Below are 109327 nucleotides of genomic sequence, written 5' to 3'. Positions count from 1 at the left end.
TCTGTCTCGATACAAACGTACCGCACCACGGCTATTGCCCCGTGCTAATCCATACATCAAATGGGCATCTGCCAACTCCGCATTTGTAAACATTGCACTGACTGCAAAACCACGTTCGTGATGAACACTAACCTGTTGATGCTACGTACTGATGTGCTTGATGCTAATACTGTAGAGCAATGAGTCGCATGTCAACACAAGCACCGAAGTCAACATTACCTCCCTTCAATTGGGCCAACTGGCGGTGAATCGGGGAAGTACAGTACATACTGACGAAACTAAAATGAGCTCTAACATGGAAATCAAGCGTTTCTGGACACATGTCCACATAACATCTTCTCTTTATTTGTGTGTGAGGAATGTTTCCTGAAAGTTTGGCCGTACCTTTTTGTAACACCCTGTATACAAATAACAGCACGTCAGAAATGGGCCCCAGCTGTCTGTCGTCTGGTAAAAAGTGCAAATATTCTCAGCGAAAGCAGATAGCAATGAGCATTATGCGTGGCCTCCATTTCCAGAAAATGATCTTAATTTTATCCTTTATTGCTCATTGCATTTGTTTGGGGCGGAAGTCCCATGATATCCTTTCAAGTTCGTTGATCCATTCACTGAGTTTTTTTTTTTCATTACAGAGGGTAGCTGACCCTCTGACAGAACACGCTGAGCTGCCGTGCTGGCGTCGTTGTGCTGTTGGAAATCTATGCACGTGCGCAAAGTTGCACACAAAAGAGGAATCGTGTGGACGCACCTTAATCTTTTCTTCACGTTCTTGCAGTAGCATTCATCTACATCTACATCCATACTCTGCAAACTGCCGTGAGCTACATGACAGACGGTAGGTCACATTGTACCATTTATTAGCGTTTCTTCCTGTTCCTCTAACCTATGGAGTGCGGGAAGAATGATTGTTTGAATGCCTCTGTGCATACAGTAATTATTCTAATTTATCCTCACGACCCCTATGTGAGCGATATGTAGTGGGTTGTAGTATGTCTCGAGAGAAACCATTTAAAGCTGGTTCTTGAAACTTTGTTAATAGACTTTGTCGGGGTAGTTTATGTCTGTCTTGAAGAGCCTGCCAGTTCTGTTCCTTCAATATTTGTGACACTCTTCCATGGATTAAACAAGCCTGTGACCATTTGTGCTGCCCTTCTCTACATATGTTGAATATGCCCTGTTAGTCCTATTTGTTAGGGTTCCCACACACTGGAACAATATTCTAGGATTGGTGGCATGAGTGATTTGGAAGCAATCTGTTTTGTAGACTGATTGCACTTTCCCAGTATTATATCAATATACCGTTTGCATGAGTGTGTATGTTTGTGTTTGTCGTCTAATTTAGACAAAGCCTTACTGGCCGAAAGCTATAATGTGACAGTCTTTTTTTTGCGCCTATCTGCGACTCGGCATCTCTCCTATATGGTGAGTAGCAACTTTCCTTTTCAGCATATTGTTACATTCCATCCTGGGTTATCCATTGTTTGATTTTACTGTTAATTTTGTCTGCAAGGTCATTAATGAACATAGTGAACAGCAAAGGTCCCATCGCAGTTCCGTGGGCATATCCGAAGTTACTTCTACTTCTGACAATGATTCTCCATCCAAAATAACCTGGTGTGTCCTCCCTACTAAAAAGTCTTCAATCCAATCATAGATTTCTCTTCATACCCCATTTGGTCGTACTTTTGACAATGAGTATACGTGTGATACTGAGTCAAAGGCCTTTCGCAAATCAAGAAACACTGCATCCACCTGGTTGCCTTGATCCAAAGCTTTCAGTATGTCATGTGTGAAAAGTACGAGTTTGATGTCACATGAGCGATGTTTTTGAAGTCCATGCTGGTCGACACTGAGGGAGTAGGTCATTCTGTTCAAGATATCTCATTATGTTACAGCTCAGGATATGTTCCAAGATTCAACAACAAATTGATGTCAAGGATATTGAACAGTAGTTTTGTGGATCACTTCTACTACCCTTCTTGGAGCCAGGTGTGACCTGTGCGTTTTTCCAAGAACAGGGCACAGTTTGTTGTTCAAGGGATCTACAATATATTATAGTCAAAGGAGACGCTAACTCAGCTGCAAGTTCAGTATAGAATCTGACAAGGATTCCGTTGGGCCTGGAGCTTTGTTCAGTTTTAACGATTCCACCTGTTTCTCAACACCACTGACACGGATACTTATTTCGTTCATCTTTTCAGTGGTATGAGGATGAACTGGAGAATTCTCCTGGGTTTTCCTTTGTAAAGGAACATTTGAAAACGGAGTTAAGTGTTTCAGCTTTTGCTTTGCTACACTCAATAGCCATACATAAAGGGTTAAAGCAGATCTCTAGATTCTTCACTTATTACTGGTTTTTAAAACTTTTTCGTGGGATAATTGACACTACTTAGGTTATTCAGCAGAAGCTGTGGTGCTCTTCCTTAATTCAAACAAATCTGTGACAATCTGTGTTGCCCTTCTTTGAATCTACATCTACTTCCATACTCTGCAACCCAATGCTTAGGGTAGATCGAATTGTACCAGTTATTAGGACTTTTCCTGTTCCATTCACATATTGAGCATGGGAAGAATGGTTGTTTGAATCTCTTTGTGCATGCAGTGCTTATTCTAATCTTATTTTCACAATCCCTATGTGAGCGATACATAGGGGGTTGTAGTATATTCCTAATGTAATCATTTAAAGCCGATTCTTGAAACTTTGTTAATAGACTATCATGGGATAGTTTACGTCTATCTTCAAGAGTCTTCCAGTTCAGTTCCTTCAGTATCTCTGTAACACTCTGTCACGGATTAAACAAACCCGAGACTATTCGTATTGCTCTTCTCTGTATATGTTCAATATCCTCTGTTAGTCATTTCTGGTACGGGTCCCAAACACTTGAGCGTTATTCTAGAACCGGATGTACGAGTGATTTGGGAGAAATCTTCTGTGTAGACTGATTACACTTCCCCAGTATTATACCAGACCGGTACGTTCAATATCCTTCGTTAGTCTATTACTAGGTGTCCTCTGTCGGTAGGCGCTACTATTCGGGCTAAAAAAAATTGAAGTCACCTCAAACTATGAATCGAAGAGAAAATGCGTCCTCATAAATCCACCAAATTGGATCTCTGTAAATACACATACCATAAACTTTATGCACTTCAGTTTGTAGCTGATGACATGTTAGGGGTCTAGTGCAGCAGGGGATACAACCCGTCGGCTTTGGACAATGACGTCACAAGTCGCCAGATAGCAGTTTACCATTTTCGCTTTTGCTGTTATGTTTCAGTTTCGTTTTTTTACTGATTGCTTAATAAAGTGGATCTGTTTATTCTATCTCGTGAGATTTTTTTTTAAAAAAGCCAAAAAACACTTATCAGCCACTGAAGGGAGCTACAACACTAAGAAGAATCGCTTCTCGATTGGCGACTTGTGACGTCAGTGTCCAAAGCCGACGGGTTGTATCCCCTGCTACACTAGTCCCCATGTTAGTAGTTACGTTCCAAATAATGCATTTGGTAATTACTTTTGGTCAATCTAGTATTTTCGTGAAGCGGTCTTCGTGTGCATTACCTGATTTTATTTTTCCCGCCAAGGCCTTGTTTTAAAGTTAAGAAAGCGCGCTTTTACAGCTGAGTGCTGACTGCTGACTGTTCACCGTAGCCAGTAGCTAGTATTAGTATGTATTGCTGTTGTTGTTCGTGCAACTTGAATCTGCGTTGATTGGAGAAAGATATTTGTTTATGTGACGTGCAAAACACTAACAGTGAAACAATGGAATTGTTAGATTATGAAAATATAAAAAAGACATGCAGGTTATGCTTGAAACCTGATGGAATTAAGTTGCCGATTTTTGGAGAAGTGGGCATGCAGCGAAATGTGGTTCACAAAATTAACATATGCTTTGCAATGGTGGTATGTATGTTTCGTCAGTTGCTACGAAATATTGTAACTGACGGATTGTTTTCTCAGTTTGTAGGTGTTAGATTTCGTTTTTGTCCTCTGTGCAAACTACATTCAACACTGTTTTATTATGTGTCCAATGTTATTTAGTGACATTGCGTCGTCTCGACCGGCACTGAGATTCATCAGTATGGGATCGGGAGTTATTCCATAGCTACAAATGCATTTTTCGTTACGACACGTACTCCACTAATAGTGAATATAGACATACATACGCCAAATTAAGAAAGCTTTACACAAAAGTTCACATTTCCGCAAAGAAAACAGCAAGTGATAATTATATTTCTCAGGCCAGTAGAAATGTAAAGCAGCATGGAAAATAAAGCAGAAACAGGATTAACTACAGAAAATGTACCTGTCCCTCTAAGAGCACATGAACTAAATAATAGTTTCATAAATTCTGGGGAATTAGCTATAACAAATGAAACAAATTTAGAGGACAATGCAGATAGACTTCCCAGTTTGTGGGAAACAGACTTGCCAGTAGACCTGCCAAAATTTGGATGGAAAACTATTTATGCTAATGATATACTGACTGTAGTCAAATCAATGAGCAACTCCAGAACTGAGGACATCTATGGTTTATGTAATTTTATCATAAAAAGATAATACCATATGCAATCCACTATCTTACCTAATTAATTGGATCTTTACAGAAGGGACATTTCCAGACTGCCTTAAACTGACAATTGGCTTGCCCATGTTCAAAAAAGGAGACAGAAATTCACCCCAAAATTACAGACCTATTGCAGTAGTACCTATATTATCCAAAATTATTGAAACACTAATGAAAGACCAGTTACATGATTTTTTTTGTCTTACAACCTCCTAAATATGGCCCAGTATGGATTCCGAAGGGGGCTATCAACAATAAAATCAGTTCAGGGAGTTGTATTATCAATATTACATGATTTTGAAAATAGGGAACACACCTATGCATTTTTAATAGATTTAACCAAGGCATTTGACACTGTCCCACACAGCATTTTAATAAAAAAACTTGAAAAATATGGAATAACTGATGTAGAACTATTATTGTTGAAAGCATATTTGACAAACAGAAAATATGGAGTCCCACATGGACTTCCCAGCTTATTACTATATAAATCTGTAATGTATGCCAATGACACAACTTTTATCACGTCACATAGTGACGCGAATGTAGTCAAACAAATGATCAACTCAGTGATGGAAAAAGCAGCTCGGTGATTCCAAGAAGATAGACTGTCATTAAATAAAATCAAAAATGAACACATCTTATTTTCCCTTAGAGATATTAACAAGGGACCAAGTGAATCAAGACATTCAGTAAAATTGTTAGGCATATATCTAGATACTAAATTATGCTGGAATACCCACCGTTTTCTTTAGACATGCAAGGCATTGGCATCATGTTATCATGTTCTGAGGCATCAAGGGATTGCCAATTTAGTATTGGAGGGCAGCATGGAGGGTAAAAATCGTAGAGTGAGACCAAGAGATGAATACACTAAGCAGTTTCAGATGGATGTAGGTTGCAGTAGGTACTGGGAGATGAAGAAGCTTGCACAGGATAGAGTAGCATGGGGAGCTGCATCAAACCAGTCTGAGGACTGAAGACCACAACAACAACAACCCACACAGAAGAGCTCTGCAGTAAGTTGGCAAGAGTTTTATATCGCCTTAGGAAATGTAAGGATTGTGTCACTAAGGAGTGCGTGCTTATGGCATACTATGCCCTTTTCCATACACATTTGCATTATGGAATACTTCTTTGGGGAAACTCTGCTGGGGCAAAAGATGTCTTCCTCTGGGAGAAGAAAACCATTAGATGTATTTTTGGTTTGAGCAAATTAAATTCTTGCAGACAGTACTTTGTTGAGCACGGAATACTTACAGTCCCCAGTCTATACATACTCAAAGCACTTATGCAAGCCAAACAGAATGCCCACATGTATGAAAGCAAGTCAGATGTGCACTCATATGAAACCAGAAACAGGAGCTTATTAGACATTCCTTGGACACATTTGAGTAAAGTTCAAAATAATTTTGTACATGAAGGCAAAACATTTTTTAACACACTTTCACATGGCACAAGGGAGCCGTATGAAAATAAATTTAAAATGGTGGTAGAGATATGGCTGAAAGAGAGTACAAGTCAATTCATATATAATAACGTACATCTAAAAACACAGATGATGTGACTTACCAAACGAAAGCGCTGGCAGGTCAATAGACACACAAACATACACGCAAAATTCTAGCTTTCGCAACCAACGGTTGCTTCATCAGGAAAGAGGAAAGGAGAGGGAAAGACGAAAGGATGTGGGTTTTAAGGGAGAGGGTAAGGAGTCATTCCAATCCCGGGAGCAGAAAGACTTACCTTAAGGGGAAAAAAGGACAGGTATACACTCGCACGCGCACACACACACACACACACACACACACACACACACACACACACACACACACACACACACACTCACACACACATCCATCCGCACATACACAGACACAAGCAGACATTTGTAAAGGCCTTTATTTTAATAAAACACTACATTTTAGAGTCACCATTGTCACCACCACTTCGTGTCCACTGCTGGACTCACTTATTCTGTCTCCAGCCACAAGTGTACATGCTGCTCTTGCATGTCTTCTAATAGCACTTTCTCTGTTTCCATTAGGTCATTGTGTGATCTTTTTGTACTTTGGGACCCATTTAAGAACTTTCTTGGTCCATCAATCATCCAGTTGCCTGGCTAAATGTTCATTGCATTTTCATTTTATTTGAGTTGTTGTCATAATTTCTTCTCCTGCTTTAGGCTGGCCTTTGACCATACCCCCCCCCCCCCCCCCCACACTTCCCCCCACCCTCCTAGTACTCTGTTTTTCAATTAGTTTTTGAATGGTTTTGACACCAAAATGTCAGCATCATAAGTCAAAACTGGTACAGTGAAACAAAATTATTGTCAGCTTTCCTTTTCAAGCACATAAGCAGCTCAGTTTTGAAAACTGTATTTATTTTCCCAACAACAGCCCAGGCCATACATTTATTTCTTTTGCTGTCAGTCCAGTAGTCTTCAGCTGCTCTAAATTTAAAAACACCAACAGAATCTGTGGTTTCAGTGGACAGTCATTACTTTATTTATGACAAATTGAGGTAACATTATTTTACATGCTGTGTTTTTGTTCTTCCATTCATAGTTGAAGCTGGAGACAAACAGCACCATGTTGTACACAAAAGGAAGCATGGGGTAACTGGGCCTTTTTTGCTGCAAAGCCAACTGTTTCTTATGTTTTATTATGATAATCTTTAAATTAATCTTTTATTATAGAATAAGACTTTTTCATCAAAATGCTCTAGTCGAAAAGCTTTAATATCAGGGAAATGAGTGTTAAAACTGAATCTGATGCAATTTTGCATGGGCCTAGTTTCCTCAAGATTTTGGAATAACTGGACCCGGCCCACCTGTCTGTGTCTCTTCAGGCACATTAAAGTTGCACAGAAAAATCACACTAAAATAGTTCCAATTATTACCAGTTCAAGGGAGTTGTAATACAGGCAAGTGTTTATAGCAGTAAATCATTGTAGGTTTGTAAATCATGGATAGTGCTTCAAATTGTGTTTCTGAGCTATCATGATCGTTTTACTTGAAGTGTGGGTGGTGTATCTATATAGATTAATAATGCTGGCATGTGTGAGTGAATACTTTTGAAAATGACATGTCTGAACCAGTTGAAAAACAGTGTGATCTTCATCCGACCTCATTCATGTGCTGACATTGCAGTCTGTGTAGGCACCTCTCTGCCAGTCCAGTTTTCCGTTACATACTTTTCTTTAGTCATGCAAGGCGTTGGCCTCATGTTATCATCAGCTGTCAGACACAGTAAGAGCAATGTTTTCTTCCTCAAAACTACCTATATCTTTTCTTTTTATGCCAACTGCTCCAACAGCTTCAGTTTTAGAAGGATCATGAGAAAATGACATTTTATCACAGTTATATACGAGGGTTGCCATTATTTATTCAGAACCGATACAAAAGAGTTAGATGTTTGCATGTGTTACTGTTCTTCAAAGTAGTCACCACCATTGTGTAGAACCCATTGCCAGCGATGTGGAAGGCATAGTATACTGTTATCAGAGCCTGTTCTGTTGATGGTGCGAATGGAGCAGTCTACTGCCTGTCGAATCTCTGGAACAGTTCTGAAGCGAATACCACGAGGTGGTTCGTTCATCTTTGGAATCAAATCAAAGTCACAAGGACTTAGTCTGGGGGGGGGGGGGGGTATGGTGGGTGGTACAGCTTTGGAATCAAATCAAAGTCACAAGGACTTAAGTCTGGGGGGGGGGGGGGTATGGTGGGTGGTACAGCACTTCCCCAGTCCCATCGACTGAACAGGGCAGCCACAGCTTGCGCTGTATGCGCCGCCCGCGCATTGTCGTGCAAAATAATTGGTTGGTTGCACAGAAAGTGTCGCCGCTTCTTTCACATAGCTGGTCGCAGGTGATGCTCCAAAAACGAACCGTAATACTGAGCATTGACGGTCTCCCGTGGAGGATCATAATGCATTAGAATAAACACCATCACAGTCGTACTCGAGAATCACCTTAACTTTAGACCGCTCCATTCGCACCATCAACAGAACAGGCTCTGCTGACGGTATACTACGCCTTCCACATTGCTTGCAACGGGTTGTACACAATGCTGGTGACTACTTTGAAGGACAGTAACAGATGCAAGCATGCAACTCTTTTGTATCGGTTGTGAATAAATAGTTGCGACTATTCAAGTTCCAAACCTCGTTGGTTTGTCCTGGCTTTTCCATACATTTAGTTCTGTCACTGTGGTAGTGAACTTCAGAAAAATCATAAGTTGACCTGATAAACAATGTTCAGTATTTTGAGATTTCTTTGTGTAGAAAGTGTACGCCTTTTTGTTAATGAGGGAGGAGAGTGGGGGAGAAAAGAAATCATGCTTGATCATTGATGTGACACTCCATAATATCCAGCACAGCTTCTGACTGCAGCCCAAATCCATAGTTGTCTAATGTTCAGATTCAAGTTGCCAGTTCTTCATCTTTTGGAGCTAGATGACTCCACTATCTTTTCATGCTATTTCCATCATGTACAATCAACATAATGTTTCACTGTGGATGGAGGGATATTGTAGAAAACTGTCACACTGTGTGTGTCTTATTTCCATCTTCCATATGATCACAAGATTTGGGACTTTTTTGGGCCTTAAGCACTGCTAGTAAATTCACTCCCTTTCTGCTGTTTCTCCTGTATGTTCACACCATGACTTAAAGTTGTGTAAATTTTATAGTGAAGAATACCTTCAATTTTTTATAGCAATAGAGCTATAAAAAATATTTTTAAAAAAGTGGGGTAATTGTACCCTTTATGGGGCTAGTGGTCCCTGAGTATATGGCCCAAATAACAACTGGGCGACCCATACTAAAACGCAAGCGAAGTCTGTCCAAACAGGTCTTGAAGTCCCAAGGGTACCAACCAACTGCTCTGTTATTCTTAGCCCACAGGTGACAGGTTACATGGAGGCACTCATGTGGTCAACACACCACTCTCCCATTCATTGTTAGTTTTCATGGCCAGAACCCATGCTAGAAGTGAAACATTAGCAGAAGAATCAGAAACGAACACTCACGTGAAATCTAGTACGGTCTAGTATAAATGTAAAAACAGCCAATAAAAAATAACACTTATTCAGTTGTTGTGGGAATCAATCAAGTGTGCCCCTTGCACCATATTGCTGTGGAGGAAGAAAGTTGAAAACTTTATGGCCTTATGTCTGACAAATACTTTTGAATGAGATTCAGTGTGTCTTACTCAGATAAACACTTAATTCAGTTCTGTCAACACTATAAGAATTAACTATCCCACCATTCCTTGAGGAAGACTCCGTGGCTAATTTGCCAACTGGGCCCAGTTATCCTGTGCTTCCTTATATGTTCCTTTACTTTCTATTGCTGATTTGTTTTCCCAGTTCCTTTAGAAATGCCGAGAGTAGTATTGGTGATATGGAATGACCTAGGCTGACTCATTCCTCAGTTTTGAGTTTATCACTATCCTGGTGAAGCCTGATTTTTATTAACGTTTTAAAAATTTTTTGTTAATACAAAACATTTGCTCACAAGATATTTGTTTGGGGAGGACATCTCAAATGGCACCCTATCCATTGCATGTGCACTGCAACAGATGATGATTCCTTTACAAGATTGAAACCAGTTTTCTGTATAGAATATTGAAGATACGTTCAACAAAGTAGATGCCCAGGAAATAAAGTGGAATTGATCTTTCTTGATAAAAGCAACGACTGAAACAATCTCAAGCATTGTGAACCTGTACTAACCTAGGAGATACCTCTGTCACTATTACTCCACATAAAACATTAATATTACTCTGGGCATTATCTTTCATATAGATCTAATCTTGCAGTCTGATGAAGCACACAGAGTAAACTTGGAATGTTGTGTTGTTCGTTTTCTGTGATGCAAAAAAAAAAAAAAAAAAAAAACAACATGATATATAGACATGAAATTAAGCCATACCCTTCCTTCCATGAGCTGCTTCCAATGTTTCTGTTTTAGTCACATATCATCCTGCTGTACTTCATCACCTTTCTATGGAAACTGTCATAGAATTCGTTATGATGATCACCCTTGTGAACATTCTCCACTGTATATAAACCGCCCATGCCATCACCCTCCCTGGTTGAGTGTGTGGCAGATTTTGGAAAAGAAAAAGAAGGCACAGGAATGCAAGATCTTTGATCGGCTATTCGTACTTCATACTCGTAAAAAAATATGAATGGCTCCACCCAGTGGACTTGGCCACAAATTTCACAGAAGGGTCATTCCATGTCAATTCAGCCAGGAAAAAAAGCATTTTCTTACCCACCATCTGAGATTTGATTAAACTTGGCTTATTTGTTCTCCCTATGGCAATCATTATGACTGGGCACATGGCTAAAATGGCTAAATTAGCATCCGGAGTAAGTTCCTCGAGTGGGTCTCCAGGAGGAACAGTTATGAGTACAAACCTGAAAGAAATCATATGGAAAGAAAAAATGATAGTGGCGATCTGGAATACATAATACAATTCAAGAAATGGATAGGATGGGAATAGAGATACTTGAAGTTCATGAGATGCGATGGCCAAGCATAGGAGATATTACCATAGATGGACATGAAGTGCTATACTTGGGAAGAGCAGACAGGAAGCATGAGCATGGAGTCTGTGTAATACTATCGCAAAACTATCAAAATGTCTCAAAACTTTCGTACCAGTCTCAGCATGCGTAATGTTATCGCAGCTGAGTGGTAGCACTAGTGATATAAATATAATACAAATGTATGCCCCCCTACAACGGACAAGGAAGATGAATCCGATGGACGAAAGGAGATTAAATAAGGGAAACCCAACGGAATATACGAAGATAAATATGGACATCAGATGGGAGGGGGGAAATGCGAAGCATTGTGAGGAAATAGAGTTTTAACAAAGTAAATATTAAATTTCGGTGTACTAACGTGGAAATACAGGAAGAGCATCAGTGGAAAACTAGTGGATGGAGCAAGAAACTTGATGGTGGAATTAGAAGACAAGAAAAATGCATGGAAAAATACAGAGAGAATTTATTTCATGGCACTAGATGTGTTTTTAAAGTCAAGTGCATATGAAAATAAGTGGTACAGATATACTAGAAGTAGACATTCAAACAGCCATCAGTCAGATGGAAGGATGGAAGATAAAGTAAAAGTGAGTTCTTAAAACTGTTGGATGACAATCGTTGTAAAATGGTTAACTCAAATTTTCAATTGAATGTGTGTATCTGGAAACATTCCATAAGAGTGGCTGAAATCAGCGCTCGTTACTCTGGGCAAAAAGCTAAAAGCAAAACAATGCAGAGATTATCATACAATAAGCTTAATGAGCCATATCTTGAAATTGTTTTTTGAGGGCGATACACAGAAGAATATATACACTAAGTATGGAACAGATAGCCCCCAGTCAGTTTTTTGTTAATGCCTTGGGTTCGAGGGAAGCCGTTTTCAGTGTACAGGTATTGTTTCAGAGATGTAGAGATGTAAATAAAATGTATTTGCTTGCCTAATAGATAACCAGAAGGCTTTTGATAGAGTTAAGATGTGGCAAATTGATGGAGATTTTGAGAAATATTGGAATGAAGGAAAGATATCTGTGAATCATCAAGAACCTGTACTGGAATCAAACAGTGGTGTTGCGTATTGATGGGGAACACACTGAAGCAGTGAAGGGGTAAAGCAGCGATGTATCTTGTCACCCATACTGTTTAATATGTACTCAAATTCATATTTAGAGAAGCCCTGTAAGAGCTAGAAGAAGGAATTTTGGTAGTTGGATTAAGATTAAACAACATTCGATATGCTGATGATACTATTGTATTTGCTGACACTATTCAAGCTTTACAATTATTAATGGATAGAATTGTAAGAGTCGGCAGTTAGTATGGGCTTGAAATAAACAACACAAAGATAAAACTCGAGGTCGTAAGTAAGGAAAATATTGCAGGAGTAAACTTAGTCATAGATCAGAGAACTATAGAAATGGTAAAACAATATATATACCTTGGAACCATAATAAATGAAAATTGGTATAACTTGCAAGAAATCGAGATTTGCATTTGGAAAGCAAGAAGTGTGTTTCAGAAAATGAGTGCTGTCTTCAAAAGCCATAACCTAACTGTAAGAACAAAAATAGAGTTTTGCACTGCTATGTATATTCTGTCTCCCATATGGGGTAGAGACATGGGCCTTAAATAAAAACATGGAGAAGAAGCTGGAGGTCTTTAAATTGTGGCTCTATAGGCAGATCCTAAGAATACCTTGGACCCAGAGAGTGGCAAACATAGAAGTTTTGAAAAGAATGAACACAACACCTAAATTAATCATGATAGTGAAATGCTGGAAGTTGCAATATCTAGGACATACCAAGCATAATACAAATAGTGAAAAATCCACTGGAATGTAACAGTATTTTGAGAAGGAAAGTAGCAACTTTCCTTCTCATAATAATATAAATATGATTTATATGAAGAAAGTACCTGTTCTCTAAAGAACAGATGGATAGAGCATCTGCCATGTAAGCAAGAGATCCCGGGTTTGAGTTCTGGTCGGGGCACACATTTTCAGCTGTCCCCATCAAGATATGTCAACAACGAACGCCTGTCGGCACCTAAGGGTTTCAATTAATTATCATTTATTCTAGAGAAGCTGCACGGTCATCAGTGATATCTGTTCTTTCAAGAACAGGTACTATCTTCATATATAGTTAAATGGCTACCCAGCCTTTGACCTTCATCTGTGTGAATGCGCACAGGTTGCCCGAACTCTTAAGGGAATCGTCACCTTAGTGGGTGTGAGTAATGAGTGGATGGGCAAAGTATCTATTCGGAACATTACGTATGTAGATTCTGGACAGTTTGGAATGTGGGTCTCATGTGTAGCGTGCAAGTGATAAGTCCCTGCAGTCGCACTATTCATCTGTGCCCTTGGTGGCTCAGATGGATAGAGCATGTGCCATGTAAGCGGGAGATTCCGGGTTTGAGTTCTGGTCGGGGCACACGTTTTCAGCTGTCCCCCATCAAGGTATGTCAACAACACCTGTTGTGACCTGAGGATTTCAATTAATTATCGTTTATAAATATGATTTGCTACAAAAAATACTTCACGGGAAAATCAACAATAAAAGAGTTCCTGGCAGAAGATGAAAATTTTGGTTTGACAATCTTAGACGCTGGTTCAGTATGTCTTCAAGAGACCTATTCCTTGTTGCTGCCAACAAGAGAAAAGTAGCCATCATGATCACCAACATCTGAACTTAATAAGCACCAAAAGGGGAGACTGACAATGAGAATCCTGCAAAATTTGGCATTTTCTCTCTCCCTTGTTCCACTTTATGACTCTTCAAAGTTTGGAAGCTCACACATTTTTGACATAGTGATATCTCAAAAACAACATTTGTTAACATTTTCAGAATAAATCACCATTTTTTAAAATTCATCATCCAAAATGTGATGTTTGCAGGGTATATAGGTGGTGGTGGTGGTGGTGGTGGTTAGTGTTTAACGTCCCGTCGACAACGAGGTCATTAGAGACGGAGCGCAAGCTCGGGTTAGGGAAGGATTGGGAAGGAAATCAGCCGTGCCCTTTCAAAGGAACCATCCCGGCATTTGCCTGAAAAGATTTAGGGAAATCACGGAAAACCTAAATCAGGATGGCCGGAGACGGGATTGAACCGTCGTCCTCCCGAATGCGAGTCCAGTGTGCTAACCACTGCGCCACCTCGCTCGGTCAGGGTATATACATCTTAGTATATGGTCTGTTGAAAATAACAACTCACACCTTTAAGTAAAACCGTCAAGACAGGAAAAAGAAGGTGTATTTCCGTTTTTATGTTTTATTTTGCAAAAAGTGTGCCTCACCATTATGTCATATATCATATGAGGCAGAAAGGGTAATATACCAAAAAAATTTGTGCAAAATAATCCTTAAAACATGAGCTATCACTTAGGAAAATAAAGTTAATGGAGTTTTTCTTCCTTCGTACTTTTTTTGCTCATGTAGTAATTTTTAATTTTTTCCATGAGAACTTAAAATAAACTACTGAAATTTCAAATATGCTGATTAATATACTTCTGAAATACCTGAAATTTGAAATCATATGTCTATGTGTGTTTAAATTAATAATTATTGTGAGCTTTTTTAAACTTGTGGTAGAACCCGTACCTTTAACAACTTTACGTACTTAAATTTCAATTTGATGAAGGGTATGTTTCTCAGGATCCTTGAAGTTTTGATTGTTTATTTTAAGTTCATGAAAATAAAAACTATTATTATGCCAAAAAATTACAGGGTCTGAATGAAAAACTCCATTAATTTTATCTTCATAAGTTATAGTGTGGGCTTTGAGGATTAATGTGGAGGGGCGGGGGAATTATGCACTATCCAGGCTTTCCTTTGTATGATATTTGTTGCACTGGTGCACTATGTTATTCGCAAAATAAAAAACAAAAATGTAAGTATATATTTTTCCTGTCTTGATAGTTTACTTAGAGGTATGAGATATTTCCTACAATCTGTATACTGTAGAATAGGTAATCTTAAAATTTTACATTGTTTGTATGATAGATAAAAGAAATGGTAATTTGTTTTCTAAATGTTAAGAAGTGTGAAGTGCCATCAAATTGATAAACACAACAAAACTTCCAAATTTTTAAATGTTGTAACATTGTAACAGAGAAAGATAAAACACTTAAATTTTGTATGGTTCTTTATCTCCACAAAGAGAACAAATAATCCAAATTTCGTTGACATGACCTATATGAGTCTTCTCTTCAAAGTGAGCCATTTGAGGGAGAAGTTACCAACCAACCTTCAGCATCCCTTTACCACTCTGCTGGCAGAGCCGGAGGTCCTCTGTCATTCTCAGGTGTCACAGGAGTCAAGGTCATCCCCTAGAGCATACTTGTCTTGTATTTTAACTGACCCTCACACAAATAGCAGCAGTAGGAGTTAGAGCATCGCACCACAGAATTGCTGCTGTTGAACTGTCAATAGTATGTGCAACATGATAACCCTCCACAAGAATGAAAATCTTCAAAAAAAGAAAAGAAAGAGAGAAAGAAAGAATGATAAGGAAAAGTCTTTGTAGCAAAGTTCTGATAGGATATGGATACAGGGTGAGCCATATTAAACTTTCCAATTTCATCAGGTCATTGCTCAAATGTGGGAAGGGGTAGAGTAATGGGTATGATGTCGTAAGGCACTCTGTAGCGTGGTTTTCAGGGCACATAATGGCTTCGTCAGGTTAACATGAATGCATTCATGATGGAAGAATTTATTCAAAGTGGCAGATCTGGTATTATAACACACTGTGTGTTTAGTATATATTTTGGTCTTGGTAATCGTGATCCCATTCCCACTGGACCAACAATTAGAAATTGTCCATCTGATTTTAGAGCAACATCATCTGCAGTGGAAAGAAAAACACCAGGCTGGATTAGGATGTCAATATCAATGAGAAATGTGGATAGAATGCGGGTTTCAATTCAACAATCACACAGTACTCTCTTTGCGAGCACAGCACGTCATTTGGATTATTTGCCAATAGTGTTGGAAAAATCCTCCATAGTGACCTTAAATTGCACACATAAAAGATGCAGGTACTACTAGAGTTACATTAAAAAGAGACTTGAAAACACAAACAGATTTGTGCTGCGACATTCTGCAGAGATTCTCTTGTACTGCTGTTTAAACAAAATTTATGATATTGGGGCTACAATGGCCCCTGAAATCTTCACAAACAAAGGGAGCAGGCAGGGAGAGGGCTGGGGGTGGGTGGCTCAAAGGAGGCAGCATTTTGCTGGCTACGAATATGGGAGGAAGAGGTGGCAAATGCACTGTTTGGGCGTGTGATGCATGGTTGTCAGAACCGGTCGGGAGTGGCACATTCTGAGGTTATGTGGGAACATGAATTGGGAGGGTTGACAGGATGTAGGGAGGGGAAGCTGTTGGGTGGAGGATGTGGGGACAGTGGGTTACTAGAGATAGAGGCCATGAGGATTACAAGAACGAATGATGTGTCTAACGTTCTGACGACTTAAAGTGTGAGTGTGAGTCTGGGTTATACTGATTTATTTCCTCAAACCACATTCCACTTCTTAACGAGATGACTTACTTGGGAGTTTGCAGCCACCCTTCTTTACTGGATAACCGGCTGCTGAAAACTCTCTTGACTTCTTCTCCATCGAATAACAATAGGTACAGGAACTTCCAAGCCTCTTCCTACTCGTGAAATAAGTAGCCATACAAACTTTACTTTTCGTCAATCAACGGTGTATTTGACTTTCAAGCACAATAAAAAATTCTCACTTTCAACAATATATGTAACTTTCAGCAAGTGTCTCGTACAGTCGAACGTTAGAAACAAATTGTTTTACATTCAAAAGAAAGTCTGCTTAGACACCATGACTTTCAGAAAAAGAGTCTGAAAATACGTCTTGCCTCTAACAAGGCTGAGTCAGGATTCTAGAAGAGTACTTTTTCAACTGTTCTTGTTTTACATAACAATAGTCAATGACACAGTAAGCACAGAGCTGCATATAGATTCCATGATTCTTCCTTACACAAACACTAACACATCTATGGATTGTCCGACAGGTACTTGTCGGTGCCATTTGACAGCCATGTCTACTTTCTTCCCGCGACTGATTTTAAACCTGCTCACACAAACATATGACACGCAGTAGATAGGATTTTACTATCCCACACTCATATCTAGAATATTGTGTGTTCGAGATGGTAGAAGGCTGATGAGTGGTTCTAGAATTTACACAGAAATTCTCGAATCACTACAGTCTGTCAAAGATAACTCTCATCTGTGTAGTTCAGAGAAGCTGGTGGCTGGTGGTGGAGGTAAGGAACCAGGTGGCCCAGGTTGTGAAGCAGCCATTGAAATTGAGCACGCTTGCTGAGCTGCATATTGTGTCACTGTCTGGTTAACTTTGTCCTTGGTAACCTGTTTGATAGTGGCCATTCATCCAGATGGTAGTCATACCTACATAAAAAATTTAGCAGTGTTTGCAGCAGACTTGGTATACGACATGGCTGCTTTCACAAGTCACCCAGACTTGGGTGGGGTCCCAGGCTGGAATAGAAAGTGCTGGGTGAGTGGATTGGGCATGTGTTGTGCCTTGATCTCCCACAGGGATATGATCCCTGTGATAAGGAATAGGGTGTGAGTGTGGCACAGGGATATGATCCCTGTGATAAGGTATAGGGCGTGAGAGTGGCATAGGGATGGAGGAGGATGTTATGTAGGTTGAGTGGGTGGCAGAACACCACTTTAGGAAGGGTGGGAAGGACCTTGGGTAGGATGTTCTTCATTTCAGGGCATGAGGACAGATAATCAAAGCCCTGATGGAGAATGTGGTTCAGTTCCAGTTAAGGGTGACATTTGATGACTAGGAAGGGGTTGGATATATGAGGATATGGCACAGAAAATCTGTTTATGGACTAGGATTGAGGGGGGGGGGGGAGGGTAGTGCCTTTCTGTGAAGGCCTTTGTGAGACCTTCATCACACTGGGCAAGGTAGTTGTCACTGCAGATACGTGGTATGTGCGTGGCAAGGTTGTATGGGAGGGATTTTTTGGTGTGGAAGAGATGGCAGCTGTCGAAATGCAAGTTAATGTATACAGAGGTGGGGATGGGGCCTTCAGGGAAGTGGAGGTCAACGTTTTGGATGGTGGCATGTTGTGTTGAGGTGGGTGGGGGAGAAGGAGTGATGTTGTGAAGGGATGAGGATAGGTGTCCTAGCTATGACTCCAGATCATGAAGATATCATCAAAGCATGTGAGCCAGACTGTGGGGTTGGGAGTTTTGGGAGGATAGGAAGGCTTCCTCTAACAGGTTGGCATATGAGGGTGCCCTGCAGGTGCTCATGGCTGTGATGTGGATTTGTTTGTATATCTTCCCTTCAAAGGAGAAGTAGTAGTGTGTCAGGATGTAGTTTCTAAGGTGTATAATGAATGCGATAATAGATTTGGAGTCTCAAGGACATTGGGAGAGATAGCACTTGCTAGCAGACCTTGGGCATGAGGGATGTTCATGTATAGGTCGATGACATCGACGGTGACAATTAGGGATCCAGGCGCTAAAGGGTTGGGGATGTTGGAAAATTGGTGAAGGAACTGGTTAGTATCTTTGATATGAGAGGCTAGGTTTTGTGGAGCTGGTTGGAGGTGTTGGTCAACAAGAGCAGAAATTCTTTCTGTGGGAGCATAATGACCAGCTCTATTAACCCACTGTTCCCACATCTCCACCCAACATTTTCCCCTCCCTCCGCCCTGTCACCTTCTGCCATTTCACGTCTCCACATCACCTTTGGCATGTGCCACTCCCCACCAGTTCCAACAACCGTGCATGATGTGCCTAGCTTGCTCACCTGCCACCCATCCCTCCCCACATCTCCAGTTTGTAAACCAGCTGCCTCAGTCCCTGCTGCTAACTACCAACCCCCCCCCCCCCCCTCCCCCACAACCCCTCTCCGTGCCTCCTGCATCTCTTTCCCTCTAACCACCCCACCCCAACCCACCCAATAAAACCCCACCCCAGACCATCTGATGAAATGCAGCACTGGTGTTGTGTATCCAGTCAGTGCTGTGTATGTGTGTGTCGTCTGTTTTTGACAAATGCATTGATGACCAAAAGCTTATATTGTGACAGTCTTTTTGTTGTGCCTATCTGTGACTCAGCGTCTCCGCTGTATGGTGAGAAGCAACCTTCCTTTTTGTAATATTTTTACGTTCCATCCTATAATGTTTGGTTACCTAAGAACCAGTGTCCCTTCTAGATGCTAGTCAGTTCTTTCCTGAAAATGGCCTAATAAGCTGAAAACTAATTCGAAGTAAACAAAAATCAGTAGAACAAAAACACTCTACTTGTTATTCAACCTTAAATACGGAATTGATTGAACAAGAAGTAATGGAAGAATCCATAAATAACTCTTCAACATATATGTTTTTTTGCATTTATTGACAAAGCATTAGAAGTGGTAATATTCTAATCATTACGAGTAGGTCTGTCCAGTATTTGCAGACTGAATGATAGTTCTCTTAAGGATGACTTATTCTAGACATTACTGTCAGCATTCTGTGTTCCTTGTTCCACTTTCTGGTGACAACTGCTTTCATTTCTTGCTAGCTGGTTTAATTTTCTCCACTACCTTCTAGCCTAGTTTCTCAGTCATGGCGCGTGGTTTCCACGCACTGTAGACTTTCTTTGATTTGCAACATGTTATTTCTGGCTTATGAAGTCTCTCTGGGGATGTTCACATTTTGTAATCAGTGTTTTGTCGTCTTTTCATTTGTGTTTCACTGCTTGGGGATAGTGCCAATAACAGCATTCTTAAGAAAAATGTTTTCAAAGTCTGTAATGGCCAAATAGTATGTGGCCTAAGGCTAATGTTTACACTATAACCACTGGAATGCTCCAGAAATGTGAACCCCATGTGATAGATGACATTTTAAGTTCTCATTACACTTAAGACAGAAAAACAAAAGTAATAGTTGCAGTTGTCGATTTATTTTACTTATTTTGCAGTCGGTGTATCTGAATATTGTTATTAATTGCACTGTAGTTCCTAACCTTATTTGCAGAAATGGGAATAATATACAGTGACACATACTTTTGGTATTCTGACCCTTGGTAGCTGCATCTTTGAAACACGTGCTGTACTCATTTTTGAGTCTGCTCAAGAAACACATCAGCTAGTATTCTTGCTGCAGGTAGTAGGCTATAACTGAATCTTGACAACAACACAGAAAAGTATGGCAACTCTGTGATCAACGAGTTACTCCCTGGATGGCATTGTATTGTCCTGCTAAATTCACTTGATTTCTCATGTAATTTTGATTGAATAATTTTTGTGACTTTCACTTGAAGCGTGACATTAACTTATAAATTTAGGGATTTGAGCACAGGAAAGTCGTTCGTGGAGGAAGTTGCATCTAATCTACAAATATGGCAATTCTTTGTTATCCCCGTAATAACGTGATCATCTGTACAAGATTATACTCAGAGCCAGACAACAAACAAAAGGAATTTTTGTAGAGGCTAACTTTGTATTTAGTTAGCCTTGACATAAGCAATATAGAGATAATATTAGTCATCCAGTGAGAATATATAGTTTTAGTGCGAACATTGTACCTACATTTCCACCTTGTGCATTCTTTTCCATAGTCTCAATTAAGCTTTGTCATTGTTACGAGATCACGGTTTTTAAAGTGAAAGCTGCTTTTGCATGCAGTTTCAGTCTCGATGAAGGCTAGGTTTTTAGCCATTCTGTTACAGAGCTACAAACAACCACATAGAAAATCAGTAAGGTAATCGTAAGGAAACTTCTCCATCAAAAGACTTCTCACTACTTCCAGTATCTCATAGCGTAAGGATGATAAACTTATGATACTGCACAATTAATAGCACCACTTTCCACTTTTGCTGACTAATTTCTGTTTTTTGTTAATACACAGTTTTATTTATGAAATGCCCAATTTCCATATTACTTGAGCATGGTACAGGATGGTAAGTAAATACAGACTGTTTTGAATCCAAAGTGAGTAATATGAAAAGGATCGTTGCTACTCTCCATTTAGTGGAGATGCTGAGACGCAAATAGGCAGAGACCGTTGAACAAAGCTTTCGGCCAAACAGGCTGTCATCAGAAGGCCTGTTTGACAGTCTCTTTGTTGTGTCTATCTGCGACTCAGCATCGCTGCTATGTGGTGACTAGCAATTATCCTTTTCATAATTTTATTTTATTAAGATATACTTCTGTCGTAAGGGTATCATGGCAAGTTGTATTTTGTTTGTATTGGTATAGTTGATATTTTAATAGCATTTTCTATTAAGTTATTGATCACAGCAGGAAACATCAGAGAGAAATTAAACATTAACAATATATTCTCTCACATTATCTAAAACAATCTGACAGTGTCTGATAGTTAGAAACCCAGTTCTGAGTTAAAGATGTCATCAAACCAGGTTTTGAAGTGCATTTTTATCTGGAAACATATTTTCTTGACTAGTGTTTGATAAGGAGCGGGAGTGATAAACATTTGACGGCATAAGATCAAAATAACAAGTGAGTAAGGGATGACTTCCCAAACAACCCTCTAGATAGTTTTGTTTTTGAAATCAGCATGTGATGCAGTTTTGTTGGTTGTTTTCCTTACACTGCTACCGGAAGTAACTCAGTTGTTGCCAACAAATACCAGCTGCGAAGGACACACCTGTGGGTAGGAATTCGAAGAGTAAAATTTCCTTTTTGTGCCACCAAATGCGAAACATTATGTTCACATTGACCTATGCTTGAGTATATGCCTTTTGTTAGTGCTCAACCATTAATTTCATCTTAAGAAGTTAAAGTAAAGGCATCATAACTAATCATCAGTAACAGTACTGTATAGGAAAGCTCGATGAGGGAACTGATGATGTTCAAGCAAAAATGTATTAATAGTTACGCCTTTGATTTTCATTGCTTTGAATTAGTGTATGTAGTACTCCTACACCCAACTTCTGAACCTTGCCAGTTGAATACAAATGTTGCATGACTGTTAAATGATCACAGTTCAGCACAGTGTCACTTATCGAGACTTCCTGAATATTGGAAAATCATTCCACCCGGAGCACTCTTCCTTCAAAGAAGAAAATCCTTTTCTGATAAGTTTAACACAAAAGCACTTGTCCCATACACAGCACAAAGGTTTTGAGATGCCTCCGCTTCCTTCACTCTTGTGTTAAACCCAAAACGAACAATATTTTGCAAATATTAGATCTTTCTCAATTTGTGACTCCTATTTTGTAATGCCTAAACAACTTTTTTAAATTTCAAATATGCAATCTCCAATACATAACTACAAGGTACTAACTACAAATAAGAAAATGACAGTTGATAAATTCACTCATAGTGCCGTGGTCACCTGGTCAGGTGACTACAGGGTTATAAACACAAAATCAAATAGGGGTAATGCAGGAGTAGGTTTAATAATGAATAGGAAAATAGGAATGCGGGTAAGCTACTACAAACAGCATAGTGAACGCATTATTGTGGCCAAGATAGATACGAAGCCCACACCTACTACAGTAGTACAAGTTTATATGCCAACTAGCTCTGCAGATGACGAAGAAATTGAAGAAATGTATGATGAAATAAAAGAAATTATTCAGATTGTGAAGGGAGACGAAAATTTAATAGTCATGGGTGACTGGAATTCGAGTGTAGGAAAAGGGAGAGAAGGAAACATAGTAGGTGAATACGGATTGGGAGACAGAAATGAAAGAGGAAGCCGCCTGGTAGAATTTTGCACAGAGCACAACATAATCATAACTAACACTTGGTTTAAGAATCATGAAAGAAGGTTGTATACATGGAAGAACCCTGGAGATACTAAAAGGTATCAGATAGATTATATAATGGTAAGACAGAGATTTAGGAACCAGGTTTTAAATTGTAAGACATTTCCAGGGGCAGATGTGGACTCTGACCACAATCTATTGGTTATGACCTGTAGATTAAAACTGAAGAAACTGCAAGAAGGTGGGAATTTAAGGAGATGGGACCTGGATAAACTAAAAGAACCAGAGGTTGTACAGAGATTCAGGGAGAGCATAAGGGAGCAATTGACAGGAATGGGGGAAATAAATACAGTAGAAGAAGAATGGGTAGCTTTGAGGGATGAAGTAGTGAAGGCAGCAGAGGACCAAGTAGGTAAAAAGACGAGGGCTAGTAGAAACCCTTGGGTAACAGAAGAAATATTGAATTTAATTGATGAAAGGAGAAAATATAAAAATGCAGTAAGTGAAACAGGCAAAAAGGAATACAAACGTCTCAAAAATGAGATCGACAGGAAGTGCAAAATGGCTAAGCAGGGATGGCTAGAGGACAAATGTAAGGATGTAGAGGCCTATCTCACTAGAGGTAAGATAGATACTGCCTACAGGAAAATTAAAGAGACCTTTGGAGATAAGAGAACGACTTGTATGAATATCAAGAGCTCAGATGGAAACCCAGTTCTAAGCAAAGAAGGGAAAGCAGAAAGGTGGAAGGAGTATATAGAGGGTCTATACAAGGGCGATGTACTTGAGGACAATATTATGGAAATGGAAGAGGATGTAGATGAAGATGAAATGGGAGATATGATACTGCGTGAAGAGTCTGACAGAGCAATGAAAGACCTGAGTCGAAACAAAGCCCCCGGAGTAGACAATATTCCATTGGAACTACTGACGGCCGTGGGAGAGCCAGTCCTGACAAAACTCTACCATCTGGTGAGCAAGATGTATGAGACAGGTGAAATACCCTCAGACTTCAAGAAGAATATAATAATTCCAATCCCAAAGAAAGCAGGTGTTGACAGATGTGAAAATTACCGAACTATCAGTTTAATAAGTCACAGCTGCAAAATACTAACACGAATTCTTTACAAACGAATGGAAAAACTAGTAGAAGCCAACCTCGGGGAAGATCAGTTTGGATTCCGTAGAAACACTGGAACACGTGAGGCAATACTGACCTTACGACTTATCTTAGAAGAAAGATTAAGGAAAGGCAAACCTACGTTTCTAGCATTTGTAGACTTAGAGAAAGCTTTTGACAATGTTGACTGGAATACTCTCTTTCAAATTCTAATGGTGGCAGGGGTAAAATACAGGGAGCGAAAGGCTATTTACAATTTGTACAGAAACCAGATGGCAGGTTATAAGAGTCGAGGGACATGAAAGGGAAGCAGTGGTTGGGAAGAGAGTAAGACAGGGTTGTAGCCTCTCCCCGATGTTGTTCAATCTATATATTGAGCAAGCAGTAAAGGAAACAAAAGAAAAATTCGGAGTAGGTATTAAAATTCATGGAGAAGAAATAAAAACTTTGAGGTTCGCCGATGACATTGTAATTCTGTCAGAGACAGCAAAGGACTTGGAAGAGCAGTTGAATGGAATGGACAGTGTCTTGAAAGGAGGATATAAGATGAACATCAACAAAAGCAAAACGAGGATAATGGAATGTAGTCGAATTAAGTCGGGTGATGCTGAGGGAATTAGATTAGGAAATGAGGCACTTAAAGTAGTAAAGGAGTTTTGCTATTTGGGGAGCAAAATAACTGATGATGGTCGAAGTAGAGAGGATATAAAATGTAGGCTGGCAATGGCAAGGAAAGCGTTTCTGAAGAAGAGAAATTTGTTAACATCCAGTATTGATTTAAGTGTCAGGAAGTCATTTCTGAAAGTATTTCTATGGAGTGTAGCCATGTATGGAAGTGAAACATGGACGATAAATAGTTTGGACAAGAAGAGAATAGAAGCTTTCGAAATGTGGTGCTACAGAAGAATGCTGAAGATTAGATGGGTAGATCACATAACTAATGAGGAAGTATTGAATAGGATTGGGGAGAAGAGAAGTTTGTGGCACAACTTGACCAGAAGAAGGGATCGGTTGGTAGGACATGTTCTGAGGCATCAAGGGATCACCAATTTAGTATTGGAGTGCAGCGTGGAGGGTAAAAATCGTAGAGGGAGACCAAGAGATGAATACACTAAGCAGATTCAGAAGGATGTAGGTTGCAGTAGGTACTGGGAGATGAAAAAGCTTGCACAGGATAGAGTAGCATGGAGAGCTGCATCAAACCAGTCTCAGGACTGAAGACCACAACAACAACAACAACAACAACAACAACAACAACAGTACACAATACGTAATTTTCTGCAATTTAAGGAGATAGCTGCTGCAACAGTCCATGCTGAGTTGGTGAAAATGTGAGGCAACAATGCACCATCATATGACATAATGGTTAGGTGGTGCAGATGCTTTGACAAATCGAAATTCCCACAAATGAAGTTGGTGACATCTCTCTGTGCAGAACCAGGAATCACAAGAGAAGTGGAGGCCCTGGTGCTCTAAGAACAGCATATCACAATTGAGGCAATAGTGGAAAATTCGAAAATCAGTTACAGATCTGTCTTCAACATCTGGAATGACGTTTTGGACATGACAAAGATCACCACCCTGTGGCTTTCATGTCGGATCATGTCCATTTTAAAAGCCCACTGAACCAAGGCAGCAGAAGAAATGTCAGGCTAATCCAGACCACTTGTTTTAAACACCAAGTGCTGGGTGAGTCAGTACAACCCCAAAACAAAGGAGCAAAGTGTGACATGAAAATATGTGGATTCACCACTGCTGAAAAAGGCAAATACCCAACCATCATTGGGCAATGTAATGCTGAAAGGTTTTTTGAACTGCCATAGTTTGGTGCTAACCACCACAGGAGCATGCTACCAAAATCTCCTGACAATTTTATGGCAGGCTGTCAAGGGAAAGCATCATGGGAAGCTGTCTGTGGGGCTATTTTTACTCCGCGACAACATCCCTGCTCAACTAAAGGACATAGACACTTGTGCTGCTTCTTTGGGCTGTCAAATTTTGCCTCACTCCCTGTATTGCCCAGCAGTGAAACCTAATGACTACTACTTCTTTCTTCATATGAAAAAAGTACTGTGTGACAGGCATTCCAGAATGACAATGAGTTGATTTTTGATGTGGAACGTTTACTGCACACACACACACACACACACACACACACACACCTTTTGAGGCAATAATTAAAAGCTTATGGATACCCTTATATTATATTGTCCACCTAATCTTCATCTTTGTTTCTTTCTGTTCTCCATAGTATTGTTTTAAAGTTTCTTCTGCATGAAGTGCAAAATCGTACCAGGCAACTACCCCTTGTATTGCTTTTACCCCAACCAGTGTTCTCCTACTATTGAATTTCAGTCCCCCATTAAATATAAATTTTTTTCTCCCTTAATGTAATAAATAATTTCCTTTATGTCATGCCTTCTATCAATCTTTTTGTCATCTGAAGAGCTAGTAGGAGTATACTGAAATGGAGTGATCACTTATGCTCAGTAGTATAAAAAGCAGGTGGCAGACATTTTTCCGTTGGCAGGATACTGGGAGAATAATGTTAGGCTACAGTCGAGACCGCATACATATCACTTGCATGTCCCATCTTAAAATACTGCACAGCTGTGTTGGCCCCATACCACATAGTACTAAGAGTAGATACTGAACGTATTAAAAGAAGGGGAGCATGAATGGTTACAGGTTTGTTTGACTCATGGGGCAGCATGATGGAAATGCTGAAAGACATGAACTGGTGGTGTTTGAATTACTGCTCATTGTCTTACTTAGACAGTTTCAAGAACAAGTATTAACTGAAGAAACTCAAAGTATATTTCAGCCTCCTTTGTATTACTGTGAAGGTGAGATTAAATGAATTACAGAGTACACAGAGGCATTTAAGCAGTCCAGCACTCCATGTGCAAATGGACTAGAAAGAAATGCTGGCAAGCACCTTCTGCTGTGCACTTTACTGTGGTTTACAGAGTATGTATGTAAATGTAGATATCCTTGTACCACTGTGGTGTGTCTTGGCTTTGTATCTATCTTGTCTACTGCAAAGCATTCACTATGCTGTTCATCCGTATTTGATTTTGTGTTGATAACTGCAGAATGTGTTCTTTCTGGGACATTGAACTGTCACTTCATCAATACTCCCCATTTCCGAGACTGTGACACACCACAGCCAGTGACTCACATTATCCTGTCATCTCTGATAGTGTGTACTGCTGTACAGATCCTGGATGTATGGCATTTTCTGATCTCTTGTAGCAACCAACAAGATGTACTGATGAGTACTTTACATTAACAGACACCTCATATGTGTACATTATAAATTGGTAATAGTATGAGGGTAATCCCAAAAGTAAGGTCTCCTATTTTTTTATAAGTACAGAACTCTGTGTGGCAGTTGGTCACACTGTTATGAAGAGTGCTTCACGTGCTGTGTGTAAACATGTGCACGCTGCGCTGAGGCGCTGTCGTGGCTTGGCAGCCATTGAGAATGGAGCTCCCGTTGGATGTTACCGCCAAGTGAGAATTGCGTGCAGGTATTCGGTTTTTGAATGCAAAGGGCACTGCACCAATTGAAATCCATCGCCAATTGACGGAAGTGTATGGTGCATCGTGCATGGATGTCAAAAATGTTCATAAGTGGTGTAGAGAGTTTGCAGCTGGTCGGACCGAAATTCATGACTAACAAAGGAGCGGGAGACCATCAGTTTCTGAGGAGACAGTGTTGAAGGTTGAGCAAAGCATGCGTGAAGATCAGCAGATGCCCTGGATGATCTCTGCACGTTGGTTCCTGAGGTTACCCGAAGCACCGCTCACAGAATTTTAACGGGAACATTGAACTACCGGAAGGTGTGCGCAAGATGGGTGCCACGCATGCAGACTGAGGACCACATGCAGCAACGAGTTGATGCTTGCTGTGCATTTCTTCACCGCCTTGCAGCCGAACAGGAAAACCTTCTGGACTCAATTTTCATGGGTGAAGAAAGCTGGGCATATCACTTTACACCTGAGACCAAGCAACAATCATGACAGTTCATAACTTTCTGAAGAGCATGGCGGCTAGCTGGTATGACATGGGCATACAAAAACTGCCACAGCATCTACCAAAAATGCATCAACAGAAATGGTGATTATGTCGAAAAATAGCTAAATGTTCAAGCTGTAAACTGATGTAAGCCATTGTAGAAATAAACAGGTCTATGTACTTATAAAAAAATAGAAGACCTTACTTTTGGGATTACCCTCATATTATTGATATTAACAGTTTTTCCTGGTATAATTAGTTTTTGAAATGTCTACATCCACTCAAATTACTAAAAACATAATGGAATGTTCGTAGAACATCCTTTCTGATATACTTGGTCAAACCACAACACAATATGGTTGTTCAACCCTGATGTAGAAATTGTGGACACACAGATTACTGTGAATGAGAAAGCTACCAGTGGTCTTCATGTGAGAAAGACGGAAGGAACAAGGTGGGTTTCACTCAATCTTCCTGTGTTCTTGCAGAAAGGGTACTTGACAGCCACTGCATGGCATTCCGTGTAAATGTAAAAATGAGAAGTCAATGTATGGAAACATGGCTGGCAGGCCAAAGCTTCGGTGCGAGACGTCCCCAATGACTGACATGCAGAAGCTTCTGTATATTACGGTGTAAAGAAGTGAGAATCACAACCCGGGGAGCAGCATCCTCTGTAGCTAACAAAAGAGCCCTGTCAAACACAGAAAGACAGTGCTGGAGGGAGAAGTAATTACACAAGTGATCTGAGGCACGGCCTGGGTTTTTCCAGCCAACTGTGCTGCACAAAAGGGAGGGCCAGACTTAAGTACAGGATCCATGACAACGGCATGCTATCACGGCACTAGTAATTGGAAAACCGTCGACCATGTTCTGGTTCTCAGTATCTAAATAAAAACAAAGCAACTCATCCTGATTGGATGCCGGATCCGGCCCAATTGGAAGGCGAGGTGAGGTGTTGGCATTGCCATGTTGTGCCGTTGGCTAATAATGGATCTGATAATGACAACAGGAGAGGAAGAGAGCCAACCATAGCAAACAATGTGCTAACTTGTCCAGTGTGGAAAACGAATGATTGAAAAGAGCGACTAATGGCTTGTGACCTGTGGTTAAATGGAACTTAGAACCATACAAGAAGACATGAAACTTGTTGAGGGCAAACACAAGTGCTAAAGCCTCCCTTTCAATATGAGAATATCACTGCTGAGAAGGAGTTAAAGTCTCAGAAGTGTAAGCAGTGGGTCGTTCAGACCTGTCCGTGTATTTGTGCCCCAACACTGCACCAAGGTAGTGCTGAGAGGCATATGTAGTTAACATGAGACGCTGACCCGGCTAAAAAGTGGCCGGACATGGGACAGATTGAAGCTTACATTTAATCGAGATGAACACTCGGTCACAAGCTGGAGACCAGAAAAAAGGCACATTTTTATGCAAAATCACATGCAGGGACTGAGCAACTGTGGATGCCTCAGGTAAAAATTTATTTTAGCACACAACTTTACCTAGAAACGCATGCAGTTCCTTAATGAAGGGTGGCTGCAGCAAAGCCACAGTTGCACCAACATGGTGACACAACGGCTTGACCCCTGTGCAAGAAACCTCGAAACCTAGGTACTCAGTTGACAGCTGAAAAAATTGAGATCTGACAAGGTGGCACTTGAGACCTGCAGACTGCGAAACAGGAAACGGCAATCTGAGATTTCTAAGGTCGCCTCCAATGGAAGAACACAAAACAATAATACCATCGAGGCAATTGATGCAGCTGGGTACAGAGGCTGTCAGCTGTTCCAAAAGAATACCTGAAATATTGTGTGTGCACTAGCAAGCATTGTTATTGGTATACTCCGAAAGCTGTATTGACAATGAGAAGGCGTCGAGTGACCTCATCCAAGAAGAGCTGGAAGTATGCTTCCGACAAATCAGTCTTGGAATAGTAGTTTATTAAACACATGCAAGTAAATAAACAGTTTGTTCGGGGAGACAGTCATTGTAGAGAGGCATTTTATGTCCATCGGTACTACTTTGTCTGCCACGTTTGAAGAGGAGTTGCGAACTGATACAATGTGATCTTTCTTTTGACACCTGTCGCAAACAGCCCAATGCTGAGGGTGTGTAGCACACTAGTGTGCATGGTGTACAAGAGCCTCTCCCATGTTGATGCCATATTCTTCGAGTTTCGAAAGGCGTTCGACTCAGTTCTGCACTGTCGCTTGCTCCAAAAAGTGCAAGCTTATGGTCTATCTTACGACATATGCAGTTTGGTAGAAAGTTCTCTAACAGACTGAGAGCAGTATGTCGTCCTGAATGGGGAGACTTCAACAGAAACAAGTGTAACATCAGGTGTGCCCCAGGGCAGTGTAATAGGTCCACTGCTTTTTACAATTTGCATAAGTGATCTGGTTGATGGTATTGATAGCAGCATTAGACTGTTTGCCGATGATGCTGTAATCTACAGGAAAGTAGTATCGCATGAAAGTTGTGAACAAATCAATGAGGATTTGCAGAAAATAAATGCGTGGTGTAATGACTGGCAGTTATCTCTCAATATTATGAAGTATAACCTACTGCGTATAACAAAGTGAAAATCCCCAGTAATGTACGAGTACAAAATAAATGCCCAGTCTTTGGAAGTGGTAACATCCATCAAGTATCAACTTGTGACTATTTGAAATGATCTCAATGGAACGATCAGATTACATAAGTAACAGGTAAGGCGAACTCTAGATTGCAGTTTATTTGTAGAATCCTGAAGTGATGCAGTCCTTCATTGAAGAAAATTGCTGACAATACATTAGTTTGTTCGGTCTTGGAGTATTGTTTGTCTCTATGGGACCCTTACCAGTTGGGTATGATTCAAGAGATTGAGAAGGTCCAAAGAAGAGTGGCATGATGTGTGACCGGCACATTTTGCCATCACGAGAGCATTACAAATCTCTTAGAAAGTTTGAAGTGCGACACACTTGCAGATAAACGACGCGCTAAATGGAAGGGGCTGCTCACTAAATTCCAAAATCCGATCTTTGCCGAGGATGTAGAGCATATATTATTACCAGCAACTTTCATATCGCACAATGATCACCATTCAAAGATAGGGAAATTAGAGCTCGTACTGAGGCATTCATACATTCTTGTTTCCCTCTCGCCTGATCTGCGAGTAGAACAGAGAGGGGGCGGGGGATATGGCTTTGGCGCGAATAGTGCTCTCCGCCACACACTGCTTGGTGGCTAGTGGAGTATATATGTAGATGTAGTGTCGGATGAAGCAGTATGGGCAAGATGGGAGGGAAGCATGTGGCTATTGTTGTAACACGGCCTGTTGCTGCCTTAGCCGTAACCAATGCTGCCCTGTGCGACGCTGAGTCAAAGGCTGTACTTCTGCAGCAGCTTCCCTGTCATCCTGAACACATGCAGTGTGCATGACAGGGTTGACTGAGCAACTTCTGATACCTGCCCCCACACAGCAATCTGAGTGCCTGCGGCCCATGACACTTCAAAGGACTCTGCTATATTGAGCACATCTGTAAGTGTCGGATTCTCACACTGAAGTGTTCTTCACAGGCTTCCGTATGCAGAGCCAGACAAATAATAACATCACACGCCATGTGATCAGCATAGGGTTTGTGATGGGTATGTGACAAATTTACAACAATTGTTCAACCCCCATAATTCTGCAGCCCAGGCTTTGTAGATTGGTTTGGGCATTTCTGATAACGGTAAAATTCTATGTGCATCGCAATGACGTGCATTCTGTCACAGTAATAAGTTGAGAATAGCTTGGACGTTTCATCAAATGATAAGCTGGTCGGTTCTTGCAAAGACATTAATTGACACCGCTACTGATAAATGTGCCTCAAAAGCCAGCAAAGAAAGAAAGCCCTACACAGGTTTGCATCGCCCATGCAAGAAGACTGGAAATGTTGGTGTAACTGTGTCTTTTAAGAGTCCCAATCTTCAGACAATTCATCATAAGCTGGAAGGGGCGATGGTTGCAATGTCAGTAGAGTAACCAGCCACAAATACACAGCTGCCACCTGATTGAGATTGGTGGTGAGATCCTGCTGTTGTTCCGTGCAAGCTTTCTGCTGGGCAGTGATACGTTGGAGTATTTCTTCTATTGAGGTGTTCGTCGGGTGTCGTAGCAGTGGCATTAACGTGCAGAGAAAACATAACCGTCACTCGTCGCCAAGTTTGCTGTAGCAGGAACGAACATGATTTATGGAACATAGTACTTTACAGAGCAACATGAAAGATACAATGAAGTACTGATTGTGTGTAACACTAAACAAATTCACTGGACAACAGTAATACAGGTTACAGAATAGGCCGAGCAGTCCTTTGCAATTGCTCAAATAACGCTGTTTCTTTGGCAGCTCAACAAAGCGCGCGAGGAGGCTGACCCAGGTGGCCTCTATAAGTGGGCCTGTGACCTGTATGGACATGTGGTCTCTGACATCACACACATCATGGGTGAAGGTTGTCAGTTCTAAATTCTGTACTGAGATCTTGATGATCAGGTTTTTGACCTTCCTTGACAGTTTAAACACTCCTTTTTTTTCCCACTCAGCCTTGTAATTACCTCTCTTGTACAATAACAGCTTTGGAATCACTGACTTTTATCCTTTCTGTGATTAACCTTAACAACAGTGAATGCTGTGACCATTTCTTCAGTCTGCAACAAATGTTGCTCCTCTTTCAGTAACCTTGCTGTTAAATTATCGATTGTCACATGAGTCCTAAGCAGTAACAAACGAATCCTATTTTGCTTGAAGTCAACCAAAAACTTTGGCAATCTTGTCTGTATCTCCCAGTGGTTAACAAGTCTGCAAGAGACTGTGCTAATGATTCGACTTTACTCATATTGATGTGCCATGGTATAACAGTGCAGGTTTTTATAATTGGAGAACTGCAGTTTCAATGTACGGTAACTTTACTTATTGCAGATCACTGTTCATTGATTATTGTAAGACAGTTTTACGTATCATTTCCTGTGGTACACGACATAACAGTTTGCATAAATAAACAAACAAACTGTGTCAGGATAACAACTTTTTATTTGTTTACTGCCAGTTTCAGTATGTGTTGCACGTTATTTTCAGGTCCAGTGCTGCAAAGTGCAGTTTGTCAGCAGTTATGTAAAACTAACAGTTTGCAGCACTGGACCTGAAGACAATCTGCAACGTAGACTGAAACCGGTAATCAGTAAAAAAAAAAAAAGCTGTAATCCAGACACTGTTTGTTTGTTTCTTGTATTAAAAGGGGTCACCTTTCCTTGGACATGCAGTCATTTGTGAAGGATAACAGTTTGCAGCTGGTCAAACTCTGTACTAGGTGAGATACAAAGCATTGCTTTTACATTAAGCTCATCCCACAAATTCTGTATAATTGTCCCTTCAGCTGGCTTACTGTACGTTCATCAACGTCCAGCAGTTTCTCAGCACGAAATATAATTTCCATTTTATATTTCTATAATTGAAAATTAGCTCCATCAAATTTGTGGTTAACTTCAGAGACGTGACTGACCCAAGGAAAATAAAATTTTATCTCAGTTAATAAACATGTTTTGCTGGGCCCTTAACCTGATGGTCAGACTGTAATTAAGTTATTACAGTTTAGGGCAAATAAGTTTTATTACTGGACTAAAGCAGAAAGCACTTTAAATACAGACTAGATTCTACAGACAATGATACCGAAACAAATTAGTATGTCAGTCGGAAGTGGCAAAGATATAATAACATCATATACATTATTGTCGACCTGCACACAGGTATCACGAGATAATCAACACAACAAGCCATACTACAGCACAGGTAGTTATTTATATGTGTAGTAGTGAAGTATACATTCTTTTCTTTTGCATTGATGCAATACACAAAAAAATGTAGTGTCAGTTGCAAGAATTTTTTGTTGCCACTGTAAGCTATTGTCATTTTATTCTCAAGAGTTTGGGTCATGAGAAGTATTGAAAACAATTTCATACTTTATTTCAACATTATTGTATATCTAACAGCTTGTGTGGTAAATGGAATACGTTCCTATTTGTGTAGTCATAAGGAACAATTTCTACCTGGCTTTTCTTGATGTAGGTGAACGTGATTGTCTGGTACATCGTTCTTAATTATTTCTTGCCCTGTAGCATGTTGTACATGTTGTACAAAGAATGAAAATGCACTTAGGCAGTGGTGAGATTAGTTGAGAAGCTAGAATTTTTCATCCTAGTACAATGCTTTATCTGTTCTCGATGTGATGTGCAATTCATTATGTACAACATTGTATTTGTGAGATGATAATCTTCCCAGAGGCTCTTGTTTCTAAAGCGTAAAACTATGTCTCACGTAATCTGATGTCCTGTCATGGTCTCTCTGAATGAGGCAGAGTGTTATGTATTCAATAGCCCATCACTATTCAGGTGGCTCTGAACACTGAAAACACTCAGCTCAACTCAGCAGTGTTATTCTCAGGTGGAAAAAGAAGCTCTTGTTATTGTCTTTGTCTTTAAAAAATTTGCATATTCTTGTATGGTGTGCAAATTTTTATTTAATTATTGACCATAAGCCCTTGCTTTCCAGGTTTAGCCCATCAGCATCCTTGCCAGACAAAGCCACTATCTTCTTCAGCGGTGGGGTCTGTTCTTGTCCTGGTACAATTATGAGATCCATTTTCATCCCATGTCACAATGTGCAAGTGCAAATGGTGTGTCCTGGTTCCCCATGGGCCCTGGTCACTCATTTGACCCGAAGGGTGTGCTTCGTTTTCTATTGGATACATAGGCGAGGCGTCTCCATCATCAGTTACTGTATTGTCTCTGTCTCTGTGTGCCGCACACTGTTTTTTCGTCATGGCCATCCCCTAAACATCCTTAGGAAAGAGTCCACATTGATTTCGCTGGTCCTTTTCTAGACACTATTGGGTTATTGGCCATTGCTGCTTTCACTCATTTTCCTTATGTTGTTCGTTATCTGTTTGCGACGGCAGACATAACTATCAAGGTCCTGTTGAAAATATTCTCCATAGTACGCTTGTCTTGTATGTTGGTTGCAGACACTGGTTAGTTGGTTACATGTTCCATAAATCATTTGAATGATTTTTTATCAAAATGATGTGGAACAAGTGAGTATACATAATATGTATACCTGATTGGTGTTAACATTATTGAACACATTATCGTTTTATTGCTACTCTTGCAACTACACTTAAAAACAAGTGTTTTTTTTATTTTTATTTATTTATTTATTTTTTATTTTACTGGCTACTAGTTAGAAATTTGTCCGTGGAATAGGGGTTGTCGAGGTGAAATGACTTTAAATTAGATTTAAAACTTGCTTCACTACCTGTCAGACATTTTATGATATTAGGCAAATAATCAAAAATTTTTATTGCTGCATATTGAACTCCTCTCTGAGCCACTGACAGCTTTAACAATGCGTAATAAAGGTGATTTTTTTCCCCTCAAGTGTTGTAAGTATGTACATCACTGTTCTTCTGAAATTGTGATGGATTATTTATTACAAATTTCATTAGTGAACATAAGTATTTTGACGGCACAATAAAAATGCCTATCTCCTTGAAGAGGTGCCCACATGACATACATGGGTGAACACTACATATTATTTTTATTGCTCACTTCTGTGCCATCAATTGTTTGAAGGCAGAACACCTTGTCTGAACGTTTAAGGTACAGATGTGCAAGTATGTTGAAGACTTTTGTAAGCCACAGATGCTGCACAACCTCTCGCTGCTGGGCGGACATTCTCCAGCGGTACCAGTTTTGTAGGCTTTCGTACCTGGCTTGCCAGTCTGGGCCGGACGCTTTGGATGGTGCCCTCACTGGGTTCCAGCCATTGTTCACAGCTGGTGCAGTCGCTGCTTCTTCATGGTTCACACCAAAGGCAGACTTGTGGGATGCCGCCAGAAGCAGTTGCACCGCTGAATGGGCCCCGGGCCCGTCTTCGGGCCTTGGGCTTGACATTTCATTCTTTGCTGGCTCTGATCACTTTCGGGGTCAGGCAGGCCTAGCAATTGGGATTTCGTCATCACCGATAGTGGGTTTGCTTCCTGTGATCAGTGCTGCACTTCGCACTGTGCTGAGCTGGCACCGCTGCCAGGAGGGATGGAAGCCAGGTCTCTGTCACAAGAGCCTCTCCTCTCCAGTCCATTGTTGTTCCTGCCTGTATTGACAGCCATCGTTGTGGACTCCAATCCCTAGATGGCTTGTGCTCCTCTCTCTGTCACTGGTCCTGTCCACTGTTCAACCCAGGGTCCACAGATGGCAAGGAAGCCCTTCTTGTGACTTTGTCTGTTGCCCCCCAATGCTCTGCGGACACCTTCGACATCTCTGCCTCACAGTATTTTGGATGGAGACACTTGGTCCTTCCACCCACAGGGAAGGAGGAGTGTAGTAACTTCTCAGTTGCTGCACCTACTGCCCACAGCGGACGTAAGTTGAACCACTGCAACAAGCTCGCTCCATGCATTTCTGAAGATGAGAAGGAATATAATTTTAAATGTTAGGAAGCTTTTTTGAAAGGCGTTTGTCTGAATTGTAGCCTTGTACAGAAGTGAAACATGGATGATACGCAGTTCAGACAAGAAAAGAATAGACACTTTTGAAATGTGGCGCTTTCAAAGAATGCTGAGGTTTGGATGGGTAAGTTGTTTAACTAATGATTAGATTCTGAACAGAACTGGGGAAAAAAGAAATATGTAGCATAACTTGACTAAACGAAGGTGTCAGTTGATAGGACACATTCTGAGACATCAAGGAATCATCAGTTTAGTATTTGAGGGAAGTGTGGAGTTAAAAAAGTGCAAAGGGAGGCTGAGAGACAAGTACAGTAAACAGGTTCAAATGGACGTCTTTTGCAGTAGTTATTCGGAAATTAAGAGGCTTGCACAGGATAGAGTAGCGTAGAGAGCTGCAGTCCACAACAGCAATAAAAATAATAATGTGCATTAATAAATATGCACTCTCTGAAACATTGGCAGTAAAACTGAAAGTTATGTCAAACAATGGGAAAAGTATTAGGAAAAGGATAGATTGTTACCCAGCATAAAGATGACTTGGTCATATGTGTGTGTGTGTGTGTGTGTGGGGGGGGGGGGGGGGGGGTTCTTTCTTTGCGAAGATGGCTTTTGCTGAAAGCTATGATGTGTAACAGTCTTTTTTTGCAACTCAATGGGTCATCTTTCCATTATGTAGCAGTCTATCCTTTTCCTGATATTGTTGAAAGTTATGTCATTATCAAATGAATCTGGCTGTAACAAACCTGAATTCTACGTGTGTACATTGTGTGTATAATCAAGATTATCAGCTTTCCTACCAGTGAGAACAACAGTTGAGAAGAACAACAGTTGAAATGTATTTTACTAGACCATGTCTCAGCAGGCACTCGTAATTGGCATGAATCCCGTTACTTTTCACTGTGCTTTCTCTTTTTTAGTATTCCACATTTAGTCATTACTGTGCTCAGGTTCTGTTAAGTCAAGTAACAAACAACAGTAGTTCACAAGGTTGGCTCTGATTAGAGAGCCCATATTGGTTTCCTTTCTTGCAGCGCTTTTCTCAGTCCTTTTGAATATATGGTGTACATTTTATTTTCAGAAAGGAAACAGTTGTCATTTGAACTGGCTACAGAAATTGGTGTAGCATCATATGCAAATTGAGGTCAGAAGTCTTACTGTTAAGAATTTTTTTCTTTTACAGGTTTATGAGACAGATCCTTTGTCCAAACTTATTTGTCACAGATGTCTATACAAGCTCGAACAAAGCTATGAATTCCGTTGTGACGTGTTCAGTGCATTTCAACAGTTGAAGAAGGCTATGAACCAGAAGAGGAGTGACCCAGTAATAGATAAATATCTGTCTATAGTTGAAGATGAAGTAATTGTAATTGGTGGGAAAGAAACATGTCATCCTGTAAGTACATATCCATAATACAAATATCTTTGTCTTATAGCCTTATCTTCCAATAGTAACTATATTTACCTGGGAGTAACCTGCTATGTCTCAGTATTGCTTATATACTTATCTTGAGAATTCATCACATAGAACTACAGGAGAGAGCTTCTTCCCCCAGTTTTAGTAGTAACAGCACTGCATGATAACCCAATACTGTGTTTGTACTGAAGCAAAATAATAATCAGGAAATTTACAGTTCTTGTACTAGAAGTATCTAAGGGCATGGTCGTGTAGGGGAGAGGATGACATAATTCTGAAAGAATTAAACTTGAGCCACAGTTCTTCTACACACTCCCGGCCAGAACTAAATGTTTCTAGTTTCTCCTTGTGCTGCTTCTTTATTTAGTTTTAGTGTTTATGTAAATTTTTCTACTTGTAGTTGCCCTGTGTACTTTGATAATCACTGCTGTTACAACTGCCTAATGATCACTGATGCCAACTTCAATGTAGGCATGTTTTGTTGTCATTGAGTCTAATGTATATCCATCATGAGTGGGCTTCCGAATTATCTGTCCTGGGTGGCTTTCAGAGAAGTCAGTCAGTATGGTACAAGCCTTACCATGCCCACCACTTACACAAATGTAATTGTTATAATTCATTGCTAGATGATTAACATGTCCTCCAATGATGACATTGTGACAGGGACATTTATACAGGGTGTTACAAAAAGGTACGGCCAAACTTTCAGGACACATTCCTCACACACAAATAAAGAAAAGATGTTATGTGGACATGCGTCCGGAAACGCTTAATTTCCATGTTAGAGCTCATTTTAGTTTCGTCAGTATGTACTGTACTTCCTCGATTCACCGCCAGTTGGCCCAATTGAAGGAAGGTAATGTTGACTTCGGTGCTTGTGTTGACATGCGACTCACTCCTCTACAGTACTAGCATCAAGCACATCAGTACGTAGCATCAACAGGTTAGTGTTCATCACGAACGTGGTTTTGCAGTCAGTGCAATGTTTACAAATGCAGAGTTGGAAGATGCCCATTTGATATATGGATTAGCACGGGGCAATAGCCGTGGCGCGGTACGTTCGTTTGTATCGAGACAGATTTCCAGAACGAAGGTGTCCCGACAGGAAAACGTTCGAAGCAATTGATCGGCGTCTTAGGGAGCATGGAACAGTCCAGCCTATGACTCGTGACTGGGGAAGACCTAGAACGACGAGGACACCTGCAATGGACGAGGCAGTTCTTCGTGCAGTTGACGATAACCCTAATGTCAGCGTCAGAGAAGTTACTGCTGTACAAGGTAACGTTGACTACGTCACTGTATGGAGAGTGCTACGGGAGAACCAGTTGTTTCTGTACCATGTACAGCGTGTGCAGGCACTATCAGCAGCTGATTGGCCTCCACGGGTACACTTCTGCGAATGGTTCATCCAACAATGTGTCAATCCTCATTTCAGTGCAAATGTTCTCTTTACGGATGAGGCTTCATTCCAACGTGATCAAATTGTAAATTTTCACCATCAACATGTGTGGGCTGACGAGAATCCGCACGCAATTGTGAAATCACGTCATCAACACAGATTTTATGTGTACGTTTGGGCAGGCATTGTTGGTGATGTCTTGATTGGGCCCCATGTTCTTCCACCTACGCTCAATGGAGCACGTTATCATGATTTCATACGGGATACTCTACCTGTGCTGCTAGAACATGTGCCTTTACAAGTACAACACAATATGTGGTTCATGCACAATGGAGCTCCTGCACATTTCAGTCGAAGTGTTTGTATGCTTCTCAACAACAGATTCGGTGACTGATGGATTGGTAGAGGCGGACCAATTCCATGGCCTCCACGCTCTCCTGACCTCAACCCTCTTGACTTTCATTTATGGGGGCATTTGAAAGCTCTTGTCTATGCAACCCCGGTACCAAATTTAGAGACTCTTCGTGCTCATATTGTGGACGGCTGCGATACAATACGCCATTCTCCAGGGCTGCATCAGTGCATCATCAGGGATTCCATGCGACGGATGGTGGATGTATGTATCCTCACTAATGGAGGACATTTTGAACATTTCCTGTAACAAAGTGTTTGAAGTCACCCTGGTACGTTCTGTTGCTGTGTGTTTCCATTTCATGATTAATGTGATTTGAAGAGAAGTAATAAAATAAGCTCTAACATTGAAAGTAAGCGTTTCCGGACACATGCCCACATAACATATTTTCTTTCTTTGTGTGTGAGGAATGTTTCCTGAAAGTTTGGCCGTACCTTTTTATAATACCCTGTATTAGTAAGCTAAGGTTTTCACTAAAGTCTTTGGCTACATTTGGGAAGCGAGTCTGGTGGTCAGTTGAAAGATGCAGTTACAAGTGTGTGCCCAGCCTTGTTACTGACTATTGCCAGTGCTTCAACGTTTGTCTCAGTGGGTTTGAGCTTCTTGTCTCCTGTGACGAATACATCATCTCCATTTCCCATACGCCTATCCTTTTGATATTAAGTTAGATTTTTCCCATAAATCTCACTGTTATCAGTTTTAAATTTTAACTAGCTTTCTGTCTCTAGTGTTATGAGAGATCTATTGCTTCTTTGGAATGCTTCAAACTTGGAACTTAGTTGTGAATACATTGATAGCTGATCACTGTGATTTTAATACTTTCACTTGTAAAAAGGGGAGGAGGCATAATACTTTGGGGTCTCCTACACCTATTGTTATCTGGACTGCATGGGGAGTCACCTAATCTTAAGAAACGCCTTCTCTACAACCCACACTCGGATGCTTCTCAGTCCTATGGTCAGAGTGTAGAAACTCTAAACCTAACTTGTCACAGAATCATTGAATCTTTGGTGCAGGCTTTCCACTTGACTCAAAACCGGGGGCCATAATTAGCTCTGATGACCTTACATAACTAGCTCAGTTTGATCTTAATTAAATTGAATGAGGTGTTGCAGTTGAGGGCACTGAATTCATATTAATGAGGAACAAGGTTCAAGTCTGTGTCTGGCCATCGTAATGTTGGCTTTCCATCAGTTTCCTGAATCACTTAAGGCAAACATTTATGATATGTTAAACTCCTAAGTTTCCTTCCATCCTTTAAACTAAATAAAACTCTTATTAACTCTGCCACATAACACACACAAGATATGTAGCTTCCACTGTACTTTAGTAGAGCGTTTATAACTTCATCATCGGAGTCTGAGAGCTACACACTGGTTTGAAGTCGGTGGAGAGTTAAGGGAAGGGGGCTGTATGTATGCCATGTGGCATACTAAGATAAATCTGTTTACCTCAGTTGTAAACTGGTGGGAGCAAAATTGAGATATTCAGATTTGTTTATGCTGTCTGCTACAGGTACTTATATTCACCAAAAATGGTAATAACTATTCGAGGGGAATAATTCTTTGTGGCATTTGATAAGCTACACCTGCCTCCTAGGTCGTGCCAGATGGCGAGCAACTTGGGGAGCTGTGCCACCATTGGTGTGCCTGGTGTTCCTGAGCTGGGGAATGGTGAGTGCTGCCAGTCTTCTGTAACCATAAGCTCTGTGCACGCTTCAGTGGCCACTTGTGCATGACAGAGGTGGACTGCATCACTGCCCAGATTGCAAAAATGGTGTATATTAAAACTTAATGAGGCATGCTGCGTGCTGATGGGGTGGGTAGCTGTAGTGGTGGTGTAGTCGTGAGCAGGCAACTTCCAGTGAACCTGCTACACCTCAATTGTATGAGGCTTACCCAGGCATGCTGAGCACTGTCTGGGCGAATCTTTATTTTCCTAGCTGCTCGTGGAACTGAAGTGGCTGGTGATTCAATCTTTACAAAGTCCTCCAGTGTGTCAGGTGATCCACTGGTTGTACCCAACACACGACCACCAAAAAGAGATCGAGAGGCTAATCTTCCAGAGCATTCGACAATTTCTCTAACAAATAGTAACAGGGTCAAGCTGTATCAAAATGTATGTACAATTATTAAGAGTGGAAAAGGGTCATTTAAAAAAGGAATCCCCTTATTTGGAAAGCACTAGAACGTATCATTATACTGAAAAATTAATAAAAGTGTGTGTGTGTGGTTTTTTTTTTTAAAGAAAAAAATCACAGCTGCCTTAAATCAAGCAGAGGTGTGATCTGTTGTCATGTTATGAATATGACAAAGAAGAAATAGCTGATGGAATTTTCTAATGAAAGAGTAAGAGGTGTAAGTAACATAATGAATCTCGTAAAAAAAAAAAAAAAAAAAAAAAAAAAAAAGAAAAAGAAAAAAGAAAAACTTTCGACTGACCAAACCTTTCACTGTATATTAAGGCAGGATTTCTGTGGCTGAAAGTGCAGCCATATCATCTTCCAAACCTTCTGTGACATTTCAGGTGGCAGTGATATGATCATACATCTGTTGTCTGCACTTTGCAAGCAGTGTGTGGCAGACAAGGTGAAGTAGCTCATGAAACAAGAACAACTTCCTTCCTTCCAGAACTCTACATAAATTACTCTGGCATCACACAGCACAGAATGAAAGCTGCAAAAAATTCAGAAGGAAAATAAGGTGATGCTACTGCCTACATTCACGAGACACAGGGCAGACCCCTTCTCTTTAAGAAAACTTGCATTTAGGAGTTACAGTCTCCACAGAAAGATGAACTCAGTGGGGAGAGAGCTAAAGTTGGTGTGGCCATATTTGTTAGTGACAAGTACTACTCCATGCCTCTCCTCCTTAACACCATCTTGCCAACAAATTCTACACTAGTGTGTGATGAAAGTACAACATGCTCCTTATACTTTCCCCAAGTGACAACTTTGTTCCTGAGGCTCTCAGTGATCTTATTGAACAGGTTTTCCATCTGTTCATCCTTTGTGGGAAATTTATTGCACTTATGTACTGTGGGGATCTATGACCACGTGTCTCCAGAATCGAGCTGTTGAGAACCTAATTTCTTCAGAAGAATTATGCCTGCTGAACATGGTCATTCTCTGCCATAGGCATCACAACATGAAACTTCCTGGCAGATTAAAACTGTGTGCCGGACCGAGACTCGAACTCGGGACCTTTGCCTTTCGCGGGCAAGTGCCCTACCAACTGAGCTACCCAAGCACGACCCACGGCCCGTCCTCACAGCTTTACTTCTGCCAGTACCTCGTCTCCTACCTTCCAGACTTTACAGAAGCTCTCCTGCAAACCTGCCAGGAAGTTTCATATCAGTGCACACTCCGCTGCAGAGTGAAAATCTCATTCTGGAAACATCCCCCAGGCTGTGGCTAAGCCATGTCTCATCTCCGCAATATCCTTTCTTTCAGGAGTGCTAGTTCTGCAAGGTTTGCAGGAGAGCTTCTGTAAAGTTTGGAAGGTAGGAGACGAGGTTCTGGCAGAAGTATAGCTGTGAGGACGGGCTGTGGGTCGTGCTTGGGTAGCTCAGTTGGTAGAGCACTTGCCCGTGAAAGGCAGAGGTCCCGAGTTCGAGTCTCGGTCCGGAACACAGTTTTAATCTGCCAGGAAGTTTCATATCAGCGCACACTCCGCTGCAGAGTGAAAATCTCATTCTGCATCACAACATATTTTCCTGCTCTCACAAAAATCTACTCAGGGGTGTGTAGTCAGTGCTTTGGACTCCAGAACATACATCCTCACGTGCATACATCTCTTGAATCAAAGAATACCAGGAAGTAAGGCACTAAAGTGTGTGCTCAGAAAGCCTAAGTGCATGCTGTACAGTTTGAGTTTGGGACAGCATCCAGGAATGGATGGATCACATTGTGATGGTGATCCACCAGGCCATTGATGCAGCCATTTCAAAGTCTGCAGGCCGTATACAAAGACTGCTTGTGTCTCAGTGGAGGGAACAGTGCTGCTCTGCAATCAGGGTCATGTGGGCGGCACTGTGCATGTTTAGATACTGATCAACTGCAGAGAATGCCGTAACTTCTTGATTAGTGAGGGGCAAATATCGCTATTATTAAGAATAAGAAGAGATCATAGCAGGATTTTCTGAACTCATTAAACAGTTCCACCAGCTTAGCAGAAGCTATCAGAAGGGAAAGTAGGCCACCTATGACCTCCGTACTGAAATGGGGTGCCTTCAAACACCACCCAGAGACATTTCCAAACAATGGTAAAGCAATATGCCAAGACTGCTGATACCACCACCTGGATCCAGCATCCCATTGCCACTATGCAAGTGAGGGATACAGTTTTAAATTTCAAAGATTGGGGGCAGTATTTGGGCATCATATTTGGTTTTAAGTTGTGTATCACTTGTCATCTGGTGGCAGCTCCTTATTGTGCATTGTGCTTATAGGTTCTCTGTTATTACAGATTCAGTGACATACCAAACTGTTGCAGGCCCTCCCATGAAAGCAATTTTTACAGATCATCTGCAAGTTGTATGGGATTTTGGGATCTGTGACAAGCATGATTTTGTGGCACTTGGTGTTAGTCAAATACTAGCACTGTCCTAGGGTTGGCACCAACTGCCACCTTGGCTCTGAAGAGGCTCAGAATAATTTTTGGCTTAGTAGAGTACATGAGATACTGAACTGTGACAAGAGCCTGAAAAACAGATGTACACATAGTAGGGCATGTATAACAACTCAGAAATACTGCATTGATAATGGCTAGTTACTAGACGAAATCTGGATATGCTCTAATAAAGATGGAATGGAAATGATACTGATTGCTGCTAACGACTACTGGTTGCTGCTCTCTATCATTTTGAAAGTTATTTCACAGTTGTCGTGCACATTCCACTTTCCTTATGGAAGCTAATTTGATACTGCACTCCAGCATATGTTTTTAATTCTAGTTGTAATTAAATTTTAAATGAGTGCCACAACTATGTAGCTGTATTTACAGACAAATCTAAGCATGACATTTTCTTGGCTGCTCGATGGTGTACTCTGAGCAAGTTCCCGAGATCTGTGTACCAAATGAATTTGTTGTGTGTGATATGGTGTTACATGCAGCTGTGAGGCCGCTGGAGCATATGGGATATACCTGTGCTGAGAAGTGTATCATCTGTTCCAACACTCTAGGTGCGTAGAAACCTTTTAAACATATGTATGCAGCAGACAAATGTATCCAGGACTCCCTTCTCTACCTGCAAACCAATTATTCGGTCATGGCATACTTCCTTCCAGCCGTTGAGTCAACTTGAAATACTTCTCATTATCCTTTGAATAGGGTACAGTCAGATGATGCATGGCTTGCTGCTCTGTTGGGAGGACCCTCTAGGTGTGGGAGGACCCTCCAGTGTCTGTTGCTTATGCTGTACAAATTACAGACTACAACATTTTAAATGAATGTATATTTCATTTTCAGACAAGAGGGTAAAGATTAATCTATCAACTGATATGTGCTCTATTTTACCTGACTGTAGTACGACTTTGAAAACTTTATCAGGTGTCAGTCTTGCTCACTAACTGGCTAGGGAGAAGGTTTTAATGTGTTACCAGGATGGCTCATTAATCCTTGTTTTTTGTAAGTGAATGACAATAAAAATTGTAAGTTCACTGAAAAAACATAAAAATTGCATTTTCTTACCCTGTGCATATTTCTCAGTAATATTAAGTTCTCAGTTTTACTTTTCTTGTATATTTGAAGTGGAATACATGGTCTCACTACCTCTTGCAAATTGTGTTACAATGTTTTGTAAAATGTTCTCCAGGACAAGAAACACGGATCTGAATCGATGGACAATCCTGTGCAGTCGTATGGTGGGTGCATTACATTATCAGGACATTGGCCAGGAGACCAAAATGAGCAGATGGAGATTGTCAAGCATACACCATTTGATGAAACCCATGCTGTGGATGTTCATGATGTTGCACCAGATGTAAAGGCAAGAAATAGCAGTAGTGAAGGAGATAATATATTCAGACATGGTGAAAATGAAATAACTTGCATAAGTAGTGAACTAAACAATCAGGCATGTAGTGACAACAGAATAGAAGCTGACAAACAGGAAGTAGTGCAGAATGGGCTTGTTGGGTAAGTGAGATGTATTTTATGTTTGGGAGATGGATACACATTTGAACTACTGTTTTGTTTTGATAACTCAGATCTGATGCTTGGTGCTGTGTGGTCTTAGCGCAGGTACCCTTGTGTACTGTTTTCTGTACCCCATAGATCTCGACTGCTGCTTTAGCCTGAGTAGCCCTGTAAGTGATATTATGAGAAATAGAATGTGTTGAATGATTTTAAAAAATGGCAGAAATCACCACATGCCAGATGAGCGTTATGAGTGGGAGGTGGAAGTGACTAAGAAGAATGCTTGCATTCTTTTCCTAGGGCTGACTGGTTGAAAGGCCTCCAGAATAGAATAGAATAGAATAGAATAGAAGAGAAAAAACAAACTAAAATCTCTTTAAATAAATAAGTTTAACAGTCTTGCAGTTTAATAGTCTCTTATTTTAAAAACAAAATAGAAAATGGAAGGATGAAATGTGTTTTTCATAAGAAAGAAAGCAAAACACAGTGGAAAACGTGTCAACTGACCTTCATTCTTAGATTTCACAATTTACTTTTTGTCCATTTTGTTGGATGTTTATGTGCGGAAGAATACTAGGCAGTTGCTATATACCTGAGCAGCAAGTATCTCTAATTGAAGAGATAGGAGCTTGTGAACAGGCTTTGAAATCAAGCCAGTTAATTTCATGCTGTCCTAATCCATTTCTGTGAAGTATAAAATCTAGATTAGTATTGATGCCTTAGCTTTCCTTTTCTTTGTTATATATTTTCAGGATTTCCCCTGAAGTACATTACTTTTTCACACAATGAAATAATCTTTCAAATTGATATTTTTCATACACTTGCCCTGATGAATTAACACAGCAGTACCTCACACAATGTAATGTTCATTCATTATGCCTGTTGAGAGTTGGTAATGGTGGTGGTGGTGGTGGTGGTGGTGGTAGTGGTAGTGGTAGTGGTAGTGGTCTTCAAGGACAAGATTCTTTCTCACTGGAGCTAAAACCATGGGCATGTGCAAAAAATTATCCAAAAGGGGCAAATTTCTAAAAATGACCATTTTTTTTTATAATACTGATTCTATGAAATTGAAAATGTGCCATTCTGCAAGAACTAAACCTTGCAAAAGGAACAGAAAATTCATTGTATCTCACAGGAGTAATAGTTATCTGCTTGTGATACCTAAAAGATAAGCATATTCCATTCTGACATGTGAAATAGATCTTTTCATATTACTGACACTATTACGGATGATGTGTTTCTTGAGTTAACAATTTGAATTACATCCTGTATAATAAAATGCACCACATACATTCAGTTAGGAAACGAAGCCAAAAAATGTTCACAAAGGTATTTTTAATCATCAGCTAATAAGTTGAGGTCAAAAATAAAAAGCAAAAACCTGAAATGAGAAAAGATCAGAATGGCTGAGGAAGTCCAGTTGGGTATCACTAAGAACAGCTAGAACTAGAAATATACATTGCCGGTGGGAAGAAGGGGAGGAGGGGGGGGGGGGGGGGCTAGACACCTGGACCTGGAAAGATGACATCAATTTAGAACCGAGGGATAGTATGTACTGATAATGGTTTCAATATTGTGTGCCAACAGATAGTGTAGCAGCATAGCTATCAGAGCGCCATCTTTGTCTACACTTTCATAGAGAATGCTCACAGCCAGAAGGCTCATTGTAGTGCGAACATCTAAAGCAAGCAGGCAACCATGCTATTGAGATACACTCATGTTTTTCTACAGCCAATTGAGTGAGTTTGAATAGGGTCTAATTGTGACCTTCCCTGTGGTGGGTCGGTCCTTCCATACAATTTGGATGTGCTGCTTCAGTTGTGCAATGATGCTGGTGTCAGTGGTCACGCGAACGTTAATGTAGATGAGGTTCTAGATGTCCGTGCAGCACAGACACCTGCTAGGATCATCTTATTGTAAGGGCAACATTTGCAGGTCATCCAGCTACAACAGCAGAGATGAGAGAGCTGTGGGCCCATATGTGTAAATACAAACTGTAGCGAACTGGTTATTGGCAGGGGGACTACCGGCAAGCACACGTCTAGCCCATCTTTGACTCGTGCCACAGCATCGACACGCACGGCTCGACTGGTGGCATCAGAGGACCACTTATAAGATGGAATGGTGGACCGTGGTCTTCTGTGATGAAAGCGGATTCTACTCGTGTGCAAATGATCACTTGTGCATACAACGTAGACCTGGTGAGTGCTGTCTTGTAGTGTGTCTTCATTCGAGACACGCTGGCCCCACCCCCAGGCCTTATGGTGTGGGGTGCGATAAGCTATAACTCTTGTACACCTTCGTTGTTTCTGGAGGGTGTGCTAACCAGCACTCGGTATGTGCATAACGTTGTTAGACTCGTTCTTCTGCCGTTCTTGCAAGAGGAAGGTGATGTGTTGTTCCAGCAGGATGATGTTCGCCCACACACTGCCCGTGAAACTCGATATACTCTGCAAGATGTACAGCAGCTTTCCTGGCCAGCATGATCTCCAGACTTCTCTCAAATTGAGCACGTGTGGGATATTATGGGACGAGAAGTCACTTACGTAACTTGTCAACCGACTACTCTTACAGAACTACATGCACAGATCGAGCAGGCAAGAAATAACATATCCCAGGACGGTACTCACCATCTGTAAGATTGACTGGATGCCAGAGTGAGCATCTGCGTTACAACCCGTGGAGGCTACACCATATACTAACTGGGTGTTTCAGCATGGGTTGATACCTGGTCCCTCAAACCACTTGTGCTATTGATCTGTAAATGTAATCCGTTCATGTATTCCAAATGCACAGTTGCAACAATAAATCTTGAGTGAATTGGAAACCTCTAGAAGAGTGTACTAATTTTTTCCCAGTCATGTATATCAGTAATACTCCTCAAAGAAACATGAAATTACCTTTAAAATACACTTTTTCATCATTGGCCCTTTTTTTCCTTGCGAAGCTCCGTATCTGATCATGTTAATGATTTTATTGAGTTGTTTTCATATTCCATCAGCCGGCATGATTAAAGTTTTAACATCTGTGTTTTGGAAGATATACTGTTTGGATAGTTTGCATAATTTGTGTCCCAGCCCCAACCATTGACAAGATAAAAATGGTAAATTTTCAAAAACCACACTCACATTGACCTGTAGAACTTTACATGCTATGACTGACTCTAGACTGTCCTAGTCTTCCCAGTCTGACACATTATGCAGTAATGTCAAATCAGTGACAGAATTCATAATTCTGTTGCTGTATGTTGTGATATATTGCTCCCTGTAGAGATCAAGAAGATGCCAGCTTTGTAGAACATTTTTCTGAGCTTCAGATTTCAGTCTTTTTCCCTTGTCTTGCACAGAAAATAGAACTATTCTTATTCTGACTGTTGCATTTGGATTAACATATGAAGTATAGATAATTACACTTACAATATAAAAGTTCATTTGCTTTAGGGTCTGCTACAATGGTTGTGTCATGTAAAACTGATTGTAGTCTCTGCAGGCAATCATTGTTCACCAACGGACAAGAGATAAACTACTATTGCACATGTGGCAATTACGGTTGGATGCCAGCCATAGACACAACCACCACCTCCATATTCATGTACCACTGGTGTCCTGGTGATTGACATGACTCCATTTTTATGTGTTAAACTGGTGTTTTTCTGCAGCTCTATAAAAGCTGTATGAGCAAGTGACAGATAAAAGTTTGAGGATTCCTTCATCTGTGGTCCATAATAGTTCGTATTCCCTTTGCCTGCAGGACATTATAGGAACTGCCTTTGTACCAATCAAACCGCATAATTTCTCATCAACAGTGTAGTAAGCAACCAATGACAAATTATGTAGTGATTCTAAAGTCACAGTATTTCCTGTTGTGCGTGACTATGCTAGATTTGCAGCTTTTTAGAAGCCCAATCGTTCCTAGAAATGTGCCAGAATTCTAAAATAAATAAAAAGTCTATTCTCCTGATTCCAGGAGGGAGACCTTCCCCCTCCCTTTGTGCTGTATGGACGCCTAAGGTGGCTGTAACTAAAACTTTTAGTCCATTTAGTTGATAGCCATGTATTGGTCGTGCAAGAATCTCTGCAGACATCACAGTGTAACCTTCTGTTCGTAATTCTTCTCAACTGGGCCGACTCAAGACCATTAACTGTACAGGGTCTGGCAGGGAGATGTTACGTTTTAGAATTTGCCATAACTTAAGTGGTGGGAGAACTAGCACATGTGTAGTAGTTGATATATATTCGTTATTAGTTGCCGTTTCAGTAACCATGGGTCGTTGGTCAATTGAACAATGGGTCTTTGTGTATGGGACACTTTTGTTGCAACCATTCATTCAGTAGTGCAAATGCAGGAAAGATTTCACAGTGAGCTCAGTGTTGGTCGAAATGGTGTTGTCCCACCTTGCACAACAGTAATAAAGTGGTTCAACAACAGCAGAATGAGAGGAATGGTGAGACCTGGAACAGCACGGGGTGGCATTCGAACAGTTAGAACAGCAGAAAACATAGACAAAACTCAACAATCTATGTCAATTCACTGCATTTTGCAATTTGACCTCCACTTTCATCCTTTTAAAATCATGGTGGTTCAACAACTGAAGCAAAATGTCTATACATGGCAGCATATGTTTCCCAAAAGGACGCTGGAAATCTTGGAGTAGCCTGATTTAGCATCATTGGTGCTTACTTTTTCTGAGAAAGTGGACACACTGACTTGTCAACTTGCAACGTTATCTCACAATGTTGCGAGAATTTTTTATTATAGAACTGAGAAGATAGCTGATTGACCTCAATAATGTTTGGTTTCAACAGGATGGGGCTACTTCCTGTGCCTCAAGACCACTCATAGCTTTCCTAAAGGAACATTTTCCAGGTTGCCTCATTTCTTTGCGTGGAGAGGTGGAGTGGCCTTCTCGATCTCCAGATCTTTCTCCATGTGATTATTTCTTATGGGGGTACCTAAAATTTCGGGTTTGCATTGAAAAACACATGCTCTTGAAATTCTTTCAGTAGTCATTACTGGAGAAATTCTCCTTGCTATCCTTGAAAGGTATATGCACTGTTTTTCCAATGACCTGCAACAATGGTTGGCAAGAACAGTTGCCACTTGCATGACGTCATTTTTTGCGGCTGAATGACAATGCATTCTTGTTTGTGCTTTATGTTTATTAAATCACAACATATTTATAATCTTTGGAAAATTTAAAAATTGAAATTTATTTTAAAAAATAAGTGTTTTAGAATGTTTTGAAAAAATGTCTACATCTACATACATATGTACTCCACAAAAGCACTGTATGATGCATGGTGGAAAGTACATTGTATCACTACTTGTCATTTCCTCTTCTGTTCCATTCACAAATAGAGCAAGGGAAAAATGACTATATGCTTCTGAACGAGCCCTAATTTGTCCTATCTTGTCTTTGAGAGACTTACGTGAAATGTATCAGCAGCAGTAGAATCATTCTGCAGCCAGTTGCTCTGCAGTTCGCAGCAAATGCCGGTTCCTTAAATTTTCTCAGTGGTGTTTTGTGAAAAGAATGTCAGCTTCCTTTCAGGGATTTCCATTTGAGTTCATGAAGCATCTCCCTAATAGTAGTACATTGATTGAATGTTTTGGTAACAAATCTAGCAGCACGCCTTTGAGTTGCTTCAATGTTTTCCTTTAGCCCAGCTTGGTGGGATTCCAAAGACCGGAGCAGTAGGACCCTCCTCAAGACCAAATCGCACTACTGTTCTATATACGGCCTCCTGTATAGATGAGCTACACTTTTCCGAAATTCTCCCTGCGAACCGAAGTTGGCCATTTGTCTTTCTGCTACTTCCCTTACATGCTCATCCATTTCATATAGCTTTCCAGTGTTACACCTTGATATTTAGTCAATGTGGCTGTGTCAAGCAGCACACCATTAATCCCGTATTTGAATATCAGAGGACTGTTTTTCCTAATCATCTGCATTATCTTACATTTTTCTCCCTTTAGGGCAAGTTATCAATCAACACACCAAATAGAAATTTTGAGCAGTCCTAGCGAACTCCCTGCGGCACTACTGGCAATACCCTTGTCACTTATGAGCGCTCACCATCAAGGACAAGTCTTTCAGCCAGTCACATATCTGAAAACCTATTCCATATACTCAGACCCTAGTTAGCAGTGGGCAGTGGGGCACCACCTCAGGTGTTTTCTGAAATCTAGTAATATGGTGTCCTTCATCCATGGTTTGCAGGATATTGTGAGAAAAGGGAAAGCTGAGTTTCATATGAGCAGTGCTTTTAAATCCATGTGGATTTGTGGCCATCAGCTTTTCTGTCTCAAAGAAATTAATATATTCGAACTCAGAGTACATTCAAGAATTGTGCAGCAAACCAGTGTTAAGAATATTGATGTGTAAGTTAGCAGGTCCAGTCTTTTACCTTTCTTATGTACGGGACTCACATGTGCTGTTTTCCAGTCGTAGAGTACTCACTGTAAAACAAAGGTGAGATTTCGTTCCATCTACACTTTTGAGGCTAAGTTCTACTTTTGATGCAATATGCAAGAAAAGAATAGGCATATCAACTGCCTATGGAGAAAATCGTTTCTACTTACATGTAAGAGAAGAAATAAATTAACTACTATGAATATTAGCCATTTCACTTGTTCAATACCATGTGTTGCTGGTGTGACATGTGACAATTTCAGACGGTCTTACATAATCCTGAAAATGTATGTTTGTATTCAATCCACATAACCCATATGGGTAGTCTCGTGCCACAGGTTATACCCCAGATTTATTTAAGTAGAGTGCATTTGTGTTGTGAAGCATTTATGTACTATAGGCGTTCACATTCGAAAGTTTGTTCATTCCCTCATTTTACTGTCTTTAGTTCTAATTACACCTGAAAGAGGGTGATAACTCAAGGTCTTAACTCTGAGCTTATACTACATGGTTTGTATTTATTATTGTTACAGAACTATAAAAGCTTCAACTGTTAACCCCGTGACATTGGGTATGAGTGGGTGTCATACTTCTATGTGATTTATTACAACTGTATTATTTTCTCACTCATGCACACACGCTCACTCAACATGACACGGTTTGGCCTCTTTGTTGGTACCAACCACCATGTATAAATCTCACTACCATTTGGGATGTGCTCTTGTATCATTTCTCATATATATTCTGAATTACTTAAAAACTAAGATTTCCCATGGGACAATCATACCACAGTCACAACCTGGAATAGGATTTGTGAAACACCATGTTACATCAAATATCATGCCTCATGAAGTATGGCTCTCACTTACCATTATTTTCTTTTGCTGACACAATATTTAGAATCAGTTTTCAGACATGTGCCTTTATGGCTCGAAGTAGTACTCTCTTTTGCCTTCTCTTGTACCCATAGAGTTTTCCCTAAAACATGGCATGTAGGCCAATCTTTATTTCTTCTCTGTAGTTTTGTATTTTGTACAGACACCTGTTTGTGTTTATGTAGATTTAGGTTTGTACATGCTTGCTGTGTGTATCTTTGTGTATATATTATTTTTTGTAATTATATGTAAGTATTCCTGTAGCCTAGTGTAGATGCTTGAAAATAATTGACATAAATATTCATAGTTTTTAAGTAGTTTTCAAAAAATGTAGTTTGTTTAATTTTTAGACTTAATGGTAGTGTCTAGTTGTTTTTCTTTTGTAAGTTAGTTTCTTTGTATTCATTTTATTCTGTAGTGTAGCTAGCTCACCTTATTGGATTTGATATTGTATCTCACCCCCATCTCGTCCTCCAACCACAGCTGGGGGACTTAGCATGGCCAATTTTAGTTTTCTGTCTGTTGGAGCTGAATGGCACTGTTGCTAAGTGCAACTTCAGTTATATTTACTGCATGCCCCCCAGTTACGCCAGTTTGTGTCCATATTGGGGGGCTGGGGATGTTTCCAGTCATCCATTTCTCAGCACACAATTATCATTCATATTATTGGTAACCCATATACTACCTGGCTCAGTTTGCCAACTATTAGAATTGTGATTACTTTTGTTGTTATGGTCTGCCCTATTCTGATATCCATGCCTGTACCCTTGTTCTTTCTTACCCCCATAACTATTATTATTATTCATTAGGTAACTCGCACTTCCTCGATTATTACTGTTGTTGTTGTCGTCTATCTTGGGAGGAAGGTGTCAACCGTTGGAGTTGTGATTACTGTTATTACGATTGTTATGTTTCTCATTACCTCTTGCATTTGCTTGCACCTTCAAGTTGTTTGTTAGTGCTTTTGTGTCTTCGTGGATAAGATCAGTGAAACCTAAGACTGACAAAAGTACTGCAAATCTGACTCGGGCACTGTGACAAGTTTTTCATGAATGCTCGATGTTAATTTTCCTTTAAGTATTTGTAATACGAGGGCTGTTCAGTAAAGAATGATCATAATTTTTTTATGGTCATAACTGCACTAAAATTTAATCTTTGATATTCTGTTAGCTTAATGTGCAACAAACACACCGTAGTAGTTTCATCATTGGGACTCCTGGTTCCTGCCTGTGAGAGACAGACAAGGACAGAGCTGTTCAGTATCGCCTACCGCTGCAATGGAGGTAACACTCGAGGAACAATATGTGGCTTTGAAATTCTGCTTTCGTCTCAACAAATCTTCAGCTGAGGCGTATACAATGTTACAGGAGGCCTATGGGGAGTCAGATCTCAGATCTTCCCTACAGCACAGCTCAAATGTGGTTTAGAATGTTTAAAGAGGGGAAACAATCAATTTCAAAGGAAGGTGGACCCAGTGCTCCAGTTACTGCTTGGAAGAAAACATCAGCACTGCTGCTGTCATTGTGAGAGAGGATTGACGAATTACCTTAAGATCACTTTCTGAAATGCTGAACATTTCATTGGGTGCCACCCACACGTCAGGGATAGAAAAATTACACGACACATGTTTGTGCGTGATGGGTTCCAAGATGATTCCCGAACAAAAGTACGTCTGCGTGCAGGTCTGCATTCAGTTAAAGTTGATGTTAGAGGAAGATCTGGAGTTTCTTTCAAATGTAATCACTACTGATGAAACTTGGCTACATCATTTTGATCCTGAGAGCAAACAGCAAAGCTTGAAATCTCCTTCATCATCAACCCCCAAAAAAGCAAAAGTGGTTGCTTCTGCTGGGAAAGTTATGGTCATCTCATTCTTTGATATTCATGGAATGGTTTGTCAGCATGTTGTTCCTGCACACACATCAGTAACTGGACAGTACTACAGGTATGTCCTGAAAACATTGCAAGTCCGTATCAGGTGCAAAAGACTGCATTTCCATGAAGCAGGCTGGATGCTGCACCACGATAATGCACGGCCGCATATTGTCAATGTTCTTGCTGAATATCTTGCAAAAATCAACGTGAAGTGCATAGTCTGGGTTTAGCCCCATGTGACTTTTTTCTGTTCCGTAACATGAAGAAACGCCTTCGTGGGAGGCATTATCAATCATCATAAGCAGTACTGAAGGCTGTGAAGGCGATTTTGAAGGGGTCTCAAAAAATGATTTCCATCTTCTATTTGAAGACTGGCAGAAATGCTCGGACAAGTGCATAGCATTCATGGGAGACTACTTTGAGGAGGATCATCAAAATTATGAGTATGAGTAAAGGTATGTTGTCATCATTCTTTATTGAATAGCTCTCATATACCTACATGGGAAATTGGTTTGCTTAGGCATCTGGTTTTATTAATATGCTTTTCAAAATACTTCTGTAGACCCCCTTGTTTAATATGATAGGGTTCTGTATTGAACACTTCATGTCTTAACCTCTCCTGCACCAAATTTGACCAAAATTTGTCAAGGAAATCTTGCTTGGACTGAGCATACATTTGACACTTTTCAGCTATATCTGCTGCCCACAACAAGATATCACCTTGAAAGAAACCTACCACATAGTGCATCTTTTAACTCTCAGTCTAGTCACGTAGTAACACATGTCGAAAAGCTTTTATAAACACCATTGGGTGCACTTTCTTTGATTCTGCTAAAATTACTTGGAACTGATGATGTTTTAACAAGCTTTCATCCGGCAGTACAGGTGAAAGTGACAATTCTACAGCAGGGGTTGGCACCACTGTCATAGGTGTATTTACTCGGTAAAGCATTTGATTATTAGTTGAAACTAGTAGTTAAGTGCCTGTATTATAATCTATCTCCGTGGCAGTGTGCATGGGAAAAGGAGAATACACAGTTTCACACTGATGAGGCAATCCCTGAATTCGGTTGTGGCAGAAACAGAAGTGGCATAGAACATCTTCAAGTATGCTGGGATTCCATACCATGGAATATAACATACCTTCTGCCGTATGTTTCACTGAACCTTGACCAAATGCATCTTATATCGTATCATGTCATAGAATGATATGAACATGAGAACAACAATGTATTAGCAAGTCAGGTGTGTACTAGATATTTTATGCCTGACTTGCTGATATACTGTTTTTCTCATGTTCATGAAATATCGTTCTATGATATGGTACAGTACATGCTGCATTGATCAAGATTCAGTGAAATATCATGTAGAAGGTCTGTTACATTTCATGGTATGGTCCATGTTTACGTTAAATTGTATTACACCCTTCACATATGATCACAGTGTACTTGAAGATGTGGTTCTGTGCTTTACAGATCTGATGAAATGCTGTACAATAGTGATCATGACTGTTTGAAGTCGTAATTCTATTTCTGCATTAATCTTGATTACTCCCTAATGTGACAGTGTCAAACGGATATGGCATTCGGTTGCATGTTTGTCAAGTGCATCAGTCTTGCCCGATATTAATTTTGTTTGCGTCTGCTGCACTGCGGTTTTGATGCTCCTGTCTGCTTTCAGAATAATTTTGGTTTCTTTGTCCGATGTTAATTTTTCTGTTTCTCAGAAACAAGTTCCATGTTACTGTACTACTTTCTGTGCTAGGGTGGCATCACTATCAAGTGCACCTAGCTCTGCACGCTCCTTTAATGTTTTCCTGTCAGCATTTACTCGACTTTGCTCTAACTTGATAAAAGCCACTTCCTCAGACAGCTTTCGCATACGATCTGGAAGTTCATTACAGATTGCCTGCAAGTCCAATTCTTACGTGTGAACAAAAGATACATTTTCCTCTAATTCATTATGTGCTACATGCAAGGCATCTTGCTTGAGTAGTGAACTCATCTAACCTGCCTGTTACTTTCTGTTGTTCCAACAGTAGCTCTAAAAATTGATTAGAAAATTTTGTGTCAATTTGTCCAAATTTTTCATCCATTTCATTATTTATGTGACTATTGATTTGAATAAGATTTGTTCACATGCATTGCTAGTGTGCCCACACTGTTCGCATCATTTAATGCCGTATCACATGTTATTGGTGACGTGAAATATCTGTTGGAGCCCATATTGCTTCTCAATAAGGGACTTAACGGGATATCTAGTCCTGTAGCCATTTCACTTTCCAAATGTTTCTGCAAAACTGAGATGGCATCTTGTTGCTCGATCACTATGTCATATGCTAAACCAACAGAGATTTCCGATATTGGATGTTTTATCGTAGTTTTTGCGCTGAATTCGGCTCCACATTTATATACAAGATATTATCTCACTGGAGCACTAATTTCACATTTTCACTTATTACATTGTTCTCTCCCATTACGGGATTTTGTGGACTTGATTGCACATTTTCATCTACAATGCTGTTCACTTTTCTATTGGCTTCCGCCATATTGGTTTATAATTTATTTAGATAATTGGCCTACACAAGTAAATAAATTCCATTTAATACTTCACTCACAATTACTATTAGTAATCTACTTTTGTTTGGAGTTACCAAAAAAAGTTCTACCTTCAACAATAATAAAGCTAGTATTATCGAATGTTCTGGCAGTGAATGACTGGCTACAATCGAAAAACTAATTGTGTGCAAGAGAAAAATTAATGCTTTTTCAAACTTCTGCAAAATTACCTGACAAATTAGTCCTTTTATTTGACGAAGTATATTAATGATTAATCTCACTTACCTTACTCAGCATAATAACTTTCAAACTTTTTCCATTTTTATTTTTGTTGTTTTATATTTTCAAACCTTGTGCATGTCTCGTGATCTTAGTAGGTTCTTTTGTTCATTATTGTGTTGTGCTGATTTGGTGTCCCATTAATTTATGTATTCCACACATGGAAAGGAAAATATTGTATAGTTAAATCACAATGTTTACTAGTAATATTTTCGATTACTATTCTTGAAAACAAATCCAGTCAGGGTCACCAATTGTAGTGTGCTTGGTGGGATAATTTAGAGTTGAAAGTTATTCTTTCATTTAGTGATGCCTTTAGTACAAAGAATTGTGTGGACCGTAATTGTTTCAAGTCCACAAATGGAACCACACCACAATAGATGGCTGCAAACATATCCGATATGCTCAACGTAATTTAGAGAACGCACACGGAACATTATATATTTTTCATTACATAAGAGCCAGAACACTGTTGCAGAAACAACAAAGAAAACATGCCAAATTTAAATGGACACAAAATCTCCAAGACTGGCTATCTTTGACAGAAACTTGCAATTTAGCAAGGACTTCAATGCGAGATGCTTGCAATAGTTTCCACCACGAAACTTTGTCTTGAAACCTGGCAGAAAATCCGAAGAGATTCTGGTCATATGTGAAGTATGCTAGGGGCAAGACACAATCAATGCCTTCTCTACACCATAGCAATGGAAATACTGTTGATGACAGTGCTGCTAAAGCAGAGTTACTAAACACAGCTTTCCAAATTCCTTCGCCTAAGAAGATTAAGTAAATATTCCAGAATTCAAATCAATAACAGCTGTCAAAATGAGTTCACGTAGAAGTTGGTGTCCTCAGAGTAGTGTAGCAACTTAAATCACTTACCAAAAACAAGTCTTCCAGTCCAGACTGTATACCAGTTAGGTTCCTTTCAGAGTATGCTGATATAACAAGTCCATACTTAATAATCATATACAACCATTCACTTGATGAAAGATCCGTACACAAATATTGAAAATTGCACAGATTACACCAATATTCAAGGAAGGTATTAGGAGTAATCCACTAAATTACAGGCCCATATCATTAACGTCAATATGCAGCAGGATTTTGGAACATATAATGTGTTCGAACATTTTGAATTACCTCAAAGAGAATGGTCTATTGACACACTGTCAACATAGATTTAGAAAACAGTCCACATAGATTTAGAAAACATAGTTCTTGTGAAACATTATTAGCTCTTTACTCACATGAAGTGTTAGTGCAACTGACAAGGGATTTGAAATTGATTCCGTATTTCTAGGTTTCCAGACGGCTTTTGACACTGTACCACACAAGCAGCTTTTAGTGAAATTGCATGCTTATTGAACTTTGTCTCAGTTATATGACTGGATTTGTGATTTCTTGTCAAAGATGTCACAGTTCTTTTATAATTGATAGGAAGCCATCGAGTAAAACAGATGTGATTTCTGGCGTTCCCCGAGGTAGTGTCATAGGCCCTTTGGTGTTCCTTCTCTGTATAAATGATTTACTAGACAATCAAGCAGCCGTCTTAGGTTGTTTGCAGATGAAGCTGTCATTTATTGACCATTAAAGTCACCAGAAAATCCAAACAAGTTGCCAAAATGATTTAGGAAAGATATCTGTATGGTGCAAAAATTGGCAATTGATCCTAAATTTCGATAAGTGTCAGGTCGTCCTCATGAGTGGTAAAAGGAATATGTTAAACTTCGGTTACACGATAAATCTAAAGGCTGTAAATTCAACTAAATACCTAGGAATTGCAATTACGGACAATTTAAATTTGAGAAAACGCATGGAAAATGTTGTGGGCAAGGCAAACTAAAGACTATGTTTTATTGGCTGTGCCTACACTATGTTCGTACGGCCTGTTTTAGAATACTACTGCGCAGTGTGGGATCCTTACCAGATAGGACTGACGGAGTACATAGAGAAAGTTCAAAGAAGGGCAGCACATTTTGTATTATCATGAAATAGGGGTGAGGGTGTCACTGAAATGATACAGGATTCGGGGTGGACATAAATAAAACATGCCGACCAAAATAGGGAGGAATGATCATCGTAACAAAATAAGGGAAATCAGAGCCCTAACAGAAAGATAGAGGTGTTCGTTTTTTCCACGTACTGTACAAGATTGGAATAATAGAGAATTATTGTGTATGTGCTTCAATAAACCCTCTGCCAGGCACTTAAATGTGATTTGCAGAGTATCCATATAGATGTGGATGTAGGTTCAGCAAGCCACGTAATTTGGAGACCTCATTCTCTGTTATTGTAGTATTTCGTGCACAATCAGCTGTCCATATGATCTCTCATTGCTTTTTCTTTTCTTTCTCGCCATGTGGAGACTCGTATCTGAAGCAGTAGGACCAATCGTGAAATAAGTAATACGGAATTCCTTTTGAATCTCGGTACACTATATTTTAAAATATTGCTTACAACATACATTCACAAGAGCAACACTGTTATTTCTCCCTCATTAAAAAACATGAAAGTGCATTCATCATGAATAAACTTGACTGTGAGATTATACAGGGATAAAAACATTATGGCCTGTTTGGTATAAAGAATGATGACCAGTAAAATTCTTCCATGAGGGAAAAAAAGATTTTTTTCTTTCCTTATTTGACTGCTTTCTTATTATGCAACACCCTGCACTGCCAAGCTAAATGGTATAGTGCTGAAGACACTGGGCACATGTGGGAGAAGCGAGATGAAAATTTCAATCCAGTAGTCCAGAGTTAGGTCTTACATGGTTTCTCTTATTTAAGTGATAAGAGTATCAGAATGGTACTTTCGAAAATAATGTGACCAGCTTTCTGCATTGTTCTCGTCATGCTGTGGTTAATGGAGCCTTTCTGGTCTTCTCCTCTCTGACAGAATGTAAAACCCAAGTCTTCTTTCATCTATTGCATATGCTTCCTGCTTATAGCAGTGGCATTTTAAAAGTTTTCACCAGTACATGTAATTCAAACACAACCACCTAGAAAATGTTATCATCTTCTCTTTAAATTGTCTCTTTAAGTGTCCCTGGTACTTGACTTATTAACAGAACAGTTCACTTATTCCCTATTCCTATATCAATATGGCCGTGCCCATTTTTATTTAAGATGTCCTTAGCATAATATTCTGGGCACTCTCAAGTTTCTAAGCCGCTGTTCACTTTGAGGCTGATTATGGTGCTGCCATTCTTATTTTCAACACATTCTTCTGCAATGCATGTCCAGTATACCCTAGAAAGCCAATTGATATCTTTTCTGTTGCTGTATTCTTCAAAGGATGAAATACTATACCAGTTCCCATTGTTATCTGCAACGTCATATCTGTGACTTCAACAGTAGTTGCCCTTCTCAGACTTAAAATACCGAAAAAGCGACATAAAGACTGGATATTTCCTCATCTGGCTACAAAATGGGTATTATCTGTTCTTTGTGATTAACTTTGGTTTTGGGAATTAATTACTGTCTTATCATTTGATTATTTGTGATTTAAAGACCCTTCTAACTTCATTCCAGAACAGACCCATCTGGAACTTCTTCGTTCTCCTATTCGGTATGCTGTTTCTGTATTCCCAGGATGAAATTTCCTAGTAGCACTTCGTATTGACTGACCTCACAGTAAGTATTCAATGCTTCTGAGAAATATTTATCTCACTTCATATTAGTCTTGACTGTTATTGCCTCAGTGTCATTTGGGATAGCAATCAGTGGATGTCTTTTTCCTGCTTTGGTTTCTCATTGCCAGATTTTTTGTTCCTATTTCAGGGTGTTAAGTCACTCTGCTTTGATTTGTCCTAACAGTTCTAGAACCAGATACATTGCGACTATTTTATCAATTACAATGCCATCCACTTGTTTGTTGGCTAACACTCAGTTCCAGTAAACAGTGCTTTTATTTTCAAGGTTTGCAAAAATAGTTTCCTGTTTACTAACTGCTCCTAATATTTGCTGTTTCAAATTTTGGGCAATCACCACCATCATCTTCTTCATCTCCTCCTCCTCCTCCTTCATTTCAGATTTTATCCTGGGCAATGTACATGGTCATATGAATGTGACCACTCCCTATATTCAACATCAGCGTGCAATAACCACTCACAGGTGGCAGGTGACAGTACTAGCAATGGAAGGTATAGAAACAGTGTCAGGGGACGGAGGAAACAGTGCAGTCGTTGCCGTAATGCAGAACTGGAGCTATTTATCTGACATCCAGAAGGGCATGACCATAGGATCTCAGGCCAAGGGTGGAAGTATTTTTGAAATGGCTAAGTTTGTAAATTGTTCACATTCTGCCAAGGTTAAAATATATCGTGCATGGTAAAATGGTGCTATCAAAAACCAGTGCCGAGGCATCTGTGGTGCGTCACGGGCTGTAGAAGACGATAAGTGTGAACGATGGAATAGACGTGCATCTGTTGTGCAACTGACCACCCAAATGAACCGAGGGGCTTCCAGCAGGGTCTTCTCAGTGACCATTCAGTGAACGTTGCTGCATACAGGCCTCCACAGCAGGTGCCTAGTTCATGCACCTGTGGTGACCGCTGTTCGTCGACAATGAAAGTTGGAATTTGACACACCAATACCGAAAGTGGATGTCCACTGAGTGTTGACAGGGATGCTTTTCAGACGAATCACATTTTATGCTGCATCAGGCAGATGGCTGTTGTTGTGCACGGCATGAATGTCTGAAGGCAAAGGGGCCGGAGGAGGGAGCATTACGATCTGCTAGTAATGAAAATAACCAGATGAAAAAAATAGATTCAGTCGGTTGCTGGAAAACAGTCAATTCAGTCAGTTGCTGGAAAACAATCGATTCATTCGGTTGTAGCTTTACATGTCGGTTGAATTGTTCATTCATTCTTTTAAGTGAAACAAACTATGGGAGCAACCAAATGGAAACAATTGACACAGTCGGATGTATTTTTATGTATGAGCTGAATTATTATTCATTCATTTCTTTCGCACGAAACGAGTCTCTGTTAGCATCCGAATGAAAACAGTTGACACAATCCGGTGATGTTTTGCGTACTGACTGAGTCATTCCTTCTATCTTTTCAAGTGAAACCAGTCTTTAGTTTTTCTGTCAGCTGAAGCATGTATTGATTCGTGCATTCAGCTGAAAGTACTGTTTAGTAGTTTAGTTGACACAGTTGTCCAGTTATTCTTATGAGAGGAACCAGTCTGTAGTACTTTGATCAGGTGAAATAAAGCAGCAGTATACGATACAAACTGGGTACACATACCCCCCAGAGGGTTGCCCTGCGGTGAGTGCGTGGACATTTAATTGGCTTTTCCAAAATTAAAATAAGCAGTATGTGTATTCATTTAATAATGTACTGAAACACTGATTATTCTTTTTACCATTTAAAACTGACAAATAGGTTGCTGTGCGTTAAATTGTTCCAGGTACAAATACCGTGTAACTAAGCTGAACAAGCATAGAAGTGCTCTTAGGGGTACATGAAGAAGAAAGGAACATTGCCAGATTTTTGTGACTTTTTGCGTTCTGTTTTACTGAAAAGCTGTGATGATATGCATTAATTAAAAAATCATATCAATCTAGTCTCCACACACTCCACATCAGCATCCTACCATCCTGTTGCTGTCAGGGCCATGGCCAGGGCAACGGTGGGAGGAGGTAGCCAGCCATCGATAGCACAGATGCCGGCAGTGTCGTGCTCGGACGGGGCACCGCACCACCTCCTCACACCAGCTGCGACCCTGGCCCTGACAGCAGCCGGGATAGACTACGTACGGTGACATCATCTTGCACCCACCCCAACGGCGATTGTTGCTGCCACTGCCCCCCTACCCCCAAGGAAGGAAAAGGGTGAAAAAATATATAAGTGAAATCACTCAAACCCAGAGACTGAGTGAAAACATCATCTCATACTAGGTGAAACCACTCAAACCTGGAGATTAACATGGCCGCAGATTAGTTTCATTCGACTGATTGAAAAAACAATTGACTGGCCAATTGATTGTTGAAAGCAGTTGGTTGTCCCATCACTATAGCATGGGAAATGTCCTCATAGTGTTCCCTGGGTGATCCCGTCATTCTGGAAGTCACAGTGGATCAACACAAGAACGCATCTATCCTCGGGGACCATGTCCACACGTACATGCAATTTGTTTTTTCCTATGCCCGATGGCATAACAGTGTGTCACACAGACTGCAGTGTACGTCTGCGGTTTGAAGAGCACCAGGATGAGTTTACTGTGCTCCCCTGGCCATCAAACTCCCCATATTAAAATCGAGTCAAGAATTTGTGGGACCACCTCGTTCTCACTGTTCATGCCGTGGATCCTCAACCGAGAAACCTCACTGACACTCTTCCCGCACATCTTGCGGTCTACACAGCAAAAGACTTTAATATGACTGCACATTGTATTATGAATAATTCTAAGATGTTCATACAGTCACGGTGTATACGCTCTGGGAAATTTGGGAAAAACACTGGAATTTTTTCATCTGGGAGAAAACTGGGGAAAACCCAGCAATTTTTAAGAATTCTGGGAATTTTTCGTTGTTTTGGTTTTCAATTAAATTTTTGTAGTTTTGACCGGTAAAAACTGATACTCTAACAAAGAATTTTACTTTAGCCCGTTACTGCAATATAATACTGCAGCAATAAAACGTAAATGAGGAATAAAATAAATAAAACTTAAGTTGCAAAGATGGTGCGCCATTTACAGCAACGAGATACGCTGCACACACAAGCGCCTGCCAACAGCAAAATGTGTCGAAGGCTTTAGAGTGAAGACTATGCAATAATTCATAACAACAAACTGCTTCCGATGGACGTGACGTCACAACAGTTAACATTAGGTTCGTTTGAGAAGTTGCCAGCGGGCTTATGCGCATGCGCAGTTGAGTCGCGTATGAGCAGTACCTTCTCATGCTTCTGGCCACTTGAAGTGCGGCTGTTAGCTGTATCCAAGGTAACTAGACACAAGCTGTATCAGCAGTAGCAACAAGCAACCAGATGCTACCAGGAAACATTTTTCTGGTGCACCCAAGCTGCCAGATTCGCACATGCACAGAGCAGTCTGAGTTGTCTCCGCATGAACCGTGTTTACATTTAGTTTGCTGTTTCCTCTTGGTTTACAGCTTTAAAAAACAAAACGGATTTGTGTGGCCGGGAGCGATAAAGTGAATTAAAATATTAACATAGTTATGGAAGGCTAAAATATGATATTAGTCTCAGTTTTCTGATTTTATTTTATTTCCAGGTTTTTGGCAGTCGAGTATTAATTGCCTTGCAGAACAATGAAGTTATTTTTGTCGATTTGCTAAAAAAAATTGTCTAATTTTTTCTGCAGAGGCTGTCAATTTATTTGAAACACTTAATGGCTAGTGTCAACTGTTTGCAGACTTTCAAGTGCACATTGTTATCTTTTGTGACATATGGCATTATGCCATAGAACTGAACATAAGATAATACAGTACTGGTACTTCAAAAAAATTTGCATTCTGAAAACCACACTGAAAAGTTTAATATCAGCTTGGGGCCTAATTCTTTTGAATCCGTACATATGAATGTGCTCTTTAAGCTGAATTACAGATTTTAGTATGGTATACGAAATTCCTATCCTCTAGGAGAATCCTCTGATCTGCTCTTTCGTTTATGATGTAATATAAGATCTCTTAATGTCATATGTGTACGAACATATGGGCTACCTACGTCATCGTGGCTTCGCAGTAACGGTAACGCCATTTTCTGGTGCTCTCTGACAACTGCTGAAACGAATTCTAACAGGTTGCGGGAAAATAATGCAGTTGGTCTTTTGAAAAGCGTTACGTTCAAAGTACATTTAATTATAAACAATATGAGTTATGTTACATGTGCAAACATGCTTTGATTTTTTAAAATCACAGAGCATTTGGTTTTCATTTACAGCTAAACACTTTGAGGGCCAGCCTCTTAGAAGAATTTTGAGTCCAGAAGAGCAGATATTTACGTCATTACTTAAAATTTTACTGGCACATTTGTGTGATATATCGAAGTGTAACGCTCGCAAAAAAGACAAATATTATATGTGACACCTTGTCACATATAATATAGTTACACTATGTACATTAATTTAAACCATTAACTCTTCCTATTTGTGTGTTCACGCTACTTAACATTGATGTTGCTATAGGCTGACAACATCACATGTGCTATGCTCTGAATCAGTACTTTTACGTACGACACATCTTCTGAAAGACGAAAACTGAATTTCGGAAACCGTTTTTCGCTGTTGTGTTTACATGTTAAGGTCTGAAGCGGATATTCTAGCCCAGCTAAATACGGCTCCTGGAAAACAGCAGATGTAGCTTATGATTTAGTCTGCACAATTGCTATTTCTCTTCAGTTTTTTTATAGATGAGGTGTATACACCTTCAGTTTAATATATCTACTTATCCTTCACCGTACAAAAAGCCACTCCATCAATGTTAGCCGAAATTTTTAAAAACAAGACTAAACCTGACAGACCAAGTATGTTTCAATACCGGCTGCGTTTACATGGCAGCGAAAATTGATTGCGGAACTGGAAAACCGGCAAACAGAAGCGGATTTCCAGAATCGATTTTGAAGTGTTTACATGACCACCCAGGAGTGGTATTTGGAGACCAATTTATGAAATCAGGTTTTGGGAGCCCCATGTAAACGCGATTAATATCTGCTATCATCGGCTGGTGAGATCATGTGACATGAGCTATGATTGGCTTACAAAAGCTCATGGCTATCTCGATTTCAATGCTTCGGAAACTAATGTTCTGTGTTTGGCAGAAACTGACTGTATTCTTTTGTAATACAAAAATATGTTGCGTACATGGTGCTGCAAATCAAAGATCTTTCCAAAACGCATTTTCTGGGGTTCGTTTCCTAAAGTGGCAGGAGGTTCTATGCTGGTGTATAAAACCTTAACCATTCAAAGGATTGATAAGTTTTAAGATCCCGAGGGAAAGTATACTGTCACTTAATACTGGAAAAGTGTATTTTCATCTGGGAGAAAGTTTATTCTTTAACTGGGAAACCCAGGAAAAACCCAGGAATTTTTTTCCTTGCCCGCATATACACTTTGTTCAGTTTTTGACGGACAGAAACCATTCCATTATGAACTGTTCCTTTCCCTTTTTTATTTTTTTATTTCTCTGCACTATAACAGTTTCCAGCACTTGTTCAATCATTTTCCTGTTCTTTTCACCACATTTGTGTTGCCCATTACTCATACTATATTCCAGTTTCATTTCAAGCTGCTTAATAGTATAATGTTTTTTCTTATCATTGCTCTCATGCGATTTGAAACATTCACATCTCACCATCAGGGCCTCACAGCATCACTCAGTCTTGCTTACATCCAGAGCCAGAACCCGTGCACTCTTAGTAATGTGCAAGACAAATTATGTGAAGGAGATGTTTTTTGGTGGACCAAGATTAACCCTCAGTACTGATATGGTTAAAAAACTGTGCTAATGGAGGTCTCAGTTTAGCATTAATTTGCTAGACTGTCACTATTCCAGTACCACTGATAAATGCCCTGTAGTGATTAAACTACTTTCCAGAAAGTTCCCAGGTCTGACCGTGCGACTAGAAAGTGCACACTGCCCCCACTGGTTGCTTTCAACACCTGCAGATATTCCCCATAAAGATAAGAACAGAATATCAGTTCCAATCCAAGAAGTCAAAAGCCATGCCAAAATTCTTCAGTTCTGTGGAAGAAATTCACCTTATCAGCTTCAATTAGATATTGGCAAATCTGCCTGTCTGTATTCTTCTTCTTCTTCTTCTTCAACTTTTTCTGTTTCTGTATCTAGTCGGCATTTTATATGGGTTTTGGAATTGTTAGTGACGGTTAGTGGCCACATACCCTTCCTGACACCACTATTTCCCCTGGGGCAGAATCCGTGTGCCCCATGTGTCTTTGTCTAGGGTAAATTGCCTGTTCAAGTGTGAGAATGTTTTATAAATGTTTGCGTTGCACTTATCTGGAGTAGAATGTGGGTAACAGCCTGGTATTTATCTAGTTGAATGTGGGAAGCCACCTAAAAACCATATCCAGGTTGGCCACACACCAGCCCTCTTCGTTAATCCACGAGGCAAATTCTATCTGGGGCTGAGTCACCTCCTTGAACCCTTGAAGTGGCATATTAGTGTGCTTGGCTATCAAGGGGTAGATATTGACAAGTCTGTATCTGATATATGAAAATTAATATTTGTTTGTTCACCTTCAATGCTTTCCTATACCACTTATCGATTACGATGCAACTTCGGGGTGGTGTTGTGCTCACGCTTACAAAAGTTTCTATGGAGGTAAGAATCAACTACCAGACATAGAAGTGGGGATGAAAATGGATGACATAGAATCTTAAATCAAGAATTTGTTGAGCAGTTTCAATGAAATTTTGTATAAAAGTGACTCATTATGTATATAAAAATACTGTGTGGTAATATACACCAACCACCACTAGGGGCAGGTGTAACAAGATGCGACATTCTGGAACATCATTTCAAATCACATTATGTCCCTCAACAGACAAAATTAAGTTTGATACATTTTCATGTAGTTTCTGCAGTGGTCTTTCATGCTGTGACCCCTGGGGTTTCTGAACCGGGGCTGGTAACAGCTGCCAGTTCGCTGTCACCATAAGCTCTGGGCGTGCTTCAGCAACCAGTGTACAGCGTGGTGGTGGTACATTGTGTGTCACAGGAAACAGGGATCTTGACTTGTCCGCCTGGATCACGAGGATGATAAAACCCTCTATAAAAAATAAAAATAAAAAAACCCTCAATCTCAAAGTGTGTTGTGCACTAATGAGATGCATGGCTTTTGACCTGCCACATCTCAGTTACATAAGGCACGTCTGTTTCCCTAGCTGCTCGTGGGACTGAGGTGGAACACTCGAAATTTTCTCATCCTCCTCCCAGTGGAATGGGTGGGCTACTGGTAAGTACCACACCCAGTCCTTACAAGATGGCTCGAGTAGCCACTCCTCCAGACTCAGTTAATAGTAACAGAATGCTTGCTGGTTGTCAGACTGTGTTTATAATAGTTAAACGGGAAGAGGACAGCTTGGATAAAGTGTCACCATTCTACATACAAAAACGTTTAGAGGGCATTGCCGGAATCTTAAAATCTGTTAACTGGTTGAAAAATGGGACCTAGTAGTTCGAAATGTCAAGGTCCCAACAAGTTGCAGAAAACTATGAACTGCACAACACCTTGAACTAAATCAAAGGTGTAACTTGCAGGGATCTGTCTGGCATTCCCCAAGAAGAGCAGAAAGCTGAGTGGTCCCCGGAAGGCATTGCTGACGTTCAAAACACCATAAAAAATGTGGATGGCAATCTTGTCAGATCAGACTATTTTATACTTTATATTTACATTTAATAATGTTGAGGCAGATTTCCTTTGTCTGAGTGTCCGGCCATATTTCCCCAACCCAATTCGTCATTTTAAATGCCAGAAATTCTGGCACACTACTCTTGGTTTCAATAGAGAAGACACTTGTAGCGAATGTGGTAAAGCTGCCCGTGATGGACTTTGTTGTTTATCTTCTCCAAAGTGTGTAAACTGCTCTAGGGTTCACTTCAAAATGTGCCCCTCCCCCAGAACTTCAGAAAAGGCCATGATTGCTGACTTTGTGGAACTCCCTGCCCCTCCAGAGATCCAGTCTTGACCACTGTCCAGTGCTGCCCATACAACTCTTGCAGTTGTGGCACCAAAGCCTCCCCAGACCATAAAAATCAAAGTGAAAGTCAAAAGTTGCCCATTGACAGAGACAAGAAGAACACAGTCTGATTATGACAATGTCATCCTCTCGGACGTCTCTCTCGAATCTTCTTTGGAGGTGATGGTCCTTTTATGTCTGACTGGGGCAATCATCTTGCTCCAAGACTGAGTCTCCATGCATTGCAGGTTCCCCTCCCCGGCAGAAAGTCAGGATGAAAGTGCTACCCCCATGGTACATGGCTCCCACCCTACACAGGAACATTATTGGGTGCAGGACACATGTGGAGGAACTAAAACTCCTAACATAATGCCATCTGTGCTTGTGTTTGCAGGAGACTCATTTTAAAGCGACTGATGCCCCTGTACTACAGAGCTATACGCTCTATAATAAGGATGACCTGACAGGAGAAAGAGCAAAGAGAATGGTTGCAGTGTTTGTCAGTTATCCACATCACTCCTCTGATCTTCCCCTGGCTACTGACCTGCAAGCAGTTGCACTTGAAATTCACATGTGTCTGAGGATCACTATTTGCTTGCTGTATTTATCTCCACAAGATACAATAGACTTCAGGCTTTTGCAGATCTTAGAGAACTATTCTCCTGACCATTTCTCCTACAGGGAGACTTCAATGCCCATCATGTCTTGTGGGGCTCAACATCTCCTTGCCCTCTGGATCGGGTTCTGGAAGCCTCGTGATGTCTCGTGAGCTATGCACCCTCGACACAGGTGCTGCCACTCATTTCTGTGCTGCTACTAGGTCATTCTCAGCCACTGACTGCTCTTTCTGCTCTCCAGCCCTCGCAAACTCTGTTCATTGGGAAGTCACTGACAACCACTTCGTATTCCGGAATCACCTATTGGGTGGAACATTACCTGAACAGAAGCCACCTGAATGGGTGGTCAGCAATGCTAACTGGACATTGTTCAGTCAGCTGGCTGTGTTTGAACAGTGCAAAAGTAGTCAGGTATGGGTGAACCACATTATATGAGTGATTCATCATGCCGGTGACTTAAACACCCCAAAGTCTCCAGGTCATCTTGGTGATCCGGTGCATGCCGATCAGCAATCCAGGACACGCACGCAGATCTTCGACGGTTTAAGTACTGCCCAACAGCAGACAATCTCACAGCCTTTCAGATCACGAGACCCGAGGCTCGATGTGTGATTAAGGAGAGCAAGAAAAGGTCATGCCAAGTGTTCCTGGACACTATCAGTTGTTCCACGTATTCTACAAGTATGGGAAGCCATCAGGAGGATATCCAGTAAACAAAGTCATTTACAAATACTCAGAGACATGGCTCAGATGATGGCAGAGTATTATGCAGTGACTACTCTCAATGCCAGTCAGGATTTTGCATTTTGCTGCTACCATGCGACTTCAGAGAGGGGCAAGTTAGACTTCAGAGCCCAAAATTCTTAGTTTTACAACTGTCCTTTCTCCATGTAGTAGCTAAAATCGGCACTTTCTGGGACTTGTGATACTGCACCTGGTCATGAGCAAATCCAATACTGCATGCTTTGACATTTGCCAGCATTGTCAAAAGAAATCGTCCTCGAATGTTTTAATTTGCTATGGCACACAGGTCACTGTCCCAAATTATCGAGAGAGCAACTTTGATACCTCTCCTCAAACCAAACAAGGGCCACAGTCACAGTAGTTACCGGAGTATCGTCTTAACAAACTGTGTTCGTGAGTGTGTGGAGTGAATGGTTAACTGTTGTCTTGTCTGGTTGTTGGAAACCAGGCAACTCCTTAGTCGCTCTGAGTGTGTATTCCAAAGATTTTGGCCCACTGTTGACAACCTTACCCTACTAGAGGAAGCTATTCAGCAAGCTTTCTAATGTAAACATTACAGTCACTGCAAATTTTTTGTTATCAGTAAGGTGTGTGACACTACTTGGAGACACAATATTCTCCTGCAATGCCATCAATGGGACTTTTGTGGCCCCCTCCCCATTGTCATACTGTCCTCCCTGTAAGAGCTTTTTTAGGTCCTGAGTTGGTAACGTGCTGTCAAATTGTTTTCAGCAGAAGAATGGTGTTCCTCAGGGTAATGTTTTAGGTGTTACCCTCTTTGCCATGGTCATAAACAGTATCAAATCTACAATAAGGAGACCTGTACACTGCTCTTTGTTTGTCACAAATTGTCTGTTTCCTGTTCCTCTTCAATTGTTGCAACAGCGATGCATCTGTTGCAACTTACAGTGTGCCAGGTAGAGGAGCGGGCTACAACCACAGGTTTTCAGTTTTCTGCAGATAAGTGTGTGTGTGTGTGTGTGTGTGTGTGTGTGTGTGTGTGTGTGTGTGTACCCATTTTAATCATTCTCACCATTTTTTAAATTTATCTGGCTTGCATATGAGGGACACCATTCTACATTTTAAAGAATCACTGGGGTTTGTGGGCTTCATTTTTTACTTCAAACTGTTGTGGGTACCACATCTGAGAGACCTGAAGGCCTGAGGCCAAGAGGCACTGAGTACCATAAAATGCCTCAGCTATAGGTCTTGGGCAGCGGACAGGGCACATCTGCTCTGGTTTTATAGGGCCTTCATGTATCCACAGCTAGACTATGGATGCACAGTGTATGGGTCAGCAAGGCTCTCTTACCTGAAGATTACTGACGCTGTCCACCATGACCCCTCACAGTGGACAGTGTCAGTAATCTTCAGGTAAGGTATCACCATAAACAATGAACTCATTAATTTTATTGAAAGCTTTACAGTTCCCATCGTCTAGGTACTTCGTATATCTAGCATTATAAAAGGGCACCGACCTCTGAAACATTTTTAGAGCTCCATCACACTCCATACCTCCATTGTAACCATCATCATTCTTAGAACACTGATGTTCAATATGTCCTTCAGTGTTGCCATGGCAGGTGTGGCAGTATTTAGATAAGCACTCAACATCAACAACTTTTCCATTCTCCAGAGAAGTAGCACTTACACCACCATACAAGGAATGATGTCCTTGATGTTGCCATGTTCCATCAAATGCAACAGCAGTGTCCCAGGTTCCACTAATATTTACAGTTTCTTCTACTGCACTTTTCATAGATGCTTTAGACACAACCGTCAAGGCACCTAAAAGTATTTTTGTGTACTTGCTGAACATACGGGGAGGAGGAGAAGAAGGTCCATCAAACCGCAAAACGTTTGAGCAGCCTTTTTTCCTTTTCCTATTGCACGCATTGCATACACTAACTTCAAATTCACATCATATGAATTATGCACAGTGTTCGAAGTCATTTTTGAGGTAGATAAGATGCCCACATCAACAACAACAAATCCACTACAAACAGCGTCATTGTTAACACAAAAATTTGTATCACCAGGAGGCGTGCCATGTGGGAGGTTCTTCCCTGAAAAAATGATACATAGGTTACTTTCAACAGTGTGGCTTGCATTGTTTGTGAACTGGTTACCACAGAATTTCCTTTTATTGAATTTCTTGATGTGTAGCATAGTTCATATTTATTGCACTCTAAAGGATACATACTTCCACAATATATGTAGCACTTGGGCAACACACATTCAGTAACACATGAAAAAACTGCCTCAGTGAAACAAAAGTAAATACTAGCAAAGATAATCATTTACAGACACTAGAAACATGCACTGTTACCAACATATACAATGTGTTACACGTATAATCGTTGAAACAGAAAGTTCACAGTTCTTTTCGAAGTAATACTGGTTTCTGTAACAGAAATAAAGGGGGCGTGGCAGCATGAATGACCGTAACTTTAAAATTTGGTATGTATAAATCATTTTTCATTAATATATCTAAAAACAAAGATGATGAGACTTACCAAACAAAAGCACTGGCAGGTCGATAGACACACAAACAAACACAAACATACAAACAAAATTCTAGCTTTTGCAACCAACAGAATTTTGTGTGTATGTTTGTGTTTGTTTGTGTGTCTATCGACCTGCCAGCGGTTTTGTTTGGTAAGTCTCATCATCTTTGTTTTTAGATACATTTTTTCCACGTGGAATGTTTCCCTCTATTATATTCATTTTTCATTAATTTATATATCAATGTAATCAGGAAAGACTACAGAATTTAATAAAATCATTTTAAAAAATTTCGATTTTTTTCCACCAATTATAAGTATCCTGTATCCTTAAGCTGCCAAGGAGATTTTATAAGAAGAAAGAAAATCTTGTTTGTACCACATAGGCATTCTTATTTTGCCTTCCACAGCCATCTGGAAAAAGTCTCAAGCTATCATTCTCAATAGAGAACTCAAAATGTTATAGAAAATCACACAGGGCTGAAGACACCTCAACAGAACCTCTGCCAGCATGATTTACTGTCCAGGCACAGAAGGGTAGATTTTTATTTTGTGTGTGTGTGTGTGTGTGTGTGTGTGTGTGTGTGTGTGTGTGTGTGTGTGTGTGTCTTACACAGAGAGTGTTATGGTTTATTTGAAGTGAATAATATGCCTCACTGGTAGAACATGTATCTGCTGCATATCAAAGACGATGGTTGTTGAATTTGGGGCTTCACCCTCGCAAACTAATGACAAGTTTTTGCCCTTACTGCATGAGCATCCGCATTAGTAAGTTGGGCTTTTTCATTTTGAGCAACTGTAGCCAATCTATGAGAAATTTTAAGGCAGTAAATACAAGTGTCTGAGGCAGGTATTAGAAACCTAAGTTAAATTTTGAACTGAATATTTGCTGGGAGAACCAATTTTTTTTACTTGTAATTCACTTCACGCACTTGCATTCTACATTTCAGACAACTTACTGATGCTCAGCTCTGAAGAAATGTACAACTGCTGTCTCCTATTCCTAGAATATGGCTCTCCCTACTGTTTAGGCTTGCAATGAAACTAATAACCTTCTCTCCCTTGGATGCATACTTTGCTTTCTTGTGGTCACCCCCTCTGCATTATTTACATCCTCCACCACCAATAACTGATTAGCAATTTTACTTTGATAACTGATGCAGGTTTCCTGCTACCTGCTCTTTGGCGGCATCTCTTTGGTGCAGGAACATGAATCTTTAATGGAACATTCAGATCCTGTTCACTTTTGTTTAGAGCTCCAAATACATTATTTTTGTCCTTTAGTAGAAAATGTGCAGGTACATTACAGCAATGAAAATGTCCTTCTGTTTCACTAGAATGGTAATGTGAACAGGGTTATATCAGGATCTTTGTTGGAGTCCGTACAGAAAATAAAGGGAGCGAGTCATAAACCTGAATGTCGACTTGGTAGTGTATTAAATTAGAGGATAACACCATTCGTTAAAATTTTGGCAGCACCAAATTAGTGTTTGTAGCAAGATCTACAATCCCAGTATTATTTTTGAAGTTTATTTTTTTTTTTTTTTTGGTACCTTTCCTCACATTTAAGTTGATGAGCGTGATTGGTTTACTTTTTCCTCTTTCAGATTCATCTTGAATCATCACCTACAGCAATTTCTTGCTCCACATTTGAAGAAACTGTTCCCTTACACATGATTCAGAAATAAAAGACAACTATAATTACTGAACACACAGGACTGTTGAGAAAAGGGTGCTAGTCGTCAATATAACCAACTGATCAAAGTAACTAATAAGCTTCACCCAGTATTAACGTTGGAGACAATACTGTTTGAAACACATACTACAGAGGACTGAATACGATTGAAACAACAGCTAGTTTTCAGGAGCCACTTACACTATCAGTGAATACGATTTGTTAAAATCTGACTCCACAGCAATAAAGTTGCTGTTTTTGGGTCTACAAGTGCTCAACGGCGAGGTTATCAGCGCCATTACAAGTATTAAAAGAAACGAACATGGGTAAAGGGCTAAAAAGACACTCACTCAACAACTCCTACTTACTCGCATTGAACCGCACAACACTCCATTTCACATGCAGTAAAACAAATGACAAGTAGTGAAAGGTGCTACATGTGGGATGAAAACAGAAGGCAAATGACAGAGGAGCTAAAACAACAGCACAGGGATATATGACCAGCTGACTACATATAAAAACATGGGGAGCCTATCACCCTGGTAACACATTAAGAACACCTCCCGAAAATTTTTGGAAAAAGTTGGAAAAGTCACAATACCTACAAAATCTTAAACGTCTCACCACATTCGTTTGCATGATATAAGCACCACACATAGGAGGCTCATCGCACCAGAGCAAGGCTGTGGCCTCCCCGAAGGCAAGGAAGGAGGGCCTCATTCTGACTTTGTGGTTGAAATGAGATATGCCACAGCCATGTAATGGGCTTTACTAGAAACAGCTTATTATCTGTCACTTGTAGCCACTTATCTTCCCATCGACACACGACTCTGTACCTTACCTCAACAGCGATGCGATAGTGTGCAGGGGGATGGCACATTGAAATAACTGAGGATCACAACATACCTTCTTGGCTGCTACATCTGTCCTTTCATGCCTTCAATACCCATATTCCTGGTACCCAGCAAAAAGACACCACCTTCACCAGCCATTGTAGATGGAGGAGGGTGTCCTGGATATTCCCGAAATACTTCATCTGCTGGGTACAAGTGTTGCAGAGAGTGAAGGACACTCAGAGAATTGGAATAGATAAGGAATTTAGCTCTTGACGCACTCTGTGCATCCAAGTAGTCTTGCGGGTACTCTGAAATGTTGAGTTGCAGTGTGTGTGTGTGTGTGTGTGTGTGTGTGTGTGTGTGTGTGTGTGTTCATTGTCTAATTCAGAAGAAGGCCTTTTATTCAGAAACTTTCGTGTTCAGTGGTCTTTTTGTTTTGGCTCTTTGCGACTCAACATCTCCATTATATTATGATACCAATCTACCCTTTTCATAATATTATCATTATCCTTTTCTTAATATTATTGATGTTCCAACCTCAAATTTCTATTGTTTGATAATTGTGTATAAGTCATTTTTTATATATTTTCTGTCAGCATACATAGGGTAATCAAAACACATGAAGTTGTAACAAAATGGTAACGTTTTGAAGCAAATGTCATCTTCTCTGCCCACAAAACTGAGACAAAAGTATGCACTGAATATAGAAATTGTAGGGTACTGAAAAAGGCTGTACACACTGATAGAGAACTCAGTTAAGAAATCTGGCATGAAATTGCGATCAAAATCGTACATACTATTATCAGCTCCTGTTTACCACTAATTTGAAAAATATGGTCTCAAGAAAATTACATTTAAAGTTTTTGGCTACATTTTTTGTAGTTAGTCCTCTGACCTCTAGTCAGTGATCCTGGACTGTATAGTAATCCTTCCAGATCCAAAAGGAGGTCCTCTACCCACCTTTTTCGTGGCCGAGGTAGTCCTGTGAGCTTCTTTGGCAGCGTCTGTTGTCTCCTGCTCTGCTAGATCGATACACCTTTTGTGCAGAAGTTGGTCTGATCTGAAGTTTGTGCATGTTCACAATTTCCATAATGCCTGTTGGGCAATAATTGAAATTACTTGCTGCCGCGATGTCGACTATTTGTTTTCTCGCTATTAACAGTTTTTAGAGACACTTTGTCACAAATCACCTCAACAATGGAGTTTCTGGCGAATTTGGGATGAACTCTAAAATAAAGAAGACATTCTAGAGAACATTTTAAGCTAAAAACTCAATTTTTTGACATTTTCAAAGAGAACTATCCCATTAAAAAGTCATATATATTTTCCAGTAAGGGGCCACTTATATCTTTCTGCTGACAGCATCTTTGGAATTTTGGAAAAACATCTTCGAAAGATGAGATACTGACACCCAAAGATTACCATAATGTTTATAAATCTCTAGGTTCAGTTCATGTCTTAGGTGAGGATTGGAGTGTAAGGGACAATAAAGCACTCTGTGAATATTTTAAAAAGATGGACAGTATCAGTAACATGAAACAAATTATGTTACAGAATTGAATCAAAGATGAAAATGTTATGCAAAATAAAAATGGAGTAGACTTGTCCCTGTTATGATCCAGCCAAGATTTTCAGCCCCACTGTAAAAAAAATTAAAAAAATAAAAGGGGGAAAACAGCGTGCCTTGTTGCTGAACCATCTGTAGTTTCACCATATGTTACGAGTGGTTAGCAGTCACTGCAAAGAAACTTCTAAAGAAACAGTCACTACTGCATAGGCACCAAAGTTAGTGTCCAGTCCCTAGCAAGTCAGATGTGAACTGAAATTGAGTGTCAACTCAAAAGCTGAAATGCTTAACTCCGTTTTCCAATGTTCCTTTAGAAAGGAAAACCCAGGAGAATTGCTCCATTTTAGTCCTCCTACCATTGAAAAGATGAGTGGAATCAATATCAGCGTTCGTGGTGTTTAGAAACAGATGAAATGGTTAAAATTGAACAAAGCTCCAGGATCCAATGGAATCCCGATCAGGTTCTACACTGAATTTGGAGTTATCCCCTCTTGCAACTATAATCTATTGCAGACCCATTGAACAGAAAACCATTTATGAGAAGGCTACTAAAAGTGATCCACAAAACTACCATCCTATATCCTTGTCATCGATATGTTGTAGAATCTTAGAACATGTTAAGAGTTCAAACATAATGGGATATCTCGGACAGAATGCTCTCCAACATGGATTCCAAAAACGTCAGTCATATGAAACCCAACTTATACTTTTTTCACATGACATACTTAAAGCTTTGGATCAAGGCAGTTGGGTAGATGCAATATTTTTTGATTTCTGAAAAGCATTTGATTCTGTACCAGCTCTACACTTATTGTTGAAAGTATGATTTTATGGGGTATCAAGTGAAATTTTTAACTAGATTGAGAATCTTTTGTTAGGGAAGATGCAGCATGTTATCATGAATGGAGACTCATCACCAGGTGTAGAAGTAACTTCGGGTGTGCCACAGGGAAATGTGTTTGGACCCTTGCTGTTCATCCTTGTGTATTAATGACCTTGCATACAATATTAATAGTAAATTACTGTCTGAAAGAAGCTGCATGAATATTTAGTGAGATCCTGACAATATTTCAAAGAGGTGCAAAGATTGGCCACTCGCTATAAACGTTCAGAAATGTAAAATGGTGCACTTCACAAAACTTAGTATCCTGTGGGTATAGTATCAATGAGTCACAGTAGGAATTGGCCGTCTCCTACAAATATCTGGATGTAACAGTTTATAGGGATATGAAATGGGAATAATCACATAGGCTCAGTCATGGGTAAAGTAGGTGGTAGACTTCAGTTTATTGATAGAATAGTGGGAAAATGTGATCAGTCCACAAAGCAGGTTGCTTACAAATCACTCGTGTGACCCATACTAGATTATTGCTTACGTCTGTGGGACCCATACCAGATACGACTAACAGCTTATATTGAATGTATACAGAGAAGGGCAGCACGAATGGTCACAGGTTTGTTTGGCCTGTGGGAGACTGTCACAGAGATACTGAAGAAAGTAAACTGGCAGACTCTTGAAGATGGGTTTAAGCTACCCCGAGAAAGCCTAGGAATACCCTGCAACCCTCTGCACATGGCTCACATAGGGTTCCTGAGGACAAAATTATATTAATTAAAACACATGCAGAGGCATTTAAACAATCATTCTTCCTGTGCTTAATATGTGAATGGAATGAAAATAAACCCCTATAATTGGTACCATGAGGTGTACCCTCTGCCTTGCATTCAGTGGTTTGCAGAGATAGATGTAGGTGAGTGAAGCGAAGGAGACTGAGAGAGTAATTTATTCTGTAAATGTTTTGGAGATGACTGGAAGAGCATAGGAGATATAGATTTCTATGCTGACATCATTGATGCAGCTGCCTTGGTAATTAGGAATGAAGAAGTTTGTATATCAGCTTGTGGTTGCTTGGAAGGAGGAGGATTCAATCAAATTTGAAGAGAAACCAACAGGATGGCCATTCTGAACACCCTATAAATCAAGATGTTTAACCAGAAGATTTATATTTTGGGATAACAGTTTTATTCAATAATAACACAAATAAGTTTTGAAATAGTAAGTATATTATTATAAATCAAGATGTTTAACCAGAAGATTTAGATTTTGGAATAACAGTTTTGTTTAATAATAACACAAACAAGCATTTAAATAGTAAGTGTATTATTAAAGACTCATAGCAGAAAGACATTTTAAATTTTATATCAAAATCATGGTTAATGTGAATATTTGTATTGTGTAGTAACATGGTTTTCAATAATAACATGTAAGTTTGATATAAATCCTATTAAAGTCAATCGGCAGCCAGAAGGACATTATGAACATGCTATACATTAAAATATTAATTGTAAAGAAATTAATTTTCTATTAAAAGGTAATGTTCTTCTATAATAAAAACAAAAATAATTGTTTAGTGATGTACTTAGTTCATTGATCATTTTTTATTTGTGTATTTTACAAATCTTTGGATCAAAACATATGAAGTCCAAATAAATTTTCCTTAAATTTGAAGAACACAGCACTTTTTTCATGTTTCCAGAAATATGCCTTAAACACAATTAACTTCCCATTTTACAATTTGTCAAAAGTTTCACATGTTAAAGGTAGTCAATTTTTTGTTTCTTCTATAAAATTTTGTTTTCTAGGCATAACATAATTTGAAATCATGCTCCTCACATGTAAAAATATTTGATAAGAACTGATATTACTATCAGATTTGTAGTTTATGTGGACAACACTTATTAGTTACAGTCCATGATGACATATAACCCCTAGAGTTGGGGTTGGCCTGGAGATGCAAAGACAGTGACATAACATATCTCTATGCTTCATGTATTAATATATCACATATCAGTATATCATTTGTCACTTGCTGTTTGGAAAAATTTACTCCGACAGTGAGACAACCCTAGCACCCACGGCTGAGAGGGTGATGTTAAAAGGATTGACATAAATCATAAATCTTAAACACTTCATAATTCTTAAATGCCTGGAGCCATTTCAACCAAATTTAGTATACGTATGTTTCATTATATGCATAAAAATAATGAGGGAGTAAGATACCTCTACTGCTGCTAGGGGTTTACGTTACGATGAGAAAGTGTGACATGTAGAAGTCTGTGTGTATTTCATTCCTGTAAATAATTGACTCAAAATACTGTACTTTAAAAGTACAAACTACAAACTCTCTCTCATTTATGTAATTTAATTGCATCGACCACATTGTTTTTGGGATCAACATCATAGATGCATTTAATGTACTCTCTAGAGCTGCATGGGTTTTCCGTGATTTCCCTAAATCCCTCCAGGCAAATGCCGGGATGGTTCCTCTGAAAGGGCACGGCCGACTTCCTTCCCCATCCTTCCCTAATCCGATGAGACCGATGACCACGCTGTCTGGTCTCCTTTCCCAAACCAACCAACCAGTTTACTCTAATGTATTCACATATTTTGACAATCTCCTGGCAAATGATCAGCATAGTGAGTATTATATTCAAATGTTTTGTGTTATACTTTCTGACATATTCGACACCCAGGAGAACCATCTCATTTTTGGGTCTTGTCCACAGCTGGTGACCTTTGCACCCGATCTGTACATATAATAATATCTCTGACAGTGGGATATCCCAACAGTTAAAAACTACCTAAACTACATTCTCAGTTACCATGAGAATCTTTCGTCAGCCTAAGAGGATAAAGATGGGACATGTTATTCCAAAGATCTCATGTTACACCACAGATTCCCCCACTTTAATGAAAAATGTGTAATGCAGCATACTTCACTAATTACAACATTGCATAATGATAAAATAGTCTTTAAAAGTAATCATTTCTCCCAAGGTAATTTTCTTGTCATTTTTCTTCCTAGCAATGCTGCAAGCTGACAAAGCATGGCGTACCCATCGCTAAAATAAATCTTAACACTTATAACATACATTTAATGTTCAGTTTTAACAAAGTGAATACTGGCTCTAACACACAGCAAAGCCACATGTAGTGTTCAATTCTAATAAAGGGAGCACTGGGTGTAATATGCAGCAACACCTTATTGCCTGCGAAAAATGTCTTCGCCTAGATTTTGCTTTGTTGCTGAACCAGTGATTACATTTAACACTAAACATCTTGCTACAGCAGGCAGAAACAAATGCACGCCTAATACCATTCCTTAGGTTCTGTGCATATGTAAACTTTAGCATTTCTTTTCATTTAAGAATCAATAAACAATAAAATAAGGCTAACTTCACCCCAGGTAAGTAATTAGAATAATGAAAACATATAAATCTCAATAATCAAGTTACAAAATAAACAAAAGCCTTTTCTGCTCTCTTTTATTTCTGCTCTTCCGTTAAATGGTAACACTTCCTATAAGTAATACTTCTCTTCTCCATACTGTGGAATGTATCTCATTACACAGCATCTGCTTCTAATAAATATCTTTCTCTCACCTGATAGTAGTTCATCCAAGAACTTAAAAAATTCACATCCATTACTTAAAGCTTCCTTTAAATACTTCTATTACCATTCAAGTTAAACCTAATATGCACATGAATAACATTACTAGTAAGTCTTCTCCCAAACATGTAGCAAAATAAAAAATCAGTTCGTCATTTTATTCACTACAGTCTAAATATTTTTTATGCCTAGGTTTACGATAACCGCTTACCATAGTGTACTCACTATGATACAGGAAGTCTGAATTCCTACAGTATTGCCTAAAGAATTAGGTGTAGCAGTAACAGATCCAACATTCCTTTGTACTTTTGGTTCAGCTAGTTCCTGTAGGTGCTTCTCCAAACTGTCCTAAGTGTTTGGAGCACTAACTACGTTGCCAAAAATGTGTATCTGACATTTGACTATGAATATCTTCAAACTCCTGGTTGGATAGTTCCTCTATAAGTTTCATCTTATCGTTCACCTGTTTAAACTGTTCTACAGTCTCCTTCCAGACTAAATCACACTGTTTTTCTATTTCAAGCTTTAAATCTATAGGTAATTTTACTAAAGTCATGATTCTTCCTTTCCTTGTGTTTTTAAATCTGTAATACTATTTGACAACTCTCCTTTATTGCATTACATACCATAAGCTAACTCTTGTTTATTGTATTTCATACAGTTGGATATCTCATGTTAAGTGTCTTTAAGACTATTTGATAATTTTTTAAATTTTCTCCCTGCACTTCCATGAGAGCTGTTAACCCTTCCACTTTGTGTGTGGTAACGGACATCCAATGTAGGCAACAATATATTCACTTATTGTTAGCAGCACTTCTATAATATTATGCTGTTTGAACACCACTGTTCCCAGTTATTAAAATGTGTTTCAAGAACTTTTTTACACGATACACTACTAAACAAAATTCTCAACTTGGTACTGTGTGCAGCTCACCTAATTAGACATACAGGTAGCTGTGCAGTCATGTAGTCAGCTGATTAGCCACTGCAAAGTGAATCGAAGCTGCGCTGTTGTCATGTCAGTTGACTGCTGCTGAGATGCCAGTGGAGCCACGGCAACACTCGGAGCCCCGAAATCAACAAACAAAATTCTTCCATGTTGTTGTACGAAATCTCCCATGCCAGAGGTTACTTAACCATGTAGATATATTTTGTGTTGACCTCATTGCTACTGTCAACTGATCTTCTTTATCCAATCTTTTGTGACAATTCACACTTATTTGGTTTTAACAAATCACAATTACCTCTTCGTAAGTATTTACATTATTTTGTGTGACACAAAAGAGTGTCCCAACTTATATTTTTGGTGCACTGTTTACTAAGTTTATTGATCTAGATTGCTCTGAGAATGTCATATTTTCTTCTCTTATTTTGGTCAGAAATTCTTGAAATTTCACAAATGCTCTCTTCTTTTCACACAAGTAGTTCGTTTTGTGCACTAGCACGCCGAAATGAAGTGTTACCATTGATGGGTGGTTGTGTAGTTACACTCCGTGTACGATCTGTCACCCTGATACCTCATTAACAATTTTTGGATGCTGTTCTCGAAGTTAATTACTTTTGTGGTCGTGCTGTGCAATACCGTGGAGCTGTGCCATTGGACTACTTCACCTTGTTGTGGTGTGCGGGTGTTGGAAGAGGGCTCGTCTGTCCAAGCTCCTAAATAAGGAAAACAGTTTTGCATTGACTCTTCTTTATTTTATGCACAATGTTTTCCATGTGCAGCTTCAGTTACAACACCTGGTGAACAGATCTTTATCCTAGAGGTGTTTTGCTTTTACGGTAGCCATCAAATCAGTGACAGTTCCTATAATGATTTTTCAGCTGTTTACGATCATTAACATTCTTGCGTACATCTTGCTCCTTGACCTTTGAGACGCTGCCAAGCTGCTACGTCCAGAGAACAAGTGAGCCCCCAGAGCAGGTGGAGATGCACAATTACTGTCGTGCTTTGCCAATGTCCAGTGCAGGCAGCTTTTGCACCCCTCTGTACACGTGTTAATAATATCGCCCACAGTGGGATGTCCAGACACTTGCAAACTACCTAGATTACATTTTCAGTTTTCATGAAAATCTTTCATCAGCCTAAGAGGGTAAAGGTGGAACTTGTTGTTATGAAAAATCCCATGTTACACCACAATATAAATATGTATGAAATGTGTTAAATATATGCAAATATTTGTGAAATACATGTACACAGGCAGAGTTGTGGCAAAATGCTAGTTTTCCTTAAGGTATCACCACGGGTCAGGTAATGAGTCCAGAGTGTGGTATAGGCCTCTTCGATGTGTTTTAATGCACCCATTGGGATTTATTATATAAGATGTTAATTTTTAGAAACTATGACTGTGTACACATTGAACTACTACAGTGTTATAATGAAATTTCAGTATGCATGGTAATAATATTCCAAATGGCTCTGAGCACTATGGGACTCAACTGCTGAGGTCATTAGTCCAATAATATTCCACTTTTGTGTTCACGTACTTGACAATGGACATATGGAAGGTCGACATGGAACAGATAACAAGTTTTGTTGCATCACTGAATCACCTTTGCCTTTCGCGGGCAAGTGCTCTACCATCTGAGCTGCCGAAGCACGACTCACGCCCGGTCCTCACAGCTTTACTTCTGCCAGTATCTCGTCTCCCACCTTCCAAACTTTACAGAAGCTCTCCTACGAACCTTGCAGAACTAGCACTCCTGAAAGAAAGGATGATGTGGAGACATGGCTTAGCCACAGCCTGGGGATGTTTCCAGAATGAGATTTTCACTCTGCAGCGGAGTGTGCGCTGATATGAAACTGTGAGGACCGGGCGAGAATCGTGCTTCAGTAGCTCAGATGGTACAGTACTTGCCTGCGAAAGGCAAAGGTCCTGAGTTCGAGTCTCGGTCGGGCACACAGTTTTGATTTGCCAGGGAGTTTCATATCAGCGCACACTCCGCTGCAGAGTGAAAATCTCTTTGTGGAAACATCCCCAGGCTGTGGCTAAGCCATGTCTCCGCAGTATCCTTTCTTTCAGGAGTGCTAGTTCTGCAAGGTTCGCAGGAGAGCTTCTGTAAAGTTTGGAAGGTGAGAGACAAGATACTGGCAGAAGTAAAGCTGTGAGGACCGGGCGTGAGTCGTGCTTCAGTAGCTCAGATGGTAGAGCACTTGCCTGCGAAAGGCAAAGGTCCTGAGTTCGAGTCTCGGTCGGACACACAGTTTTGATCTGCCAGGAAGTTTCATATCAGCGCACACTCTGCTGCAGAGTGAAAAATCTCATTTTGGAATCATCAGGTCTGATAACGGGAGAGTATATGTTAACCAGAAATTGAAGACACGTCTGGAAATAATGGGAACCAGGCATCAGACTACCATAAGGTACACCTCATCTCAAAATGGGGTTGCTGAGAGGGCTAATAGGACCATTGTCGAAAAAGCAATGAGCATGATAACTGATGCTGGATTATCAAAAGATTTTTGGGCAGAGGCAGTATCGACGGCCGTATATTCGTACAATAGATCACCTACAAAAGCATTAAGGAATAAAACCCCATATGAGATATGGGTAGGAAGGAAACCTGACCTAAGTTATATAAAGGTTTTTGGGTGTGATGCAATGACGCACATTCCAAAACAGGTAAGAGGAAAATGGGACCCGAAAGCTGAAAAGTATATTTTTGTAGGCTATTGTGAGAATTCAAAGGGCTACTGATTAATGGATCCATTGAATAAAAGGATAGTTACAAGAAGAGATGTAATATTATTTGAAAAAAGAAAGGACTCTGAAGAGGGCAAGACTACTAAGTTAACTGCACCTAGTTCCGAGAGTGAAACCTTATGTGACGACAGAGAAAGTGAAGAACAGGAAGAGGACAGTCAAAGGCAAATGGAGACTATTTATGATGACAATCAGTTTGAGGACAAACAAAATGAAGAGAATAATGTAAGGTGTTCTTCTCGTGTACCAAAACTGAAAGAATATCTGGATTTTGAAATGTATGGAGCCCAGTCTTTTAATGATGAGCCAGCAGCAGCAGAAGAACCAATGAGGGAACTGAACTTTCAAGAATGGAAAGAAGCGGCAGAGAGAAAATTGTAATCTTTATCTCAGAACAAAACCTTTGAATGGGTAAATATGCCAGCAGATAAGAAGCCATTACAGTCAAGATGGGTATTCACTTTGAAGAGCTCTGAAATTCATCACCAAGATATAAAGCACGACTTGTAATAAAAGGATATTCGCAAAACAGGGGATAGATTACAAAGAAACTTTTTCACCAATATTCAAGTATGCCTCATTGAGATATCTTTTAGCCTTTGCAGCAAAACGAAATTTAACAATTCATCATATGGGTGTAAAAACAGCGCATTTAAATGGGAAATTGGAGGAGGAGATATATGACATTCAACCAAGAGAAGCTATGAAAACCAAATTGGAAAGAGAAAAGATTTGGCGTTTGCAAAAAAGTATTTATGGACTTAAACAGAGTGGATATTGCTGGAATCCATGTCTACATAAAACTCTAAGAAGGCAGATCCTAGTATATACTATAAAAGGGAAAGAGAAGGGATAATAATAATGGCAATATGGGTGGATGACTTCTTTATCCTGGCTGAAAACGAAAGTCAGATGAGAATTTTTAAGAAACAGCTACAAACCAAGTTTAAGGTGCATGATTTGGGAGAAGTTAAACATTACTTAGGTATGCAGATTACTAAGGATGAAGAGAGACAAGAATTGAGAATGAATCAATCATCATATACAGAAAAAACCTTAAAGAAATTTGGCATGAGTGATTGTAAACCCATAACTACTCCAATGGAAGTAGGAGGAAGTTAAATATAAATGGGACAGATGTGGAATGTGATAAGAATGTTCCATATTTAGAAGCAGTAGGGAGTCTGTTATATTTGTCTCAGACATCACATCCTGACCTGCTTTTGATACTAATGCAGTGAGCAGATATTGCAGAGACCCAAAGGAAAAACACTGGAGAGCTGTGAAAAGGATATTCCGATACCTAAGAGGAACTTCAAACAACGAATTAAGATACCACAGAGAAGGTAATGAAAGACTAGAAGGCTACAGCGATGCAGACTGGGGTAGTGGATTGGGAGATAGGCACTCCACTACTGGCTGTTGTGTTAAATTAATGGGGGGCCTCATTTCATGGTCGTGTCAAAGGCGAAAAACTGTTGCATTGAGTACCGTAGAGGCCGAGTATATGGCACTGTCTTACACCACACAGGAAGCATTGTGGCTAAGAACGTTAATATGTGAAATAGAATCCTATTTAATAGTGGAACCCATAATGATCTTCTGTGACAATAAAGGAGCCATTAACCTAGCTAAAAATGATGTCACTAGTGCTAGAATAAAACATATTGATATAATCCACCATTTTATTCAGGACCACATACAGCGACAGAACATTGCCGTGGAATACCTGCGCACAGAAGAAATGTTGGCTGCCCTTCTTATAAAACCCTTGGACAAAGAGAAGTTTGAAAAGATTGTGGGACTATTTGGTTTATCTTGTGAAGGCAAGCCACAAAATTTATGTTCAGAGGGGGATGTTGGAATTGTGTGAACAATATATTTCATGTGAAACAGTGGCAAATTGCATCATGTGGAAAATAATAGACTTCTCTGGTGCTATTGTACACTCTGAGTCTTACGTATGCAATTAAATGTTCCTTGGTTGTTGTGTTCAATGTATTTTACCTGGAAGTGCAAATATAGTTACTGGCACTAAATGTGTTTTACTCACTATTACTTATTCACCTGTGTCGACTCTAACAAATAGTATCGCTGACTTTTTGCAGATGATGCTAGTATCTGTAACGGAGTACTGTCCGAAAGAAGCTGTATAAATATTCTAGTCAGCGCTTGATAAGATTTCAAAGTGGGGCAGAGACTGGCAACTTGCGTTAAATGTCCAGAAATGTAAAATTGTGCACTTTACAAAATGAATAACATAGTATCCTATGACTATAATATCAAAGAGTCACAGTAAGAATCGTCAAACTTGTACAAATACCTAGGCATAACACTTTGTAGCAATATGAAATGGAATGATCACATAGACTCAGTTGTGGCTAAAGTATGTAGCAGACTTCTATTTATTGATAGAATACTGGGGAAGTGCAATCAGTTGACAAAGGAGATTGCTTAAAGATCACTTGTGTGACCCATTCAGAAATATTGCTCAAGTGGGTGGGATCTTACTCAGAAAGAACGAACGGATTATTGAACGTCTAAGAGAAGGGCAGCACAAATGGTCACAGGCTTGTTTGACTTGTGGAAGAGTGCCACAAAGTCGCTGAAGAAATTGAACTGGCAGATCTTGAAGGCTGATGTAAACTATTCTGAGAAAGCCTGCTTACAAAATTTGAAGAACTGGCTTTAAATAATGTCTGACTGTAGGAATATACTACAACACTCTACATACTGCTCACATAGGGATCATGAAGACAAGGTCGGATTCATTACAACACGCACAGAGGCATTTAAAAAAAAAAAAAAAAAAAAAAAAAAAAAAAAAAAAAAAAAAAAAAAAAAAATCATGCTTCCCACACTCCATATACGAATGGAATGGGAAGAAATTGTAATAAGTAGTACAATAGGACGTACTCTCTGTGAAGTACTTCACAATGGTTTGTAGAGTATAAGCGTAGAAGATTTTATGTGCAACAATAATAAACAGACTCAAGATCAGAGAGGGGCCAAGAGAATGGGGCAGGCTTGGGGGGGGGGGGGGGGGATATGGTCAGAAGGAGGTGACACACAAAGAGGATAGATGGAGGAGGAGGAGATTGGCAGAGAGAGGAGGGGGGGGGGGGGGGAGTTAAGGATATATACCCAATTCCCATTCATATTTAGCATTTGCTGTGTTTGCTAGTTTGTTTGTGTGTGTGTGTGTGTGTGTGTGTGTGTGTGTGTGTGTTGTGATGCAGCAATTGGCCTGACTAATAGGACCTTGTACAGATCCTCATTTAAACTGGTTCTTAATAATTATTAAGTAGGATTTTCGAGGTAGTTGACACTGATCGTCAAGGATCTGACAGTTCATGCTTTTCAATATTCCTGTGACACTTTGTTGTGAGCTTTCATGTAGCCTTCTTTGTGTTTCTTCGATATTTCCTGTTAGATGTATTTGGTACAGGTCCTACAGTCTTGAACAAGATTCTAGGATGGATCACACCTCCTGCTATTACACCAAAGAATCAAATTAAACTATCTGCTTTACTTACTCCTAAGCATAAGTGAGAATTCCATTTCATCTCTCCACCAGTTCCTACAGCCAAGTATTTGATTGATGTGATTGATTTCAATTGTGGCTCACTGATATTGTAGTCATAAACTTTGTTGTTACATTTTGTGAAATGCACAGTATTAAAGTTCTCATAATTTAAAGCAGTTTTCTAGTCTTTACAAACCACTTTGTAGTTTTATTAAAACCTGACAGGATATTTGTTCAGTCAGTCAGTGCTTCCTTATAGACAGCTACATCATTTGCAAAAAGTTTGAAGTTACTGTTATCATTCTCTGCCATTTCAGCTGATTCTCAACAGCACTAACACTAATAGTTGTATGAGTTCTCTTTGTAGTAGTGCAAGAATTAAAGCAAGACAGTACTCCTGGATGTTTCTTTGCATAGGAATATTTAAAAACAGAGATTAACATTTTTGGTTTTCCTTTTCTAACCTCAATTTCAGTTCCTGCGTCATCCCCAAGTGTCTGCACATAATTTTGGAACCATTTTTACATGTGATCATAATTTCTTTGGGTTTTGTGGGAGGTCTTTCCACAAGATTCTACTGGTAGTTGTTGCATTGCCCTTCTGATGGTCAAACATGTTTCATTTTGCATCTCTATGCCTGTAGCCCTATAAATTGTTTTACACCTATTGTACAGTAGTCACTGCTTCCTTACATTGTCCGTATACCATATAGGTTCCTTCCTACAACACACACGCGCGCACACACACACACACACACACACACACACACACACACACACACACAAAAAAAAAAAACCACATGCGTGCAACACTTAATCAACTATTTTTCCGAACCTGAACCATACTTTCTCTGACATTCCTGTCCAGAGCTAAACGTTTTGACTTCTCCATGAGACATGACACCACTGCCTATTTATCTAGTTTACTGAACATAACAAACATGGTAAGGAAAGTCCTGGCAGAATGTAAATAATTTAGGAGTAAAGGAGACCATTCACCAAACAGTAGAAGTGTTGAGTCATCAACAGGCACACAAAGAAGAATGAAAGCTTTGCTAACTTTTGGAAGCACAGTGATGATGATGTGGAGGCAAGGATTGGGAGAGGGTGACAGGACAGAGGAAGGGGATATTGTTGGGTAGAAGATTTAGGGGCAGTGGGTTAGCAGGGGCTCAGGCCAGGAGGATTATAAGGAGTGGAGATGTGTTGTGAGGATAATTCCCATGTGTGTAGTTCAGGAAAGCTGGTGCTGGAAGGAAGGATCCAGATGGGTACGGGTTGTGAAGCGTGGATTGAACTTGAGGATGTTGTGCTTAGTTGCATGTTCTCATGTTCCACCACTGGACAGTCAGTTGTGTTCTTGCCCATTTTGGCAGTGTTATGGTGGACAGTTAGTCATGCCTGTATAAAATGCTGTGCTGCAGTATAGCTGGTATGTGTAATGACCTCTTTGCCACACCACTCCTAGTCCCAACTTCTTGTCACTGGGTTCATATCCCCGTTGAAGACCCAGGTGCAAGAATTCCCTACTCAACCACCCTCCGCATCCTACTGTAGTCCTGTCACAGGCTTACCCTGCCCCATCAGAGGAGGGGCCACCTACTTTGTGTCTACCACAAAAAATTAAAAAAAAAAAAAAAACAAATTTCATCAAAAAGTTTTGATCAATAACTTAAAATGTCTGGCAGTAGGCAGCAAGCCAAGTTTTAAATCTAATTTAAAATCATTTCCGCAGGACAGTGCCTTCTATTCCATTGACAAATTTCTATTTAAAATCTGGCAATCAGGAAAGGGAGGAAAAGAGGGTAGTCCCATTAGTAGGACTAAAAATATTAATTTGTTCATTAAAGTTAACACTAATCATGTGTACATATTGTGTAAACTGACTTGTTCCACATCTTTTCCGTAAAAGAATCGTTCAAATGATTATGGAACATGTAACTAACTGGTGTAGTAAATGCAGCAGCATAGTTACTAGGATTGAAAAATGCAGAAAAGAGGTGGCCATGAACAGCATAATGTATTCATAAAGAAATGAAGAAAATGTTTAAAATCAGCAGAAGAATATACCTCACTTAGAAATAAATTAACTGAAAATGTGAAAAACTAAAGGGGAAGAGATGGAATACAGATGCCACGAGACAATAGAAACAGAATAATGTAGATAGTGCACACAATCTCCTTAGGGATAGTGTTTACAGGTATAAAAATTTAATGGAAGCTGGAAATAAGATGGAAGTAGTAGCAGTAGTAGTAGTAACTTTATTCATCTGTAAATCTCTTTGTACAAGGCTATAGGACGTGTCAAAATATTTACAAGTTTCGACCAATTTAAAATAAGGTAATTCATATACACATTCATTTACAGACTTCTAGTTAGAGACAGTCATTAGATCTACTCCTGGTATACAATATGTTTTTTACAAGTAACTTATTAAATAATGTAATGCCACACTGTTCACACATCTCACTATTAGTCACTGCACACACTATACACACATTGTGTCATAACACTTCACTCACCACACACACACACACACACACACACACACACACACACACTGGTGATCTCTGGGCCATTTTCGGTTCCGCAACTTCCCATTTGCTATCCTGAACAACTGAGTCAGCATCCCTCTATAATGAGTGAGATTTTGGGCTCAGAAAGAAGAGGCGTTGGTATCGTGCTGAGCGTAGCTTGGGGGTAAGTTTTTCTAGAAAAGGAAAAAAAGAAGGAAAAACACAGTGTGAAGGTGTTATATGGAATGACAGATGTTTTATAATCATTGTTATTATTCATTTGCATATTTTTACCAAACCCCCACTATGTTTTATCTAAGTAATCCCTCGATGTATAAGATGTATTGCATAACAGGTACTTTTTAGGTGCCCTTTTAAATAAGTGTATTTTTGCAGTTTCTTAAATCTCTTTTGGTAATTTATTGTACAGTTTTACTCCTTGCTGTTTTGAGTTTTATGTTTATTTTTTCTTGGCAAATGTAAGTTGTGTCTAACTCTTGGTCTATGGTCATGTGTACAACTGACTTCAGAAACCAAACTGTGATTCATTTAAAAGATTGTATTAATTCAGATGATTCATTAATCTTTCTTTCATAATTGCTTCTATTATTTTTGGGAATGGTGACAGCAGGGAAATGGGCCAGTAATTTTCTATGTCTTCTGCATTACCTTTCTTAAGCAAAGGTACAACTCTTGCCTGTTTTAACTGCTCTGGATAAGTCATTTATTATATTTGTTAAGGGTCCTTGTATAATCTCTATACATTGTTTCAGTACACACATTGGTACTTCATCTAAGCCTACTGACTTTTTATTTTGTTTAGTTTTTGAACAGATTTATTGTTTTCAGTCCCTGTGGTTGGAAGTAACATAATTGTGTTTAGTGCAGCATTATTTACAGGTGTATTATTTGTTATGGGGAATTTGTGCTGAAACTTCTCTGCAACACTTGAAAAATGCTCGTTTACATAGTTTCTAAATGTTGTGGATCATTTATTACCTTATCCCCCTCCCTTAGCAGTATGTTATTCTGTGTTTGTATGCCTCTCCCTGTTTCCTTTTTTATAACATCCCAGACTGCTTTGCTTTTATTCTCTGCATTATATGCTCCTTGCATTTTGTTGTTAAATGAATTTTTTGCAGCAGTCAGCATCTTCCTATAGATCTTTTCATATCTGTGATAGAAATTTAAAAATTCTGGATCATTGTGACTCCTTTTCATGGAGCTTAGGTATTTAAGTGTTTGGGAGGACTTCTCAATACCTGCTGCTATCCATCTGTTTTGTGAGATGTTGATACAGACGTGCTTACTTTTGGAAATGCCTTTTCAAAGTTCAGTGTAAAAAATGTGGAGAATTTAGAGAATTTCATATTCACATTGGTTTCCTTATACACTTCATCCAAGCTTCATTTTGCTAGTTCTTTTGAAAAATCTTTTATTTTGATTTCTGAAAGGTGTTGTTTGTTGGCTTGTAGTTTAGGGAATGCTTCGATGCCTGATTTTACTGTTGTTATTTGACAGAGATGGTCTGATAGTCCTAGATCTTTTACAGCTACATCACATTTTTCTCTGTCCATATTTGTGGCCACATGCAATAATTGTAGTGGCCCTTGTTGCACTATTGACCAATAGGGACATGCCAAAACTGTGAAGGATATTTATGAGGGTGCTGCTGGATTCATTTGTGATATTAGTGTTGATGTTAATGTCCCCACACAGAATTATGTTGACCTATGTACTTGAGACTTTATCTAGAACTTCTGTTAATTTATTGAAAAAGGTGTCCACACTACCACTGGGAGATCTATACACACACAAAATGATTAATTTCTTGGTGATCTCAAGCCCTGTTAATTCAATAGCTGCTATTTCAAAGTTTTTGTCTTCGTTTACTGTACTGAGGTTATGTCTTGATTTGAACTGTGTTCCTTTTCTGGTATAAATGCGTGATCTTCCACCCCTTGAAGCAGTTTGCTCTTTCACACAATGATAATACTACATATTGGATTTCTGTGTCTCTACATCATTGCTCAGTAACACAAACTACTATACAGTTCAAAGGTTGGAGCTCAACTTCTAATAGTTGTATTTTATTTTTTATTGATTGCATGTTTTGACAGAGGATTGTTAAGTCTGTGAAATGCCTCATGTTACTCTTTCCAATGGTTTGTTTTTCTTTGTGACATCTGGTATATGTGATATTTGAGGTGTTAAAATCTGTCTTGTGAGTGATAGTTTCAGTATTTTTTAAACTGCTAGAGATACTCCTTAGGCAGGGGAACGTATTGTCTGGATTTATCCTAAAAAAGACCTACTTTTCCTACCCATGACAACAGGTATTTGACCAGTGAAATCCCATCTGTTGATAGTCCGAACAGGCACCAGAGAAACATGAGCAAAGTTGGCTGCCCTCAGAGCCATCCCGAAGCTGACATTGATTCACCTCACAGTTCCATCAAGGTTTGGTTGATCATGACGCCAGAACAGCTCAACAAAGTCAGGGAAGCTATCTTGTCCAGGTCACCACCTATGTCATATGCCCCATCTCTGTCCAAACTGTTTCCCGCCCAACCCACTATCACTACATGATCCTCTTTAGTAAAGTCCTTACATAAAGACCCTAAGTACTCTATCACATGACTTAGCCCTAATTTGGCTTGAAGATCCTGGTGGCCTGGTACGGTGCCCCTAAGCTTTCCTGTAACTGAGGGCCTACATCTCGCCCATGGCTACTACCTAGCAGCAGCACTTTCTTCTTCCTAACACTTTGTACATTCCTAGGCTTCTTGGCCTCGGTTGGAGTGTGTTGCACATTTCCTGCTCCTCGTTCTGCCTGAGGCTCTTCTCCACTTAACTCTGGCAGTGGTAGATACATGTTTTTGGTGTTGATAATAAAACTATCAGATTGCATTCTCTTACTTCCTATCCTCCTACCAGCTGCCAGTTCCCAAGAAACCCTCCTCCTCCTTATTTCTCTTGATCCTTATCAGTTCCTTTGTTGCTTCCTCCAACTGTGCCTGAAGGGCATAGATTTTCCTTTCCTGTTCCCCAGTCCAAATGTTCCTATTGCATAGTCTGCAGTTCCAGGATAGAGCCTCTTCTGTTCTCCCAACTTTCCTCCCACTGCATCCTCCCCCCCCCCCCCCCAACCCAGTGAAAATATTTCCTACAAGATTGGCAATAAATCCCTCTACTCACTACCCTATACTATATCCCACATTTCTTACTCATGGTCAGTTTCACAAGAATAATTAAGTTTAACGAATGTTTTAAATTTGTCAAGGACGCGAGATTAGCTGTATGTAATCAAAGAACGACACAAAGCTCTTATGTGCGGTTGTTGTTGTTTTTATACTGATTTAGAGATACGATGACAGGAGAATGAATTATTAATTACTTTGCTTTTAGAGAATTTACATTATCAAGTGTGTTTGGTCAGGTTTTTAAACGTTTATAACTCAGAAAATTTAGGCCTAAATCATGTCTATCTAACTAGTAGACAATGTGAAATGTGTTAGTTAAATACAATTTAGAAACGTATAATTACACTTTTATTGTGACAATAGACACTGATGAAACTAGTAGCTGTCTTTTTTAACGAATTTTGCACTATCAAGAAAACTTGAATAGAATTTTTTGTGTTTATGTCACAAAATTTTGGGTTATGTCGCGATTATCGGGACAATCTCTGCTGGGATGCTAATATTCAGTTGTGTGACAAGAAAGGACACTACAGCAAGTATACAAAACAAAGAAAATTTAACACTATTTCCTCTTAAATAAGTTTTTCTAGTGGTCGAAGAAAATACCTGTGATCTCACTCAGCAGCCATCGTGAAGAAGATGGAAACAATACTTGTAGTATCCTTACGCTTTTCATTCTCTATTTTGGATTCCTTCAGTGTCTCTTTTTTCTGTTTAAAATGAGGGTCTTGGTTCAATAAAGACACTTTGGTTTGATGACATTGTTGTAACATCTCAGTCTGGTGTATTTTGTGCTGCTTAAAAGCTGTTTCCATTTTCGACAACAAATTTCATAATTTATGTTTTCCAGTCCATTTTCTTGAATAGTCTCACTAAGTATTTGAGCTGAGAATCCCTCTCAGTTTTTTCATATTTAGTTTTCAGAATTTTTGGTGCCATGTTGGTTCTGGATATGTATTTCATTTTCTTTCTTTCTTTTTTTCTCCAAATGACATTTGGAGCCCTACCGTTTCTGCTGTTTCCTTAAGAATTTTTCTTTGATTTTGTTGTAGTAAAATAAAATTGTTGTATCATACACATTATATTTATTGAAAGAAAAACTGCATTCACCAACAAAACAGTAACTGAGCAACACTATAACAACACTTTGATTATCTCTTTAAATAAATCCAATCATTTCATAGAAATAAATGAACAGAATGAACAAAAGAGCTCTTTCCACTTGTTTGTCTCTTAACAGTTTTCGTGCAGCTCGAATGTCCCGATAGAGAATTGCGAGGTCTTCAGCGAAAACTAAGCAACCTATTGTAAGATGTTTTCTTCCTAAGACTTAATTTTGTCAATAAATAACAAGGCAAATTTAGTGATGTTTGCCTATGATACAAGTATCTTAATCAAGTGCGTCAAATCCTCATTACAGTTTACAACTGAAACATTAACCCAACAAGTATACAAACGGGTCACAGCAAGTAATCTTATCATTAAGCTGTTCAAAACAAATTTAATGCAGTTCCACACTCCAAATAAAAAGTTAAAAGTTTTTGAAATAGATATCAATGGTCATAAAATAAATGTAACTTCACATATAAGATTTCTAAGCATACAAATGGCTAATAAATTCAGATCAAATGAACATATTGATTAATCCCCTGCGGAAGAAACTAAGCCCAGCATGCTTTGCAGTAATATCTATTTTGCCCTATCTCGACAGGTAAACTATAATGATATATTTCAGAATACAATTCAGTTATCAGTTGCAAATATATTTTTATGTTGCTTTACTACAAACTAAACTCCGAACAGGCCACGAAGGGCCAATGATACCGGCTGGCGGCCGTGGGCCAACGATACCGATTGGCGGCCGTGTCATCCTCGGCCCACAGGCATCACCAGATGCAGATATGGAGGGGCATGTGGTCAGCACACTGCTCTCCCGGCTGTATGTCAGTTTACAAGTCTGGAACTGCTGCTTCACAATCAAGTAGCTACTGTGTTTGCCTCACAAGAGCTGAGTGGACCCCGCATGCTGGCAGCACTCAGTGGAACGGGTGGTCACCCATCCGAGTGCTAGCTCAGCCCGAAGCGATTAACTGGGAACTGGTGTTACCATTGCAGCAAGGGCATTGGCATTTCACTTTACTAGTTTTGGCAAATTAATTTATCATCTTCAAAAGCCTACAAAATTAGGCATAATATAAATCTTTACACTTTGGCCATACATTTAAGTAAAGTATAAGGAGTAAAATGCATAAAATTACTTAGTATTGGTTTAACAGATGTAAGTATCTTCTTAGTAGAAGCATAGTGCCATGATATTTCCAAAAATGTACATACTGTATGTGATTATTGTAAACACAGGTTGACAGTTTACAGTAATTGAACCACATCTACATGCATGTCAAGCTGTTGTGCTAGCAGCAAGGAACATATATAAAAGCATATAAAAAGTGTAACTAAGATATATAAAGAACTTATAAATAATACATTTGGAAAAACATGGCGCATAGTTCTGATATATAAAAGGAATGAGCTAATTTTCGCATTTTGGAATAGATGATGTGCATTCAAAAGGTGTCTGTTATTTAATGCAAGTTGATCATTTAAAAAAATCTTTTCTCTTTAGGTGCTAATATTTATATATTCCAAATTCTTCAGGATCTTTCATGTTGTTGCCTGTAAACTATATGCAAAAGTTCCACGTCAAGCAAGGATGGAGGAGGAAGAGTGTGTTTTCCTATTTTGAGATGCTCCGCAAAAGTTGACTTTAATGAATTCTCGATGATAAGACTCACGCAACTAGGTCTTAAATGCCCTCCCTCTTTGTCCTTGAAAGAAAGAAAAAAAAAATCTGGGCGTTTATTACATTGTATTTTGTATATTCCTGATTTGAGAAATTTGTCACGTTTCCACTCTCTGATCTTGTGTGGTATAATATTATGGGTAAATGCCACAAATGTCGAAAAAGTTTTTAAAAAACAATCTTTGAGGTTGAGCTGTGGTGTTACAAATTGGTCGTCCTGTAGGTACTTGTTCAGTATCCTTAGTATACTGATATTCACAAGTCAGTACATCTACTCATTGATGATATTTGTAATCAACAACAAAAAACTTTTCCAGACTAATAGTAATATTAAAAATCATGACTTGAACAGAAGCAGTTCTTTCACAATGTCTCAGTAACTGTCAGTATAGTATAAAAAAAGATTTATCCAGCCTGGAATAAGGATTTACTATAACCTCTCATTGAATGTAGAAAAGGACAATAACAATCATAATGAATTCAAGAAGAAACAGAAACAGTTCCCCCTGTACCACAGGCCTATTGTATATGTAAATGAATCTCTAGATCTATAGGTTTTGTAGAAGGTGTTTTATATTGTAAATGGTGTTGTAATATTGCATGCTAATGTATGTTATATTGTACACCATATATGTGTATTATTTATAGCATTATTTGTTTTTCTCCATGCAGTAGTTGGCATTAGCTATCTTCATATTTGATACATGTTGTATAAAATGAAGTCTTCAATTAGTAATTGCATTACAGAAAATATAATAAACTACAATTCACATTTGTGTAATCCCTATGAGTAGTGTAGGTACAAAGTGAAAAAGTGATTTGTCCCACTGCTCAATACAAAATGTATCCTGCTGCAAGTTTTTCTGTAAGGCATGTACATTTCACAATTTAAAAGTGTGCAAATGGATAGTATTTTCATCTTTATATAATCCTACATAAACACTGATGCATGCTTCATATTGTCTGGTGGACTGAGTAATATACATATAAGACAAACAGTTGTTTAAAAAACACATGTGTTTGCAGAAAAAGTTGCCCTGAATTTTTATTTAGGTTTTACAGCTATAATATGAAAAATAAAATAAAAGTTCAATAGTGACAATTATGTATCCCACCTTGTTCCTACTAAAACAACAAAAATGCTAGCTGAGAGAAGCTCTCCAGAATTAATTTAGGCATTTACAATTACACAAATTTTCTTTCTTGTGTACTATTAACTATTTAGTTTAACAATAATGGAAATTCCTGGATGGAGCAATACATAAAATATGGGAAAGGCAGCCACTCATCTATAAGGAATTGATGCATGGATCACAGAAACGCGTTAACAGAAAACAGCATTTACACTAGCCTTTGAGTGCTAGCTCTTTTTGTAGCAAAAATACACACCTTTGCACATACAGACACCCAAATGCACACTGTCATGGCTATGGCAAGAGCTAGTGTGAACGCTGTTTTAACTATTTAGTTTTATTTCCTACACTTCTCTGTAACTCGAGCACCATCATGTAATGCTTGGGAAGCTCGTTTTCCTAAACATCAGCCACACCATCTTCTTCATTTCTGTGTAGTCTGCTGCCAAAACTGCAAGTCCACAACCATCCACCAATCCTCTTGCCCTCTGTATATGCTTTGTCAGTTTGCCCTGTGTATTTGCTTTGACAGTCACGTTTGTGTGAGTATTTCAAAGTTTTTCAAAGTAAGCATTTCAAAGTAGGAGCTATGATTGAATTCACTCTGCTGATTGAGCAGTATTTCAAAAGTCCTTTTCTTATGACAAAAAATTGCTAACTCTTCCAACAAGTTAAGTAGATGGCCTGTAGGAAATTTAAGCAATATGTCCAGCTATTCTGAATGTTTCTGTCTGAATATTTGTTAGTTGGCAGATGTGTATGAAGACAGTTTTGTTATTTTGATGTTTATATTCTTTAAATGAGGTTGAAACACTTCTGCCAGTTTATATATTTCCATTCGAACTTTTGATATCGTACTTTATACGGTCCTGAACTGGGTAATTTACTTTTACGGTTTTTTATTTTGTGCTAGGTTAAAATGTGATTAAGTGCTTCATCTGAAAACTGACCCTGATGTTAGTATCCCTGAAACTCCTGACAATTTGGTCTGAAACTGTCCAATTATAGGTCATCATGAGGTATTTTTCATTTTTGCCAGCTGCTTCATATATAATGTCTCTTGCTTTTTGTGAATAGTCCACTTTTTGTTTGAGGTTAATATTCCTTTTTATAATGTCGTCTTCTATATACCAAATGCTGCTGCCACTTTTCTTACAATATTAAACCCTTTTTTAATTTTGTCATCATCAGTGCTAATTTCATCACCCTTTTCAGCATAGCCTGAAAATATGCCTGGTTGTATCCCTTTGAGTGGCACGAGTGTTCTTAATAATGGTATCCGTAGTAAACTTCCAAAAAATTCCAGATTTACCTGTCATTGTGCATGGAAACAGTTAAATCTAGGAAGTTAATTCTGTTACATTTGCTGCAATAAATCTGAAGATAGCTAACACTGAAACCAGTAATCATAACAAAATGCACAAGGGCTACCCACATCTTTAGGTTGGAACTAGAAGAGTACCTGATGCTAATTCGATTGATGTTCTGTCATGTTTAACTTGTCAGATAAGTTGTCTTTTAGGGAAAGGTGTTTACCTGACACTAATTCAGTTGATGTGCTGTCATGTTTAAATTCTCAGATAAGTAGTCTTTTAGTGAAAGGTGTTTTGTCACAAATATTAATAATAATAATAATAGATTTATTGTAGCCAAACTGGCTATTTAGTTTGTGAAGTACAAGAATTATTCTCTATTTACTATTATTATTCTTAGTCACTACAGAATTTCACCAGCTATTCTGTTCTCATCCTACAGATTAACACATGATATCTCTCACACTGGTCACTGCACCTCACACATATACAGCTCGTGCTGGGCTCGTGAAAACTCGGTGTTGCACGGTTTGTGGTAACCATGCACGGAGAGTCTTGTCACTACATGGCGGAGTTTGTATCCTCCCTGTGTCCATTCACAGTTTGTCATGGCATCTGTAACATAGAAATCATTTCATACCTTGCATTTCTTCTCATGTAGTTCCGTCAATAAGTCCTGGTAGGCTGTTGTCACTGGTAGTAAGTGCTTCAGTCGCAGTTCTTCTATAAAGAAGGGCTCTCTGGCCAATTCAAACACAAGGCTCGAGAGTATGTACTTGGAGAGACATAGCACCCTTTTTAAGTAAGTAGCCTTCAGCTTCCCTTTTTAAGTAAGTAGCCTTCAGCTTCCCTTTTTAAGTAAGTAGCCTTCAGCTTCTCTATTTTATCGAGATCTGTCTTCTTCAGATGAATCTATATGTTTTCCAATTCGTAAATTGCAACAGGTTCAACTTTGAGTTCAAACAGTCGTAGGGCTGTTTCCAGGAAGAGTTTGCCTGTCGACTTGTCATCATTTATGGCTCTTGTTGCGCCTCTGACTCTGTAGTTTATGTGGCATGTGAATACTGTTCCCTGTGACTCTCAGAAATGATCCTTTTATGTTCCATTCTCTCTTTTTCTCAGAGAAACTCAAATAAGTGCACCAAAACCCCACAGTTTAGGTAAGAGACTTGTGAGCAACACATGGTACATGATATTTAGTGTACAATGATAGGTGAAACCATAAGAGATATATTAGAAAATGTCGAGGTGCAAGATGCTATAGATCTTGAGATACTACTCTTTTGTCTCAACCAAGTGAGGTGGGGCAGTGGTTAGCACACTGGACTCACATTCAGGACGACGACGGTTCAAATATGCTTCTGACCATCCTGATTTATTGGTTTTGTTTGCATCTAATTTTCTGACTGAAATTGTCATGTTATGTATAGTATTATCAAATTGTTACCATGTCATATACTCTCAGTTGATATTTCCCTTTAATTTACGTTTTCTAGCAATTGAAATTTGATGTGATATTTATAGTTTTCAAAATTTTACACAGGCCACAAAATACGTTGAAGACTCTCGCCCAACCACAGCCAGATGGCAAGTCTGGGAAGAGACAAAAACATGATGGATTGATGAAAACAAGAGCAGCACCTTTAGCAGGAAATTTAGACTTTCAGTGGTGTAACTTTTGCCAGAAGTATCTAAAAACTAAGAAAATATTTAGGCAGCACAATGCCATAGTCCACAATATGGTAAGGTCACCAACATATAAATGCAAATGCAAAAGGAAATTTCATTCACTGTTGGAAATGCTTACACATCAACAGACTCATTTAAAAGTAAAAATTAGCGTCACAGAAGATATGTTGCTGAAATGTAATTTATGTGACAAGAAATTCGCCGATAATTCAATTTTAAAATTACATTTAACCACACACAGTGAAAAATTTAACAAGAAATCTTCATTCAAATCCTATACTGATAAATTAGATATTATAAAACAGTTCAAAATAGGACAAAAAGAGAAGAGCATTACTAATCTGACTACTTCGCCACCTGAGCTATTTGTTTGTGATCATTGCCGGCAAATCTTTGAAACTGCTTCATCCCTTTCACTGCATTTAAATTCCAAGTGTTGTTTCATTTTGTGTGATTGTGTTTCTGGTGAGAACAGTTCCAAAAATAACAGAGTTAATCAAATAAAAGAAATTATGCAGTCAACTGTAGAAAATGTTTCATTGGACAATACAGAGATGTCTTCTAAAGTCTCGTACAATATGGATAGTCCATTAGACAACACAGCATCTGCAACATCCCTGGAAACTTCAACTGTTCATAGTAGTACTCATCCCTCAGATAACACAGTAACTGAAATAAATGAGAAAGCTTTAACAGATCATAATAACTCATTATGTGCATCCCAGGTTAACCAGTGTACACTTTGTGCTAAGGTGTATAGCTCTAAAAAATTGCTGAAAAAACACCAGAAAATTCACATTGCAGCAGAAGCAACAGATTTGTCCTGCACTTTTTGCAATAGAAAATTCGTGAATCGTGCAGGTTTAATATCTCATCTTCATACACATTCAGGTGATGAATCTTATCACTGTAAATATTGCACCAAAATATACTCAAACAAGCAAGTATTTCTCAGCCACAAGTGCCTCAATAACAAAGTATACCCATTTTGTGATGTACAGTTGTCTCAGTATGCAATAGAATACACACCCCAGCCACATCGAAACAATGAAGGATATGTAAATTTACTACATGAAAATGATCTTCGAAAAGCAAAACAAATAAACGCACCTAGCGGCAGCCTGGGACAGTCAGAGGAGACAGAGACAGACTACGCTCATTGTGCACAATTTCCAAACAGAAATAAGAATTATAATCGAAATAACAATCGTAAACGCTTAAAGAAAAATACAAGTGAACACAGTCGTGCATCCAACATTAGCAGAAACGAGAATTGCATGAAATGTCCTTTCTGTCACCATTTAGTAAACCCAGAATCTATGTATCGACACATTTATGAAAATCATCCTGATTCAAATAACATCACGTAATAAAACAATTTTACATTTCTTAAACAAAACATGCAGATTTTGTAAGAGGGATTAAATCTGTGGCAAAACAGATGAATCACTCATGAACACAAGATCAACTGATCAGTGTTCTCAATGTTTGCCACCTTAAGAATGTGTACATTATATTGAACTTCCAAATTTTGATAAAATTTAAGTTAATATGTACATCAACTTCATGCAAATGATTTCATCTATTAATTAATGCAACATTTTTGAGAATGAATATAAAATCATAGAAAATGCAGTCTACATTAAAATTAGTCGTACAGCAACAATATTTTATAAATTATAGTATAATTTTATTTAAGCATTTATCCTCCAAATAACAACTGCTACATAGACATATTATGTATGTTACGTGATTTGAAACATACGTAATTTTAGGGTGTTATTAATATGCAAATAATGCAGTGGAACATATATCAATGTATACAGAACAGAAGAGGATAGTAAGGTTGTATAATTTGTCTTGCATTTTATATTAAAATGCTTTTACTGCACAGTGTAAGAACTTCTTATTTTTTTCTGTATTGTGAGAGACTGTAAATGCAAAAGGTTGTAATTTTTAAGTCGCATTTTTTGAAATGGAAAAATGCGTTGGTATGCTAAAATTCTGAATCTTTGGTTATTTTACTACTTAATGCTATAATTTTTAATTCTTTAAGTGCTGCAAACATCTTCAAACCCACAGGCCTGCCTTTCTGACAGTGCTGTAAATGTAATAACTTATCCCCCCTAGTTGACCACTGGGCAAGAAGAATATGTGTACAAGAGTTATGCTTGTTTGCCAGTGTTGTTTGGACATGTTAACATGCAGAGACATATTTTTGTGCCTGACTAACTCAACAGCTGATTGAAGTTCAGGTTGTTTAGTTGGACTGATTATGTGCTAACTATTTTTCAGTATTGACATTGTACTGTTCTAATTTTTGCTCGGTGGTTTGACACAGGGAGAGTGTGATTCAGGTTTTCTAAAGAAAAAAGAAATAATGTATTATCATAATTTCAAAGTCGAAGAAAGCATAAAGATAGTGGGACTGCCAGTGAAATTTTTTATACCAACAATCATGATGACTTCTACAGAACCTCAGAGTAACCATCTCCAACTATGTAATTTGGCGTATAGCTATAACACCTCAGTCTGTATTTCATATAAAAGGTGCAGTTGATTGTTATCTGGCATCTGAAGAGATTTGGTTGAGAAACAGAAGGGATTCTACATGTGTATTTGAATATTTAGATTCAACTAGTTAGTACTTAAAAGATTACATCACCCAAAAGATTACATCACCCATCATAATATAACAGAAGACTTGCTGATATTTATAGTAAATGAAATCAAATCAATCTATTTTATTCACACAACAATACTCAAGAATGTGTTCCTTCTTGGTTGATGTAGAGAGATTTTGCAGTTCATGAATGTTGTTACTTCATTTCTATTTGTCATCTCATGGCCTGGATAAAAAAAGACTGAAAAGGCTCCAGAGATGGTACTGTACTGACACTGGTACCAGTAGCCTTTGAGGTGCCTTGGTTCTTCCAACAGAGAAGCCAGACTGATGTTTGTGGAGGTTCCCTGCCATAAGTGGGATGGAAGGAGCAGACGCCCATCATCCGTGTCAAGCTGTTGGAGGCCCTGATGCAGGTGGCTGTCACTGTTGTGGGCATCTGGATAGTGGAGATGCAGCATCTTGCCTGCAATCCCAGCTGTCATCCCTGTTGTGCTGCATTGGACCCCTGAATCCAACCTCGGGTCCACATAAGAGTGCGAACTCACACTGGGATGCTCATGCGAAATGGCATCACTTGCTCTTCGGCACACTCAGCTGGTGGGAAGAGAAGATCAAGCAGTGCCTGATGAAGACACCCGTGTAGTAATTCTGCAGTGTTATGACCATGGGTACTGACCTGAATCCGATTTAGCTGCTCCATAGCTTTTGCCATTCACATTTTAAAAGTGTAAATGAATCATTTTGCCAAGCCATTAGAAGGTGGATAAAGGGGTGGGATGTCACGTGCTTAATCCGATTGCAAGTGTAGGATCACATGAACTTGGATGCCATGAAGTAAGATCTGTTGTCCGTAACCGAGGTGGGGGAGGGGAGGAGGTGCTACTTTGATAGTCCCTTACTATTGCTGATGTTGTCTGCTGCTGCCTGACAACATAAGGAAAATAAGGAAAGGAGTCCACCACAATAAATCACAATATTCCAAGGAAGAGGCAAGTGACATCCACATGGCTGTGGTCCCACAGCTGAGTAGGTCCTGACTGCGGACAATAAGACAGTGGGGGTGGGCAGGGAGGGGGCTGATTGAATGCTTGGCAAGCTGTACAGTGACATATTACCTGTGTAACCATGTCATTCATACGTGGCCAGTAGACAAAGTGTTGGGCCAGATGCTTCATCTTGATGGTCCCCCAATGCAACTGGTGTAGTAGCTCAACACTCATTGCAGCAGGGATGTCACACCATCAACCGGAAATTGTCATCTTCTTGCATTAGTAGCAGGATGACATGATAAATTTGATGTTCTCGGATGACAAAGCATTAGTGAGACAAGGGTACTGTGGCCAACAGCTTGCTGGTTCTTTCTGTGCAGATATGTTGGAGAAGTGAGATCAAGCATGGATGCTGCTGCAACATTTTTAGAATGATTGGAAAATCTTCCAAGAATTGCTCTGTTTGGGTGTTTATCTGTAAATAGACCATTGCCTACCTTTCAAAATCTGGGCCTGTAGGAAGCTGAGAGAAAGCATTTGCTTTTGAATGTTGGCTGGACAGTTGGTACTATATAGAGTACTCATAGTTTGATTACTACAAAGCCCACCCATGCAGGTGATAAGCAGTGCATTCTTGCAGCTTAACCTTGGGTCCAAACTGTGATAATAATGGTTTGTTCTCCGTAGTTAAATGGAACTTCTGGCAATACAAAAAAGGTGAAATTTGTGCACACAAAAAATGATGCCTGATGTCTCTTTTTCAGTTTGGGAGTAATGTTTCTGGGCCTGATTTAATGTTTTAAACATAAGTGCTTTAGGTTTTTCAGTACCATTGACAAGCTTGTGAGACAGTATGGCCTCTATGCCATCTACGTCATGCAATGAGGTATCTGTAGGCAGAATTAACAGTAACTGAAGCTGGTACTTTGTTCCAAACTGAAGCCTTGATTTCAAAGTCTGAAATGCCTTCTCAGAAACAGTCAACCAATGAAAGGGAACCCAACTGCAACATAAATGATTTAATGGACAGGTGATAAAAGCCACCAGGCATAACCTTGCCTGAAAATACTTGCAGATCTTTTACTCACTTGGGGACCAGCGTTTTGTGTATTTCCATGACATACTCTTGTGTGGGTCGTAGGCCCTATTTACTGAGAATGTTGTTGAGGTGAGTAACACAAGTCTGGAAAAAGGAGCATTTTGAATAATTAAGCTTGAGTGCTGCAAAAGCAGGATACAAATTGTGTTCGTGTTTTTTGTTATTCCATCCTATTACCAAATATCGAGATAGTTTACACTATAGGGAATGCATATAATGACCTGTTCCAAAAATCTTTGAAATATGGCTGGTGTACTAGTGACTCCAAATGGTAATGAATTGTGTTGATAGAGGCCAAAGGGGATGCTCAACATCAAAATTTTCCTGGGCTTGTCGTCTAATGGAAGCTGAAAATAAACTGCTGTGAGATGGATTTGGGAATAAAGTTGAACCCCAGGCAATTTAGAAAAAAGCTCATTGGTGCACGGTGAGGGGTATGAATCTTCTTCTACTTGCTCACTCACTATAAGTTTAAAATCGAAGGGAGCCACCTGGCTTGTGACTACCAGTAAAGGGTGGGCCCATTGGCTACAAGATAAAGGGAAAGCACATTTTGCTGATCCAGTCAGTTCTAGCTTCACTTCATGTATGAGTGCTAGCAGAATTTTATGCACTCTATATCTGTCATGTGGTAAGTTGAGGGAGTGGCATCCACTAAGAACAGCTTTTTTGATTTAGGTGAAAAGCATACCAAAATTCAATAGTGTAGATACAAAGACTGCATGTGAAGAAGGTGAGCAAGCCACCAACAAGGAGGAGCTACCACAGATAAGATACAGCAGACCAAAGTTCAAAAAACAGGAGAGGAGAGCAAGGGAAGTACGTGCTGTCACATCAGTAGTTGAGAACAAAGAGCCAAGCTTGGGATCCAAAGTTCTGCCTGCAACTTCTGGAGCCACACATGATGTTCCTCCCATATTGTATATTGTTTATTGTAGCAGTTTCTAACCGGTATTAACTACTCTAGGCCTGTTACATCAGCCTGCTCCAGTGCAAGGTCATAGAAAATGTACCGTGAGTGTGAACATACACCAACTCTGTGTGTGATAAAAATGAAATTTTGTAACTCAAAAACTACTCCAAGCAGGTAGCGACCTACAATGTTTGAAAGAACTTGAGCCTTACCAAAGATTTCAAAGCTATGTGAGCATGAAAGTTCAAAGCCTTCACTAACTGCCCCTCAAACAACAGTGCAAACTGAGAGCAAGTAGTATCCATAGCTTCACATGGCACCAAGGGCTGAATAGAGAACCCAATTGCTAAGTATGCATTCAGTCCAAAAATGTTTGCCACAGGTAAGACAGTATCTGACTAACTTGGTTATATTTGACAGAGAGCTGCACTCGATCCAACAGTGAGATCTCACGATATTCGTATGTGCGTAATTCTGACTGCACATTGTCCAGTGGCGGAGCTCCAATACTAAAATATGTGGACTGATTTGTCATCGAAACCAATGAAATAGTATCAGAGAGAAGCATCACAGGCGTTTCCTGTAACATTATATTCGTAGATGCTACTACGTCTTTTGCTTGATTTGCTTGGTCTTCTTGAAAATATACACAGGAGGAAGCAGTATATTGGTTGACTGGAACTTTTAACAGTTGACTATAACGTGATGTGCAACTCCTCTCTTGCAGTGACAGCCACTGGAGTTGGCTGAGAATACTAAATGAACCTGTAATGAAATGTGCTGTTCTTCTTTAAATCTCTTGTATTTCCTTTATCAGTCCTATCTGTTACAGATCCCATACTGACGAGCAATATTCAAGTACTGGTCGAACGAGTGTTCAGTGATGTATTTCCTTTGTTACAGACTACATTTCGTGAGGATTTTTCCAAAGATTGCCAGTCTGGCATCTGCATTACTTGCGATTAATTTTATGTGGTTGTGCAATTTCTGATCGCTCCATACTCATGCTCCTCGATATTGTATGGAAGTAATTACTTCCAGTGATTGTTCTGCAATTGTGTTGCCATACAATAACTGTCTTTCTACTTATGTATTCACAATATGTTACATTTTTTATGTTGAGCGTCAATTGCCACTCCCTGCACTGAGCTTCGATCCTTTTCAGGCTTCCTGCATTTCACTACAATTTTCTCGTATTGCAATTTCTCTGTGTATAACAGCATCATCTGCAAAAAATGTAATGCTCCTATAACACTACCCTGGGTTGTGCTTGAAGATACTTCTACATCTGAAGAATTCTCTCTTTTCAGAATGACATGCTGTGTTCTGTTTGCTAGGAACTCTTCAATCCAATCACACAGCTGGTCTGATATTACATACGCTCATATTTTGTTCATCTGGCGGCATTGCAGAATTGTATCAAATGCCTTCCGGGAGTCGAGGAACGTGGCATCTGCTTGGGTGCCTGTATCTCCTGCTTTCTGAGTCTTGTGGGCGAACAGAGTAACCTGGGTTTCACATAGCTGTTGTTTTTGGTTCCTTCGGATCAGATTTTTGGTCTCCAGAAATGTCGTAATGCATGAGCAGAAAATATGTTCCAAAATTCTACAACAGACCAATGTCAGATATAAAGGCCTATAGTTTTTTGCATCTTTTTGATGACCGTTCTGGAAAAACAGGAATGACGTGTGCTTTATCCCAATCATAAGGACACTTTGCTCCTCTAGAAACCTATGGTACACTGCTGATAGAAGAGGGAATGCTTCCTCTTTGTGGAGTGAAATTGGCGTCCAGTCAGATCCAGTACGAGGCACTACAGTGTGATCTTCCTACGTTAAACAGATGTTTAGTATTACGACCTTTTCTGTTGAGGTGTAACAGATC

At 39.5% G+C, this 109327-nt stretch overlaps 1 protein-coding gene and 1 non-coding gene across 2 annotated transcripts; both read left to right on the top strand.

The window, feature by feature from the left end:
• The first annotated feature begins 3608 nt into the window (after nt 1-3608).
• LOC124794811 (zinc finger protein 271-like) lies at nt 3609-103652 on the top strand. The gene is made up of 4 exons (XM_047258470.1): nt 3609-3901; nt 37683-37895; nt 45542-45864; nt 101671-103652. Exons 1-4 carry the CDS (start codon nt 3761-3763, stop codon nt 103184-103186), a joined length of 2193 nt encoding a protein of 730 aa, XP_047114426.1. The 5' UTR covers nt 3609-3760; the 3' UTR covers nt 103187-103652.
• On the top strand, nt 43283-43357 carry Trnas-uga. Its single transcript has one exon. It is a non-coding gene; the product is annotated as a tRNA-Ser (tRNA).
• Nucleotides 103653-109327: the final 5675 nt, after the last annotated feature.

This window comes from Schistocerca piceifrons, chromosome 4 (genome assembly GCF_021461385.2).
Source record: "Schistocerca piceifrons isolate TAMUIC-IGC-003096 chromosome 4, iqSchPice1.1, whole genome shotgun sequence".
Taxonomy (NCBI): Eukaryota; Metazoa; Arthropoda; class Insecta; order Orthoptera; family Acrididae; genus Schistocerca; species Schistocerca piceifrons.
This window is presented reverse-complemented; position numbering and strand designations above follow the sequence as displayed.

Excerpts from the sequence above, each read along its gene's own strand:
- LOC124794811 (XM_047258470.1), top strand. The coding sequence starts at position 3,761 with ATGGAATTGTTAGATTATGAAAATATAAAAAAGACATGCAGGTTATGC. Across the intron at positions 3,902-37,682 it reads ACATATGCTTTGCAATGGTG|GTTTATGAGACAGATCCTTT; the intron begins GTATGTATGTTT and ends TTTCTTTTACAG. Across the intron at positions 37,896-45,541 it reads GGAAAGAAACATGTCATCCT|GACAAGAAACACGGATCTGA; the intron begins GTAAGTACATAT and ends AATGTTCTCCAG.